Raw genomic sequence first — 144,179 nt, forward strand, 5'->3', positions numbered from 1 at the left:
TTCACAGAGGGAATCAGAAAAAGGGTGGTGGTTAACTTGTCTCTTTAAGAGGGTGGACAGAATTCAAATCAGCCAAGAGGGGATTCTGGAGGACAGCAGACCTGAAAGCACCAAGTCTCCAAGTTAGAAAAGTGGGAAATATGATACAATAAAGGGGCCAGTTAGACTAGAACGAGAGGTTTGTAGGCCAGGGAGAGAAAATGCTGGAAAAGTAAGTAAAGGACAGGTGATGTTTTCCAAATGCATGACTCTGAGGAGGGAGAGTTGGGAGCTGGACAGTATGAGACCAACAAAGGAAACTTTTTTTTTTTTTTCCTGAGACAGAGTCTCGCTCTGTCGCCCAGGCTGGAGTGCAGTGGCACAATCTCGGCTCACTGCAACCTCCGCCTCCCAGGTTCAAGAGATTCTCCTGCCTCAGCCCAGAAGCACCTTTTAAGTTTAGCCTGGAGTCTAAGGAGTGGTTGGAGGAAGGCACAGGGATCTGATGTCAGAAGGCGCATATTGTGCATTTTGTATTAGGTAGAACCACATGATGTTGCTGATAATGCTATTGTTTTTGACCTAGAGAAACAGCAGTTTCATTTGGTTAAACATAATGTAGGCCCGTTCCTTACTTTTGATGGGGGGTAAGAGAGAAAAAATCTACCCTCTGCGTCTGTCCAGGGCTCAGAATCGCTTAGAGGTTGAACAAGCCCATAGAAGAGATTTGAAAACAGTGGCAAGATGTGTTGGGTAAACAAATGGCCTTGTTACTTTCTGGGTGTCCCAGGACCCTGGCATCACTGTGGTCAGAAGCAGCTGTGTCCCACAGTTCTGCCTTCTGGAAGCATCCATAGTTTACTGCTGATGTAGGCAATCCAGAACCTTCTTATCTTCTGCCCAATTTCAACACTCTTGCCCAGGCTTTAAATGTTAGTTTTGCATAGAGCATTTGGGTGAAAACTAAATTAAAAACAAAACAAAACCCCCAGCTCCTTTTGACAGCCTGAAAGGACAGTTTAGGAAAAGGCAAGAGGGAAGCAATTTATTAAAAAGGAAAAAAAATGCTAACAAGATTTTTCAAAATAATGTCAGCTGCATGCACTTACAGTATGTGAGGGCCTCGTTTGAGCCCATTTTGGTAACGATGTGAAACTGCTGCGTTCTCTTTCCCAGGCATATGTTTAAAGCGCCCTGCAAATGATTTCATGTTGGATCGGGCTTCATTACTCACAGTTCATATTCGGTCTAAATTACAGTAAATGTTATTTCAAGGTTTACAAGTTAATTATTATAGTATAGTATTTACTCCATTATATAGTAATTACTGCAGTATCTAATGCCTAAAGGGTTTCCCCGTATATGAAGGACGGAGAATATTTTACAGTGTTTTCAAGCAGAACAGGGCTCACTGGGGTGTGTGTGTGAGTGTATGCGGAGTTGGGGAGCTAGGAAGATGGTACCCAGAGATTTGAATGCAAGTGGCAATATATTTAAGATGCAGGGCTACAGGGATCACTAGTAGCCAAGCTTGCTTTAGCCTTCCCAGGAAGTAGTACACTCTGTTAATAGGAGCTAAGGGGATCGTGCTGACTCCCATAGATATGCAAGATGCCAGTCTCACCTCCTGCATGGCATAACTGTACAGCACAGAGCGAAAAAAAAAGCCTTTTGACTTACAGATGAACAGGCAAGGGTTGGGTCTGCTCATCTCTGAGAGGCAGCTGCCTGAGAGACCTCACTGGCAATTTGGCTCCCCTTTTTTTTGGCTTGTTGTAAGAATTTCAACCATCTCCTTACAAACACCCTTCATGCAAACGCAAACGCAAACGCCCGGCCCTCTTGCCTGCTGCAGTAGGGTCAGCTATGAGATACCAGATAGCCCCCAGCTCTGGGCTACATTTATACCTCTTTGCTCCATTCCAGCCTAGATTCTTTGTTCTGGCTGCCAAACCCAAAATGGATTCCATAAGCATCCTGCTTCCCAAATGTTGGTCCAAATGGCAGGGAACACTAGGGGCCTGACAGGCAGTTGAGCTGAATGACAGGCTTGGGATAAAACTTCACACTTTTGTCCTCTGACTGCAGCAGAGCCTGGGCTCATCAGCCAAGCCTGGGCTCTTACAATGTCCTCTCCTCCACTGAAGCCCAACCACTAGTTCCTTGATAAATGCCGAGCAGATTGAAAACGAGAATTTGGCAATTGCAGAAACATCATTGTCCCCAGACCTTGGCTCCTCTTCAGGAGGAGAGAAAACAGTGGACCGGTCTGTCCACCTGCCTTGAGTGAGCACCTCCTGTGCATTAGCCCTGAGGCTGGCATGGCTGGAAGGAGGAGGAGAGCTTCCAGTACAGACTTCCTCCTACTACAAATAATTTTGCAGCTCAGTCTTTTCACTTTCAGAAGAGGCAGAAGCAAAGCAGGTGAAGGGGAAGAAATTGCTGGTATGTTTTCTCCAGAAGTACTCTTGAGACATATTCTTTTTGGCAGGTGGGGGACAGGAACCTAGAACTGGAGGATTGAAGTGAAAATGATTTTGGAGCCGTCTCCTGGAGCTCACAGATGGGTTTCCAGTTTTAGAAAGATCCCTCCTGCAGTACAGCAAGACCTGCCCTCCTGGGACTGGCTTCAGAGGGGCCCCAGCAATTGTCTAAGAGACAGCTGTTTGGCTGATGAACATTGGAGGATGACTTACCCCTCAAGCTTTTTCCCTCCTTGCCCTGGTCCCTCATCACCGGAGCAGCTGCAGCTCCTCACCTCATCCAGGTGTGCCTCTCTCTCTCCTTTTCATGCTTCCAGTCTAGTAATCTGTTTAAAGTATGCATCAGATCACATAGAGCTGCCCGGCTTGAATTGTGCCAGGGGTTCCCATTACCTCATAGCATAGATCCCACTTCCTTGAGTGGCCTTCAATGCCTCATGTGGCCTGGGCTCTGCCATTCCTCCTTCCTCTCCTCCGCCATTTTCTTTCATGCATTTTTTTAAAGGTGCAGCCACTCTCTTCTTCCTTCCATCCCTTGACCCTACATGGTGCCCTTTCCCACCTCTGGGAGTTAATTTTTGCTATTCTTGCCACCTTCTCTGCCTCATACCTCCCTGATCTCTCTTTGGGGCACTCTGAGCTGTCCTTCAGATCCCAGCTCAGGGACCTCCCCTTGTGTCTTGACCAGGACAGTGATTGGCAACTAGTAAAGTGATTTTTAGCAACTACTAAAATTATTGGCAATGGTAATACATATTCATTGGAAGAGAACATTCTTGGATGAATTCCAAGGATCCATAGTAGAAAAAGTAGGCAGTTTAGTGTATCAACTAGCTCGAGTAACAGTGAGCACCAATGGGTATAAGCACTTGCTATGTGCCCAGCACTGGACGTTTACTTGAGTTTTACCACATCCAATATGAGATAAGTGCTCTTTTTGTACCTCTGTTACAGAAGGACAAACGAGGTGCAGGGAGGAACAGAATACAGTCCCAGGAAGTTGGATCCAACGTAACTCCACACTTAACCACTTGGCTAGGCTGACTCTTGCCGAGACAGCTCCAAATGAGGAGAGCAGGCATTAGGCACACTTGGTCCTTTCCTGCTTCCACCTCCTTCTTCCACTGTCTCTCTGCAAACGAGCCCTTGTCTGATGAACATATATTTAATATGAGAAGAGAATAAAGCCTTATCAGCTCCATGATTGTTTCATACAAACTCTTTTTCACTTCCTGTCACATCTTTACAATGTAGTCAAAGCATTCTTGACAGCACAGACTATTAAAAAAAAAAAAGTAGCAAGTTTGGGCAGAATAAATGGTTATCAGAGAAGGGCTCACCATATTGGTACCCACTAGTCCTGGGAATGCTGGACTCAAGCCTGGGACCTCTTAGAAGAGGCATCTCCTTTTCTCCTTGCAGGCATCTCTGCACTATTCCGGGCTTCTCCTCCTTCCTCCCTCCCCAAACAGGGCATGTTCACAAGAGACACACACACAACCACACTCGCCTTGGTGTGGACTAGAGAGCCAGGGGAGGGGTGTGGCAGCCCATTTCACAAGACTCACTAGGATGTTATTAAAAAGCAAAATCCGAAACAGAGTTTTAGGATGTAACGGTGTTCAGCCACTGGATTTGAGAGAAGGGACAGGGATTCGAGATAAGAAGAGTGGAGATGGCCCTCCCTGGCTCCGGAGGCCTCCGTTCTTTCCCTGTTTCTGATATTACCACTTTGCATTGCATTTTCCCCCCATGCAGGACTTGACTAGTGCCATATCTTCATCCCACTCTTCATTCTGTGCCTGGGACCATCCTAGCAGGCTCTGAAAGGTTCTTCTCCAACGTGACTTTATTCTGTAAAGTCTTCACTCAAAAATGTTAAATTTAAATAAATATTTGTTGTTTTAAGGCACTTCACTGACCTATCCATCAATTCAGGTTTCTTTCCTTATTTCTCATCCTTTTAGCTGTGTGGCAACGAATAATCCTTTCTACTGTTGAATGTAACTATTTACATGAGCATCATGGGGTTAGCCAAGCCACTGCCTATCTTAAAAGAAAGCCCAGCACGTCCTTCTTTCTCCATATCTGTTGTTTTTATTGACTCTAGGCTGAGCTACTTTCAGTTCATAATATCCTTGAGTGGCCCCAACCTTGGAATACCAAGGGAAAGAGATTACGTTTTGGAGTCACGATCCCCCTAGGTGTGAATCCTGACCCTACCATTCTTAGCTATGTGACCTTGAGCATGTCCCATAATCTCTTTAGTGTTCAATTCACCAAAATAGGGACTTCTGGAGTAAGGTTCTAATTCCATGCTTCACAGAGCTGGCATAAGGTAGTATATGAAATGTGCTTTCCATGATACTTGGTACAGAATAAACGCTCAAATAATAGTCACTACTATTATTATGGTGATTATATTTATGGTGCCATGAAGCAGGCTCATATAACCAGGCACTATTCTGTTGTCCAAAGCTGCTAGTTAGCTAGCTATTCTTAATGTTCTTTTGGCATACATAGGGTGAGCTAATATAGAAATGTATTTCCTCATATCACTGGAGTCAAAGACCACCAGGGTTGGGCTTTACAGGATAGTTCAGAGAAAAAAAAAATCAGAGTGTGTATTTCCCCTCACTGCAATGAAATCCATGGAGTTTCAACTCTTTCCTCCAGGCTTAATTAGGCTACATCAAAGGGGTTCTTCAGCCACTCAGCTGTGGAGATAAATTCCATTAGTGACCCTGCTAAAACATATGTTCTTGGGAACACTTCCTTCTGACATAACCCCTTGTCCTGTATCCGACGTGTACTCCTGAGAGACACTATATCCTCCGGAAGCCACAGCATCTCCCTAGCTGATGGGAGAGCTCCGACCTACGGCCACAGGCATGCCGTTGAACTAGACTTATATTTTTACAAGTTATGTTGTTGTCTATTTAGCCCTTCCCAATTTACTTGAAAGAAAAAAAATAATACTAATGGCCGTGGCAAGTATTTTTTATATTTTAAGAAGAAGAATTCTGTATAACAACAGAAAAGCAGGAGGAAATATTGGCATGCGTTGTTCTCATCATCCAGCTCAACTTCTTTTGTTCAAGAGCAGGGATGGGACATGGAACACTTTTCTGTTTTGTGGGTGGTAGATTTTTTTCCCCTCTTTGCCAGTACCCATATTATCTCCGAGTCCTTAGATTCATTAGCCTAATTAATATTAAGAACATATGCATATGCAAATAAGACCCTCTTCACCATATATTTCACTTTATAAGACAGGTTGAAGGGTGGTTGGGTGAGTCAATCAAATGTCATAAATTGGCTATGCATAAGACCTCATTAATATTAATTGGGGCGTGGGCATTGTGCAGTAGCCCATGATGCCATTAGAGATGGGCCTCTTGCTTTAATTGTTCTAAAGGTTTTGAAAACCAAAGCCTCTGACCTGATTTAAATATGTAATCTGTACCCCACCCCCACCAGGTAGTCTACTGAGCAGCATCAGAAAGGTATTAAAAAAATACAGAACAGACCTTTTCTAAGACAGATGGCACACAATGAGGTTAGAAAAAGTATCTTGAGATCCAACCTGCAAGAACAAAAAAAAACTGCTTGCATTGTTGTTTTCATTATCTTGCTTCTGTCATTTCATGAGCTTTGTATCTTGCAAGGAAAGAAAGAAGGGAGAAAAACTGTGAAATTAATCTTTTGCGCATGGCCTGATAAAGAAGAGACATGCTCAGACAAAAGATAGACTGGGAGAAGGTACCGTGATTGATGACTAAAGTAACGGTGTCAGAAGAGTATTATGTAAATTACTGGAGGCACACGCCATTTCAGAGAGAATGAGAGGGAGAGCTGGAAGGGGGAGAGAGGGAGAGAGAGAAGGCAAGAGAGAGTGAGGTACTGAGAGTGAAAAAAGGATTGCAGAGTCGATGTCACCAAAGAACTGGTCCCCAAACACCTATTTCTTGCCATCTTTCATCTCTTCCGACAAGCTCACCTCACATTCTCTCTGGGTTGCACGGTACAGCAAACGGGGTGGGGGTGGGGAAGAACTGTCAACATTAGCATGATTCCAGTCAAGGAAAGGTTTAGGGAAAGCAGTGTCTGAAGTGTAATCATCAAGGAGGGAAGTTTCGGTTAAAGAGAAAGAAAGAGCCTGCTGGCGACTGCCTGTGTCTCTGCGTGAAGCACGTCACAGGACATGGGGCCAAGCGTCCGGCCATTCTCATTCTTCAAGCTAGAAATGGGCTCCACCAGGCCCTGTGTCCTTTCACGAAGTATCTGGGTCTAACTACATACTTCTGTCCTATGCAAGGTGTGACCATGAAACAAAGGCAGGTGGAGAACGACTCAAACAGCCAGGGGCCAGGAGCCATGCTACAAAATGCTCTGCTCTTTTTTTTTTTTTTTTGGCTATATTTACTTTCTAAGTAAAAAACTGAAGGCAAGTGTTGAAAATTGCCTCCATTTTCCTGACCAGAAGAGATGCGAAGTAACTGTAGGATTATATTCAATTATGGGAATAGGCTTTGCTGTAGTGATCCTTGCAGGCCGGCTGGTCAGCAGCTCTGGCAGGTGCATATATGAGGCACACTGAGAGTGTTCAAATATCTTATGCTTAGAAGCACAGCACTGGAATCTATAGGTTCTAAAAAAATAAAAATAAACTCCTTCCAGGTTCTTAGAACTAAATCTGGAGATAACAAGATTGGTATTCAGCAAGAACTCACTGGACAGGTCCTTTTGTTTATAGCCAGCCCCCTGCTAACTGGATCAACATCTGTCCCATTTGTTAGGCTGCTGTGCTACTGGTGGCTAAATATTTTAAATTGTAGCCCTTTGACAAGTTCAGAGGATGAAGGCTAATGTGTAAATACAGATTTTCTCCACACCCGTCCTCCATCCTCAGCCTGGAGGAAGGGTGAAGGAAATAAAATAAATCTCCATTCATTAAAAGCTTGGAAGGCCCCTAAGCACTACAAAGATTATGAAGAAACTGTGACCCACCAAAAAATTCACAATGCAAATAATTAATTTTAAAACTTAATGAAAAAATAAAAGCTAAAGCAAATGTACTTAAGCGTAAGTCCTGATTTTTCCCATTTTGATTGTTTTGGACATTTTGGAAATAGCAAATGATTGGGAGAGTAAAGGAGGTCTAGGAGTAGGGGTAAAAATGGGATGCATTTGCAATCCAAAAGTTGTCTCACAAGACACTTCCCCCACTTCCAGCCAGGAAACTAAAGCCTGAAATAATAGTCCTCACCCTCCATCCTCACCCCCATCTTCCTCTGGTCACATCTTCCTCTGACTTCATATGTTCTTACTGCCTGGCCAGTTAGCCACAATCACACATTGCTTCCTTTACATACTATTTGCCAGAAATTCTGCCAAGTGATGGGTTCAACATTGAACAAGGCTGAATGAGACATACTTTCTCTCCTTGAATTTGTATTGCTTTCAAGGAGACAACAGGCTCCTCGTGGCCATGCCTTACAGTTAATAGTATTCTCCTCAATGGCTAGGGCAGTATTTGCTGTGGTGGGATCAGTCTTTGCTGACTGACATGGAATTAATCAAAATCATGTTTGGCCAGAGACCCACCTGGGCATGAAGAGTGGCCTAAGCCAGTAACCTTTTTCAAGAAGGCAAAGGACATGGAGAAAAGGCATCTGTCTTCTTTCAGTCCTGCTGGACATAATTTTGTTCTTATTTTAAGAATCCTTGGACCACATGCAACAGATTCTCCTTCAAAGAAACTCAAGGGAGAAGTTTTAATACAGAGGAGCTTAGAGGATCCAAGAGGGAGAAGTATATTTGGGCCTCAAGAGATAATGGAACTGTGGCCTGGAGAAGGGTCAAACCCCATACACTTATTCTCTCCCTATATCTCTCTTACTCAGGTAACAAAGGAGATAGTGACTGTGATGTACATCTGTTTATTCCCCATCTGTCTCGGAAAACCTCTTTTTCTGACTTTAGAGACAGCCCATCTTCAAGGCACCATAATGATGGTACCCTTACTATACCTCATAATAATAATAATATTAGCAAGCAGTTGAATAGGTACCAGCACTTTATTAAGTGCACAATACATATTAACTCATTTAACACAATAATCTCATTTATCATTTATTGTTTATATTATTTCTTGTTTTATGATGATGATTATCCCCACTTTACAACTGTGGAAACTGAGACAGAGAGGTGACATGGTTGCACTCTTAGGGAGATGGGGAGCCAGCATGTGAACGCTGGCTGATTAGCTCCAGGGGCTGTGCTGTCAACATCTAAGTTAGACTGACCGGGACCCACCAGTTTCCAAGCCCTTGGAGATCCACTGTGTCCCAATTCCAAATTGCAGAGACAAAATAAACGGGCCAGCTTGAGGTCAGGGTTCCATCCCTAATTCCATTAGCCATGGTCTGGGCAGCAGGACTGATAACTCGCAGTGCTGCAGACTCCCTGGAAGGGAGCATGACAAAGAGGACCTTCTTAGAGGCAATAATCATGAATGCAAACATCTCGATTTTGAAACAAATCTTTCAAACATGATTCCATCAATAAAACTAAAGGTCTACATGAGGAGAGCTGGGGTTGCCACAGTACTAGGGGAAACTCAAGACAGAGCAATAACTGTACTTAAGTTTTTTGTAAAAAAAAAAAAAAAAAAAAAAATTCACATTTCATACCTAAGGTAGATGATGGGGGGATGGATGCAGCAAACCACTATGGCATGTGTATACCTATGTAACAAACCTGCATGTTCTGCACATGTACCCCAGAACTTAAAGTATAATAGTAATAATAATAAATCACATTTCAGCCTTTTGTACACCAGTTTCAGAAGGCAATCTGAAATCTGCACTTCAGGCCAACAACAACAACAAAAAGAGTGAATGCTAGCAGTGTATAAAAACAAGAGGGAATGAACAAAAAAAGGTTTCTGAGTGGGTAGGATTCATCTCACTCCTCATCCTGCACTCCCTCTCACTGGTACGCACACAACAGAACCGCAGTCATGCAGAGTCCTGGAGCAGCCTCTGGGTGGACCAGCTCTGGAAGCCAGGAGGCCTCGGTTCTCCTTCTGACCACATCGCTACCGAGCCACCAGATTCTGAGCAAGCCCCTGCGTGTTCTGCCTCTGTGCCCAGCTGTGGAGCTGAAGTGCTAGACAAGCACTCATTCCTTCTCAGCTCTGAGACCCCACACTTGGGTCCCACAGTGACCAGTGGTTTCCAGCAGACACATTGACATGCTGACCCTGTCTTCCTTCTCTCTGACCAAGGGATGCTCTGGAGGAAACAAAGCAATGACTACAGACGCAATGGAAATAGCATTCTACGAAAGCTATATAAAGTTGGAAGAGACAGATATATTTCTTCTCGGCGAGTGTTTCAGACATGTTGGAATGGAGAGCAGTTTCCCCAGAGCAGGTCTCACTTGGAGGCCCTACAGTGTTCCCTGCCACTTTGTTTTCAAACAGCCCCTTGCAGCCTTAGCCCCCAAGTCTTCTGGAGAAAGCTTTTTCCTTTCATATGTATGACCTTATGATTCATCTGGCTCCTGTTTTAAAACCAATTATTACGTATTGTCTTTTGAATTTCACCCCTGACACCACTTTGCCCTGACTTAATTCTATGACTGGCTTTTATTCAAAACCTTCATTCTTTAAGGAAGGTGTAAGAGCTGCAAATGGCCTGCTTCTAGAAGCCATAAGTTAAACAGCAGCTCTGGTGATCAAAACTAGAGAGCTAGCATTTGATATACACTGTTAAACAAAACGGGTACTTGTTCTATGTGATGGGGATAAAAGGAAAACCAAAAACACAGGCCTAAGCAATGAAAGATAGGGTTCATGACTTCAGAAGGAATATTACCAAAGTTCCTCTAGGCCTCTCTATATTGTTCTTTTGCCCACACCATTGCCTCTTTCAGAACCTGCTCCCCATCTTGTATTCTTTCTGGGTTCACTCCCTGCACCGTGGACTTTAACCTTACTATACAATCATCCAACACATGTATTAAAGGTGGTCTCTCATAAATGTCTCCTAAATCCACTCTGTCCTCAATGCCCCCAACCAAATTGGTCTAGCTCAAATTTGCCTCCTCCCTTATCTATTCTATCAAAAGTTATAGCTTCCAAATTTCATTTCTTTTGTCCAGTTTTCCCTATATCCAGTTTATTTTTTGCAGTGCTTTCCTGAAACAAAGATCTGACCACACCACTTGCCAGCTTCTAAACACCCAGTGGTTCCCCAGCGTGTGTAAAATAAATTCAAACTTTTTGGAGAAGCGTACTAGTCCCTCCACAGTCTAACCCCAACCTATTGCTTCAGCCTCTTCTTTTTCCCTACTATGCCTTCTCAGACAGTAGATGGTAGGGCCACCCCAGGCTTTGACTCATCCAGAACATACTATGCCCTTTCCAGCCTGTGCCCTTCCCCCTGTTGTTTCCTCTCCTAAGGATGCCATTTTCTTGGCCCCTGCCCTCCATCAAAACCTGCCTACCTTATAACCCATCCTTCAGGCTCAAACACGGCCTCCTTTGTGAAGCAACCTCCATTTTCAAGCACAGTTTATAGTTCATAGGTCCCTCCTGATGTCCCCTGGTACATCGCCTCCCAATGTTAACTATCTGTTCCAATTAAATCAGAATGCGAACGCCTGGGAAGGAGACCCTAGGGGAGTCAGTCTTTTTTCTTTTCTTTTTTTTCTTTTTTGAGACAGAGTCTTGCTCTGTCTCCAGGTTGGAGTGGCACAATCTTGGCTCACTGAAACTTTCACCTCCTGGATTCAAGCAATTTTCCTGCCTCAGCCTCTCGAGTAGCTGGGATTACAGGCATGCACCACCATGCTGGGCTAATTTTTGTAGTTTTGGTAGAGCCAAAGTTTCACAGTGTTGCCCAGGCTGGTCTCAAACTCCCAGCCTCAAGGGATCCACCCACTTAAGCCTCCCACAGTGCTGGCATCACAGGCATGAGGCAGGGTCAGCGTTTCTTAAGGGCTCCCAGTTCTTTTCATATGGCAAGTATTTGGTTTATATCCTTTCTATTTTTCACATTTAATCAGTATTTATTTATTGAGCAAATACACCATGTGAAACAATTGTGCTATATGTGAGGATACCGAAATAAATCAGGCCCAACATAAAAAGTAATAATAACATGCAATATATATTATACATTTTATCATGTATAATACATATTATGTGTAATACCTTATATTCTAGCTATTTGCTCATGTCTTTCTACTGCTGTTCCTTGAGAATAATTGTATCTCATTTATCTTTGTATCTTTTAGCACCTAACACCATGACTCATATTCAATAAACAGATGGTTATTTCATTAATTAATATATCTATTAATGTGTTAACTTTTGGATTAATGTTAAGGAATGACATTTTAACTTCAAACTCATCTGGTCTAAAAAAACAGGAAGTTGTCCTTGCATTGCTGACTCTGAAAGAGGTCACACACCCTCATCTGAGAGACAAGGATGGGCCAGGACCTGACACTGTCCTGTGCCCACTGTCTGGACAAAGGAGAGCCTCCTGACCTCCGACCAAGCCTCCTGTGGGCCATAGATGAGTTCACTGACTTTTGACAAAGCCATAGACATATGCTAACCTCTTGTTACTCTTTAAGGAACTACAGTTTCCCAAGTCAAATGATCTCAACCTTCTAAACACTGGTTCAGCACCTCCTACCCCTACACCCCACCTCCACTTCTAAAGTAAAAGCAAGAAGGAGGGCTTGTCTTTTGTTCACAGGCCAGGAGGGAGAGGCTCAGAGCAGCTTGGTGTCTGCTGGCCCACTTCCTTGGCTGTGTGTGCTTGAGAGGGAAAAACGATAAGTATGGGGAGCCCTGCGGGAAATTTCATCCACGCATTCACAGAGGCATTGGATAAATTAAATGTTTCACACACTGCAACAACCAGGGTTTCAACTCCCAAAGAAAATCAACATTCCTCTGAAGTTCAGATCAGTGAGTCATTTCTCAATGTTAAAGTTTCCTGATTTAAGGGCATCCCCCTCTAGGAAATTTGGGGACCCACATTTTTCCAATGGCAAGGTCACACATGACAACATGATTGTTACATTCTGGGTACTCAAGCCTCACTGACATGAGAAATTAATAAAAACTACAGTCCTGAAGTATCTATATTTTACAACATGTATCTTACTTTCACTTTGTTGTAAATAAAGCTTTGAAAGGGTAACATTATTTTCATTGTGTTAGATTTGTCCCCTTTTTTTCCTTCACATCACGGAAACTCCCAACTAAAGGATGAAATAAGGAAAATCAACCTTAAACCTGAACCTATTGATTCTACCTTCCTTTCAATTCTCCCCTTAAAATGCTTCAGATGAATAATATTTCACTTCTCAGAAAAGAGAAAATTGATATCTTGGGCAAGCCATAATGCAAATGAGCATTAAAAGTAACAGAGAATCCACCTTCTTTAATGATTAGTTTTAGTCGGGGTGGGGATCTGCACTCAATAAAATATTGACACAGATAAAGTTTTACATTCTTGGCCACTTCCTACTCTCACGTCACCAGGAATGTTCTCAGCCACAGCCTTAGAAATCAAGAGACCCCCTTACGGCCTGCCCAGGCCCACAGCTGAACGCCCCCAGGAGACTCGGTGGGTGTCAGAGACCCATCTCTCCCCTCCTCACTACTAAAATGTTTGCGTGTCTTCAGTCCCCTAGGGCCAGCCCCTTCAATGATAAATTTATCCCATTAATGTATCTGTGATTTAATGTAAGAGATTAGCATTTTAACAGGGGCCTTCTGGACATGCCTTTATCCAAAAAAGAACTACAATGTGACAAGACGTCAAGCCATTGAGAAGACTCTGGGGCGGGGGACACGCTCTCCTGGTATGTCCTACAGATCACACCAGAAAGTCAGCTGCCTACTCATATCCCCACAGTGCTGGCCCTATTTGAAAGACTGAAAGTCTCTTTACACAGACTCTCTCAAAGGAAGTTATCACTTTGGGCTGCGCAAACCAAAACTCTTCCAAAATCAGGTGCTTGGGGAAAAAAAATTGAAGTACTTTTAATAATTTAAATGGCTCTTCTCTGCACATGCCCAGAACCCGAATCCCTTTTCTAACTGAAGTGCTTATATAAAAATTTGACAGCTCTTATAATTTTAAATTGCTCTACACTGAGTATGCCTAGAACCTTGATCACTTCCAAATTCAAGGGCTTATAAAAATTTGAAGCACTCCAATAATTTTAAATTGCAATGCACAGTGTAGAGTGATTTAAAATTATTGGACTGCTTCAATTTTTTTAAAAGGTCTTCAATTTGGAAGTGAGTCAAGCAGCATTCTAATACAGTAGTTTAAGACATAGTATGCTAATCTAAAACTTAACACCTAAAAATAATGAAAATTAAACCACATGAGCTCTCACTCGCTCTCTGGCTCGCTCTCTCTCTCTCCCCCTCTCTAATAGGGAAGGTGTGGGGCTCAGAACACACCTGAGAAGTTGTAACGTGCCTGGGAAAGAGTGTAAAAGCTTAAGCCACAAAGGAGGAAAAGTGGGAGGCAAAGTAAACACAGGAAGGCGTTGCAGAAATGACAGGCACATCTCAGAGACTTTGCCCAGGGCTGGGGGGTTCTAGGCAGGGAGCATGAAAAGTAACAGATAATGGGAAGAGCCAGAACTGAGCAAAGGAAAACTGGAATATGACTGGGTGCATGGAATTTGTAAACTTTTCAATATCTAGGGGTGCAATTTGGACAGTAATACTCTCTAAAAACCAAATTGCTCCTTTTGTTGTTGTTTGGTGTGTTGATGGAGCTTTCAAATAAAATTCACACCTGTGCTGCCTCTGGGTTTTTGTTCATGATCAGCCTTTCTGGGGGCTGCCTAATAACCAACCCAAACAGCCCCAGTCATAGCTACTTAGAGGCAAAGAGCATATTTTTGTGCATCTTGTCCAGGAAGATCTGTACCTCTTTTTAGCTCAAAATAACTACCTAGGTAGATTTTCTTTGTTTCCAAAATGTCAGTGTCCTTTTCTTCTAATTTTCCTTTCTTCTTGCTTACTTTCTAATTTTCTTTCTGTCTCTCCTTCCCCTACATCACTACCTCCCTTTTTAACTACTGAAACCTTCACAGATTTAAAGATCAGAATGATTTTCACTCAGTGGTCTTTCCCGTCTAACCCACAGTGGGATGCCCCAGGTCATGAAAGACAGTCACTACAAGGTAGAAGGCCTGGAGCAGAGTCCCCTTGATAAACAGCACCTGTCTCAAAGGCTCCCTCACTATTTGCCGCAAAGCAAACCTGTGCTTTTAAGCAGCATCTAAATGTGCTTTATTCCATTTACTTGTTGTGAGCTGTTTTGCTCTACTGGCTAAATAATGTGTGCTTTAAAATGTTGTGTAAATACATATTTAAATGATAGCTTGTAATACTTCCCAGGGACTCATTGTAATTAAGGCTCAAAGTGAGGAGAAGTTTACAGAAGCTGAATTTTGGCACATTTCCCACCAAAGGGGACTAAGTATGTTAGTTATGTTGTCTCCTCAATAAAAGAGAGAGAGAGAGTGCTTGCGAGAGCAAGGCAACATAGGTAAGAAAAGATGAGGGGAAAAAAAAAAACCATGAAAACAGAAATGTTACTCAATCAGGGAAGTGAGGTTCTAGCAAGAGGAGAAGAAAAAATGCAGACCGGGGCAAATTAAATGGTAGTAAATATCATAAAGAAATAAAATTTGGAAGAAAAACGTCCTGAAAGGAAGTAGGAACTTAGAGCGTGTCAAGATAGAAATAGCTCTGTACATTTTTCTTCTAAGTTAAGTGATGTTTCCCTGTGCCCTGATCAGAGGCTTCTCTCATTCATGAACCTGGCAGGACAGCTTAAAAACCTCTATACTGATTGGTTCTGCTGGCTCCATCACGCGTCTGCACAAGAATACTGTGTATAAACCTGGACCTCAAGGTCAAACTGTGATATCTTATAATTTCTAATTATTTTTCCAATTTGGATGATAATCTTTATTGTGATTCCTTGCAATAATGAATTAATTAATTTTTTAAAAAGCCATTGGCCACAAAGAATACTAAGCAATAAAATTTCAAAGAGCCAAGATAAAAAGTAACCGCTGAAGCTGTAGGTAGTCAGGACCCTCTAAAATAGCAGGTTGTATTGGGTAAGAGAAGGAAATAAATATATATGGGGCAATATGCTTCAAATCGCACTTTTAAAAATGGGTACATAAATATACTAAACAGCTTGAACCAGAATCTTATACCTAGTCTTGACAGGTCTTCTACCTAGATTATTTGGGGGAATGCAGGTTTTAGGTAAGCTGCTAAATGCAAGGTAGCCCTAATAAACGGAAGTGTCAAGTTCTTACAGACTAGGAGTTTGCCAATGGGATGCAGGAATAAATCTTGTCCCCTCATTGGGAAACATAGCAGGAGATGATTAAGAATACTTTGCAAAGGAGCAAACAGATTTTTAGGTCACGTGTCTGTAGAGATGTCACCATTTAATAAAATGACAAAATCTATCTATCACATAGGCATGAACACAGAACAATATAAAGAGGTTAACAGAAATTGATGGCATCCAAGGTTTAATTTTACACTGAATCGGAGTCTTTGGTGATTGAAATAGACAAAGATGTATAGGGTTATCTTGTTGAAGAGGCTGTGCTAATTACTGGCACTTGTCATTTCTCCACAGCTTTATCTAAGTCAAGAAGGCTAACTAGCTCCTTTTCCCCCAGTGTGCATTGTTTGTTCAGGAGCTTTTGCTGAGGAAGCCTTTTTTTCATAACTGCACCTCATTATTAACAGGTTCATAAATAAATGAGTCCTAATATTTTTCTCTGTTAGCATTTATGATAGGGACATTTGGTCTACAAAAGATTACACTTGTCTTTAATAAAAATAGGCACTTACACATGAAGCCTATTAGGCCCTTGTTACTCCGGAGGAGGAGGAAAGGGGAGGATCTGGAGTTATATAAAATAATAATAATAACCCGGTGTGCTGGCAGCTTTGTAAATAAAGAATATTTAATGGAGCTTCATGACTCTCCCCCAGCCACTAACTCTTCAGCTTTCTCTTCTAACCTCTAGCCCCTCCATGATGTGAAGACAAAGCCAAGAAGTATTAAGCACACATTTTCTACATGACTGGCACCTTGCTGAGTATTGCAAAAGATATAACATTGTGTGTATTGCAAAGCATAGTGACTTTCCTTGAGGAACTTCCAGTCTAGTGTGAGACCCAAAAAACTAATTCCAGGAACTGCGCGATTCATGTAGGGCTACTGGTGTAAAGCTTCCCCAATCTGTAGGATTTAGAATAAGCAATACTTGTATTGGGCTGTGGTAACTTTAAATAGTTGATTTAAAAATGCTAGAATTTGTGGGAGCCTTCACAGTTGTTTGAAGATTTAAATAAATAGGAGGCAGAAAACATTCCAGATTGGGAAATCCAAACAGAAAAAGGCACAGAGGTAGGTAAGGGAGGAGCATACAGGGGAATATGAACAGAAAAGTCTGCCTGGAGTGAAAAATTTGTCCTAAGAAGTTTCCATGATTACTGTGGGATATAATGTTGAATATTGTATTAGTCCATTCTCACGGTGCTATGAAGAATTACCCAAGACTGGGTAATTTATAAAGGAAAGAGGTTTAGTTGAAATAGTTGTGCATGGCTGGGGAAGCCTCAGGAAACTTATAATCATGGCAGAAGGGGATGCGAACATGTCTTTCTTCACATGGTGGCAGGAGAGAGAGAATGAGTGCTGAATAAAGGAGGAAAGGCCCCTTATAAAACCATCAGACCTCGTGAGAGCTCACTCACTATCACGAAAACAATATGGGGGTAACCACCCCATGATTCAAGTACCTCCCACCAGATGGGAATTATGAAAACTATAATTTGAGATGAGGTTTGGGTGGGGACACAGCCAATCCATATCAAATGACCCACTTTGAAAGTCATGATGGGAAGTTGGAATTTGATCTGTTAACATGGAATCATTCTAGCTCATAATTAGATGAATGTCGTGGTAAGCAGAGCATTTAATGAAACAGTAGCCAAGCAAGAGACATCTCAGACAGTAAATACCACCATTCAGACATAAGAGGACCAGACAGCTGTATCTGTAGTAAAGTAAAAGGCTTAGAACCCAAGAGACATTGCAAAAGATGTCTCAGCATGACCTGATGGACCTTGGGATGAGAGTTGAAGAGATAAGAAAAGCACTGATGGGGATGAAAAGACTAGAGAGAAGAAACTGGGATGGCAAGTCAAACCCTGGGAGGAGAAGACAGAAAATAAATCCAGATCTAGTTGTAGGCATGTTAAATTAGAGCTCATTAAAGCACAATGAAACTGTACAAACATAGTTTGGTGGTGTAGGCCAGACTACGGGCAATGTTAGAAGTCATAAGCGCACGTGAGTTCAGAAAGGGTGAGAATGTTCGGAGGAAAGAGTAGGGAGACGGGGACAAAGCCTTGGTTGAGACCCATAGTTTTGGGCAAACGAAATTCATGTATGAATCATTTCTTGGTCGTAGGTCAGTCCCTCCTAGAAGCAGATTCTAAGGAGCATCACAGGCATGCCAAAAGAAGGAGGTGTAGCTGCAATAGAACAGGAAAGCCAGTACACAGAGCCCAGAGGGGCTTCTCAGAAAATGATAAGGACTCGCAGAAGATGCTAAGGACTCAAATGTATGAAGCCAGGCCCAGAGCCAGGGACAATAGGCAGACACAGATGAGTGGCTTGCAAAGGAGGGCAGAGTCCTGGGCCATAGGCTTGGATACCTTAGGTGCTCCTGGCTTCCTTTCCTGAGCCCTGCTAAACAATATGAGATTTGAGTGAGCAGCCCTGAGGCTCAAAGGGCCAAGGGCAGAGAGAAGGGACAAAGAAACCAGAGAGTGAACTGGACATGTGGGACACCTCAAAGCTCTACAGCCATTCCCTGTGCAAGTGCCATCATCATTTTGTTCTGCACCATTCCAGTTAGTTACAAAAATCTATGGTGCCAAATGTTTCTGCGTGTATGTGTGCGTAACTTCAATACCAAATAGGACAATGCACCTCAAAACCAGCATATGACACTTCCTGTTCCGGAAGGCCGGCAGAGCTTAAGGTCCCGAAAGACAGGCCACAGGGCTCCTCCGGAAGTAAAACCCCGACGCCCAGTGTAGAGACGCTCCCGCACTTGAGACCCTTCCCTGCCAGCAGCCACCCTCGGACCCCCACAGATCCCAGCCTGGAAGGCGCCCCAGAGCCCAGCGGTGACCGTCAGAGGAAGTGTCTCTTTGACAGTTACAGGCTCCATAATGAAAACAACCAGCGGACACTTACTCTGTCTTCTTCCAAAGACGCCAACATTCTGTTGGAGCAGATGAGCCTCAAAGAAGTTCTGGATGCGAGTGTGAAGGAGGCAGGGCCTGGCTCCTCAGACATCTCGGGAAAAGAGAGCGTCCCCGTGGAGGAGCCCCTGAGGAGCAGGGCCAGCCTCACTGAAGTGGACCTCTCTGACCTGAAGGCCCCTGATGAGGACGGGGAGCTGGCAAGCCTCGATGGTTCGGCGGATCTCATCAGCGAAGGCGACCAGAAGCCGGGGGTCGGCTTCTTCTTCAAGGATGAACAGAAAGCAGAAGATGAGCTTGCCAAGAAGCGGGCGGCCTTCCTCCTGAAGCAGGAGCGCAAGGCCGAGGAGGCCCGCGTGCGCAAGCAGCAGCTAGAAGCTGAGGTGGAGCTCAAGCGCGATGAAGCCCGGCGCAAAGCTGAGGAAGACCGGGTCCGGAAGGAGGAAGAGAAGGCGTGGCTCGAGCTCATCAAGCAGGAGAACCTGCGGAGGAAGCAGCAGCAGATCTTAGAGGAGCAGGGGCTCGGCAAGCCCAAGAAGCCGCGGCCAAAGTCGGTGCACCGGGAAGAGTCCTGCAGCGACTCGGGCACCAAGTGCTTCTCCACCCCTGATAACTTGAGCTGGATTCAGTCAGGCTCCAGCCTGTCATTGGCCTCGGCGGCGACGACGGAACCCAAGAGAGCGTTCATTCCGGGGGCACGCCCTCTCAGCGAGTGGAATCCATGGAAGCCTTCCCCATACTGAGCCGGAACCTGAGCCGGAGCACAGACCGAGACTGGGAGACCGCGTCGGCAGCGTCTTCCGTGGCCTCAGTGGCCTTGTACACAGGCCCCAAGCTCTTCAAGGAACCCCGCAGCAAATCAAACAAGCCAAACACTCTAAGTATCCGGGCGCGGTGGCTCAAGCCTGTAATCCCAGCACTTTGGGAGGCCGAGGCGGGTGGATCACGAGGTCAAGAGATCGAGACCATCCTGGTCAACATGGTGAAACCCCGTCTCTACTAAAAAATACAAAAAAATTAGCTGGGCATGGTGGCGCATGCCTGTAATCCCAGCTACTCAGGAAGCTGAGGCAGGAGAATTGCCTGAACCCAGGAGGCGGAGGTTGCGGTGAGCCGAGGTCGCGCCATTGCACTCCAGCCTGGGTAACAAGAGCGAAACTCTGTCTCAAAAAAAAAAAAAAAAGAATCCACAAAGTCCTTATATTTCCTTAGAGCTAAAGTATTAACATTTATTAGTTGACTCCATGACACTTTAGGTAAGTCCTTTGTTATAGGGGAAAATACTTGGGATGTCTCTTTGCCTATTTGAGAAAAAGGTAGCCCATCTTCAAAAAGTAACTAATGAAATGTGTTGTATCAGGACTTTACCTGAATGGGGGAGAGAGGTGAGGAGTGGGAAGGGAAATATATCCATCTACCTAACTATTTTCCTGGTGCTCCTCAAATTTCTAGAAGGTTTTTGAAAAGATATATGTTTTTAAAGGCACCCTTCCTGCTTGAGAACATCCATTTTGTACTTGCATCCCCCACATTTGCACATGAAAAAATTCATCACTGTGTATACAAATGCCAAATTGCAACGCAAATAGGCATTTGTGTGCCCAATTACCCATTTTGTGTGTTTGCAAAACGGATGTGCCGGGCAAATTCTGCAGGTGTGAGTTGGTAGCCTGCTGAAAATTTGGCTCCCACTGAGTCAACACTCAATAAGGTGATGTCTCCTGACAGCGTGGCTGAAGGGAGAAAGTCCATTTCAGGAACAGCCCTTCAACGTGGTAACAGGTGTAGACAGCAAATAGACCATCCTTGCAGAGAAGAAGGTAAAAATAAATGAATCTAAGATGTAAAAGAACTTCAGAGCTACAATTGATGATGATCAGTGTGTCCTAGAAGCACTAAGGGTTTTCCCATGTGTGACTCTAAAGCCCTTAGTGCCCAGCTTTTAACTGGGAACCTCGATTCTTTTTAAAAAGTTAAGTTGTCATAAGAACACAACATGAGATCTACCCCTTTAACAAATTTTTAATTGTGCAATACTATATTGTTAACTATAGGTACAATGTTATACAGTGGATCTCTAGAACTTATTATCGCACTTAAATTGAAATTTAGGCCCCTTGATTAACAAGGCCCCATTTTCCTCTCCCTTGAGCCCCTGGAAACCATCATTTCACTCTTTGATCCTATGAATTTGACTATGTTAGATTTCTCATATTCCTCGGTATTTGTCCTTCTGTCATTGGCTTATTTCACTTAGCATAATGTTCTCAAGATCCACCCATGTTGTTGCATATTGCAGAATGTCTTTTTAAAGCCTGAATAATATTCCATTGTATGTATATGCCACAGTTTCTTTATCCAGTCATCTGTTCATGGACATTTAGGTTGTTCCTACATCCTGGCTATTGTGAATAGTGCTACAGTGAACATGGGAGTGCAGAGATCCTGATTTCAGCTCTTTTGAATAAATACCCAAAAGTAGAATTGCTAGACCATGTGGCAGCTCTATTTTTAATGTTTTGAGGAACCACCATACTGTTTTTCATAGTGGCTGTACCATTTTGCATTCCCACCAACAGTGAACTTGGAAACCCTATTCTTGAAAGCATATTTTGTATCTTTTTAAAGCATGACTCTAACTATATGACAGACATCCTAACAAGCACTCAGAATATCCTGGTAAATCCCAAACCTTAGTCTAGTTGATGTGCAAGTCTGTTGCCACTTATGTGCCCCTCACCACACCTTTCTCTATCAGAATTCTCAGGCAGTTGAGAAGGACTAAGAACACTCTCTCGACCTACTTGACTCTCCCGCAGCCAGATGCCACCTGGGTGAGTCATTGCCATTCCTTCCCAACATCCATGATGATCTCAACAAAATTTCTGCCTGAAACAATAATAAGAAACTTTAAAAGGAGGTCATACACAGCAAAGATAAATGGTCCTTCATTTGCTTGTATGTTTGTTTTTAGCTTTTGAGATAAGTCAAGCTCAAAAATGATACATCAATGTTTTTGGCAAATTTATTTTCTAGTCCACAAATTCTTAACTTCACTTGATTTTTTAATAAGGTAATTTGTCAAAAAAAAATAGATAAAGTTCTACTTTCATTGGGTGCCTGACTGTACCAAAGTCATTAAAATGCCGTTGTTGTCATCATATACATTTCACTTTTAATCTTCAGTATCCAACAGAACTTTAGTTTAAAAAAAAAAAGAGCAAAATATAGGCAACCTGCTTAATCATAAAAGTACAACTTTTTTTAGATGTCAGTAATTCTCAAAATTGCCTTAGATATTTGCTAGATATCAGAAATGGGTAATGTAGTATTTTAAGTGGCAGAAATGCATTAGTACTGTGTAAGTACATGATCCTTAATGTACTAATCTTGGCAATATGTGTAATGAGGACTTTCAGTAACACTTATTTTAAGTGTCCTCTGAGAAATGCTAATTTACAATGAAACACCTATGGAAGTACGTGTGACATCTACATGAATATCAAATGAATTCATTTTGATCAATGCTATTACAATGAATATAAAATGAATTCACAATGATAGGACATTTAAAGTATTACCAAATTTTCTGTTAATATTACATGTGCTATGGAGATTAGCATATGTTAAGATTTAGAGACAATATATATACATATATATACACATGTAAATATATTCATATTTATACACACACACATATACCAAAAATATATGTTCATAGTAATTACCTCATTAGGAAGCACCCTTTAAAAAAGTATTCTGTTATTGTGCATGCACACACACACACAAATCTTTTATATACAAAATGCTTATGTTACATTTATAAAATTGCATACTGGATATTAACAAACATAAGATTTGCATTATAAAAGAAAGTCTCAAACAAGTAGACTTTGTAGATTTTATATTTGACAAAAGAGAAGGCATGCTTGGTAAATTGATTTGGATCTGTTAAAACTGTCTGGTGGCTCTTGTGGCTAGCCAGAGATAATCAATGGTGGATGGACAGATGTATGGATGAGTAGATGAAGGGTTGAATAATTGTGATTAGTATGATATTTAAATATGACCTCTGAGAGATTGAAGTTTTTATTTAGAGTTTCTAAGAAGCTAGAATTTGTAGAAAATGTGTGACACATTCATTTTTGATGATCAGGCTATTCCTTTTTGATGACAAACTAAGGTCCACAAATGGTGTGTGCTCCTTAACCTTAACTTAGGCTGACCCACTGTAGGTGATGCAACCACATATTAATCAACAAGGCTTGACCCTGAAGGGAGTCTCTTGTCCATTTAGAGTCTCAAGGAGCTAATATGAGTGAGACAACATTGGTCTCCCAGATGAAACCAACAAGAGTTCATGCTGTGGTCTACATCCCACCTCAAATCACAGGAGTTCTCAGATGCACGCATCAAATTTCTGTCAATGTTGTGCAGGATCTGCACACCTAAACTCAAATAATAATCAGCTCCTATCAATTGTATCAGTTCCTAACTTCTCAGCATCACTCACATGACTTTTCTTCTTTTCCTCTTTACTACCACAACCCTATGTCAGAACCTCATCCTCTCTTGCCTGAGTATTTGCAATAGGCTCATAACTGATCTATCTCTCTTCTTCCCTGCCTCCACTTAGTCCTGCACACTGCCAGCCAGATTATCTTTCTAACAAGCATATAGGGCCAGGTGACTCATCCGCTCCAAATTTCTTAATGGCTCCCCTCATCTACAAGATTCAAACCAAATGTTTTATGGGATATATAAGGCTCAGGCCACCTATTCAGCTGCATCTTGTCTCCACTATCTCCTACATGTACTGAATTAACTATAGTCTTCCATGCCTTGGTGTCTTTTTGCATTGTTCTTTCTGCCTGGCATGTCCTCCCCTTGCCTGTCTACCTGAAAAACACCTGCTCATTCTTTGAATTTCAGCTCAGTAGTTTCTTCTTCCATGAGGCCTTCCTTGTCCCCTTGCTGCCATCTGAATCCTATAGACTCCACTATAGTACTTTCACACAGAATTTGTCTTCTGGTAACATCTTCATAGAGGAACTAGACTATAAAATTTTGAGCCAAGAATAGTATTTTATTTATCTTTGTTTCCCAAGCCATTGCCCAGTATCTAATACATTGATGCTTATTCAATGGATGTTGAGTAAATAGACGACTTGTCTTCTGAAGATTCCATTATCCTTTCTGTTATCCATTCTTCAGGCAGACATTCAGAAATTTGCACTCACAAATTGCTTAGTTAGAGCCATTCTAACTTTAATTGATTCAGTGAGCACATTCTAAATATGTGTGGGCAAAAGTATGAGCTTTATAGTCCAAGTCATTCTCTACCATACCCAACACCTCCTGGAAAATCAGGTGACTATAATATTAACCTAAAAATAAAAATAGCTACTTTATTAATCACCTGCTTTGTGCCAGGCATGGTACTGTTTTATTTGTATTACGTCATGGCAATCTCACAATTGCCACATGATATCAGTATTACTATCCTCATTTAGCAGATGAATACCTCAGGGTCAGGAGAAGTTAGATGACTTAAGGCCATGGAAATGGCAACTGGGGAATTCAAACACAGGCTCGGCTTACTCAAATCCTGGCTTGTTACTTGACACCATCACTTCCTAGGTGTGTCAAAGCATCTACAGTGTCTTCTTAAAGAACCTAACAACTCCAGGGAGGAGATTCCAGAGTTGATACACAAATTTAAAAGTCAAAATGAGTCCCTCACTCAGCCATCATTCACTTCACATTCCATAAAGAGAACTTTCTTTTGCCATAGAATTTTGGATTAAACTCTTCTCACGTAAGAATTGACATGTTAATAATTGGGAGATTAAGTCTGGTGGTTTGACTTATTCTGGTGGATTTTACTATTTTTTGGGCAAAGTCTTGCTGCCCAGATTTTTTTCAAAGTGATTTTCAAATGATTTGCATATTCTTCTGTTTTCCTTTTTGTAGAGCGCAAACTGGTACCAGTTTCACTTTCTGCTTTGAGGGAAAGAGCTCATGAATCTGACATGGTGGCTTCTGGTCTTTACTTGATTTTCCTAATTGGGTTTTTGTTTTGGCTTGGTCTGGAAAGCATCCCAGGTTTCAAAAACCAGGCTCTTGAAGTGAACTGCTGACTTTGAGCTTGAACAATATTTTACGAGAGAGAAAAGAAACCATAATGCTTGCTAGTTTTGAATGAACTTAGCTTCCAGTCAAGTTCAGATAGAGGTGGGGGCTCAAAACCAGAACTGCAGGGACACCTCTCTTGAAGCACACATGCTTCAAATGCTAACGTCACTGCAGTAGAAGACTCAGAAATAACTGTGGTACTGGCCAGGAAAAATAAAATGTATACCTCCAAAAAAGGAATTGTAACTTTCGATTTGGTATTTTGTCTAGGCTGAAAGAAGATATTTGTGCTATAAGATTCAAGTCCTGATTCTTTTTCTCCACTTCCAAACTGCCAGGAAACTCTCAGCTCAAACATTACCTTCACTGAGATGGTGTCCTCTAATTCCACATCCTAAATACATAATAATATTTGTTGCCTGGTTCCCACAGTACTTCATTCAGATGACCATCATCTTACCCTTCACAGCATGGTATAATTAGATACTCATATAAAACTCTGAAGCCACTGAGGACAGTGACTGTGTCTTATTCACTGTGTCCCTAGTACCTGGCACATAGAATAGGAGTCAGCAAGCATGCTTCTATAAAGGGCCAGCTAGTACACCTTTCAGGCTTTGTGGATACTATGGTCTTGTTGTAACTACTCAGCGTCTGTTGTAGTACAAAAGCACCTATAGACAATATGAAAATGAATGGGCCTGGTTGCAATCCAAAACTTTACTTACAAAACCAGGTAGTAGGCCAGATTTGACCTTGGGCTATAGTTTGCCAACTTCTGACATACATCATCCAATAAAAAACAAAAAAAGAAGGGAGAGAAGGAAAGAGGAAAAGAAGCAGGAAACAGGGGAAGAAGGAAGGGAAGGAGAGATTGAGGAAAAGGTGGAGAACGAGAATAAACCCAGAAATAACGTAAGAATGAGACAAAATGCGATATGCTTCCCAGATGGTAAAGAGCTATTCCTAGTGAGTTTCTCTTCAGCAAAGCATTTAGTCTATGAGAAACAATTCTAATTAGAATCCTCCCATTATATTTCACATTGTATTCTCTACATGTAAATCTTCCAGTTTCTCTCTTTTGGCAAATCATTATTTCACATTTATTAAGACAAAGTATGGTTGAAGGGCTCTGTTGCTGGCTTACTACAGCCCATCCACAGGTGTTATATTTTATGCACTGAAAAGAGAGAGTATTGTTCTGCCACTCTCTATGCAGGAACTATGAATGCCTGGAAACAAATGACTTTTGACTGCTGATCAGTACCACACTTTAATCAGTTACTGGTCTATGATCAATAATTAATCATGCTATTCTGTCTAAGTAATAAATAATGGGGAAAATAGCAATGAATATATAGTTGGCCAGATTCTCCCTGGGGCAAAACAGGAAAGGACCAGCATGAAAGTCTGCCTGGATAACCCTGTAGATTCTCAGTGTGCAGCTTTAGTTAAAATTCCAGGAGGGTTAGAGGGCTGTTAGTAGGGAAAGGGGAATTGTCATCATCCACACCTCCCCATAGGCACATTAGGGCTAATAATTCCTACTTGGATCAAATCTCTCTGTGCTAAGACAACTGAAAAGGGGGCCAGGAACAGCAGGGATGCTATGGGGTAGACACAATACAGTTCCACCTTCGAAGGTCTTCCTTGGAGGTAGAGGCAATCAAGTGGCAACAGGAGTACTCACTCAGTTGAGCATGACACCCCGATGCTGTCATGCTTATAGGCCAGAAATTGTGTGTAAGCTGCAACTTTATGCTGATACATTGACTCCTACAAGAGTGCCCAGGGACTTTTCCATTTAAAAGTTTTATGATGGAATATTTTATAAAGAGTATAGTTGCCTTAGTTTTTTGTTGCTATCTAACAAATTACCACAAATTTGGTGCCTTAAAATAGTCTACATTAATTATTTCACAGTTTCTGCAGGTCAGGGGCGTGAGCACATTAGTTCAGTTCTCTACTTAGGGTTTCATGGGGCTGCAGCCACAGGGTCAGTCAGAGATGTGAGATTGGGGTCCTCTTTTAGAGTTCACCTGGTCACTGGCTGAATTCAGTTCTTTGTGGTTGTATGGCTGAGAGTCCTGGCTTCTTACTGGTTGTTACCACATGCCCTTACCTTTTTAGCCAACTTTTAAGTAGCAGCATAGGGGTGGAGAAAAGATGCATGGAAGGGAATTGCTACCACAGCTTATGTAGATAGTATTCCTCAGTGCTATTAGAGATTATTAAAGACCATTAAAAAAAATAGCTTGAGAGTTCTCCCTGAGCAAAAAGTCTAGGTGATAGTTTACATTGTGGGATGCCACCCTATCATCATGCTAGATTTATAGGTTCAAGGCCTTTCTCATGCTTTTATCAAAGTATGCTAATGTAGATGGGATAATCCTGCATTTAGATTGCAGCAATATTTTTGATATAAAAGTTATGGTGCTTTTAATGAGACACTCTAAGTTGTCTTTTATTCTATCTAGGTTAGCATAAGAAAAGCATCATTGTACTGTGATATTAGCAAATTGCCTGCAAATTTAAATAACCTGCTTTGAGTCAGGTGTTTTCTTTTTATTGACTTGTTTCTCCCCAAGGCTTTAGCCTACCTACATTCTGAGAACATGTAGCCAACCACATAATCAGCCTTCCTAATAAAGCACGACAACTGCCAGTGCCTGGGTCTGCCTCTGTTGGTCTAACAGGAGACTCACCAGAATAGCCCATACTGGCCTCACAGGTACAGCCAGGCCTGCAAATCACCAGTGATACCACCACTCTGAAGGACAGAAAGGGGCCTCAGACTCTAAAGGACAGAACGGAACCTCAGACTCCTAGAGCAAATGTGATGGAAAAAATCCTTTAAGACTATCTAAATAATTCGCTAGCTATACCAGAAGCAAGCCCATAAAGGAAAACCACTTCTTATGCACCTAATAATCATCTATCTGCCTATCTACTCATCCATCAGTATGCTTCTCATCTTCTTTGTTATAAATCTAAAGGACTAATTCCCAGGTTTTGCAAATAGACATCTGAACCCTCTTTAAAACTGCCACTTTGCATCCCAGTTACCTTCAAACTGCACCTTTCACAAACATGGCTTTTATCAATTGTTCCCTTTCAATGTGATCATTGAATTAAGGTAAGGTGATCTAAGGGGAGGTTTCCCCAAACCTTGAGAGAAGTGTCTCATGATGGGACTACCCTATTCTTTCATATTAGACATACAGTCTTTCAAAAGCCAAGGAAGCTGAAAGAGATCTTAGAGCAGACCTCTGAACTCTGTGAGAGCAGCTGAGTAAATGCAACTGCTAAAATGCTCAGCACCTCACCCTCCCCTGTGGACAAGGAAGCTTCTGAATGGCTGGGATGCTGCTCCAAAACCTCTGAAAAACAAAGGCATTATTTACCTCTTGTGAAAGGATAATGACCCTAGATAGGTCAGTATCAAATCACTTTTACCTCTAAGAAAGGTGAAAAGTTAACAAGAAGCTCTGTTTCACCCCAAACTTTAAATGAGTAAGTGGCTACCAGGCACCACCTTCAGCTGATGGGGAATTAGATGGAAGAAGGCAGGCACACACACGTGTGCATGTGTGCTCCACACTGCACAGAAGCACCACCATGAGAGAAAGCAACTTGGCTTAGTGGCCACCCTGACTGGCTGCCTTCGCTGAATTGGAGAGGACTTGCAGCCACTTCAGAGGAGGGTACACAGCCAACGCAAACCAAACACAATCTGCTTCTTTGTGAATTGCAAGCAATTCCCAACTGCCTGAGCTAATGGTACAGAGCAGTAGAGCAGATAACCCAATACGGTGGATAATCTCAAAATCATTTTCCATTTGGCTTGTGGAATGAATTAAATGATTTGTTTCAGCTTCAGCAGATTTACCTTCCTAATTATGTTTTTTGTTAGGCTAGAAACATTCAACATTGCAAGACGTTGCCAGGGGTTTTTAAAAGTACAGCAGATAATGGCCATGTGAGGGATCAGCACAGGGGTCACAGGGGGTCACTGACATCTACTGAGTGCCAAGTATGGTGTGAGTCACCAAAGAGGGCAGCAAGGATGAAAGACATGTCTCTACTATTAGGGCTGTAATGTAGTAAACACCACCAGATCTAGAGTTATAAAAATATATCTCAAAAATATTTGGTTATGGCCAGGCACAGTGGCTCACACCTGTAATCCCAGTACTTCGGCAGGCCAACACGGGCAGATCACCTGAGGTCAGGAGTTCGAGAGCAGCCTGGCCAACATGATGAAACTCAGTCTCTACTAAAAATACAAAAATTAGCCAGGTGCAGTGGAATATGCCTGTAGTCCCAGCTACTCTAAAGGCTGAGGCAGGAGAATTACTTAACCTGGGAGGCACACGTTGCAGTGAGCCAAGATCATGCCACTGCACTCCAGCCTAGGCAACAGAATGAGGCTCTGTCTCAAAACAAACAAACAAACAAACAATGGTTATATAAATGGCATGTAGAACACCTAAGTTTTCTTTACTTGAGATTTCGCTAGATGTTCTATCAATGTTTGTTGAATAAATGAATGGATGAATAAACAAGGCACATTTGGAAAGAAGTCAGATAAATAGTTCTGACAGTGAGCATTCCTGGAACGTGAAGGAAAGGCAACTTGCTATTCACAAGAGTGGTCAGGAAAGGTGTCCCCTAAACCAGAAGCTCCTAGAAAGCAGGTTGCATGCTCCTCAGGGTGCTGCATAGGTGGAGAATCTGTTAGATTCTCTCCCCACCCTGCCCCATCCTCTTCCCTTGGGTTAGTCCTCATTACTTTTAGGTCTCAACTCAATACTCCTCCTGAAGGAAATCTTTCCAACCCCAGACCATAGCAGTCCCTGGGAATATGCTTTCCTCATACCCTGTATTTCACTTTCTAAGCACTTCCCCCAACATGAAGTAAAAACTTACCTTAGCATATTTGTGGAAAGTTTACTTCCTCTGATACAATGTAAGCTACATGGTGGCAGGGACTAGAGTCTCACCTTTTATTAATATCACTGTACTTCCAGCATTTAAAACAGCACTGGCATACAGGGGGATAAATAAATACTTGTTATGGAACAATGTATGTCACTGAAGTACTAAAGTCAGGAAAGAAGTATTTAACTGAGCTTGAAGAAATGGGTAGAAAATACTTAATTGGAGGAAAAAAAGTAGGAACTCTAGGAAAGGGAGAATGCCTTTACAGCCATGTAGAGATAAAAATAAATAGGAGGATCTAGTGAGATATTAGTAAGCTGCTTCTTTAAGTTCTAATAAGGGTTAAAAATTATTTTATAAAACAACAAAAATATTAGCTACCATTCATTGTTTCCTATAAGCTATTTTAATGGATTAGCTCACCTACTGTCATTGCAAACCTGCAAAATGGCTGTTACCCTTATTTTATAAGGAGTCCACTGAGGCTTACAGAATTTAAGGTCACTTGGTAACTACATGGTGGAGCCACTATTTGAATCCAAGCATATTTATTGATATGACTCCAAGGCCCATGATTTTAGCCACTCTGCAAACAAGGTAATGTATTTTAAAACTTTTTTTAAAATAAAATATAAAGCACTTGGCAGCTATAATGTGTGTGTACACAGGCACATATAGTCACACACTCAAAATGACAGACTAACTAGCTAGGTAACTAACTAAGGAATCCAATTTTTCTTAATAACTAAATACATCTCCATTTTATTTGGTTATGTAAACCTTGTACTGCATGAATGGAGAAAACCCAAAGTATTTCATTATCTAAAAGACAAAAAATCTGGGTATCTTTGGGCCAAAATAAATGCCCAAATAAATAACTGACAGTGGAAACAGCCATGCATTTCACCTCCAACTAACTGGTTTAATGTGGCTTTTTTTTATTTTTTATTTTTCATTTTCTGCCAAGGCTTAAAGCTACACAACAAATATTAAGATCAGTTTGGCCTTGAACTCAGTAAGTTCAAGGCTGATTGGTCCAACAAAAAGCGACTATTAGAATAATATTGATGCAAATGTGAAAACCCCAGTACAGCAAGAAGTGTCAGGGTTTTGCCGTTTTTGTTTTTGTTGCTTTGGTGTGATGAAATACCCACCTCTAGACTGTAAGCTGTGAGGACAGAGGGTCCAGGTCTGCTTTTTCACCTTTCTCTCCCTGGTGCCATCACAATACAAAGTGCACAACCAGCTCACAATTACGGAATGAAAAAGTGAAAGTTTAAGATTCAGTTAATTGTGATTGCAGAAGGTTAAAGGGTCATTGAAAGTCCTGGGACTCCATATTTATAGTCCTTGTAATTGCCTGTTGTAGGACTAAGAAATACAGGACACTTTAGAAGGCAGTGTCAAATAGGTTTAGCTAAATTTGGATTATTAAAAAAAAAAAATTTAGTCACTGAGAAAGCATTTATCCCACACTGCAATGACAAATAAATATAACAGAAAGTGAACTAAATAAATTTTTTTCCTTCATAGTCATCTATCTTAGCATCCCACTAACATATCCCAAATGGCAACTCCTAGACCATCGCTGACTCTCAACTAACATTTCCTATTATTGTTATTAATAGAAATCCGTACGTTTAAATTTTCTCTCTGGGGACCTCAGTGGACTTTCATTTTACAATAATGAGGATTTGAAAAATGGTTTATTTTAATATATCTCAAAAATGCGCTGTTGAAAATAATAAAACTTCTATTTGATCTAATGATAGCCATTACCTCTCACACAGGCATGCCAGGGCAGAACCTTTTTTTGTGTGTGTTCAGCAGATCCTGGAGGTTTTCTAGGAGCCGAGGGCAAACCAAAGAAAAACAAATAAGAAACCATCTCAGGAAGCATTCCTCAGATATTCTGGTTTTTGAGACAAGTGGAATTATTCCCCACTAATTTATACACCAATGAAACTGGCCGGTTGGCAAGCCCACAATTAATGTGAATGCCAAGTGGGAAGGCAGCTTTGTTTCATCTCAGAAAACACTTCGTTGAACAGCAGCCTCCCCAGATGAAAATCATGCAATGTCTCTCTTTAAACTTGCAGCAGACGCTGGCATTTCTTCATCTCTATTCACTCTATCATTATGATGCATTATACAATGTAATGATGTAATACATTGGAAAGCTGAAATGTGCGTGCCTTGCCAAAAATAATAATAAGAAAAGTATACAATTATTTTCTGCTATGAAAGCCACTATCACTATCATTTCATCCTTCCTCGGCCAAAATGAAAGCTTCCCTAATGGCTCAGAGTCTCTTTATGTTTGTGAATTGAACATGAATGAGAAAAGTAGGAAGTCACCTCATCTATATCAAGTCATAACTTTTAAGAGACGTAAACACATTTGTCATTGAGCAGGGCGGGCTGGCTATAGGATCTGCTCCAGCCATATTTCCGATGGTGTGATTCTGGTGTGATTCTAAATGTTACCAAGTCTTTATTTGTTAATAACAAATTTCCTAAAAAGGGCCTGCCTTTTCATGTTTCATTAACATTAATCTACAATCACAAGCCACTGTTCTGGGCAGGAAGCACATTTCAGGGAAAAGTCACCGTCTGCTGGTAGTTGTATTTGTGGCTGATTAAATAAAAAAATCAAAGTAATAAAACCTCAGAAATAAAGCCAACTAATTGCTACGTTTCCCCTCCCCCTTACTGAATGCTATTTTGAGTTACAGGAGCAGAAAATTGTTTTAAGAATAAGATGTTTTTAATGCATCATAAGAAAATATTCCCAAAAGATTGCACTATTGAGCAGACTTTTTTTTTTCATCCAAATCCTCCTGGTTTTGCCCCTCCTTTCTTCCCCTCCCCAAGCCCCCTTTTTGCTCCCATGGATTTTCTATAGCATATGGATTTCTATAGCATATCTAATGCTTTTCTTCATTATTACCAGGGATCAACCCCTTAAAAAGATGACCAAACCAAAGGAAGGAAGCTGCTCCTTGACTGTCCAGCTTGCTGCCAGGCGCTCTGTCAATTTGGATTGCAGCAACATTTCACAATGATATTTTAGGCACTGTTATTGTAATCGTAATTGGGAAGTGGTTGATTAGATGGAGGCCAGAGACAAATTTTAAGGGAACACAAGGAACTGAACAGGGGCAGACTGCCGTCCACTGCATTCCGTCTCCAGTTCTGAGAAAACCGCCTTGACAGAGCTCACTCACAAAACCCAGCCACAGATCATAAAGCTCCTAAGTAGGCTGGCCACCCACTTTATGCTGAAAATTTGTGGGATGCCATTTTTTTTTGCCTGGCAAAATTAGTAGGAATGCTTAACATAATTAATTTTTATACTAAACACGTGTTGTTGTTTTTTTTAATGTACAATTACCAAACCATCGCAACCACAGCAGAGCACAATCAGATGTGCCTGAAAACACATAATTGACATAAAGGACGTTCAGGAAAATAACGTGAAAACATAAAATAAATGGTTATTGCTATTTAGAATCTGCATTTAAAGAGTGGAATTATTCATAATTATGCATTATTAGCTAATAATTAGGTGGAAGCATACAGGGCATATCTTGTTTATTGTTGCTGTTGCTGCTATTGTTACTGTTATTATTATTTTCTGTGGAAAATTTTACCAACCTGAGATCATTTTGAAGAATTCCCAGTGATTACTCAGTGCATACAGCCTGTAGACTGTTTTGCATTATTCACTCACCACCAAAACACAGTCACCTCTGGGGAAGGCCCTAGAAAATCCCAAATATCTCATAAAAACATACCAGCAGGTGTAAGGCATGTTTCTTCATCCAAAAAGAAAGCCAAAGAGGGAAGGAAAGTAAAGACGTGAAGATGCTTCATGCAGGGTTAGGAAAAAAAAAAAAGCCTGGAGCAAAAAGCCGAAGTGTACTCAGTTACACTGATGCAAGCATTATTCAGCATATCATTTCTTCCTTCATTCTCCCCCTTCTTCTCTCCCTGCCAGAAACAAAAGATGGATGAGATACACATGGTGACTAGGCTTTTAGTGCCTATTGATGGTCAGTAGCTATGTCTAATATAAATTGTGTTTGTGTCACAGAGGGGCAACAGATGGCAAACTTTGGCGAATTCAGCGCTTGCAGGCTTCAGGCCTCAACGCTCCAGTATGGCAGCCTGATGCTGCCCACCTAAGTTCTTTTACTCTGGGGAATGTGTCAAGTGTTCTGTGATCAAATTCTCAGGCTAGAAATCCATGAAGGCTAAATGACAGTGCATAGAACAGAAGTGATGTCCTCAGAGAGCTGGAACAACCAGTTGGAAGGTGAAAATTTTTCTGATACCACCAGCTTCTTGGTCTACGTGAGGTAGAATAACTTAAATGATACATTTTTCGTGTCTTGCCCCACATTTTGGTGTCACACAGATTATTAAAGGAGCAACACATGGAAAAGAAAATGACCAAAAAGGTTAAGACAAGAAGAGAGAGAGAACACAAAAGAATAATTTTGGCTAATTACTCATATCTAAGTTTATGTTATATACTAAGAAAAACAGCTTGATAAATTAAATCCGTGTATTCCATTTTTATTAAATAAAATTATTAAATAATAAAATTAAATTTTATTAAATTAATATTTTTATTAAATAAATATTAAATAAATATAATTTTTTAAAAATATATATTTAAAAATAAATATATATTTTATTAAATAATATTTTTATTTTATTTTTGATATATTTGATTTTGATTGCCTACTATATATCCTATGCTATTCTAGGCCCTGGAGGCTCAGTGACTAAAACAGACAAAACCTCTTGCCTTCATAAAGTTGACATCATATGTGTGGTGGGCAGTTGGGGGTTGGAGGGAAAGGCAACAAGCAAATGATTAAGATCTATAGTAGACCAAATGGGGCTGTACTCTGAAGACAAATGAAGCTCAGAAAAGAAGACAGAAAGTATGTGCAGGGTGGAGGGTTATGCAACTTAAGTAAGGTCTGTGAAGACAACTCCGAGGGGGCAATATCTGAGTAAAGACCTATTTTGATTAAAACTCAGTCATTTGAATGAGCTTTTCTTTTCTTCTGTTTGAACAGAGATGATCAAACTGATCTAACAATCTCTTGAAAACATAACCTTGGTAAATCACTTCAAGAATTACAAGAAAGATTTGCATGGAGTGGAACTCCTATATAATAATACACATTCAAGTTGACAGGTTTCCTCTGTATAGAGGAAATACATATATTTTTGCTCAGAATAATTCTAACTGTATTTCTCTCTTTGTTTTAAACACAAATAAGTTGGTCTGCACTCAGCAAAGTAAAACAACATAAAGCAAATGGAAAGAAATGAGGAAAGCTGTGAGGAGGGACCTGGTCTTTCCAGGGAGATGAATAACCAGTTTGGCCAGATTTATCTTTATACGTTATTTGGTTTCTGGCATTTAGACTCAAGAAAGAAGAACAATAAGCACATCTGTAGTGACCATATTTTCAGAGTCACAATTTAGAACTCATGACCTAATAAAGAATTATTTTTCTAATTTGTGAATTCACTTATATAAAACGACTTTCAAATATAAAATGCAAAATCTTTTTAGTTCTTGTTATTTTTAAAAATGCCTTTCTTGAAAAGATTATAGTTATATAATTAAAAATATATACTTCATTAATACACATACATATCTGTATCAGTAAATATAATACATGAAACTCTAAAGTTGTAATAGACTCCAGAAACCCACAATCTACGGCCCTTGCACTATACATACCAATGCATATAATATACATTGGTCAAAATCTACATAATCTATACTACCCTAGTAGAAAATGTACTTCTTTTCCAAGGTACACGCAGTTCCTAGACTCTTCATATTGTATTTATTTCCTTAAATAAGGACTCTTAGTAGTAAGTAATAAGATAAGCTCCAGGCTTATCCCTCCTGCCCCCCATCACAAATATACAAAACCCAGGCATCCAGCCTGAGCAGGAAGTAGGTGAGATCACTTCCTCACAGAGGCTCTACCCCAACCTAGTGTGGGAGGGATAAAGCCAGTGCTAATGATAAATTAGAAGAAAGCAAATCCACTTAAGGTATATGGGAGAGGAGCCAGTAGGAATGCAGGAGGAACCTGGGACTCTAATCCTAGGTACTGTTGCTCCCCACATCCCATATAACTAGGGCATTTCCTCCCTGAGTACCCAGGCCAAAGAAGGGACTGAAGCCAAATGCCCTTCCTCAGTGACAGTGTATACAGGATGAGCGAGGTATCCTCCATTACCACCTCTATTTTTGTTGTTGATGATGTTTATCGAGACTTTCTCACAACCAGACCCTGACTTAGATCAGAATTGTCATGTTTAGGAAGAGAATTACATATCACACCTAGATTCCCCTACCGGTCTCCCCGCTACTCCCTGTTACTGTCCTAATTGTACATCTGGGGCTCCTGCTCTCTGCCACCTTTGTTTATCTCTTTCATCAAGGCTTTGCTATCAACTGCTTATGCCTTAGTGTGAATAGAAATTAACCAGCAACTTCCAGGGAAATTTGCAACTAAAGTCTTTTTTTTCTATCACTGAGAGAAAGAAAAGCACTATCCCCCATGGCAGGAGTTCCAGGATTCTCTATGGATGTTGTCAACTATTCCACTTGGGCACTCACCTCCAGGTGAACTTGAGTTCTGTTTAGCCTTTGCAACTGGGTGGATGTTTTTTCAAGATATCCAAAAGACAAAGATAGAAATGATTTATGCGAATCCACCTGTCCTTTAATCAGAAACATCATCCTCTTTCAGTAGTTTTAAAGACAAGTAAAACTAATTTGACTATGCACAGAAAGGATACGTTTTCAGTAGACTGAGAAACATGAAGTTACTCATTCTTCTCAGACATGGGGTAGCTTTCTATCTCTGTATCTTCCCCCACACCCTTTGCTCATGATGAGCTTAGATCCATGAAACTGAATGCAATTGATAGATGGCTGAGGATTTTCTCACCCAAACTTTCATTGCTGGTTAGCACAGGGCAGGGGTGGGTGGCTGGGGAGGAGCATAGAGCCATTCTGAGTACTCCCCTTCCCTCGGGAATCTATTCACTGCTGATTTGGAAATGTGGCTTTATTCACTCAAGCACCTCATGGCTTTGAAGCTTGATTGGATCAAAAATGTTAATTATGCTTCTCTTTAACATGATTTATAGGACATTAGTGACAGCGGGGGAGTGTTTACTCTGTGCAGGTAAGATACTGCGGTCTAGCGGCTGCCTCTGATTTCCATGTAATTAGGAAAATTTGGCCCACACAGGGGCCTAATAAGATTGCCGCTCTCTTTCCCTCCCAAAAATGCAGAACAAGTCACTATCTTGCACTAACTCATATGTTGCCTCTCCAGTTTCAAATAATTTTTTAACTATAAAATTAAAGAAAATCAAAGAAAAATTGCATTCATATGGCCGTGTCATCTGTGAGTAGCTCTGCACAGGCAAATGGGGTTAGTGGCTAGCAACTACAGGTCTCCTCTAAACAAAAATCAGGTTAATATTTTCTTTCTGTTTGGGCATGAGGTATAGGTATGTTTTCCTATATACACAAAGCCTTATTTTGTGTATGAGGGTATATTTGTGTGACTGTGTATGTACATTTGTGTATACTTTATAAATATAGTTGAGGAGGAAGAGCATTGCTTTAATGCCTGTGAAACCAGTCTGTGGAAGCCTCTTCCATTGCTGAAATGATTAAAAATCTAAAATGAAAAGACCTAAGGGCCTAAAGATGGATAATGAACATAGAAATAGTAAAGGTTTATACCTTTTTGTGCCTCCTCTGTAACAATCACAGGTGCAGTCATGAAATGGTTACACACTTCTCCTCCCTCTCATACATAAGCTCATAGGTAACCACATTTAGATACATCTCTTCCTCCATCTGTGCAAACCTCTTTCAGAAACACAGCCCCTCAATTAAGAGCTTCCGCCAACCTATACTTTTTGTGCCTGTAACATATGCCTTGATGTGGCTTCTAGGAAACTTATAACATGCGTTTTTGTGCTGTTACAGCATCAAGCATCTACACAGTATAAACAAGGGTATAACAAGTCTGCAGAAAAATTCTGAACCCATTTTAAGGATGCACAGCAAAAGGATTTTACAGTAATTCTGGAGAGAAGGGACAGAAATTACAAAGGAGAAGTGGAAGTCTTCCTTCTTTTTTTTAAGTCAAAGCGCCTTTGTGCGAGGTTATACCGAGCTTTGACATGAGCAATGTTTAGGTTTGTGTTTCCAGCAAGCGAAGATTCAGTTTGTGCCACAATATATATGTGTACGGGAAGAGTATTTTTAAAAATACAATAAAATGTTATCTCTGATTAGAAAAGAAAGATGAATTCTCCTGCTAAACCAGGTAACCCTAAAAGCGTGTTAACATGAAATACTAAATAAAATGCTACTCATCTATAATAAATCTTATTACACATTTTGGCAATTTTATTACTAACATAGTGAAGGTTTCAAGCAATGTTTGAAAATAGAAATCTTAAATTGAATCATTGTTGCATGAATATATGCAAAATATTCATTTCTAGCACTGTGAGGGTTGAGTGCTTTTAAATTGGAGAAATCACTCATGACTTCACCTTTTCATGCAAGATAAAGTTGTATGTGGTAACATCATTACAATGTCATGAAAGGAGTGGAAATCATACAACAGTTCTGCCTAAAGCTAATATACAAAAAAGGGGCTTCAATATTTTTCAATATTGTTCAATATTTAAAGGTGCAGTGCAGGGCTTTAAATATATTTAAGAAAAATCATTAGGCTTTAGATGTCAGTGAGGCCTTTACTGAGCTCAGAGACTAATAAAATCATTGATGAGATCTCTTTAATATTTAACAGAATTCATGTCTTAGGTAGTTGCCTATTTTCCACTCCTGTCTCTGCAGATGGGGCTAAATATAGATTTTTTTAAAAAAAGATTTATGAGAAAGTGATTATAGATTTTCTTAACTATAGCACTAAAATAAAACTATTTACTCAACGTACTGTCATAACAAGAGAAAAAGCATTATGACATTTAAATAGGATTTCCTATCACTTCTTTAACAGAAGATAGCTTCAAAAGTAGCTGATACATTTATATACACTAACAATCAGGGAATTCAATCAGTGAAAACAAATGAGCAGATTTTCAAATGAGTTGCCGAACCATGAATTATCAATAGAGGGTTAGGAGGATTGTGAGAAACTGTGGTTTTAAAAAAAATATATTGAGGACAACAATTACTGTTTTGCTCATGGATTTCTTTTCATTTTTTTTCTAAACAGTGATTTTAAAAAATTAGGAGTCAAAGTCCAGACTCAAAATTCTAGGTCTTGTGTGTGAGCATGTGTGAGTGTGTGTGTGCATGTGTGCTTACAGAAATGAGAATAGCTCTCCTTTAGTTATATTATTTCTGTATAGTTAATCTGTAGGAGAATATCACTCTCACTGAGGTAAAGTAAGGCATTCACAGGCTCAACTTTAAACCCTGTTTATGTGTGAAATTGATAGCTCCATTTCTGTTATCAAGTCACCAGTCCAGCACTTTAAAGTCATGGTCTGCAAAATAAAATTGTCTCCCTTTTTAATGTCAACCCCTAAAACCAAATATTCCCATTTATTAAAATAAAAATGTAAATTTATAAATTATCATCCTATTTTTATGTAAAAGCATTCTGGAAAGTACCACATACCATTGTCACATGGCAAACAGCCCTCCCCATCATTGGCTGTTGCTAGGCTACCAGGAAATGGAATGGACCATTGCCAATGATGAATTAACTGATGAGCCAGGATGACAGTAATCTTTGTCACTGGATGCAGTAGCTGTCTGAGCCCTGTCATTTTCTGCATTTCATGTTAAACAGATATACCTAGATTGTAAAACAATACAAAGAAGAATCTGAAAAGAAAGAAGTAAACTTTGACAATCAGAGGGCGGTAGCTTTTTATATAACACACAAGGCTTATTACCTTCCCTGAAGAATGCAATCCAACATTCATTAGCTTTTCTTTTTTAAATTAAAACCTGTGAGCAAATGAAACTTTGTTCTACATCAATAAAGCAGATTCAAAGGGACGCATACTGGGAAGCACTCTGTAATCTGTCTACACAAAGCCAAAACATCCAGCTGTAATACAAAAAGAATCACAAAATAATCAGAATTTTTGGTCCCTGATCTTAACCACTGAGATATGTGCATATATGAGAGTATCCTTATTTGGTGAATTGTATACACAAAGATGACTGACCAAATCTGAATGTTTGGGCTTTGCAGACTTTATAGTCATAAATAACTGTAGGGATTGAAATACTCAGTGAATAATGTCATGTCTACACATGACAAAAGATTTTTCCATCTGGAGAAACTAATTCAATCAAATTGATTTTTTCATGGATTATCAATGAAAATATCGAAGGGATTAGTGGTTTAGTTCTCCTTGGAGTTTCACTAGTTTATGACTTAGACTAGTCATAAACTCTTCCAAGACAGAGGAGAGGAAATCAGATGTTCTGAACAGTGGGGTTCAAGGAAAGATAGAAGTAAAGCAAATGTATGCTTAGAGGTGTGAGCATGCATTGCAGCAGGAATTGCTTGGCTAGAAGGGGAAAATATTGTGGGTCCAATGAAGGCAAGCAGGTGTTGAGGACACTAATTAAGTGAGACAGATACCGGCCAGGAAATTATACTTAAAACAAACATGGCTTGACTCTAAAGCAGGAAGACCGATTTTAATAAACCACACAAGAAAACCTGCCTTCTCATATTTTCAAAAAGGAAGAGGGAAAGAATAAAGAAGGAAGACCCAGCAGTGGAACTTTCAACACTGGAAGTATTTAATGATCAAAATCATCAGGGAGAAACAGTATGGAGGGAGAGACAACATCAGGTAGAGTCAATTCAGCGTTAAAAATGATGTCTTGCCCAACCATTTCTATATCTAATTTTTTTCCCCAAAATAGTCCTGGGGACAAAACTCCACAATCTGGATTGACACTTGTGCTGACACCATATCCCCTCTAGAAATTTCAGGAATGGCACACTAATCAGGTGCCCTTCTGCTTGAGTATGCAGCAACTTACTCATTATGAAATGAGTTAGTTCTCTTAAGATATACAAAGTGGATGTAAGCAGATGAGTGTGGGTATGCAAATGTGTGTGTGAGTGTGTGTGTGTACATGTGCGTGTGTAGTTTCAGTGGTTTTAGGACAAAGGATTTGCCAATGAGACAGAAACTCTGGGATCTTGTTAGTCCCTGCATTAGTGAAAAGATGAATGGCAAGGGGTTCTTTGGACCTAATACCTCATAGCACTCAAGGCATGTTCTGCTCTTTTTTAACGTGTGGATTTTTGAAATGATAGATCATAACTATAGGCCCAATGCGTGTGGATGCAGACTGTATGCACTTAATATTTCAGGAGAAGTGTATGCAACCTAATCCAATCACTCTGAAAAATGTGGAAAATGGAAATGCATAAAGAAAGCTGCTGGCATAAAAGAGAATAAAGAAGAAATATTGACGAAGCTCTGTATGGATTAGGTAAAATATATTCATGTAGCATTTGAATATATATGTATATGCATATATATATTCTGATATATGTATGTTTATATTCATTTAATATATATGTATGTACACATATACACACATATGTATACTAGATAATCAATATATTAAAACAAATCAAATCAGAAAGGTTTGTTTTTTTTTGAAGTTAAAATAGCAGCCTGTCTTCCACTGTGGATTTTTGTTACCTCCTTTGTAAGGATCTAGAGAACTAAAGGAGATTTTTAATAAAATCATAACCAATACCTTAAAAGTATTAGCAAATATTGGAGAAGTGGCCTAGCTAGTGAATAAAAGTCTTGATTCCGGAGATCTGGGTACCCAGGTATAAATTTCAACTCTGCCACTATTTAACCTCTTACTCTTGACCAAGTGACTTAACCCATTTTGCTTCAGTTTTTTCATCATAAAATGAGGGGGCTGGGTGATAGCAATAGTACTTACTACTGGATGAGTTAATATTATTTTTTGAACCACTTAGAACAGCACCTGGCACATAGTAAGAATGATAGAAGTATTTGTTAAATAAATAAATATGCATGTGCATAGTGTTTGTCCAGGAAGTATTGTAAAGGAAGATTTGGAAATTGTCTTTCTTATAAAAAGCAGAACATTTCATCTTGATGGTTTCATGCCGGTAAACTCTTAACCCACAGTTAGGTGTGAATGTAGGCTGATTCTTGGTCCTTAGTAACTTAGTCCGAGGGAACCTAGAGTAGGAAGGTTGCACCTTCTTGGGTTTGCTTCCCTGACACCAGAATCTTCTTCAACTACCTGTCTCCTGGGAATAAATAGCTAGTCATCTTATCTGTCCTAGACTGTCCTCCTCATCTTTCTCACTCCACTTTATGGCTTAGCATTAAGAGTTTTGGAGAGAAAAAGAGGCAGAGAAAAAGGGACAGAGAATCTTTTCCTAAATGACAGCGAGAAACACTGGATGGAATATGTTATGGTGAAAAGAAAAAAAGAGAGAGAGAGCCAAGACCAAAGACAAAAACAAATAAACCCAAAAGTCATTCAGCCAGCACCTGTCCATAAAATGGCTGAGACTTGAGACAAGAAGGGAGAGGGAGACAGAACAACTGCTGTGAACAAGAAAGCAAAGTTGTGATGCCCCGGCCACACTGTCCCATTGTATGTCCCACAACAACATCCATTCATTCAACGATGCTTATGGAGTGCTGGAGAAGATCCCCAAAATGGGATCAAAATATTCAAAAATCCCTGCCCTTACAGAGCTTATACTCCATAGAGGAAGACACAACATAAAAAAAAACCCAACAAATAAATTATGAGATGCATTAAGTGATAACAAAGACTAAAGGAGGAAAGCAGCCTAGAGGGTTAGGAGTGTGTGGGTGCAGCCAGGGGCCTCATATGCCAATGGAGTCTGGCACTACACAGCCTGCAGGGGAAGAGGGTTTGTGCTTAGACCACTTATCTAATCACTTTCTGATTATTAGATTTTTACCCAAATCCTACCATTATGAGCTCTCCTCTGACAGCATCCTGCCTTGCCTCTCCTCTCACATAAAACCACTGGTCTTGTTTGGAGAAGAAAAGATAAACCCAGAGTCTTTTGATTCTTGATTCCACTGTGAAGGATCAGACTCTGCTTCTCACATCCTCCCGCGGGGTTAATTCCTGGAACACAGCATCACAGGAAACCCTGATGCCAAGTTTCTCTTCTCCAGAAGAGCCTTTTGCCTCACTCTTACCATAGTGCCTATTCTCTGATGAGCTGCTTATTGTCATCTATGGGGCCCCTTTAGCAGAGAAAAAGGCCACTGAAAACACAGATGAGCATTTCCAAACAGGGAAGCAGTGTACCTCTTCTCTTCCACTACCCTTCTTCAAAAGATTATACACGAGTTTCTTAGCACGCATCCCCGCCCCCACAGTCTCCTCTTAGAGCTTTCTTCTCTTCCTTGGTCTTGTTTCCCCTCTTTTCCTCCTTGTCTTCAAACTCTCACAGTAGTGGTTGGTTTGGGATGCATCATCAGGTTTGAGAGGTAGGCACTGAGGAAAAGAATGTAGGTATGGCTGGAAGGGAAAGATAACAAAAGGAAAGATCACAAATGCTCTTTCCTTTTCTTTTCTTTCTTTCTTTCTTTTTTTTTTTTTTTTTTTGAGACAGGGTCTTACTCTTCTCCCAGGTTGTAGTGCAGTGAAGTGCAATCACCAATCACCAATCACCGCTCACCGCAGCCTTGACCTCCCAGGCTCAGGTGATCCTCGTGACTCAGCCTCCTGATAACTGAGACTAACAGGCACATAGCACCATGCCTGGCTAATTTTTGTATTTTTTGTAAAGAAGGGGTTTTGCCATGTTGCCCAGGCTTGTCTCAGAGTTCTGGGCTCAAGCAATCTGCCTGCCCCTCAAAGTGCTGGGATTACAGCCATAAGCCACCACGCCTGGCATGTGGCCCATGCTCTTTACTCACATTTCATGTTCTGTGACTCTAGGCAAGTGACTTAACTTCTCTGAATTTCAGTTTCTTATTCTAGAAAATTAGGTGAAAATACTACCTCAAAAGAAAAACCTGTTTTTTAGAATTAAATGAATAATCCAGGTGAAGCATTTAGAACAGTATCTGGTGAATACTTACTTTAAAATGGTGTTATTTTCGTTGTTGTTTACACGGCCCCGAAAGGAGCAGGGACTCAGGATGCCCATGTATAACAAGCCTTCAAAGGAAAAGAAAATGGAAGCCAGTGGCTCTTTCAAGTGATTTTGTTGCCGTATGATTACAGTCAAGCTTGGGTTCATTACATTTTTATATTTTACCTGGTGGAGCAATTTGATAGTCTGCATGAAAATGGCAATCTTTCAGCATCACCCCAAGGTTAAGTCCCTTAGAGAGACCAAGGACTGAAGCAGTAGGGACAAAATATAATGCTTTTAAATAGTTTTCAGAAGATGGGGATACGCAGAGGTGTTTTTTGCTAGTACTGTCTTTTCAGCAGAACTATAACATAGCCTTCAAGCTCCTATAGGCATGCCTGTGTCCAACTGGAGGGTGAGGCACTTTTAGAGAGAAGTCAGCCCCTTATAAGCCCTCAGACACATATTTCAGGGCCAGTGACCTGTGTGAAAAGCACCTTTTGGAAAAGAAAATATGCAAATAGGATATTAGAAATGGGATCATATTTCTTACCTAATAGGCCATACTGGTCATCCTGTGATAGACATAATAATTCTGCTTGGAACTTTAAAATGAAAGAAAGAAACTTGATATCTCAGCCTGTTCAAATACAGATGCTTTCATCTCATGAGAGTGAATTGACTGCCTTAGTACAACTGAAGTCGGGCAAAATAGCAATTGAACTGAGTGAAGTGGTTATGAACGAGCAGACCATAATGGTGCCCCCAGGAGGAGAACGGAGCCCCCAAGTACTGAGAGACGTTGCCCTCCAATAGGTCTGTCCCCAATAATTCATTATAACATAACCTTTTCTCCGCAAATCAGAGAAATCAACCCAGAATTATTAGAAGTCTCTATTATGATCTAAAAACAGCCTGATAGACATATCTATATGTTTAACTGAATATTCAGTGGCCTTCAATATTTTGGAGTCGTAATCACAAAGCCAACAATAGCTGGTGGTGACCGTGTCTACATATGAAAATCGCATGCACTAGAGTGGACAAACGTGCTTCTTCAGTGTCTTCTAGAGCAGAGAGGAGTGGAAGAATACTTGGCTGAATTCAACATTTTCTTTTCTCTGGATTCCATCAAATGGGTTTGTGTGTGGGAACAGAAATGTAAGCTTCCAAGAAACACTATGTAATTTCAGCCCAGAAAGAATGAAGATTCTTGACTTCGGATCTAAGATTAGGTACTTCTGCTTCCCTGGTGCTCTGCAGAAGCATTGCTATCTAAATATGTCCAGTACACGGTTTTCTGCATGAGAGTTTTGGTTTTCTCTCTTAAGTGTAGTGACTTAAAATTCATCCTTGTACACAGTCAAGTCCATTTTTCCCTCCCCATGGAATCCTTACTATAATTGATACTAGAGATACAAACCTCTCTGCCCTTAATCCAGTTCTTAGGAAACCTGCCTAGTGTCCTAAAAGAAGCAGTCCAGCATGCATGCCCTCTCCTCTCCCCACCCCTCTCTGCTCCCCCATAACACATAACACTGCTTAGACCAGGAGTAGACATGTAGGCTGCAGCAGATTCTTTCTCCAGGAGTCCAAAATAGGAAAAGCAGAATCTGCATTATTTTAGAGTAAGGAATGTGAGCTAAAAAGCCATAGAGATTTTCAGGCTAAGGCCACCATTTGAAAGCAGCCATGATGAGCCCTGTGTAAACAGGTATGTACACAGAGAAATTCACCTTTAGAGAGAGGAGACTAAAACACAGAAATAACAAAAAGCAGAGAAGAGGAATAATACAATGAGAGAGAGGAATGAGTAGTTACCTATTTCCCCATTTCTGTGAGGCAAAGCTCTGTTAGTATATGTGGGTTTCATGAATACCTGTGAAGCCTTTTAATAACACCTATTTTTTTTTAGCTTATTCAAATAGGTTCTCTCCTTTATACCAAATAATTCCTAAAACAAGTAGTAAGTAGTATGTAGATACATCATGGCACAGACTCTTCAGTATATCTTGTAATGGTCCAAAGGGATCACATTAAAATTTCATGACATTAGTGTTGGGTAAGTATAGACAACAAAGAAGTTCAGAAGATGAAGGACTAGTTAATACTGAGAAAACTCTATGGCAATCTGTGGGCTAGGCATGGAACAGCTCAGGGGAAGGGGATACCTTCCCAGTATTATCTCATGAAAAGTTAGCAAGCCTGTCAATGCCCGTAGGTGCCACAGTGATAAGCACTGCGAAAACCCAGAGAGGGAGATAAAAGTCACCAAGGATGATGAATGCTAATTGTCATCTTCATTTGTAGCACAATTGGCTTTAGAGAACAAAGTTAAGCATCCCCTGATCCCTGGAAGCAGCCTTCTAGATTGGGACTGAAAGAACTTTACAAAGGCCTTTACGTAGAAGAAGGATGGGGAAAGGGTGCTCTTGTCTATCATTAAGGAACTCTTTCTGATTTCTTAATCATTCCATCAAAAAACAGATGGACATTCTGACATGTGTGGGTATAATTAATGGATACGCATGTTTGAATATCCATAAGTGAATACAGTATGGATTTAATTGTCAACATCCATTGAACAAACATTTAGAGTATAGAAGATTTTGTTCTGAGCTCTGCCACTTTTTTAGCGTGTGACTAAGGTTTCCTATCTGTAAAATTAGTATAATAATACCAACTCCATTGATTAGGTGTGAGGTTTAAATGACATAATTTTAGGTACATAGTAGGTACTGAAAAATATACCATGAAATCTTACTACATAGCATGTACTTTTACAGGTTAACTATTGATAAAATCCTAAATTACTTGGATATAATACTAGATGGAACCATCTTAAAAGAATTCCTTCCTGTGCTATCAGGTGTTTCATTCTGACATATTCACTGATATTTACATTACAGCATCTACAAAAACTTGGAATGTCTTAAACAAGCAGAATATAAGGAAAGGACCTAGGCCTACCTGCCTTCTCACCTACCCACCTACCCACCTACCTAATAGTAAATGGCTTCCATGTTCTTGCCATTATGCAATTGGCTGGAAATATCTGGACCATTGCAAAGTTCATATGGTTTGAAGATCACATGAGTGCTAATCAAATTAACTGGCTTATGCTAACAAATGATGCCCAACTGGCACTTAATAAGCTCTTCTAATCACCTTTCTACTTCAGGTCGTACCAAAATAGTATCATCCTGCTTCTTCAGGCCCCTTTGCTGTAATAAAAAACCACCATCTCACACCTTACTGTAGACTATGGATATCATTTCAGCACTGCTCCCCTTTTTCACATTTTCCCACCCTCAACAACCGTTTTCTACTTTTTCCTCAAAAACACTACATGAAGACGTAAATAATACAATTGATCCTTCTCAAAATATCTACCCCAATATTTTTTAAAACTAGGAAAAGATGCTCATTCTATGCTGAATTGAGCAGTTAACTTAGTCAACATTTTCCAGCAGCATTCTGTTGCTGTGCACAGACAAAACGAGCCCTCATCACTTCTCCCACCCTACCTCCCACTCCAGCCTCTCCAAAGACTGTGTATGAGATCATTCCCTAAGGATCTTCCTTCATTAAAAAGGCAACCTGGAGTTTCCAGGAAGAAGTCTCTCTACGACAGCAGACCAGAATGTTAGCGAGAGAACCCTACAAGATGTGCACACACCTATAGCAGTGGTTTAAAGGATAACAGCTTTGCGTTGGGCACAGGTCAGGGAACTTTGGTATGGAGAACAGGTGGGCTACCTGACAACCAGCAGGCAGCCTTGCTTTTGACTACCGCCATTTTAAATCAGGATGTTTGGCAAATCATTAGTGTCTGCTAGTTATTAAACAGAGGAAAGTTCAAAAGCCCACGCATGTTTTTCTCCCAGCTTCCCAGGTGGTAGCTGTTTCAAGCAGCAACCTTTTCACTTTGTGCAGCAAGACTTGTAAACTTCCTGTGGCTAAAACCGTGTTTTCTAACCGGGTGCCCACAACTGAGCCCCAGCCTTGCAAGACTGGCAAAACTCATATGTAAATCTCTGTCTGAGGAGTTGCCATTCCCTCTCCTTGCAAGTTTATTGTTGAAATTACTGAAATGTACACAAATGACTGCATTTGAAGGTGAAATTTGGTGGAAAAATAAAGATATAATAGGATTCTTTCTTAAATAATTTCCTGGTGCGATGTCTGTCTAAAAAAATGAAGTAAAATTATATGATGTCAAAAAATCATGTTTCAAAATGATTGACAACATGTGAATGTTTTGCATTGTGAAATGAGGTGGAAAATTTTAATTGCATGATGGGAGGACATAATATTTATTAGAACCTTGTAACTACAGAGGATTGCAATGAAGAGGACACAATTTTAAATTTGGCGTTAATATGTCAAGTCTAAGTCTTAAATGAACATGCAGCAATAAAATTCTTTATCAAAGCCTTTTCTTAGAGTATATGATTAAGTTTTCAGATTCTAATAACTAAACAGGATCGACGTGTGGGGCATGTCCACATCCTGACAAAGAGGCTCATTAGTCTGCATTCGTATTCCACGTTGAACAGTGTTACCACACACCACGTGCCTGGGTCAGAAAGAAACAGAGCTGATCTCATGCAGAGCTCACAGGAGAGGTGATGGTGTAGCTGGAGGCCTGGGATTGTAAAGAATGCAGAGAATGAGGAAAATAACTGGAAATGAAAGACAGGGCTGAGAAAAAGATACAGAAAGTACAAGAAACTATATAAACTGGCAAAACAAAAATCTAGATCCAATTTACCTTTAAATCGTGAATGCAAATGACTTAGCCAAGGGCGGCAAATGGCATCTACATTTGTTCGTCAACTTCTAAAACCAGAACAAGCAACAAATAATAAATGTGCCTCAGTTCCTTCTTAATGACTCCAGAACCGACAATACCTTGATAATAAAGAAATGAGGACTCTGCTTCCTCATAGGAGAAAAACAGTGCTAAGGTCAAGGCAGAAAGAGACATCCTCAGACCCCACCCTCCCATCTGGCTCTCCCATACATCAATAGATTTATTGATCAGATTAGGAACTGTAGGTTCACTGCCTTTCTTCCCATCCTGCCCCAAACTCTACCAACCAAAGAAATGTTACCTCTCATTCTCTAATAGTTGCAGCAACTAACACTCAAAAAAGGAATTTTCTGGTGGGGATGGAGGAGGCATTGCTGGAGATGCCTAAAACTGCCAGCATCAAGAATATTATTAAGATGATAAGAAAAGAGAAACATAAAGAAAAGTTGTTCCTGCCACCAAGCAGGAGACTGATAGGGAAGCATTTTTCTCTCTCCCGCTCTCTGCGATTGACACTGGTACCGCTTCACATAAATATGGCAAGGACTTAAATCATCGAGTTGGAAATCCTAGAGGGTCAGTGAATGGGGCTGTGTAACTAGTGGAGCAGAAGAGGTCAGAAATTAAAATGGTTAGCAATGAGCAATAAGAAATCTGAGGAAGGCTTAAAGAGGACTTGGAAATAGATACTTTATGACCTCTTTCTTACAGAATTGAAGAGATGAGCTGGGAATAAAAGAACAAAGATTTGGCCAAGAAAATAGAAAGTCACCATCTTGTGATCAATTCTTTTTTTCACAGCTCTGTGTTTGGTGTTTCCTACTTAACCCAATACCACAGGTACTTGAAAGCCAAACATCTAATAATATACATACACACAGCCCTTCTATTACAGTTCTTTGCTTTTCTGGATATGATTACTAAACAAAAAATGTCTACCTGATACAAACAATAATATTTTTTATTAAGCCTCTGCATTTATTTGTTAGCCAAAATATTTTTCTTTTTTAGTAGTAAGAGTAAATTGTTCCACAAAATGAATACCTTATCTCATGTACATAATGCAAAACTCAAGATATTTAAAATGTCTCTTTCCCCACCCCAGAGAAAGAATTTATGTAGTATTGATTCAAAACTTCACAGGTTCCTTTATGCAAGCCACAGAAGACTTATCTTCCACCTGCTCATATTGTTTGCTGCATTCCGATCAGAGAGGGAATTTGTGTCTCTGAACCAACAGATATAAAGTGCACGAGAACATCACAAAGTAATTACAAGTTTATGACATCATCTTAATATTACAAGGGAGAGAATGAAAGACCCGAGAGAAACTTGTGATTTCCCTTTTGGGAATACATTAATGGATGCTTACAATCTGTTTTCTTTTGTTTTGATGTTACAACCAATAATACACTTTTATGTCTATAAATAAAGACTAAAGTTGAATAAATCCAACAAACCCCTGAGCCTGCAGCTTGGAACCTTGATTCACATTCAAGGCCAAGATTTATGAGTCACTTGCAGAGAATAAGTTGAAGCTGCAAGATTTGGGGGGATATTATTCCACATGGCGATTATTTGGGGGAGTGATTATGCATGCACACCTGATCACGGTGTCACCTGCTCCAGCTCGTCCGACATGATAAAACATGGCAATTTTCTCTATTTCCCTTTGCTTGCACAACAGAAACTGATGTGCACAACCTCACACCATTCATTTTTAGATGTGCCTCCTTGTCAGAGGCATCCCTCCATTCCCACTTGAGCACTGACTTCTGGAGGTGTTTTGTGCTGATTTCTGTAAACACCTTGATGACTGGAAAGGGAAATGAGAAACACCAACACTAATGACCAACAGTAGAACACAGCTTTACAGATAGATATTTCCTATCCTTCTATGGCGGGCTGTTTTCACAGACATTTACCACCTCCACCCCCACTATCCACATGCTCACTTTACAAGTTTTAAATTACAGTTGAGACCACTGGGAAAGATCTCCTGGGCTTCCTCGCCCAATTCTCCTCTACAGGGATGTCTTCAGACAGGGAGGGCTTTCTTTTGGGAGAGGGACTCTTGGGAGAGTTCCCTGCGTGTTCTACCTCCCCTTCGATACCTGCAACGCTTGTAGTGATGGGGCCTCACCACCTCCCCAGGCCGTTCACTTCAGTGCCTAATTGCCCTTACTGGGAAGAGATTTTTCCTAATGTCTCCTAACCGACATTTTCCCCTTTCCTTAGTTTCAAGCCGTTACTTCTTATTAGACCATTCTCAACTACTGCAAGCAACCCTCTCCTTTTCTTAAAATTATTATTGCTCAAATATTTGTAGACAGTTAGCATAACCTTCCATCTCGCCAGCTCCTTTTCCTGAAAGCTTTAAATGTTATGTTCCTTTAACCTTTCTTTATAGGTCATCTTTTCTAATCCTTTTATCTTTTTTGTCACCCTTCTCTGGGTTCTCTCTAATTTACAGTATTGATGTTCTCTTTATAATGAGGTGTCCCAAACAGTGTGCTGTGCTCCATAAGTGGCTGCCAGGAGAGGCATAATTACAGGAACTCCATTTTCCTATAAGCAACATCCCCAGCCCCCACCACCCCTGCCGTATATGCTGTGGGCCTCTGTAGAGCATTTGTCTTTTTCACAGCTGTACTACATTATCTAAATACACTATCAGTCCCAATTCCTTCTCCCATTTGTCTCCTGAAAACACATTCACCTAATCCGGTGTTTTCCCTTTCTTACTACCCATCCCAGTCCCCAAACTAGGACTGTTCACAACTGGAATCCAAAACTCCTTGGTCAATTAAAAGAAGGCCGTAACTCCCTCTGTTATCAAGCCTCGGGTCTATAATAAACTAGACACAGGTAATCGTTAGCTGTGACCCTTTTATTTACAACACCATCGGATTGGGTTTATTTTTACAGCATTGTTAGAGATTAAGAGCAAAGCTTCTGTCTTCATCACATTGGCTTTACTGTGGGTTAGGACCTATGGTGCCCCACTTCATTTCCTGAGACCCAAGCAATGAGCACAGAGTCATTTCTAGTAAGTTCTGACTCTGATTAAAAAACAATCTTTATGAAATAGAAGCTAATAAAATTGCTTTCCTAATTACCCTGAGCTAGTTCATTTCCCAGCAAATATAATAAAATAGAGTTACTTGGCTCTGATTCACAAAATCTGAACCCGAGCTCATTATTAAGGCATTTAGCAGGGAAAAAAGCATGTGTGCATAAGATGCTGTCCCATCAAGCAGAATGCAAGAAACCTTTTGAAGTTGAGACCTTTGAAGTTTGAAGTTATTGCTGTTTTTTTTTTAAATGCAGGTATTTCTGCTAGGAAAAAGAATACATTGGAGTCATTTATATTAATGGAGCAGAGTGCCTATACTAGCGTAATCTTTGGAAGAGGTTTTTTTGTTGAGAACAGCAAATCTTTATTTAAGAAAAATATTTAGATCCTTTTACATTGTACTTGTTAATCTGTGGAGCCATTATACACAGCAGCAAGACTTTTACGCAACAGAATAGAGTAACTCATGTCCCAAGGCTATTTCTGCCATGACTTATGCCATTCACAAATCTCTTTCATCTATTTAAAGCATGAGATTCTGATGACTATAAATGTATGAAAATGTTTGGGGATTGTTTTATTTTCCTCTAAACGTCCAATCATTTATTAACATGGACACAATTTGCTAATATTTCTAATGCACTCATGAATTCTCCACTAGCAGAGGTTTAAAATGCTCCCTTCCCAGGGGGAAAAATGCAATTGCTAAAATTAAGAAGAACACATCTATTAAACTAAAGGGGTGAAGTTAATATTGCAGAATCAGGTGGCCAAAGAATGAAATCTTTCCTCTGTCTGGCAAGATGACACATCATGTCATTTTATGTAATGTCGCCAATAGAGTCACAGCTCTGGGTAACCATCACACTGAAGTAAATACAGCCAGGACTGATTCACAAAAAGAGCCAAGTCCCCATAGCCAGTAATAGGGATGCTAAACTCCTCTTTTCTCTTCTTTGGGTATTTGCCTGAAACCAATCTCTTAGCACTCAGTCTTGCAAATCTGAAATGGGGAAAGAAATTGCCTCTGTCTTCTACCAGGCAGTGCAGCTCTTCTTTGGGAAATTTGTGAAATTCCACCCCCTGGGCAAAAACCATGGCTTTTTGTCAATATGCCCCGGGTGGAAATCTGACATTTCCATAATGATATGACAGATTTCCATCTGGGAAAACTGCCTTCTGTTTTCACAATGAATTTGAAGCAAGAATGAAAAATCTTTCACTTTGTCTATAAAACTATTTGGAAGAAAAATATCTGCATTCTTCTTACCTTGAAATAATAGAGTGGGTATTAAATGAGAAAAACCTGTAACTATTTTAAGTTCAATCAAATCATCAGCAATACTTAAAAAGAAAAAGAAGAAGGGAAGGAACTACGTGGAGAATAAATCCTTCCGGACAAATTTGTTACTGTTTCTTGATTGTTGCTAGCAGATGAAAGGAATAATGTGTATCCAGCAATAAGTGAATATGCATGGATGGTATACAGCTGGAATTCAGGGAAAGATTGACAGAGGGCATCAGGAAGTCTATTTTGTGAAACTGGTTCTAATTGATTTGGATGGGAGTATTGTCATATGGATTGAAAATTTGCTGAAAGATGATAAACAAAGGGTAGCAATGAATGGAGAGCAAAGGGGATGACATTGGGTTAATGTGAGTTTTGATCTCATTTCTCATTTTTCAGAAATGCAACAGGAGAGGAGCAACCTGGACAAATATGGAATATGCAAATATACTAAATGAATGGTGCTACAGTTGCCAATGAGAACTGAAAACCTAAATTTTCTTAGAGAAGTGGGAGGTGAGGTCTGTGGAGAAAGGAGAGTATAAACATAAAATGGGCTTAGAAACGCTGGAGCCAGCACATTACAGGGGAAACTATCAAATACACAAAATGAATGAGCAGCTCCCTGGCTTTTGAAAATTCAATCCCTGTGAATAGTTTGAATTGCTGCTCGTTTTGTTTTGTTTGCCAGGGTGAGGGTGGGGGTGCACTCTCCCTGGCCCTCCGCTTCTTGAAGTTGTGAAGTCCGGGACTGAAAACCAGGGGATCCGGGGTGGGTTGGGTTTTCTTTTTTTCTGTGCAAAGTTAATTATCTCGAACTCTCTGAGAAATGTAGAATTTTCTTTAATCTGCTAAGAAAAACAAACCTCGTATTTTTGTTATTTTCTTCCCACCCACTCGAGAAGCCCATGAGCTGCTGTGGTCATTTTTTTTTTTTTTTTTTTTTTCTGTCGTTAGTGTGGTTTGTTGACGTTTTTTAGTGAGACCTGTAGAGTAAGACCATCCTGGGAGCTTAAAAAACAACCGACCAATTGAAAGTGAACACAAAAGAGGAGGGAAATTTAGAAAAAATCAAAGGTGAAAGGAGTGGAGGAACTGATTTGCTCCGAAAGGAACGTGTGCCCCGATGATTAACACCAGGTCGGCGTGCTGAGAGAAAAACGACACAGACGCAGTGAGCGCGCAGCACCCGGTTTCCGGCACATCCTAATGAGCACGATGGTCAAATGCCCTGGGTCTGCCATATGCTGTGGCCATATGCATATCTGGTGAACCAGATGCCCTGCTTTTTTTTCCCCATATTGCGCCATTTTTCTCACAGCATAAAGACATGGCTTAAGTGAGAAGCAGGAGGGGGTAGGGCGTAGGCAATGATAGCTTGTTATTCCAAAAGGTTGTAGGACAGAAAACATCGGTAAATCCATCCATGCTCTAATTCCGTTCTCGGATATTTGATGAGCACCTACTAGGTTCAAGAAGAGTCTACATCAAATCAGGGTAACAAATCCTTCTTGTGTTATGAAGGAAAGTTTAGAGGTACTCTGCAGCTGTCATAATTTCTGCCAGGAAGCTCTCTAATCGCTTGGTTAAGAGGATAGGACACAGCTTGCCTTTTCTAATGTTCGTAGACGGTCTAAGCATCACCATGGGACCATGTATGCGTGGCAGTCATTCAAACTGTTTCCTTTACCTGGGGGAATCTTTCTCTTTTCCATTTCTACTTATTCTTCAATGTTCACTCATTCATTCATGTGTTCAGTACTTCTGACTGCCTTCTAAATTTATCTGGCACCATTCGAGACCCTGGGAATACCACAATGAGCAAAAAGGACACAGTGTCTACCCTCAAGGAGCTCATGATCTAGTGGCATAGATGTTAATCAAATAATAAAATAATGTATTGTTACAACTGGGAGACATGCATCAAGGCAAAGTACCAGGAACCATGAAAGTATGAACCAGGAAGACTAGGCCTAGTCTGGAAGAACAAGTTTGGGTCAGCTTGATGGCACCTCTGGCAAGCCCAATATGCAAATATACATGTGTTCTCTCTCTCTCTTTCTCTCTCTCTCTCTCGCTCTCTCTCTCTCTCTCCCCCGTCTCTCTCTCCTCCCTCTTTCTCTCTTCCCCGCTCCCCATCCCTCCCAACCAACCCCGTCTCTCTCTCCTCTCTCTCCCTGTCTCAGGATCCTATAGCATATTGTTAAGCTCTTAACAAAGTTCATTTGTGTTATTTAAAAATTTTCTCTGACTTTTCTAATCCTTGACAACATACTTCACATCACCCAGCTTTGCATTCTTAACAGTGCTTTCCCTACTCAATAAATAATGTGCATTGACATCTCAATGACTCATCAACAGAGAAGAGAAATATGACTGGTATAAAATATCAGATAATCCAAAAATCTCATGGCTAAATTTTACCGTGTCTCAGGCTCATAGCACTACCTTGGAACTTATCACAAGTTTCTGTTTATTCGTCCATGTATCCATCTTCTCCACTAGCTTGTGAGTTCTGGAGAGAGGGGATTGGTTCTTCATGAAGGGACTCAGGTTTAAGCTGAGTTTAGAAGATGGATATATGGACGAGCCTGGTACAGTGTTTGGCACTTAGAGGATTCTTAACACATGCTATGAAACAAGTCCATCAACTTATAAGTGGAATAATTTTCACTGCCAGTTAGGTGTCCTCCCTCTTAATGCTTGCACTTTTGCCTTCCAAGTATCTCACTGTTTGGGGGCACATAATGGGCAATCAATAGGCACTTACTGATTTAGAGGTTGAACCTGGACCTCAGCAGTGAGCTACTTCAGGGGACACCATTCTCACTGTGGTCTGTGGAAATGGGGCTTCCCTAGAACACCATGTAGATTACAGTACAGATAGTGTCCTCTGCAGTTGGGCAACACAGAGGCACCAAGTCCAAACATCTCATCTCACAGAGAAGAAGAGTTAAGGGAACTGCCTCAATTTCCACAACAAGCTTGTGGCATAAATGCAGCTATTCTTCTGACTCTCAGGTTACTACAGCTAGTTGGCTTGTATATTTAAAATAAAATTGAATATAAAATCATATCTCTTGATTTTCCTTGAAGGGAGTCTAGCCACCCTAGAGTACCAACACAGTAAGGCTTGGAATTCCTACTTAAGTGAATTTCTATTGTGAACCATGATCAACATACTTATATTATAATTATAAATCAGCCCTATAAATAGTCCCTTACATGTGGCAATTACCCCAAGAGCAATAGTAAAAAGCCTCATTTTTTTTCTTTAGCCATATACCTCCTGAAAAAAATAGAGAGAGAAATTGACTAAGGAAAATGATCGAAGGCTTGACTTAGGTATGATCCAGATATTTTTATATACATTGCTTTTTAGCGACATGATCTCACTGTGTTGCCCAGGCTGGAATGCAGGAATGCAATGGCTATTCATAGGCATGATCATAGCTCACTGCAACCTCAAACTCTTAGCCTCAAGGGATCCTCCCACCTCCGCCTCCCAAGTAGCTAGGACTACAGGCACATGCCACCATGTCTGGCTTTATATTTATCTTTGTTCATAGAATCAGCAAACAGGAGGGTATGCACGCAGGCAGTGCAGCAGGTGGCCACTTCAGCTCTCCTCTGAAGTCTTGGGACTGTGAGCAATGGCCTCTGAATAAGATTTCCTACTCAGGATGTGAGAGAAACAATAACCAAAGCCTCAAAACAAAGAGAATGAGTCTATTTACAGAAAAGTACAAGTTGTGTAATGTGTTGTTTTTTAAATTTTTGAAGGAAACTAAAATTAGAATGAGTATAATCAGGTTTTCTGTCTACCTTAAATCTCCAACAGGATGTTTCCTTTCCTTCGGGTCTGAGTTCAGGGTGACATCCCAGCCCCATCCCATTATGTCCAAGTGAAGACACAATCCAGGGCTCTGTATCTTCTGTTCTCTCCTTCCATCCTCCAAGGAAAAGTTTCCTTAGTGAGAAGGACTCTGCAGATCAAGCATTGACCCTTCCCTCGGCAGATTCTAAAATGAGTCCTCTGTATATCTGTCTCCTTCAGGTACTTGAAAAACGTGAGAGAGACCGCATTTGATTTTCAGTAAATGGGTCATTTTTCAATTCCTAATTTAGAAAACTCATTCTTAGTATTTTCCTGCTCTGAGTATCTGGCAGGGGGGTGGTTCAGGGAGTGTAAGGAGAAATATGATGCCATAAGTTTAAAAACATATTTAAATTATTGTGTTCTATTTTTTAAATCCTTCCATGATGCATCTATGTAACTTGAGTTGGTTTCTGAACACTTTCATTTGGTTTCTTAATTGGACATTTTATAGATCGAGGGGTACATGTTCAATATGTCTAGGGAGAAAAATCTAACTAGCCAATAACATCAAAATAGGACTGGAACCAGGAGAGAATCTCTTGCACCTGCACTCCTCCTGTTCTACTTTGCTGTACTTTGTGTGTGTGTGTGTGTGTGTGTGTGTGTGTGTGTGAGAGTAGGGGTGAGGGGGTAAGGGTAAAGACCCAGGCTCTACACCAGCAAAATAAATTAGGGAACTAAGGCAGCCAGTGCAATAATTCAGTTCAAAAAATTGGGGTGACCTGAATTTTGCAGACTTTAAGTCTAATAAGCACTCTTACCTGCTAATGGTTCTATGCTCCATGCCCTTGTCAGTTTGGGGTTTCTAAGTCAGATCTCTTTAGACTGAGAGTTTAGGTTTGGGATCAGGTTGTTAACAGTATAGTCATTGCATGTGCAATAGAAGGGGGGAAAGATGCCTTTCCCTCCATGGATAGAGCCAAGAAATCCAAAGAGTCAAAGTGCTACCCAGAAATAAAGAGGATGTTTCTAGTATGGAGCTACACAAATGGCCAATTTTAATCCTGTTGCCTGTTGGCAGGTAGTACTGGTGCCTAGCATTGTACCAAATGCAGCACATGAATACGTACTGTCACCTGGAGAAAGGAAGTGAAAGCAAGTCAGGATCCCAGCAGGAAACAGAGTTGTCTCCAGATGATTCAAATGAAGAGACTTTAATGAAGAGGCTGCTAACAGAGGAGTGAGTAGAGTCAGGGAAACAAACAAGGGAAGAGGAATGGGCAGAGAAGCACATGGAGACTCAGGTTAGTGGAAGCCCCAGGCCTGATGGAACAGGGGTAGGAAATAGTGTCCTGACACCAGAGAGAGCTGCACCAAGGGAGAGGGACTAGGAAGCAGGAGCTGGAGTGATGCAGAGATGCTACTGCCTTCAGAGGCATGTGCTTAAGGAAGCGGGGAGGTGAGAACCCCCCACCTTCTCTTTGCTCCTTAGTTCTAATCCCTGCCAGCATATTCCATTAGCCAAATCCACGCTGGAGCCAGGGTCAGCCTCCTGGGACCCAGAGGAGGGTGTAAAGGATGTAGTATGGATTTGGGGTTGGGGTGGGAAGCAAATGGAGAATAACTGGCTCCATCAGCAACATTCTTTAGATCATGATACATCGAGCAATGTCTGGTGCTTCCACCTACCTCAGGTGTGCCCCCCACATTTTCTGTCAAGTGTGTCCACATAACCCTCGGCCACCACTATGCCAGTTCTACATCTAGCCTTCACACTCTCCTCCTTATTCCATGCCTCTCCTTCAAAAGCCAGTCTTTGTCAAAGCTCTTCTGCCCTATTGTCCTCTCTTAAGTCTCAATTCTCTTTACTCTCATAGCTCTTAGCAAACTATAATGTCTGTTATTAGCAGTTGATAATTATTCACTAACTCTGTATTTTTAATTCACCAAATGATTAGTTATTGAGCTTTATTAGGGACCAGGCATTATACTTCATGCTAAGGACACAATGGTGTTTAAAAAGGACAGAGTCCCTAACCCCTGGAGGTTTCAGCCACATAAGATAAAGAATGGTGAATGGAATCATCATAAAAATGCACATGTGATTGCAAACTTTGTTGAGTGCTGTAAATAAAAAGTGCAAAATGCCTTGACACTGTATGGCAGGCAGTCTGTAGGTTGTGAATGACTTTCTGAAACAGTGAGGCCTGATTTGGGAGGGGAATGCTGAATCACTGAGTTAGAATTCACTAGACAAAGGAAAGTTTGCGGAAGAGATGGGAGACTGGGGCTGCCAATGGAAATAGCATGTGCAAAGGCCCTGAGGTAGCCAGAGTTGTGTTGTTTTTCGATGAACTAATGGGAGACCCATGAGGTGGCCTGGAAAGCCAGGCAGACCCAGCTCAGTAAAGCAGAAGCCTCATTTGAACAGAACCATGGCCATATTTGACCAAGCTTCTAGAAACTTAAAGTTCTGCTCAGAATAAATATAAAGGCTTCAGCCTTTTTTAATGCATGTTTCACCACTGAGGCCTTGTAAAGATCGCATTAATTCCCTCCAAATCACCTTTCCAACAGTCATTGATTTGCTAAATTTTGTTAAATAACCCATTTCCCAAGGCATAGACAATATTAAAGTGATAGGTCTCTGAGCTATAGTATTCTGTGAGCTCCTCACATTACCTGATTATCCAAAGAATTGAGAGGCTAAAGAACTGAAGTTGTTTGAAAGAATAATTAAGAATTTAATCTTACTGTGTTTTCCTTGTCTAGTTTTATTTGCTCGCTTGTGGGCTCTTTTCGTTAGTTTGGTTTTGGGTTTGTTTCTGCATTTAACCATGAAACAAATTTTGTAAATGAGGCAGAGGAGCAAGACATAGGGATAAGTGAGGGAGGATAAGACAGTCGTGGATGACACACTCTCGTTCACTGCCTTGTTTTCCCTGAGCTCAAAAGATCACAGTCAACTTCTCAAACCAAAGCTGTTTATTACCTTCTACTCCCTCTGCTGGTCTCAAGCTCGCAAAGCCCAGGTGTTTAGAGAGGTAAGTCTCTCCAAATTTTGCCCACACATCTCCACCACTTCCAGGAGGCCTCCCTACCCCAACCTTCAACGTCAACCACCTAGAAAACTGGAATTCTCCTTTCTCTGAACCCCCAAAGGTGGTGGCCTTTGCCACTTGATGTAGCACTTAATTGCAAATCCTCTTTGCACTCTGCCTCTTTTTTAAATAAATATCTCCCCTTTGACCATTCCATAAGTTTCTCCAGGTCAGTAACCATAGCTCAGGCTTTTTTCCTAACCCCAAAGCATCCAGCTGAAAACTAGACAAAATCTTGGTGAGTTAGCTACAAATGATGTAGTGAGTCTGAAAAAAAAATTAGCAATTGAGAATAAAAAACATAGCCATGCCCAACATTTGTCTTCAGATGTTCAATTAACATCTGTAAGCTAACAATTGTTTTTTAGCTAGAAAAGACATTCTATCCTCCCTTCTCCCTTTCAGCTTTTTCTCACTTCTAATGGAGTGACTCAAAACTTTTTGATCAAGAGCATATATATAAAGGCAGCATGCACACATACACATGCATGCCTGCACACGCACACATGCATGCATGCACACACATACGCACACATACCTCTAAACTCTTTTTTCCTTTAAAAGGCAAAGCCCCTTTTAAACATAACGAACGTTCCATGCCCTGGAGAAGACCACAGCAGCACACCAGACCAGCCGGATGGAATGGGCTCCCACTTCTCTGAGGTTGAGCCCCTTCAGGCTTTCTGTCCTCACCCCAACACCTCAGCTTATGGTTTCTTTTTTGCTGATACAAGCTCTGGAGGTGTCCCCATGGAGACATAAAAAGGCTTCTGGTTTCTACTTAATAAGGAAACCTGAAAATATACAAGACCCTAAATGCATGGCCTCTGAGAGAATTTTCCCATGGGCCACATCCAGGTGTAAGAAATAATTAGGAAGGGTACAACTGTACCTGTATTAAATTTGATATTACATTTACATGCATGCGAAACTGTGGCCCATTCTCAACCTAACTTTTTAAATTATGACTTCTTGTTTGTTTTTTCACCTATACAACACTAATGCAATCGTTTTGTGCTCTGTACTTTACTGAGTTTGTTCACATTATTTTTTTCCTTGATCTTCAAAATATCCTTGGACAGCAGGCATGAGAGAGAGGATGAGTGGCTTACCCAAGGTCATATAGCTCATTAGTGGCACCACCAAGGCTAGAATATTAATAGTCATCTTTACCCAACTGCCTATCTTAATGCAGATCTCTAATGCCAGAAATATAAATTACAATGTGTGGGACAGCTGAGTCAAGGAGAGAATATATCCAAGCCTTTCTAGAGCCAATAATACCCCTTGCTAACATCCAAATCATCACTAAGCTTTCATGGTTAGAATCCCTTTCCAATTGGAGTGTTCCTATCCATGTGGCATGGATCATGATACTATTTTTCTGATTTTCCACAAAAACTAGAAAAGCAAGGAATGTTTAAAAAGTACTATAAAGTACTTGGAGATCCCCAAGTCATAAGTGCTGTGCTAATGATGTCAGCATCCATTGCAAGGTAGACTGTTTTATATCAAGCAATTGTAAATACTGGTGGCATCTGTAATCTCCAACAAGAGCAACTTACGGGTTCTGTTCTCAACTTTGATTTTGATTTGTTTCTGGGCCAGTAACTGAGATCCCTATCCTTACCTTAATGCACTTTTTATAGTTTAATTTCCTTTATGTGGCACTGTTCGGAGCTGGAATTTTTTTAAAGCAATATGACTCAATTGAAATCAGACTTTCCCTAAAGAAATCAAGCAGATCACAGAGGGGTCCAATCTAAAAACTCTGCCCCACCGCCTGTGGTCATTCCATAGAGAATTATACTTCCCCTTTTGTGTTTATCTGAATGATTTGTTTGCCTCAGCCTTACGATGGTGCAGTACTAGGGTTGATGAATAAAGCCTCCTGAAAATACATAGAATGTACCAGTATCATCCACAAAAGCTTTGTGGATGGGACATTTCTTTCAGTCTCTATTTAGTCCTTTCTGATAATACTGGCTCTACTTCCTTCCATCATTAGGGCTGCTGAGATATGAACATAGAGGGAGGATGGTCCTCCTCTAAGGAATCTGTTCATTGCAGACAGGGCCAGCATGCAATACTTATGAAGTGGCTGTAGTGCCTCCTTCCCAGTGATTTCTCTGATGTGGCCATAGCATGAAATTCTCAGGAAGAGCATTACTTTGGGAAAGATGTTGAGGTAGAGAGAACCCCCAGAGAAGGTGATCAGGAAGAAGAGAGAGGTCTAGAACAAAGGGCAGAAGGAACAATAGGTCCTGCCTCTTCCTACCTAACTGACTTTGAGAAAATTACTTAATCTCTATAAGATTCTCTCTTTTCTTTTAATCTGCAAAGTGGGAAATACTCTAGAAACTACCTCTTAGCATTTCTGTGTGTACCAAATAAATAACATACAAGCAGAGAACCCAGGGTTCTGTGGGGTGCCCAAGCTAGCTTTGGCAACAATAATGCTACTGGAAGGGCAGCTCCAGGACCCCAACCGTCTTGGGGGAAGCTGTAGAGAAGATCAATATAGAGAGGTAACAGCATGCCAGGGACAAGCTCTGCTTCCATGACATTGCCTAGGGTGGGCTCTGGGGATGCTTATCTCTCAGTGATGAATTAATGAGTTAATGAGATCAGACATGCTGTACGTACACCATGTTCATTTTTCTTTAAAGTTTTCACTAGTGGACCAAGGCCAGTGGAAAAAAACATTTCTAATATCATTAGCAGTAAATGTCTTCCACGCCATACATTCAGTTATTTCGAGGGGAAGGAAAGAGCTGTGGGACAATAGGTAGGTCATGGATTAACAAGAGAGAAGTTTATGTTATTTTTCCTTGAGTAAGATACCTGTATTTATTGCATTATTTTAAGAAATCCTGTCTCTGGGTTAAAAATGTCTTGGCTCTTGAGTTGGAAATGAGGAGAGGGTATGGGGAGGGGTGAGAATTTCTTAGAATTAATCTTATTTAAAGAGCAAAGCCATGTTTAATTGCTCTTATTATTTTTGAATGAAGATCCTCACAAATCTTTCAGTGACTCATTGATGGTTACAGATATTGCTATGAATTTTCAGGAGAATGCAAAGAATTCAAAAGGTACAATGCCCTTTTTCTTTTCCTCCATCTCCTTTAAAAAAAAAAAATCCCCAGGCTGAAGATACAGAAAATTGTACCTATTATACAGAAAAGTGGCATTTTATTTTAACTCTGTCTTTGTTAGTGTCAAATTGCACTACTGTACTTTACAATCTGGCAACAGGTTTCCGATACTCAATATAACAACCTCAGCATATTAATTAGTTTTCAAGACCCCTAAGTAATCAAAATCTAGTCGTTCAAGGTCACAGTTTGACTTATTTACAATTGACAAATAACTTGGCAAACTCTGCACTGAGCCACTCCATACAATAGAAAATATATTGTCACTCAACTCAACAAAAGAATCTTTCTTTGCCATCTCACTACAATGGCCCTGCAAATGAACATCGCCTGAATAAAATCCTAACCACATTTTCACTCTCATTAACCACAGTAGGGTAGCACACAATTTGCCTGGCTCCTGCTTAGACCACTGTGCACCATTTTAGTAGCAGCAGTTTGATGGGTTTTATGGCAGGTGATATATGGAGTGGGAGTTTCGGGAGTCGTAAACAGAAGGCACTGTGTATCACAATGTGGTTTAGGGATATAATGACTGTGTTGTAAAGCAAGGGATGACAATACTGCACTAGGCTTAGGGTACTGAACCAATAGACCAAACAGCTCAACATAACTCAAGTAAGAATGAAAAATCCTAGGAAGGAGAGTGTGTGTGTGTGTGTGTGTGTGTGTGTGTCTGTGTGCGTGCCTTCTTCTAGCTTTCATTAATTACTTCTGATGAATTTGAATAAGAGCTACTAAAACTGAAATAAATCTGTGTCTCCCTGGAAAAATAGAACATTTCTCTTTCATTCTAGTGCAATCTTTTTCTGCTTCCTCTGTCCAACCCTTAACCACTTTCACTGGCAGAATAATTAGGTAAACAGCTAGTCCTGGTACAAGGGAAAAAAATAGTAGAAATTTAGGAAGATTGACACAGAGGAAAAAATATCACCAAAATAAACGTTCTTTCTTGTCTAGGAGGACCCATCTCCTACGGCAAGGAGTCAGATTCCATCCGACCTACGAGCTACCCCTCCTGCCCAGAGAGCGGAAAGACTTTGCAGGGCCATAGCCAGTCTCAGGGTCCTCTCTGCTAACATCCCTGGGTGTCCTGGATCAGATTGTCTCTGAGTGACTTGAAGTCACTTTCCCCTGGAAGACTCTGGCATTTACCAAACGGGGAAGAGCAATATGTGACCTCCTTCAAAGAAAATAATGCTGGATCTACAAATGAGGCCTTGTGGTTACTTACTTGCTGTGTGACCTTGGCCAACTCAAGAAACTTCTCTGAGTTTCCCTTTCCTTTTGGCTTACTATCCTATCTTCCTGACTTACAGTGGGAATCACCACACCAGGTACTAGTTCGAAACTGGAAAGCAATAAGCCAGTAGAAATCATCATTCTTATCATCATCATGTCATCACCATCACTATCACAGCCGCATAATGTGCTGCGATGTTATTATATGTTTTGTTCTAACTGTATTTCCCTCTCCTTGGTTCCCAGCGAGTAGCCAAGTCCTTTGCCTTCCTTACTTCAGTGGAGGATTTTAATGGTTGAAAGTAGAAGTTGCCTGCACAGAAGTCCCTACCAGGACTTTTCTTCTAAAAGTTTGCACTCCTTGAAGCACAGGGAAAAAAAAAAAGAATGCCTTTGAATTTGGAGATGCCCCGAGACTGAGATGGTGGCCTGTAGGTTTAGAGAGAAGTGAGATTCCAGGGCTCTATTGCAATGCCATGCAGAGGCCATAGGCCTCTGGCTGCGGGTTGGCATAATGAAATTTAAGAGGCTGAGCCTAGACAGGAAGGCTCCCCACCTTGGCAAAAGGATGGTGCTGAAGCACTACATCCACGAGTTCAAGGAACCAATGCAGATTAGGGTGAGCAGTGCCCAGAGTGGACTGATATCAGAGGGCCTCCGGAACTCGCATTACCCCCACCCCCTACCAAAAAGAGTGATGAGGTAGTATTTCTCATCAACCTGAGATAAATCAGGCTTAATTGATTTAAATAAAATAATGTCACACACCTGCATTTGTGGCACACCTCAGACCTACTTTGCTATAACCTTGGATAATTGGATCAGGATGGGCAGTAGACATCAACCACGGTTTAAATTACACAGTACTAGTCAACAGTAACACTCCTATCCTTATTTAGTTCACATTTCCAAATTACTTTTTCAAAGATTTGACACAACTGAGGACACTCAAAAATAATACACCACTCCCTCAGGAAATCCCACAAAGGAATTACAAGAACAAAGACAGCACCTCTAGAAAGAGTTCCCAGCCTCCCAAGGGAAGTGCTAGGAGAACAGCTTCCTTTGGAATGCAGAAGTTCCAATGCACTTAAAAAAAAATCTCCCTGGCATAGCCTCATCCATATCCACCCTTTTTATTTGCAGGACCAGAATGGGGACAGGTCCTGCTGCACCTCAGGCCACCCCCAGGCTCATGTCCTGATGCCAGACTCCAGCCAGGCATGTAGCACAGTTTATGTGGATCTGCTGAGGCTGTCACTTCATTTCCCCCTTTCTCCTTAACAAGGAAATGACTGACCCACGTGTACCACGTATCTATTTATCAGCAGATCATAAGCCCAGTCTTCTGAGATCTTGTGACAGGTCCCATTAGCTATGAGCCACCCAATAATGTGTATAATCAGTTGTTAATGGCAATATGCTATTCTGTGATAACTGGGCCATTTGTGAGTGTCAGTTCTACCTCGAGCAGGCAGCCCTCCACCTGACTGATACCTGGCTTCAGGGAGGCTGAATGCTCATTTCCATTTGTGATGATTCTCCCGTAGGTAAGAGGTAGGGTGGATGTTTTCCTAAATTACCCATTCTGGATGCCCTGTGCCCCTTTAAAGTTTCTGTTTAGGACCTCTGTAGTTAACAGACTCTTGGGAATGTGGGTTATAAGTAGAAATAACATACCATTTGAAATGATATACAAAGTCCAAAAGCAAATACACTGGTCCCTCTGACTCTCAAGGTACCTTCAATCACAACGAGATAACCGACACTTTGGGAGCAATGCTAAAATTCTGAGTCCTTCTAAAGGCAGATCTTCTCAAAACCATTCCACATACAAATGCCTTATAAAGGTCTAGCTATAGTAATTTCTTTTTCTTTTTCTGGCTATGGAGAAATTTCAACAAGAAGTCACAGAGTTACAGAGTTTAGTGTTACACACACACACACACACACACACACACACAGACACACACTCTCTCTCTCGCTCTCTCTCTCTCTCTCCCCCCACACACTTCTCCCACACAAAACTTGGGTGAAATTCTCCATGATCATTCCAAGACCTCCTCGGCTTCCTTTATGCATGCTTTCCCTTTTGTTTCATTTAAAGAACCAAGGGTAAAAAGTTCCAAAATCCTCAGGCACATGGGAAATGTACAAAACTCTACCTTAGTACATTTTTTCTTCATGCTCACCACAAAATCTGTGCCCACCACCCAAACAGGACAAGTTTCAACCTCAGCCCAAATTCAGCGGCTTTGGAAGTGTTTGCTAGCCTAGACCTTCATAGGTCAGAATTTGATTTATTTGGGAAAGAGAAGTTTCACTGAACCTAGAATTCTGTCGACCGGATCCAGACAATGCCCAGGTGATTTACATCCACACAACAGCCCAGCACTGCCTATCAAAGGCCCTCAAGTTTTTACTGCTGCTTCCATAAAAAGGAAATTTAGCACTAAGGACTTGCCAAAGGGTCATCACGTGTTGTTGGAGAGAAATAAAGAATGAGATGTTTGTAAAGTGTGGGGAGAAAGTATAAGGTTCAGCTTACACTCTCCCTCCAGTACTGGTTGCCAGGAAACCGGGATCTGGCTCTATCCTTTCCAGAAATGCCACTTCCTCAGAGTCACTGAGGAAACAGAGGTACACCCAGGCCTTAGAGGGGATAATTCCTTACCAAGTTTAGCATCTTAGGGGAATGACAACAACCCTGGTCCAATTTCAAGAGAGCTTGGTTTTGGCGTGTCATAACATGGCAGGGGTGGGATGGAGAGGCTAAACCTGTGATCATGAATGGCCTAAAACATCAAAATACAGTGTTTAAGTTCCCCTCCCAAGGAGAGGTCCTATACCAACCTCAATGGATACCGGACATCCCAGCCCAACTGCATAACAGTAAAATGGTAGAGAAGATGAGAATGTGGGAAATTGCTTCTCCCCAGGCAGCACTTCAGTGACTCATTCACTCAGGGAAAAACTCTCAGTGCCCACTAAATGCAACGCACTGCACTGAGGTTGCAGAGATGAACCAACCAGAATGCAGCCTCTACACTCCTGAACCTTGTAGAAGAATGAAGACCTGTCCTGACTTGAGGGGTCAGCCCAAGGGATGGGTCTGTTTAGGGAAAATCTGAGCCATGTTCAGATAAGAGGACTCAGCTGTTGATGCCTCCTGATGAGCCAGTACTGTTATACAATCCCACACCCTGACTCTGCTTTAGTCTCTCCTGTTCATTAATGTGCCCATTCATTCATGCATGTATGCATTCAGTCAGTCAATGAATACTTATTGGGTGCCTAGTATATTGTGAACAGCATATTATACTCTAGAGATGTAATGCTGGGCAAATGAAAACATGATTCTTGCTTTCATAGAGCTTATTAACCCATTAATTGCAAGTAAATAAGGAATTTCAACTTTGTAAGTGCTACAACGGAGAAATTGATGGTGCTCTACAAGGGCCTAAAACAGAAAGGGAGGATTGACCTGCTCAGGAGATCCTTGACTTGTGATTGGGACCTGCTCAGGAGATGCTTGACTGTCAGGTAGATCAAAGGAGGGGGAAGAATGCCCCAGGCAGAGGCAATGGAAGTCACAAGAGCTGGGTGCATTGTGGTGGGGACTAGGGACTGAAGGCAGGCCAGTGATGCCGCAGCACAGCACAGAGACCCTGGCAGAAGACATGGCAGTAGGACATGTAGAGTTTGGCCACACTCAATAAGGAATTTCAGTTTTGTCCTAAGAACCGTAAAAAGTTTTTTGAGCTGACACATGATCATATTGGTTTTTTAAAAAGTCTCTCTGGCTGCAGGATGATAAAAAGAAAGGAAGGAAGCAGTATAAAAGCAGAGAGATTGGTATGGGGTCTCTTTTCCAGCCCAAGCAAAAGATGATTTGGGTTGGTGAAGGATGAAGCTGAAGGTGGAAATGAAGAAAAAACTAAATGCTTTGAGAGGTAAGAGCAAGGATTGAATATATGGGGTGACAGGTTGTCAAAATGACCTCTAGGTTTCTGGTTCGATTTCCTGGAAAGACAGCTGGCCAAACCACAGTCTACCTTGTGGTTGTGATCTGTGTTCACCACCACATCTTGGCTTGCCTGACTCTTTTTCAACCTGTTTCTGCTCAGTTCCTTGCCTTCAACCTCAACAATGAACCCATCGGTCTCAATCTCAACCCACTGGACCAGGTGTCCTTGTGATGCTCTTCAGTGATTCACCTGGCTGCACACACCACGATGTCCGCACGCCTCTTGCTTGGGTTCTGTGAGCATCCCTCATTACCACCTCTCCTCTCCCACCTCGACTTCAACTGACCGCATCTCCCCAGCTTGAGTTGCTCTACATCTTCCCCCTACCATCTTGGGCTGTAACAGGAGGAAAGATGCTCATTCCTGGATACTGACAGAGCCTTACCCCTGGTAGATAATGTTGTTCTTTCAAGGTTGGGCACAAAAATGAGTTACCTCTTACTTACATAGTAATGGAGGAATCGGTAACGACACTATTCATTGAACTACTGCTTACTGAATTTATGTACTGTGCATAGTTTAAATATTTTCAACTTCACAATAATGTCATGAGGAAAATATTATTATCCCTGTTTACAGATGAGGAAACTGAGGCACAGATAAGTAATTAGTCCATGGTCACATGGCTAATAGTGGAAAAAGTGAGATTCACCCCAGGAAGTCTGACTCTGAAGCTATTTCTCTTAGCCACTATCCTCTAGTGCCTGGGACAGATTCCAATCTGTTTGACAAATGTGCTCAGGCACTCCCATACTCTTAAGACTGGCTACAGAAACCCCTCTTGGTCCAGCCATATTCCCACAGTTACAAAATAGAAATCATCAAGTGACACCCAGAAATAAAACCTTTCATATGTGGAATCAAAAGTCGAGAGTCATTTGTTTCTAATTAATTCCTACTGTTCTCAGATATCAGCCTTTGCTATGGTTATCCCTAACTTTCTTTGGAAAACTCAATCTCAGTAGTAGGGGTGGCTATGAAATAATGTGAAGCTGTTTTTTCCTCACGCTAAATAACCTCACACTGTTGCACATTTTAGTTGGCTTATCTGTTTATTGACTCCCTCTCACCCTCACCTATTAGTTTTCACATCTCAAGGGTACCACCCACTTCTATTTCTCAAAACTTCCCTTCCCTCGTGGAATTCATTGATGTTAATCTGTTGCTCCCTCTTGGAAAAAATTAGGAGATTTTCCAGGAAGAAACATACTACTCTGAATAAGAGGACAGATGCCTTCTTTGTCTGTTGTACTTTGTGTTTTGTATAATAAATCATGTCAAATTGGGGTAGTTCTCTTCCACTCCAACAGTGTAAAATGCATAAGCTTGAGGACATCTAGTCATTTTGCATATTAGATTATTTTTAATATTAATAAAAATAGCAGATACTTATTTCACATTTTATAATATGCTAGGCATTATCATGGGCACTTTGTAGGCACTGACTTAACTCTTGCCATCAACCCTATTTGCTAGATATAATTCATATTATTTTATAGACCAGGAACACTTCACTTTGGAAGAACTTTATGGAGTAATGAGGATTTGGATATGCCCATGTGACCATCAAATGACAATTGAGACTAATTTGGAAGCTATATTAGCTAGATTGTAGGATTTAGCAAATAAGTATGTTAATGTTATTAGGAACCAATATTTTTAATATAAGAATAAAAGAATGACATAAATGAAATCAAATAAATTAATTAAAAACTTGTAAGGTTACATCTGAATGATACAGCTAGCTAGCTAGCTAGATCCATGGACAGGCCTGAAAAGCAATGATGCCTCAAAGGATGAACATCCCTAGAGCCTAGATCTACTTAGGAAACCCACTCCTTACAAATAGAACCAGATTTCCTTAGAGAAAATACTATTTCCAGGTTGAAGGCAGGGAAAATACAAGGTGAGCCTGGAACATCTTACTGTATCAAAAAGAAAAGAAGCACTCTAAGACTAAATATAAACCGAGTGAAAAGAACACAAGTATCCACTCAAAGGGACTTCCACTGGCCAAGTTTGGGATTGTATGTACATCAAAAAAACTACTATAATATATTAAAACATGGTGAGTAAATTAAAATCTGTGAGTTCATAGTGATACAAACAAAAAGATGAAGCAAACAAAAAATAAATTGTGTTTGCCAGTGTTGGAGGTGACATGGCCAACTTCTCCCTCTGAAACATGATTAGTAAAGAGGAAAAAAATGGTGTACTCACCTAGGTTGTTTAGGAGAATTGTAGTTTATCATCATTAGTGAGTGATATTGTGCACATTCAGTGAAATAGTAGATTCAGGCCAGGATTGCCAATGAATGCTAAAACCATTAGGTGAAAGGTTTATGAAGAACAAATATCCACCAGATTTCAAAGTACCACCCAAATCACAAAGGGATAAACATAACCAGTCATGGAGAGTGCTTATACTCAGCACCTTGACCAAATGATCAAACTTAAGATCACTGACAGTAGGACAGCCTGATGCATGTGCCTACTTGTGAGAAGCAGTATCAAGCATGCAGCACTACCTGTAAAGTATTTTTGCCATTGACATCTGAGAGAATTTTGACATCTGACATAATGAGAATTTTGCCAGGCCTTTTGAGCTAACTTCCAGTTAGTTACAGAAAATATAGGGGACAGAGGCACAAATTAAATGACACCCAGAGAAAATGACCAAACAAACCCAGATCATGGGACAATCTATAACACAGCTGTCCTATTCTCTCTCTCTCTTTTAAAAATCACTACTATTAAGAAAGAAAAAAATGAGCCAGGCCTGGTGGCTCATCCCTGTAACCCCAGCACTTTGGGAGACCAAGGTGGGAGGATTGCCTGAAACAAGTAATTTGAGACCAACATGGGCAATGTGGTGAGAACTTGTCTCTACAGAAAAAACTTTTTTAATTAGCCAGGCATGATGGTATGTGTGTGTAGTCCCAGCCACTCAGGATGCTCAGGTGGGAGGATTACTTGAGCCCAGAAGTTGGAGGCTGTGGTGAGCTATGATGGCAACACAGCATTCCAGCCTGGGATACAGTATGAGATCCTGTCTCAAAAAAAAAAGTGTGTGTGTGTGTGTATATATATAAACACACATACATGGATGTCTGTGTTTGTGTGTGTGTGTGTATGTATGTGTGTTTATATATATACACACACACACACACACAGACATCCATGCTAGGAGTACCACTGGACTTTTCTCAGTTACAGAAATCTAAAGAAACATCATAACCAAATATAATGCATAAACCTTCATTGAATCCTGGTACCAAAATTTAACTAGCTATAAATGACACCTTGGAAGCTTAAGGAATTATTCTAAGGTATAGTAATGGTAATATGATCATTTAAAAGAAACTTCTCATTTTTAGGAGGTACATTCAGAAGTGTTTAGAGTGAAGTGTCATGACATCTGCAACTTACTTTCAAATGATTCAGTAAATATATGTGTGTGTGTCTAAATGTGTGTGAGTTTAAAAGTTATTACAAAGTTCAACTGGTCTTATGTTTTCCTTGCCCTTTTCCACCATGAGTCCATGGTCCACATTTTTCTTGCACTGTTCCTCCATAAGTCCATAGGTGGAACTATGGACTCATAGTTACATTCATAAGGATGGCTCCTTTAGCCAGGGTCCCAGGATGAGAAAGCCCATGAATGGACCTATAGTTGACTTTCAGCTTGGAGCAGAGCTGCAGCCAACCTGCAGCCCTCATGTAACGGGAATGTGAAAGAAATGCCTTACATTATAGGCGATTGTTAGCCTATAATGTTAGCATGGCAGGAGGGGGCTCAGAAGATAATAACAGTACTACTTTGCAGCGCTGTTGTATGGATTAAATAACACCTAAAAGGCAGATAGCATGGCATTTGACATAGAGTAGATGCCCAGAAACTATAACTGCTGTTACAAACAGGTATTAGTCTCACTCCCCCTCTCAGGAGAGCTCTGTTTCTCTAGGGTCACCCACACCTATGTCAAAGATGCTGACTCACCATGTCACTGATGCTTGGCTTGAGCCTCTAACACGCTGATGCCAACCCACTATAGATCTCCCCAACACTTTGTGCTGTCTTCTCTCTCTGCCACTGCCCCTGTGTGCTATCATAATCTGTCTTTGGATCTTCTGTGTTTCATGCTTCTGCAAATGTCTGCACAGTGGCCAACCTGACACCTAGGTGGTGGCACTGACCCACCTATCACCTCTATCACCCTTGACACCCACTTTCTTAGCTGATTCCAGCTGGTGCTTCATTACTACCTCACTTCAGATTTCCAGATATCAGAGTCTCCATTATGAAAAGAAATACAGGTTCTTTTTTGCTGTGCTGTTTTGTGGGGTCATAAAATCTCCCTGCAGAGAGGGGAGGACTCATGCTTCCAGTGCAGTATGTCCTCACTTAACATTGTCAAGAGAGTCTCAGAAACTTCAGCTTAAAGCAAAACGATGTACAGCAGGTCCTCAAATAATGTTTTTTCCTTCAACATTGTTTTACTATAATGCCAATGAGAAAAACAAAATGGTTTCCTTATATGTCATTTCGCAGTTTCCAATAATCTATCAATGATGTTAAGTGAGGACTGGGTATAGTTTAATTTTTTTCAGTTTTCCTATGGCTTGGGATCATGAGTGCCCCCAGGTGACCAGGGCAGTGCAGCTTTAGTAGAGCTTTTTATTGCCCCCAAATTACTGTCCTTTGCCAAATAAAGAGACTAGGCTATGTTGGGCCACTCCCCCTAGACTTCTTCCCTGCGCATGTGTGTATGTGTGTGCTTGTATGCATGAGTGCCTGCCTGAGATGGCGGAGTTTCTCACAAAGCTCCGCTGTCCTTTTCTGCAATCTGGCATTTGTCAGAACAAGCCCATCCCAAGTCTCCCAGGCAGCATCGCCTAAATCTGAACCCCAGTGCTGAAAAGGATTTAGTTCATTCCCACTCTAGCTACAGCCTCTCCTAATCAAGCATGGTTTTCATATTATAGGTTATAAATTAAATTTCACAGTAAATTGCATTGAAATATTAAGGGTTTCAAGTGGACTAGCATCTCCAGATGAGGGATCCCAGAATTAGGTGTCTGATTCCCCTCTACGTATCTCCAGACCTAGCTTTGCTGCCAACTGGCCGAGTTGGCTCAGATGAGTCACTTGACTTCTCTGGCTTTAGTCTCTATCACTTGATCAAGGTTAGATCAGGAGTCTAACCTTGAGCTAGGAGTCTAACTTGTATGTAGGCAGGAGTCAGGAGTGTAACCTCTATGAAGCAAACTACGGATAGCCTATGGGTCAACTCTGACCTGCCACTTGTTTTATTGGAATACAGACACGCCCGTTGGTTATGTATTGTCTATGGCTGCATTCGCAGTTGTGACAGAGAATGATTGGCAGGAGAAATCTAAAATATTTACTACCTGGCTTAAAGAAAAGTCTGGCTTGCCTTTAGGTTAGGTGATGAATAAGGTCTCCTCAAGCTGCAATACTCTGAGTCTCTGATTCTTGTGTCATAACCAGATGCATTAAAACTTACAATTTTTAGGGAAAGATATCTGAAAAAAAATCCATCCTGCCCAGGATTTTGAAATGATTGCTGCTGTACCTATTCTGCCAAAAACATGACTCATCAGATTGAACCAGGGAGCTGGGATAAAGGCTAAAGGACCCTTCAGAAGTGAGAGAAGCTTGAGATGGCTACAGCTTTTTCAGCTTTTCAAGGAGACCTTGTGTTTCATAGTGTGTGAGTGAGTGTGTGTGTGTGCGTGTGTGTGTGTATGTTTGAAAGGTCCACATATCCAGTTCCTTTCACATTAATAGAAGGCACATGGCTCCTTCAACAGGGAAAATATCTTTCAGAAACAGCATAATTTGCTCTAGTGGATAACAAATAGTTGGAAGTTTTCTCAGCAAGAAACCATTGTATCTGGTTTCAAATTCCCTTTTCAAGCCAAAGAAAATGATGATGATCTCTAAGCCATGGCTGTTTTTTGACACAGACCTGAACTCAGAATTCTAAACAGGACTATGCAGAACTGGATTACATTTCATCTCCCTCGCCCATCCATCTTCCCCTTTCCTGCTCATTTGCTGGGGTCGCAAAAGTATTGAGTGCTCCGGGACAGACTTGGCTTTCCAAACCATGCAAGTCATTATGAATGGCCTTGTGTCCAGGTAAAGGTTAAGGAGGTCCTTTGTTGTTCTAGTTTAACTTGTCCCTGCCACTGCAGCCTAATCATTCCACATAATAACAGACCTGATACACAGGCCCGAGTCAAAGTCACAAGTCAATAAATCCATTCCTTCCTCCCTTTCAGGCAAAGTGTTGAATAGTACTGAGTGTGCAGTGTCACCAGATCCTGTAGTCTATCACATCAAGGTCGTCTGGTATACAGCACTGAAAAAAAACAACCTGCTTTCTTTTCAGTTCCTTACACATTCGAGAGAGAAGCATTGCTATCCGACACAGAAGGGTGAATGAGGGGTTGAAAGGGAAAGATTTACCACTCTGGTTTATGGAATCATGGAGCCACTGAAATTGAGGACCACAGGTCCTAGACATCAGCTATCTGTGTTGTCCCTCCCTTCATTTTGCAAATAAGTAAACTGATGTCAGAAGAGGGGAAGGAATTTGTCCAAGAACACGTTGCCTTCGAGGGATAGGACCAGAACACAGACCTCCTGACTGCCAGTCCAGTGTTCACTCTCTACTTTGAAAGGGGAAGATGGGGAATGCAAAGGGAAAAGAAAAACAAGAAATCTCTCCCTTTCTAAAAAGAAAACACTAGCCAATTCTGCACCCTCCTTACCAGAGTCCATTCTCTGCACTCAGATAACGTCCTATGTGTGGATAAATTGTGTGAGGTTGTATTCTCACTTCATTTCTCCAGGAAAAATATTCAAACTTCCAAACTTCTAGAAACCTCAGTTTTCTCATCTGTAAAATGGAGATTATAACAATGTCTGTTTCAAGAGTTGTGGTGAGGCTATGTTGAATGGTACCTGACACATGGTATTGGTTCAGCAAGTGCCAGCTCTTGTTATCATCATTGTTGTCACCAGGACAAGGACAGCTGCTGTGTGCTAACCCGTAGACAGCTGCCCCATCAGCCTCTCTCTTCCTGTATCACGGGTGCAGTCTCTTGGCTGCTCTCAATGGGACAAAGTGTGGCTCACCAAATTATCTTTTCACCTCTGGTGTGAAAATAAAACCTGCTGATAGAGGATCCTTGGAAGTATGCAACCCTGAGTTACAGTTTGTTTACTTTGCTAAGGGACTTCCAGCTCCTGCAGGTTCATAAATTCCTTGTGGTGGAGGGGGGAGGGATTGTAAATTAACTTGAATAATAGGGTTATATTTGTGTACCTTCCAAAGGTTTAAATCGCTTCAAAAGGAGAAAAAAAAAAATCACACTGCTCATCTGCTGTCTCTATTTTTTCCCTTAATTAGCAGTTGGATTAGGTACATTTGGAGGGGAAGAATTAAAGGTGCCAAAGAGAAACCTAAGCCAAATGTTGAGAATTTCTGCCCAGGGACCTTAAAACCATCTTTCCACCTTATCTGTAAGATGGATATGATAGTGTGGGCCTGATGTCCTAAGTCATGCCCAATATATGTTTTTGTTTGGCAAAGCCTGGGATTATGTAGCATAATCCCATCTATTATTGTAAAGACTAAGTCCAGGGGACACAGAGGTCAGGTATAGACAACCGGGGCTCCTCTGAGGAACTACAAATTTGTTTAAAACCTGCCTAGCACAGTACCAGGCACAGAGTAGGCATTCTGTAAAAACTTCCCCTTTCTTCATAAAGCTCTTCTTTGCCTATTCTTCACAACTCTGAAAGCCACACCCTAGAGAAGAATGTTTTCAATCAAGGTAGAGGACAACCCTTAGGAGTCAGATGTGGAGTAAAAATGAGTACAAAGGTCTGGCTTCTATGCATTAACCCTGAGGTGGTCTGAATTAAAGAAGATATTTATCCTCACGACATTCCGAAATACTGCAGGGATGCGTGGAATAATGTCCATAAATACTGCCTAATGTCAAATAGCAAAAACGTCTTTTCCTGTCTAGGCCAGAAATGGCTGCAGGAGTGTGATCATTGGTACAGTATCATTTTTGTAAACAATGACGTGCAGGCTCAGTAAGTCATAAAGAGCTTCGGGAGCCTTGCCCCCTCCATATGAACAGCCCCTTTCATTCTCCTTTCCTTTTCATGGTTATGGTTGATCCTATTCAAAAACTTGTACTAAAATAAAAGTGACTCATATTTAAGTGTGACTGTTATTGCTTAAGTTTTAAAGACTAAATTCTACTTAAGAATAAATAAGAATTTCAGAGAAAATCCAAATTATCATCAACTGTTCCCACTAAATAATCCCACAGATTTTTGTGAAAACCTGAATATCTCAGACACATGTGTGACATATAGAATAGCTCATGTAGGTCAGTGAAAGTCACCGGAAAAGAAAAAAGAAAAATGTACATCTTCAAGTGTTAATAGTGCAATAGCAGAGAAATACACTGTATTGTTCAGCCAATGGGATCAGCAAGGCACTGACATCTCAGATTTCCTCCAAATAAATCAGTCAGGAAGAGAAGCTTAATTTATGTTAGCAAGTAGCAAGTATGACACCTGATCCGCCTTAAAAAATGTTAGGAGTAGCCAGGGACAGTGGCTCACGCCTGTAATCCCAGCACTTTGGGAGGCCAAGGCGGGCGAATCACTTGAGGTCAGGAGTTCGAGACCAGCCTGGCCAACATGACAAAACTCTGTCTCTGCAAAAAATACAAAAATAAGCTGGGTGTAGTGGTGTACACCTGTAGTCCCAGCTACTCGGGAGGCTGAGACAGGAGAATCATTTGAACCCAGGAGATGGAGGTTGCAGTGAGCAGAGATTGTGCCATTGTACTCTAGCCTGGGCAACAGAGCAAAACCCTGTCTTAAAAAAAAAATGTGAGGAGCTAGCCTAGAATCTGAACACTCAAGACAGCCTCCCAGAAAGCTCATTCCCAACCATCTTAGCAACTAAGAAAAGAGTTGTCCATGCTACTGACAATACCCCTTAATAAATTTTTGGCATTCTAATGCCTAATAAATTTTTAGAAACAAGAAGCTTCAATTTTTCCTAATCCACTGACAACTTTCATGTGCACAAGCATTTGTCCCAGTGTTTTGTTTTCTTTCATGTATTCTTTATATGCACAGAATTGAAATAGGCCCCAAAGTGTATGTGTGCAGGGAGGGGATGTAAAATAACTGTGTAGAGAGTACAGTCCTATACCATAGAAGGTGTTGTTCTGAAGAGAAAGAACTTGTCTTTACAGAGAGAAAGGGCTTTAAAATGTATAACATACAAGCAAAGAAACCAAGAAATCAAGGCAAAAATTTTGAATGCAGTGATGATTTCAGTGTGTGTTTTGTATGCACAGTGCAGTATCTGAATGAAATTTTTGAAACAGCATAGATTAATGGCTAAGATATTATCCTCAGGAACTGGACCACCAGTTCTGCATTCCAACTCCACAGCTTGCTAATTTGGTTATGTTGGGTGAGTTAATTAAATGCTTTGTGCCTCAATTTCCTCATCTATAAAATGAGTATAATAACAATGCCTACCTCATAAAATTATTATGATGATTCAAGTTAATACAAATAAAGAACTCATACTAATACAAGCCCGAGCGTAAGAATACAGTAAATATGTGCTATTATCCATCCTTACATCATTCCTATGATAAAGGCTATAGATAGATGAAGGATTGAAACTTAAGAGTTTCAGTAACCTACCAGGCCAGTGTCAGCTCTACTCATGTGGCTGCTGTCTTCTGCTCTAAAACACTCTGTCCCCTACCTGCTACTGCTTAACTACCTCCTCAAAACTCAATTCAGATACCCATTCCAATGAAAATTCTCTGATTCCTTTACCAACCCTCCACTTACCACTATTTATACTATTAAGGTAATTGCTTCTGTCTTGGGCAATCCCATAGTACCTACTATCCTCCCCTGGAGCTGTCCCCTTATTGTCTATTCCTCCCACTGGGACATAAGCTCTTTGGCATCAATAGCTCCCAGCATAATGCTTGGCACACAGTAGGCATGTAATAAATCTTTGCTGAACAAATAACAAATAAGGTGGGGAATCATGAAAATAGATTTCAGCCAGCCCTATTAGCCCCCAAAGAACTCAAAGTTTTTTTCCTCTGCATGGTTTCGGCTTGCAGGGAAATTTTCCACAGCCATAAGTGGAAAATGTTAGCCAAGGATCATAGAGCAAAGTGCTGAAAATGTTAAGTGGAGAGGGCCCAAGGTGGGCAGTGCAGTCAAGGAGCATTTCATAGACAACTCAAGCTTGTCCCTGAAATGTGGGTGGAATTACCAAAGGCAGAGGAGTGAGAAAAGCCTTTCACACGCAGAAAGGTGGGAAAGTGCAAGGCATCATACAGGAATTGCAGCAGCACAGAAAGAAGACTGCATAGGCCTTTGGATCCTAGACTCAGGAATCCCATTCCCCTCTGGCACCATCCTCCAATATCTTAAGAAGCATCACCCTAGAACCATCCTCCAATATCTTAAGAAGCATTGCCCTATGGATTATGTAGAATCACCAGGGATATTTTCAAGCATCAGTTTCATTAGAAAGGAGGGCTAGTCCGAGAGATAGGATCAGACAGTACTAGATTTGAACTCTAGTTTCAGCTGCTGAAACTATGGTATGGTATTAGACAATCCTATCAGTCTTAGATATGGACATCTATGAGACAAGCATATACTATCTCTTACAAGGTTATTAAGAGGATTCAAAATAACATAAAGTTGCTAACCCACAATAGGTGTTCAGTAACTGTTAGCTGTCAATCTTAGCCTCATGCCTTACAGCTGCACCCATACCCAACTTTGGGAACAGAGTTCACATCATAGTCTCATCTTCTCTGTGAATTCACATCCCCCACCACATCTCTATGAACTCTGTCTAGCAAGAGTATTGATGGTGAAAGTGCTGTGCTTTCCCCAACAAGTTCTGGTCACCGCCACACCAAAAGTTTCTCCGATGAAGAGTAGATTCTCATTAAACCAGGGGACAAAGGAAATGGGAAAGCACCCTCTCTCTATTACCACCTCCTAAAAGAATGATCAGGAACAGGCAGCAAAATCGATACCAAGTCCCTCTCTGTCACCATTTCACAAGGCGGCTTTGTATGCTTGTATCTTGCACCACTTGCCAGCAAACAAAATGGAGTGCTGTAGTTAATTGAAAAACAGCTCTGCCCTGACTGCCATAATTGACATTAAGTACTGTTTGGGGTAGGAAATCAGCCATTTCCAATTGATATTAAACGGGAAATCATTTAACATCAATGGATATAAACCAGGCGCAATTGTGCTGAATTAGGGAGAAACGCTTTGGCTCGTGTTAAAAAATGTTTCTGTGAAGTGGGATTTTTCAGAGTAAGTGAATATTAAGTCTGCTTAATACCTGCATTAGGAAAGAGAAGAAACCACTTCTCAGCCTCCCCTCAGGCTTAGAAGAAAGCTGCCAAATGCTCCTTCGGAAGAAGCCATGTTCTAAGGTGGTCTTGTCTTTGAAAAACAAAGTAGAAAGAAGGTATAATCTGGGAGAGCAGATGAAAGGACAGAATCTCCGGCGAGTTTATCCAGCATCATCCACCATGCCACTGAGGGAGAAGTTGGGCCCCTGTGAAGAGTAAAGAGGCATAAATGAGGAATCTCTTGGCCTCCCTCTGAAAAGTCACCATGGGGACCATGCCCTCGATAGAAGGAAAATAAATAAGGGCAAGATATGCATAGGAAAAGATAAGCTGTCAGTCTCTCCTCTTATCCAAGTCCATTTTCATAACATGCATTGGCATATTTTGATGGCCGATGGCTTCTCCCCAGCCTGTGCTATAATGGTGCTGGCTGTCCTAATCAAAGCAGTGCAGACCCTGCTCATGTAGGCATGACTATCCAATCAATTTAGGGCTTTAGAAATGTCTCCATTATTCTCCAAAGAGATAAAAACCAGTTCTGACTTCTGATCCTCCATTTGTTCCACAAGAACAAGGAAGAGAGAGGAAAAGGAGAGGGATGTAAGTCAAGAATACAATTGGAAAGAGATGAGAGCCTTATGAGAGAACTGTGTGGGGGAAGAAGAGGCATGAAGCCACAGTGACAGCTTCACAGAGAGTCTATTGATCCATTTTACAGATGAGGAAACTAAGGTCCAAAGAGGTTCTGTGACATGCCCCAGGCCACACAGCTACTTAGTGTAACAGCCTGGTCTAGAGCTCCGCTGATTCACTGCCCATTCTAGCACCTGATACCACCTCTAGAGTAAAGAAATAATGAGAAAAGAAAGAGATGAGAAAAAGAGGAAAAACAGTAAATAATGGAAGAAAGAGTATCTCAGAAGTACGAGGCTAGAAGGTCAGCATACAATTTCTATGTTAGGAGTAAATTGAAAACATCATACTAATATCTGAGTTGACACCCCACATGTGGTTTGCAGAATCCAGCAAACAACTTGTCAGCCCTACGAGTTTCCTGTCTGAAATGGTGGCAGTTGTAGAAATAGGCCTCTGAAGGTCTTCCATCTCAAAGCCTGATTTCCCACAGCTAGGCCTTCACATCTGCAGTGTTTGTGTGGCTAAAACAACCAGTCAGGTTTTATCCCAAGGAGAACTCTTAATCATGAATTCTGAGACCTTGTCCTTTTAAGTGGGTTTTGTATGGAAATGAAATGCGTCCTTTCTAGCTCCTTGGATAAAGAAGCTAAACGAGTGTTTATAGAAATTATATATCCCACAAACATCTCTTCTAACAGAAGACAGTGTGGTCCATCTGTGGTGAGCAAGGAAGGTTAGATTCAGAGTGGAGAGTAAGAAAACCTTCTTCATAACCTGTCCCTTTTTAAAAACCCAAATCTAACCATTTTACAATACTGTACCCTAAAAATGGAGCATCAGATAAAAGCCTGCCTACAAAAAAGCCCCCCAAGGGAGGCAGGGAATCATGAGGGTGCTACTTCCTTGGTCTCAGGATGCAATCTGCAATGTTTACACCAGGGCTCAGGCTGTGTTGAGGAGTGAGAAAGATGTTTTAGTTTTTATTTTCTAGGCTTTTTCTCCTCCAGCCATTGGCCTTCCCTTTTTTTCAGAACTGCTTGCAAAAAGGCTTTGACTTCTGGCTCCTTCACCACTCTTTACTTACCTGGACCAATTATGTGGCCACAACAAATGGCCAGAATATACTTGGGCACACTATGACCCCCCGGATTAGAAAAGAAAAAGAAACACTGAGCAAGCAGGACAATGGCTACTTCACTGGCATTGTCAAATATCCTGCATTTGTGAGGTCAAGGCTAATTTATTTATTCACTTATTCATTAAGTCAATCAACAAGTTAGCACTGCGTGTATACTCTGGGTGAGATACCACACTGGACAGAGAATCCAGAGATGGATAAAACATATTCCCTGCTCTCAAAGAGCTTGCCATCTTATAGAATCCACTGCACCTTACTCTTTGCCCAGCAACTACACTTAGAAACAAATGTTCATATTGATAAAGCTGCCTCATTCTCTGCTCTAGCCTTATTTCAGTTCCTAAAAGGTTGATAATCCTTTCTGACACAGGGCCTTTGCACATGCCATTTTCTCTTTCTGGTATGTTTTTCCCTGTAACCTTCTCCTTTACCTATTAGCTCTTTCTGGTCATTTGTATCTCTTCTTTTGAGAAATGTCTGTTCATATCATTTTCCCAGCTTAAAATTGAGTTTTTATATTTTTTGATTTTGGTGTTTTTTTTTTTCTTTTTTCTGTTGAGATGTTTGCATTCCTTGTATATTCTGGATATTAATCCCCTGTTGTGTAAGTAATTTACAAATATTTTCTCCCATTCCATAGGTTGTCTTTTCACTCTTGATTGTTTCTTTTGCTGTTCGGAAGCTTTGTAGTTTGATATAAACTCATTTGTTGTATTTTCTTTTGCTGCCAAAATAAATGGCAGCAAAAGAAAATACAACAAATGAGTTTTTACTTTTGATTCAGCCTTCAGATCTTGACCCAAACACCACTTCTCAGGAAAACCCTGTTTCCACATTCAGCCTGAGACAATTTTTCTTTTTCTGTCTCCCTTTTCCTTTTCAGTTTCCGATTCGATTTCCATTAATGAGTTATTTTATATTTATTTCTGTCCCCCTGCTGGACAGTGAGCTTGGAAGAAGAGGGATGGTGGCTATTTTTGCTCAACATTGACTCTTGTTGCCAGCAGAGAGCCTGGAACGTAGTGGGCACTCAGAAAATACTGGTAGTTGAATGAATAAAAAGGAACATAACAGAACACTGCTATCAATACAGCCTACGTCCTAGTTCTTCATGCCAAGTTACCAGGCATGAAACTACTACTCGCATAATTACATGGAAAATTTTACTTGAATATATATATATATATATATATATATATATATATATATATTCATATTCCAAGAGTCAGTGTGGAGGTTTAAAAGAATTGACTCTGCCCTCTCACCCTATACAAAAATAAACTCAACATCGATTGAAGACCTAAATGTAAGACCCAAAATTCAGGGAATAAAACACAGAGGAAACACTTCAGGACATTGGTCTGAGGAAAGATTTTATAAATAAAACCTCAAAATTACAGCAGCAAAAGAAAATAAAACAAACGAGTTTATATCAAACTACCAAGCTTCTGAACAGCAAAAGAAACAATCAAGAGTGAAAAGACAACCTATGGAATGGGAGAAAATATTTGTAAATTACTTACACAACAGGGGATTAATATCCAGAATATACAAGGAATGCAAACATCTCAACAGCAAAAAAACAAAAACAAAATCAAAAAACATAAAACTCAATTTTAAGCTGGGAAAATGATATGAACAGACATTTCTCAAAAGAAGACATACAAATGACCAAAAAGTATATGAAAAAATGCTCAACATCACTAATTATCAGGGAAATGCAAATTGAAACCACAATGAGTTATCATCTCACCCCAATTAGGATGGTTATTATTGAAAAGACAAAAAATAACAAATTTACTGATGAGAATGCGGAGAAAAGAAAACTCTTACACACTGTTGGCGGGTAAAGTAGTACAGCCATTATGGAGAACAGTACAGAGGTTCCTTAAAAAACTACAAACAGAGCTACCATTTGATCCAGTAATCCCACTACTGGGAATTTATTCAAAGGAAAGGAAATTGATATATGGAAGAGACATCTATATCCCTATGTTTATTACAACACTATTCACATAACCAAGATATGGAATGAACTTAAGAATCCAACAACAGATGAATGGTTAAAGAAAAAGTGGTTTAAATACACAATGTAATATTACCCAGCTGTATAAAAGAATGAAACTCTGTCATTTGTGGCAACATAGATAAATCTAGAGGACATCATGTTACATGAAATAAGCCAGGAACAGAAAATCAAACACCACATGTCCTCACTCATATGTGGAAGATTAAAAAATACAGTTGATCTCATAGAAGTGAAAAATAGAACAGAAGTTACTAGAGGCTGGGAAGGGCAGGAAGAAGAGGGAGATAACGAGATATTTGTTAAAGGATACAGATTTATAGCTAGATAGAAGGAATATGTCCTAGTGTTCTATGTCATTGTAGGATAACTATAGTTAACAATAATATATAGTTTCAAATAGCTAGAAGGAGAATTTTGAATATTTCCAATACAAAGAAATGATCAACATTTGACATGATGGATATGCTAATTTCCCTGATCTGATCACTATATATTATATGTATCAAAACATCACTATGTATCCCATGAATATGCACAATTACTATGTGTCAATTTTAAAAATTAATTCCATTTAAAAAATGGACTCTGAAATAAAACCTGGCTATGTTCAATATGCACCTCTGCCAATTAAATAACCCTGGACAAAGGCATAACCCTTGGCAGAAAGGCTAAAAACTAGCTCCCCAAAAGATATTTACATCAAATCTCTTGAACCTGTAAATGTTACCTTACTTGGAAAAATATTTTTGCAGATGTAAGTTAATGATCTTGTGATGAGGATAAAATCCTGGGTTAGCCAAGCAGGACCCAAGTGCAAACACATGTATCTTTGTAAAGAGACACACAAAAGAGAAGACTTGCAGACAGCAGAGTGAGAGGCCAGGTGACTGTGAAGGCAGAGATTGGAGTGACTCTGCCACAAGTCAAGGAGTGCCAATGGAAATGAGAAGCTGGAAGAGGCAAAGAACAGATTCTCCCCTAGAGCTTCCATAGTGAGCGCAGCCCTGATGACACTTTGATTTCTGACTTTTAGCTCCTAGAACTGTGAGACAATAAGTTTCTCTTGTTTTAAGCCACGTTTTTAAATCATTTGTTACAGCAGCCACAGGAAACTAGTCTAACCTCTCTAAACCTCAAGTTCCTCATACATAAAATGGAGACTATGACACATACCTTATAAGTTGTGAATTTAAATAAATCAAAAAGTGCCCAAAGAATGACCCAACTCCAATCATCATGTCTATTCAAGATAAAACATTTAGATCCAAAGGGAAATTTCTATCAAGCACTGGGCAGTTAGGTCTTTACCTCACTTTTCCATAGCCTGAAAATAAGAAAATGTTCCAGGCACACAATGACTCTTTTTCACTGTGACTCAAACAGCCCACTATCACTTCACCCTGATGTAATATGGTCAGGAAAGCCATGCACAGGCCACTTGAAAGGGATGATCAGGGTCTCCCTCTTAGTATCCAAAAACCCAATCCAGCACCTGCCATACGGTAGATGCTCAGTGAATGCTTGGTGAGTGAGTGACCTGTTGAGTCATTACAGGTTGGATAAGTTTACCCACTAAGTAGAAGAAAGAGGACAAGGGTTTCAGCAAGAATGATAACATGGATAAAAACAATTTATCCATGTATGAGTGGCCAGCCAGATCACTGACGACCAAACTGAAGATGATGATGACACTGCAGAGACTATGCTTGCCCAGCATGCCAAAGATTCCTGTCAACATCAAGATGGCTCTAGTATGATCGGATAAGGGTTATTCTCCTTACATATGTCTGGTTTTCCACATGCTTTGATATCTAGCAAGAAAGATTTCTTAATGATTCCTGGATGACTTTGTATTACACATACTCAGAATGTTAACAGGTTTTGTTTTTATTTTGCATTTAACTTGAAATGAAGGCATATTTGGAGTCGGTCTATATAGGCTAAAATCAAGGAGGTAAATTTCATTCTGAGAGGAACATTCATTCAAAGGATAAATGTAGGTTAAACTCGAAGTTAGTTCTGTGACTCATATCCATTTTCACAATTTCTCCTAGCATGATCTCCATTTCTAGGCAATACCTGAGCTGTTTGTATGTGGAGGCAGATTACTTTCTTTGGATAGTTTTTTTCCAGCTTGTTTAAACTTTTTTAAAGTGATAACCTTGGTAATTATAGTTACTTCCATAATATTAATGATAATTCCATTTTAAACATATAAGAGATATTTTATAACCATATGGATTACTAAGACCAGAGCCAACATAATAAGACCAAAACTTTTCATAAATGTCTTTTTACTAGAAGAGAGGTTGTTTTCTTGCTTTTCAATTTTAGGGTAAATAATAGCAGCCAGCTGATTTGAAGCAAGATCAGCATGCATAATCCCAGATAGGGAGATGGAGATACTTTAAGTTTCTAGAAAATATCAAGCTATATTTTAGGAGTTGCTGTCTTACAGTCCCAGAAACACATAGTTCTTAAAGTTTCTCATTCCATTAAAAAGATATATGGGAAATGTAGAGGAACCCACAAAACACCCTAAAGCACATCAGTTGGATATAATGCTCATTATTTTACTCCAGGGAAGAGCTCAACCCTTTTCAAGGTCATATGTTCATTTACTCATTCTACACGTGTTTATTCCAAGTCAGCTATGTGCCAGGCATTATTCCATGCAGAGAGGACACTTCAGTGAATAAAACCTTTATGCTTATTGAGCTTACATCTTAACAAAGAAAATGGACCATAAACAAAATTAATCAATGAATTAATAACAAACTATCAGAAATTAAAAGCAGAATAATAAATATAAAAAATAATAGGAATAAGTGCTATGATGAGAATAAAATTGGATGTAGTGATAGAAGTGAATGGGGGATGGTTATTTGTTGGGTAGTCTGGGAAGGCCTCTCTGAGGGGCTGGCGTTTAAGCTGAACTCTTACCACCCACTTTTCCCCAAATAAAAGATAACATAGTTGAAATAGAAGAAAGGAGGAATGAGTGACAATGTCAGAAAAGAGGAAACTGAGATCCAGCATCTGAGTGAGACATTCTAAAAGTTTCATTTGAAAATTTGTAGTGACAGGGAAAAGGTCATGCTATAATACTCTTACTAATAAGCAAAGGAAAGCTCCCCTCTGCCCCTCCCATCCCTGGAAGACTGTGTGAAGCCAGAGGTCCATCTATTTCTTATGCCTTCATGCCTTTCATGCTAGACCCTATTTTATAACTCCAAGATGCCATCAATTGTGAGGCACAAGCCAACCCTAGAGATGGGAAAACATTATAATATAAATGTTTTAAAATCTATGAAATAGAGTAATTCTGGCCTGTTCATTGCCTTCAGACTAAGTTTACACTTATTTCCTACTAGAAATCTCAGTACACGCCACAGCTTTACTCAAATTACTTAGTTTCATTTTCCCACTTCCTGACACACTTTTTAAAAGTCTTTAAGCTGCCATCATCATTCTTGCAATGTCCTCTGGGCAATATTTCAGGAGGAATGGGATCTTCCACATTTACCGAGTTGCCTTAGTTCTGAACTCTTCTCTTGAACCCTATCTCCCACTCAGTTCCACCCTGTTCTTGACTCTCTCTCTCTCCCTTTGCATTCAGTGGGTATTTTCTCACTGATCTTTTGTCTTGAAAGCACCTGTTTCCCAAATCTTCTCAACCCTTAGTGGTACCTGGTATGCTAACTGAGATCTTTTCATCTGCTAAACCAACAAAGTTGATCCAAGCCCCTCCCTCCCTGGTGGAGGTCCTCCACGGGCAACTCTCTCCAGCAGACTTGTTGAGGATATAAGAGAAAGGAGTTAGGTTTTGGTTTACTTGGAATTATCAACTTCTATACCACTCTGCCTGTGAATTGAAACCCTTCTCTGTGGATAAAATTACAAGTTCTTTATTCTGGCTCCAAGGAGAACCCTTAAGTGAAAATCAGTCAAACATGTCCCTTAAGTGAGCAACAAAGGGTAAGAAATGCAAGATTTCAATTTAAAGAACAGGGAATTAATTCTGACTGGGAACTAAAGGAAGGGTGAATAACGGAGAAACACTTCAGGGGCTTGTCTGATCCAAGGCAGAAAAAGGTAATAGAATATCAAATAATTATCAACACTTTGTCATTGAATATATTTATGTACTTAGCTCTCGCTCTGACAAAAGAACTAAGGTGGAGAAGGACTCTTCTGAACTTTTCTAAACAAAGGTAGGTGAGCTGATGAAATCATAAAACAATTAAAGACCAGAAAGCATAGAAGGCACCAAAGTCTCCTCCATTTGGTCTGAAGGTCAAGTGAAGCCTAGCAAGACTTGAGACCACTGTCTGTGGCACTGTTTCCCAGTAAGGCCTAAGGAGTCTCAGCTCCTATACAGGCATGTTTGAATGGGTGCTGAAGGGACTGAATTCCTTAGAATATTCTCTGCACAACTTAGGAATGGTTGCTCTTGTGATACAGAAAAGAAGACGGACAGTCCCATAACTGCTCATCTGATGAAACTAAAAAGTAAAGATTGTGCAGTGAATTAGCAGTTCTGTCCTGAGGCACAACCCTGAGTGACTGACTGTTGGTCATTTAATGAGATTCCAGTAAAAGGAATAATAAGCAGGGAATTTTGACACATAGAATTTGTAAACCATCTCTCTTGTTTCTCTAAAAGATATATTGTATATTTAAACATGTTGAGTTAGCAAAATTCTGGAGATTTTCGTTTTTTATTTCATGGTAAAGAAAGAAGTAGAAGAGAGCCATTAAATGAGAGTCACAGTGTTGAGAACTGTGGCTGTGATTAGCTCTGCTCAAGGTTGGAGTTAATATTGCTTCTCCCCTGCAGTATTTTTTAATTACACTCCTGATTTTCTATTTGGAGACATCATGGACCTTTTCTAGTAAATTGTCACACAATCACAAGTCAAATATGTGTTAAATATGAGAAAATGCTGCCATTTTTATCTGATTTGTGGTTCATTCATGCACCATTATCTACTTTTAATTAAATAATATAAAATGCACGTGGTCAGCAGTTTGACTTTTCATTTCCTTACAATGTCAGTAATCCAGCTTGGTTGTTCCCACCTACCCTTAAATTGCACATAAAAGATATAACTCTTGCATGGTACTGATCTCATATCTGGACAACTTAAGCCCCTGCTTAAAATAGCTACTGTCCAACTATACCTGGAAGAAAAAAAAAAACCCACAAGAATATGCCAAAGAATATAGTGCATCAAAAACACAGTGTGCCTTTTTAGTAAGGGAGCAGCAGCAGCCTTCACTGTCTGATTTTCTTGTTTCATCCTTTTTCCTAGTGTCATATCCCTTGTTGATTTATATCTACTAAGTTCATTAAAGATCCAGTGTGACTCCCATGGAATTGCCTAAGGCACTGGAAGAAAGAACTTGACTTGCAGGTTGCTGTGGACTTAGACACTTTACTACTTCATTAAGGCTGCTCTGCCACTGGACAGCTTGTGTATGGCTGTGCCGCAGACGCCACTCGCTTCTTCCTCAGCCTCCTACCCCCACCTTCGTCACAGGCTTTTAGAGAACAAAGACAGATTAAAGACAGAGGAATGAGGAAATAAAACCTAAAATCTTTTCAATCCCTAGTATTGTTCTAATTGCTATTATTATTGTCATCAAACGTAGCAGATTTACTCCTCTGTCCTATTTGATAAGACACTGTTCTAACTGTATTGCTTTTTTCAATTTAGACCTAAATTAGGAACTCTTCACAGAAAGTCTTGGATATTAAGTAACACAGTTTTAAGTATAGAGTTTTTCTTGAATAAATGGGTAGTCTCTTTGAGTATTTGTTTTTCTGGGATATTCTTTAAGTTATCTCAAAGAAGTGTTCAGGATGAGACAGTTCTATTTGTAATCCAAGGGAGAATAAAAGAGAGTAGCGAAATGATAATAACAAGGAGGTGACCCTAAAAGGAAAACACTCTTGTAAATAAGCTTGATTTATTTACAGCTAAATGTGTGATTGCAAAAAAATATTTTCAGTCAAACCATAGAACTTGTGCTTAATAATAATAATACTAAGCACTTAAAAAGCACTTTACATCTGCAAAGTGCTTTATAAACATTAACTAATTAATCGTTAACAACACCCCAGTGAGGTAGGTAAGTATTATTCAAGTATTCTCTTAATGTTCAAGCCAGGATTACATCGAATCCAGAGTGGATTTTTGCATGAGAGTGTGTGTGTGTGTGTGTGTGTGTATGTGTGTCTGTGCATGTGTGTGTGTGTGTGTGTGTGTGTGTGTGTGTCCTGCTCCACTCTTACTAAATACAGGACTTTGGAGTGCCTTACAAATGGGAAGACAGCTCATCTGGGGAACGTTTGAAGCCTTTCCAAAACCATGGTTTTGGAGTTTCCTCAATAGAACTAAAACAAACTCATAGGTGGCTTCTCTAAATCTTGCAGGAGTTTGAAGTAATTGGGTAAGGAGGGGTTTGTGCACAGGAAGTCAGCTACTCTCTCCTTTTCCACATTCTTCACTGATTGGTGTTTTGGTTTTCCCCTCATTGGATAAGAAGGACTAACATCTCACTTCTAGAAGAATTGTGCTCATTAGTCAGGGAAGGGTAGGCACATAAGACATGGCCTAGCAAGGAAGAGACTGGCATCCCATCCCCAAGGATAGGTAAGACCTGCCCTCCAAGAGCCAGTGGTAGGTGCTAGGAGAGTGAGTCCAAGTGCTGTAGAAACAAGGGAAATAAGTATCAAACGCCAAGGGAGGGCCTTGTTAGAGCACGACATTTGAGTTGCCTCTGCAAAAAGGTCAAGGTGGACACTCGAAATGCCTGTGATGAACACTGCTCCCACTGTTATTTGGCTGAAAGCACTGCACCACAGCAAAGAAAGGCCACTACTGAGCACTAGTCTCTTTTCTGGGACAGGTAACGTACTGCCAGAAATGTCCTTGGCTTTTTCATTGTTTCCTTTGTTTACTCATTAATGATAGCTATTGTATACTGAGCATTTTCTCTGTGAAAGGCACTATGTTGAATTCTTTAGTTTTATTTGGTCACTGAATCTTCACCACAATCCCCTCAGGAACATTCTACAATTAACCTCATTTAAAGATCAGTAAAATGAAGCTTAAAGAGTTAAGTAACTAGACTGAAGTCACACAGCTAGTCAGTGTCAGGACTAAAACCCACTCTTAGATCTGTGATCCCCTTCTTTGAACTAAACTCTGTGTTTTCTTCCACTGATTCAACTACTATTTGAGTGTATACCTGGCCTTAAAGGAGGTTTTGGATATAAGTACTGAGCAAACAGACATGAGTTTTGCCATGATAGAGAGACTGACATTAAAAAAACATATATGTTATTTCAAATTATAATCAGTATTGTGAAGGGAAAATCAGAGTGGTGTGAAAGAAACAGGAAACATAATTTAGATCAGAGAATCAGAGAAAGCCTCTCCAAGTATAGGATGTTTAAACCCAAACCTGAAAGATGACAGGAGTTACTCAGGCAGAGATGGAGTAGAAGAGCATTCCAGGCAGGGGAAGGACAGATGGGAAGGCCCCGAGGTGGCAAGGAGTTCAAGAAACTGACAGAATACCAGTGCAGCCAGTGGATCAGGATCCAGGGGGACAGGCACATGAGAGAAGGTCAAAGAGGAGAGCGAGGGCAGGATCATCAGGCAAGGCCTGATAAGCCATATGTAGCAGTTAACATTAAGTTCAGCTGCATATAACCCAAACGCAAAATAACAGTGGCATGAAGAAAACAGAAGCCGATTTCTCTTACTCATATAAGAAATCCAGAGATGGGCAGACCAGGGCTAGGACTGCAGCTTTGTGGCACTCAGGACTAGGATTTCTTCCGTCTTTTTACACTGCCATCCAGCAAGTGGCTTGCACCTGACAGGTCCTGTCACGATCCAAAGAGGTGTGGAGATCCAGGTCTCATGTTTGCGTTCCAGGCAACAGGAAGGAGAATGAAGGAAGGGCAGGCTAAAAAAAATGCCCCACCTGAGCTTCCTTAAAGGACCCTTCCCAGAACTTCCAGACATTTACACTTACATATCTTTGGCCAGATCTGTTTTATAACCATACCTGTTTGCGAGGGAGGTAGGAAGTGTAACCCAGTAGCCAGGAAGATTCTGGTAGGAAGTGGGGAGGGGAATGGATATCAAGAAGGCCACCAGAATAGTCTCTGCAATACCATGATGACAGAGTGCTTGGACTTTATTGTAAGTATAATAGGAAACTTATGAAAGGTTTTAAGAAGGGAAGTAACATTACCTAATTGGTGTGTTTACAAACGTTAGCTTCTTTTGTGACAATAGACTATAATGAATTAGAAGACATTGGCTAGAAGCTACTGCAGTGATCCCAGAAAAAAATGCTATGGATTTGATGAAGGCAGGATCATTAGAAATAGGAAAACATAATGAAATTGAGATACATGTTGAAGATCAAAAGAATAGAAATGTTTACAAATTTGATATGGGACTGGAACTGAGGCTCTTTCTGGGATAATGCCTAAACTCGTGGCATGTGTGGCCATATGGTGGAGGCACCACTTACGGATATGGGAAATACTAGAGAAGAAAAAGATTTGAGTGGGGAGGACGAAAGAGATTTCAGTTCTGGATGTCTTAAATTTAAAATGCAAGTGAGATATCCAACAGAAGATTTAAAGTAGACAGTAGACAGTTGGACATCCAGGCCCAGAACGCAGAAGAGAAGCTGCAGCTAGAGATAGACATTTGGAAGCTGTTGCGTGTAACTGGTCATTAAATCACTGGGAGTAAAATAAGTTCTCTTTGGGAGAGAATATAAAATAGAAAAGAATATCTGGGGAAGACAACACTTAGGATCAGGTAGAGAAAGAAGGGAAAGTAAAGGAGGCTGAAGAAGTGACCAGCAGCAGAGAAGGAAACCCAGGAGTGTGGCATCACAAACATCAAGAGAAGAGAGTATTGCACGAAGAAGGGAGAAGCCAACTTTGGCAAACGCTGCCAAGAAGGAATGAAGTAAAGTGAGAACTGAGTAGACAACATTAGAGGTAGCAGCACAGAGGTCACGGATGACTTCTTCCAGAGCAGCCAGGAGAGATGGAGAAGATACCTGGGACGTATTGAAGAACAACTTGTGTGGTGAGGAAGTGGAGGAGGAAGCATTTATACAAACCTTTGGTGTGGTTTGGCTGTGTACTAGAGTTAGGGTAGTAAGTGGAAGGGGCTTGTAGGGTTAATGGAAAATTCTTGAAGAGTGAGAGCTACTAATGCATGCTTGAAAGTCAATGGAAAGGATCTCGTAAGGAGGGAAAGGTTAAAGATGAAACAAAAAAAAGGGGGTGGGGTTTATCAATGAAGAGCGTTGCCCAAGAAGAAGGGAAGAATTTGATCTAGAACATACATGAAGGGACTAGAAGGGGGTATACACTTTTCAGTGTTACAGGTAGGAATCAGAAGAGACAAAAGCAGAATCTGATATGTTTATGGTTATAGTGGAGATAAAATTATGGAAGTCTTCAATGGCTTGAATTTTCTCTGTAGAAATGTGAATTACAATGACAGTAAGAAAACATTTCACATCTATCAGATGGGTAGAGATAAAGAAAGAAGAGTGGGTCGGGTATGGTGACTCATACCTGTAGTCTCAGGCATGAGCCACCTGTAGTTCCAGCACTTTGGGAGGTGGGTGAATCACTTGAGGTCAGTAGTTTGAGACCAGCCTGTGTGATATGGTGAAATCCCATCTCTACTAAAAATACAAAACTTAGTGGCTGTGGAGGCTGCACCAGTAGTCCCACACCTGTAGTCCCAGCTACTCGGGAGGTTGAGACAGGAGAATTGCTTGAACCTGGAAGGTGGAGGTAGAGGTTGCAGTGAGCCAAGATTGAGCCACTGCACTCCAGCCTAGGAGACAGAGTGAGACTCCATCTCAAAACAAACAAACAAACAAAAAAGATGAGTAGCATGCTGTGGTGGCAAGCCTGAAGATGCAGGTGGTCTTGTACACTGCTGGAGAAACTGCAAATTGGTACAATCTCTGTGGAGAAGAATCCAGCAGTATCTATTAAAACAGCAAATGACACGCCATTTTACCTGTTTATAATACTTCTAGGAATTTATTTTGTAAATATACCTACACATATGCCAAATGATGTAGGTTTAAATGTATTCACTATTGCATAATTTATGCTAGCAAAATACTGGAGATGACCATCAATAACAGACTGGCTAAATAAAAATGTATTCATGTAATGCAATATAATAACGTCATTTATAAGAATAAAAATTCTCTCTATGCATTGAAATCAATTTATTTCCCATGTGTGATTAAGAACAGAAATAAAAGTGCTACCATATATGTAAAAGAAAAGAGAGAGAGGAGAGAGAGAATATGTATATGTAATATTTATTTGCATTTATACATATAAATTGTCTCTGGAAATATACACACTGAAAATATTGGTGGCCCATTGGAAGGAGAACTGGAAGTATGAAGAAATAGGGTAGACTGTTGATTTTCAGACCTTTTGAATTTTGAACAATTTGAATGTATAACTTAGACCAAAATAAATGAAATTGTGTTTAAATGATGTTAGAGAAAAAAACATGCATGTATGTATTATGAATCCTGGTAGTCCATGAGGTGGGACACAGGGATGATAGAAGCGGAGGAGAAGAGATGATACACTGGTCACTGGGGAGATGGAGAGAGCAATCCTACTGGATAAATAATTATAGGGAAAACACTGGACAATGTTGAAGGCCCAGCTGAGGGTCGTGAGGGTCAATTACATTCTGTTTGGTCATGTGATAATTCTCTTTCCCTCTTTCTTTCTCTTCCTCTCATTTTCTCTTTCTCTTCTTCCTTCCTTTTTTTCTCTTCTTTCTTCTTCTTCCTATTTCTTCTTTCCTTCCCTCCCTCCCTTCCTTCCTTCCCCTTCCTTTTCTTTCCTTTCCTTTCCTTTCTTCCTTCCTTTTTCCTCTCTCTCTCACTGCCTCCCTTCCTCCCTCCCTCCTTCTCTTCCTCCCTCCCTCCTTCCTTCCCTCCCTCCTTCCTTTCCTTCCCTTTCTTTCTCTCCTTTTATTTCCTTTCCTCCCTCCTTCCTTTCTTTCCTTTCTTTTCCTTTCCTTTCCCCTTCTCCTTCCCCTTCCCCTCCCCCTTCCTTTCTTCCTTCCTCCCTTCCTTTCTTTCTTCCTTCCTTTTTTCCTTTGTTTCCAACAATGTTTGGCTATTTACTTATGGGCACAATGACAGTATATTGCTGGCCCTCTCTAGTGGGTGCATTTTCTGGGCAGGTGGAAAGAAAGAAAAGTGGGGAAGGGTATTTATAAATTGTGAATGTGATAAGCTAGATACATGACATATGGAGGTGACAGAAAGAAAGTGGAGGAATTGAATTATTCAGGCCATAATGAGGTCCAAAAGAGTTGTCGAGAGGCTCTTGAGCAGGTGAGCTCTAAGGAGGTTACTTTTTCAGTTCCTTGAATGAGCAAAGGGTAGTTTTCCTGTTGCCGAACATGATGAGTGGGAAATGGTCAGATTAAGAACAAGACAAAGAGAGACAGGGAGGAAATAGGACATGTGGGAGTCATGAGGGTGTGGTCCAGAAAGAGTTACAGAATGCAGAAAGAATTGGGTTCTCTGGACCATGCCCAAGGCATGTCAGTAAATTCATGTATTGCACAGACTGACTTTGTCTACAAATAATCAAGTGTAGACTCTAAAGGGAAATGTTGGTAAGGCTCTGTGCTTGAGATAACTGCAATCCAATGGCCCAGCTTGGAGAGGAGAGGGTTACAGGAAGATTTCTTAAGCTCTATTGAAAATTGAAAGACTGTCCTTAGTCATATAAAGAATGGCAATTCTAAGGTCATGGCAATTACATTATCAAGAAAAAAACACTGGCCTTTGTTCATTTGAGAAAGAAAGCTCCACAAATGGGCTCCCATGACACCAGTTACATGACAGCCACTACCAAGCTCACAATTCTAAAACTGATTTGACTCTGAAATTCCCAAACTCACAGGCTTCCAGTGGCTCTAGACTACCCACAAAATAAACTCTAAACTCTAAAGAACATGGTAAGAAAGACTTCTACCCTTGCTCCGGCCTGCTTTATCCAGGCTGAACAACTTTGATCTCCCACTTACATTCATATGGATGCATTCATAGGGCCCAGAATACTCATTATTATACCTGCTTCCACACTTTTTCTCAAGTCACTTGCTTACTTGAAATAATCTTCCTCTCTTCTATCTAAAGACAACATTTCCAAAGCCCATGCCAAGTCCCGCCTTCCCCTCCAGAGCTATCTGTCCAGAAACTTACAAAGCCGAAGAACACAAAAAGCAGCCCAACTTCCAAAAATGGTTCCAGTTCTATTGGTCAGAAGCCTAGGGAGCAAGCCTTGTTCATTCATTAGCACTGAAGGGAAAGCAAGCACTGGACTCAGGTCTCCCCAGAGGGTTGTAGGCAAGAGAAATGCATTTCTATTTTTCAGGGGAGCGATTTCAAGCCCTTGAAGATCAAGTTTAAGTCATTTCCTGACCATACACCAACACAGTTTCTCCACAACTCCAGCCAGGTTCAACTCCTCTGGAAGTCTCAAATGCAGTTTCTGAATTAATAATTCCTTCCAGCTTTGATGTCTTTATTTGAAAGTTCCAGAACAGAGTATGTTTTAAAGGAAATGGGAGAAGTCATGCTCAAGGGGGGCATTATGGTAGAGAGAAAAGAGCTGTAACTTTCAAAAATGCATCTGGATGACGAGACTAACTTCCTATGACTAATGTCCCCCAAACATTAAGCTAATGATTAAATTAAAAATGCAAATCCCCAAGATGTCTTACGCTGCTGGGCGGGCTGACGGAAAGGAGCCTTGCAAACAGTCCCAACATTGTGTGGGGAGCTGGAGAGGAGATTCGGATGAAAACAACAGAGAGCCATATGGTCCTAGCCAATGGTCAACAACCAAAAATTCAAAATCAAAGGACAGAGAAAACTCCACAGCTATAGAGCAATGTGTTTCTCCTACTCTCTCTTTTATTCTGGCACTTATCTGGATGCTCTAACATGATGGGGGATGGAGAACAGAGCAATATCTCAGGAAGCAAATCTGTAGGCATCTCTCATAGAGCTCTGCTTGGCAAGCTGTGTGACAAGTAGTGAGCTCCACCTACACAGAGAATCACCACCCCAGGGAAATGGTAGGTGAAAGCTTTGTGTGAACTTGCAATAGCCATGCAGGTCTCCTCATTGATCCTCTAACTGCCCATTAGAAATGAAACCAGTCCCCAAAAATCAAAAAGAGCCTGAAGTTGGCAGGATTTCCCAGGAATTCCAGCAGAGACTTGATACAGGGCTCCTGTATGGTGGTGGCAACAGTGACTCAGTCAGTTATGCTTATAGAGTACAGGAGACTTAGCAATCTTGTGTCCTCTCAGGGTTTAAAAATTGTAATTACTTGATTTTAGGTACCTTTTTTCCAAACTACCTCTGAGGAAGTAACTAACTGTGTCCCATCCCCTTCAACATATAGTATCCGCCCTTATCCCTGAGGGACACATTCCTAGATCCCCAGTTGTTTTGCCTGGAACTCCAGATAGTATGGAACATAGTATATATACCGTTTTTTCTGTATCACCTATGATAAAATTTACTTTATAAATTAGGCACAGTATGAGATTAACAACAAAAATAATAAAATGGAACACATAACAATGTGTTATCATCACTACTCTTTGCATTTTGAGGCCATTACTAAGTAAAATAAGGGTCACTTGAACATGAGCACTGCAATGCCATGACAGTTGATCTGATAACTGAAACGGCTACTGAGTGACTAATGGATGGTGAATGAAGACAGCATGGATATTCTGCACAAAAGCCCGAGTCCCATCATAGGTGCGACTGAGCAGGACAGCACAAGATTTCATCACACTACTCAAAACAGAACACAACTTATGAATTTAAAACTTATGAATTATTTCTGGAATTTTGTATTTAACATTTCAGACCATTGTTGACTGCTGGTAACTCAAACCACAGAAAGCAAAACTTCAGATAAAGAGAAACGACTGTATTTGTACCTGTACAGCAGGGATTCTCAATCTGGCATTTAAGACCTTCTGGACAGTCTCAAAAGCCCCTGACATTGTATGCAACATCTTGCATCTGTGAGAACTTTAGGAGAAAAAGTCATAATTTTTTATTCAATTTTCAATGAGATTTACTAACTAAAATTGGTTTAAAACCATCGGTCTGCCTTATGTAGCCAAGAAATGATGCTCTTAGTTACAGGGAATATGAGATATTTTCTAGATATGTGAAGAACATTATAGTAGAAACTTATTAGAATCTGGTGCTTGGGTATAGAAACACCCAGATTATTAAACCCTCCTTTTTAGAATAAAAGAAATACAATATGCATTCTTCTGCAGGGTATGTAGCTTGATCAGAACCCACGCTATCAATAAGGGCTCTTTAAAGAGGTCTTATTTTTAAGTGTGATTAACAAAAAAAAATGCCCAGACCTACCCGGAAGTCATTCTATAATTTTATAAACAATATTAAATTACAAATGTTATAGGAGACATTATAAGCATGTCATTCAATGCACACATATCTGTATAATATACTGTATATTATTAATATAGTCATACAATTTTAGAGTTGAAAGGACCAAGGATGCCTCCCTTTTGGTACAGAAGTAATTAAGACCTAAGGTTACAGAAAAAGCCCTGCTCCAGACGAGCCTTATCTTCTGAATTAAGCACAAGGAAAGAGCTATCAAACGTCTAAAACTATGGAAAAGCTAGGCCAACCTTCCCGGGAGGCAATCTGGCATTTTCTTGGGGGTGGCATGACTTTGTGCCCTTCCCTCCATTTCCAGAAGGCTGCTCCCACAGGGCTATGCTTGAGCAAGCTGTGCTGAGGGTGGCAATTTCTATAAACATGGGGTTTTTTTTGTTTTCGCTTTTTGTGTGCAGAATTTCTACACTTTCTCTCCAATGACTGTTTTCAAAAAAATGCTATGCATGAGCTAGCCAGCCAGTCACCTCCTCATAATGAAAAGCAGAGAGTCCTTGCATTTGATAGTAGGAGGAGTAAGGTTAGTATGCTTGCCCTTGTTTTCCTTCACCATCTAGGGTTCTGCTGGGAATGGGGAGTTCTGAACTCTTATACAAAGGAAAGTCTTATTCTCAGGGCAGCCACCATCAGAGGTCTCAACAGAGACCTGAAGCTGATCTTAAAGTTAGGCTGGTCTTTCACATTGACATTTTTTAAGAGTACAAGCCAGTTATCTGTAGCATGTCCTTCAGTTTCAGTTTGCCTGATGTTTCCTCATGATTAGATTCAGGTTATGCGTCTGAGGCAGGCATTCCTCGGTGCGTCACAACGGGAGGCACACACTGTCTTTCCACCCTCCTGCTCTCTGTCTCAGACTCCAGCTGTGCATTAGGACTAGGGAAGGCGATTCTCAGAGACACCAGTGAGACAGTAGTGTTCCAGGCTTCTAGCTCACAATGACCAAGTATGAACTTCCTGAGTTGATATTTTCGCCACCCCACCCCCAGCTCCTCATTCAAGCAGTATGAGTTTCGGTTCCTTTCGAGTTTCTTGGAGATGGTCTACAGCAGAAGCACTGCATCCTGGCAGGCAAGAGCAGGCAGGGAGGAGGACTCTGCTAAGGGGCAGTCACCTCTGCCCAGAACTTGCACCCTTCTGGGCTGACTGTGGCAGTGATGGAGTGAAGAAGGGTCACCTCACTCTTGCTTTTGCCTTTCAAGTCCAGCAATCTAAGGTACCTTCAGGGTAACCCTCACCAGGGATGGGTACTCAACACCCATTTGGGTAACTTGTTACCAACCACTGGTCACCCAATCATTCCAGGGCTTTTTCCTGAACATTCAGTCCCAATCTATTATTCATCTAGGCAGAGCCAGATGAGGGGGCAGAGGAGACCCGGCTGGAAGCATGAGATCAAGATAGCCCTCGGCAAAACTGTGGAGATGAAATAGCTTGTTTTCAATGACCTCTGCTCTTTCCACTTTCTTTCCCCTTTTTCAAAAATAATTTTCTCCCTGGGGCCTAAGGCTCCCAAGCTTTTCTGAGTAAAGAAGATACCTCATCCACACTAAAATGCTGGGTGCTTTCTGCATATTCAGAGTATTATGCAGTTTTTTTAACAGGAGGTCTCTTTTTCATGGTGCTGATATTATCCAAAAATAATGGCTAGAGAATGGTAGCATAACCAGTAGCAATGGGGGAGCTATTTTGGGCCTTCTAAGCGCCCTTCAAATCATTCCAAGGAGACCATGTACTGCCTACATGAATCTGAAACTGGTCAGCAAAGTCTTAATATCTGCACTTGGAGCTGCTGCTCTTTCTAGCAATCCTAAGTCCCAGAGAGCTCTCGTGAGGAATGAGGAGAAACATTTGCAAAGAGTATGTTCAAAAGATCACTGGATTAAGTACAGTCCACTCCGCCACTCGATCTGTTTAATATGTTGATTACTTTAACTCTCAGGGCACCAGTTTCTTCATTTAAAAAACGAAGGGTGGTCTGCCTGGTTGATCGTGAGGATATTTCAGCTCTGAATTGCTGAGATTTTTATATCCCGACCTATTATGATCGAAGCACTCAAAGAGCTAGAAATTAGAAGTAGCATAAAATTTTAAAGTTAATAACTTGTAGTGTTTACTATGTGCTATTCTAAGTACTTAACCTGAATTAACACATGTGATCCTCATAATAACCTCTGAAGTTGTTGCTCTTACTCTACCCACTTTACAGATGAGGAAACTGAGATGCAGATCACTTAGCTAGGGAATTGTAAAACAAGAATTTGACCATAAACAGTGTAACTGTTCATGTTTTGAACCACTACGTTACGTTATTCTCCAAGTAAGGAAACAATATACACCATAGAGGAACGAGGTCAGTTGGGTGGGGCTGGGGGCAAGAAGAAAGAGGGCTAAGTATGCTGACAAGGAGGGCTGATTCTGCTACCCTAACAGAGGTTCACAGGCTGTGATGGGAGCTTACGGCAAGAGAGTCAGACCCGACCTGTCTGAGTGTATGGGATGAGTTCCCTTGCTGACAGGTGAAGTTTCTGAAAGCCTGTGGACGTTGCTCAGCAGAACTGGCAAGCAGAGGGAGGCTTCTCATGGCCTTCTGTGTGGCTTGCGCCGTCCTGCACCCAGATCGGCTTCTCCATGCCAGTCCTCTTTGGGCTAGACGCTGCTGGGTCAGGATAATTTCAGAATCCAAGGACTTGAGAGTTGGTCTGAATTCCTTTCCCTTGAAACTCCCCAGACCTGACCACACATAGACACATAGATCTCCAAAAAAGCATCCAAGAAAGAAACTCTCCCCTTTCTGGAATTCTGATGGCAAATAAGCAAAGATATATGCATGGCTGTCACTATCCAAGAGAGACAAAGACAGATAGACAGAGACAGACAGACAGAGAACTGACTCTCAAATAGCATGGAAGCTTGTTTAAAACTTTTGGTTTAAACAAATGTAGATTCTGTTTTGGTGTTTGGGAGCCTCGGTTAGTATCTTAAAATCAGTGTTTTAGCTCCACCTAACTTTTACAGTTTTTTTTTCCTAGTTACAGTCTGGCATAAAAGTGTCAGTTTGTTATGTGGGTGGGTAATGGTATGCTTTTAATTAAGGAGGCAGAGACTAAATTAAACCACATCAAGTGGCTAGTGTTTCTTTAATTTCAGATTGTGGGTCCTTTACCCTAAGCATAAGGAGTTGGGATAGATCATGATTCGTCTTTAATGGTTATGGCTGAAAAACTCCATCTCGTGACCAGCCTCATAATTGATTAAACACAACTGTGGACTCCCATGATCAGGAAGTACAATTTTGCTGGTGTCGCTTCAAGTCTAAAATACCTCCAGGGTAATTACAGGCTCAGAGTCAACGCAGAGGCTTTGAAGTAGGGAAAGAAAAGATTAGGCCATCCAGAGGATCTATGCCTGTTCATTTGTCCTTCATGGCAAAATCTTTAAAGCCTTTGGGGAAAGATGCCTCTGTCTGGGGGTGGGGGGTGGTCCAGCAGCCTGGGAGTCCTGGTCTGGCTGCAGATGTGCAGGGGATGACTGTGTCCCAGGTCACAGCAAACTTCAGGGGTCACAGAGGCATCCCTTAAGAAGGGCTGCCTTTTTCCGCTTGCTCCTAATGAAAGTTTCATGCAGCTCTGATTCTCTTTGCCTTGGGTTTGGTATGCCTGATGGGCCGCAACTTGCATTGTCCACTCGAGGCATGGAGAAGTGCACTCTGTCTGACCAGCTAAATTATTTACCTTGATGGCAATTAGCAAACGCTACAAGCCATACTCTAAAGGCCTCTTTGCAGTTCAAGCAGAGAGAATATAAACCTTATTCAGAAATGGAGAGAGTGGAAGACTCTTTTTTATTTTTTAATTAATAATAGGTTAGAAGTAAAAACCATTATTAGTGACAGTACATAATGGGAAAGCGAGACCTGCATTGTTAAGAGGACTATTTAAGGAAATGTTAATGAATTGAATTTGAAGTTCCTCATAGTCAACCTGGAGACAACTAATGGTTTCGAAGTGGAAAAGTGAAGAGTTATTAAATGTTGTATATTTATTGCACTAATAATCGGATTGCCAGAGGCTGGGAGAGATGCAAATATTGGTCCACGTCCTGTTTAACCATTAGCTGTGGAAATGCAAGAGACTCACTGGGGGGAAGTTAGCGCATAGAAGCATTTGCCAATGCCACGGTGATGAATAGTGTGTGGATTAGCACCATAACTACTCCAATCCCACGAAAGCCCATTTCAGCAGAGGACAGAATCATAACTTAATTTTTTACTGGCACTTCGAGAGAGACAAGGACAATATTTCTGGCAGCTGCCATTTTTACATAGTCTGCTGTTTTGTTTTGTATTAGGAAAAAACAAAAACACCTTTCTAGTTGCCCAAGTTTTTTAGCTCTCCTAGGAAGAGGTGAAATCACCTCCTGTCCTGGCATGTAGGGAAGACCCCTTTGTAAGGCAGAGGTCCCTCTCAGGCAAAACTGCAAAGATCCTCTGGCACCTTTGTTACAACTTTCCTCAAAGAGTGACTCACTTGACTTGGAGCAAACCTCACAGAATGAAAGAGTATGACTTCTAGAAACAGAGTCAGAATTCTGCATAAGCCACTCCTTCCCTGGACGAATCAGGAAAAGGCATTTATCTCTCTGGACGATAATCACTTCATCTGCAAAATGAGGATCCTAATTCCTATCTTGCAGGACTAGGACAAGGACCAGAGTTAAATTGTGCCAAATGCCTAATATGAGGATGTAACATATAGGCTCTTGTTTCAGGGAACTTCCCTAGATTCAGACACTAACATGAAGATTAGAGGATTCGGGTATTTGTGATTGGATAAGAAAGTCTTTCTGGGGCATATCTAGACAGGAATAGGAGAAGCAGGTTAAGAAAAGGGGGCCAGTCAGAAAAGCACTTTTTTTCAGGTGAAGTCTCATGGAAGATAGCTTCAGCTTGATCCCCAGGGCAACTCTAGAGTGTAGGTTATGCCTCTGAGTTGCCAGAAGGCAAGAAACTGGGTGTTCATATTCCTGGGCTTTTTAGTCATTGGCTAAACCCTCCTCAAAGGAACATAAATTCCCAGAACTTTTCACTTCTTCAAATTACGGGCAAAGCAGGCTCTAGCAGTCTGAAGACAGTGCTCTAGAAGAAGAGTTGCAGTTCCTGGCTGTTGGAGGCAAAGAAACAAAAGCCCCAAAAGTAAATCATCTGGGTTAGCACAAAATGGGAGGGAGGGAGGGAGGGAGGGAAGAAGGAAGGCAGGAAGGAAGGCAGGAAGGAAGGAAGGAAGGAAGGAAGGAAGGAGAGAGAAAAAGAAAGAAAGAGAGAGAGAAAGAACAAAAGAGAGAGAGAGAAAGAAAGAGAGAGAGAAAAAAAGAGGAGAGGAGAGGGGAAGATTCCAAAGACATTTGGGCAGAGTATCACATTATCCACTAGAGTGTCTGATACAGCATAGCTATGGCTATAATTACCATCGATTTTATTAACTACCTTGAGGTTATCCTGCAACCTCTCTCCAGCAGTCTTTTAATTGAATGCGAAGAGATGGAGGAGAGATGCCCATCACCTTCTTCCCTGAGCTCACATTAGCAAGCACATGGTGAGCACTTGCTCTTCAGCAGGTGTTCTTCACCACACTGGGTCTTGTGGGGAAGACACACACAGGAAGTGTAGGCTCCATCCCAGTCCACAGAGATAAATTCCCCAATGAAAAGTCAAATAGCTACACAAAGTAGAATCTCATTCTTTGGGGGAAATAGAACAAAAGCAGGAAACAAAGCAGTTCCTGATTCTGCTGTCCTTAGTGAAGAAAAACACCGTCAGTGGAGAAGGTATTGAACATGGGATTTGCAGAGAGAATAAATGGGAGCTCCAGGCGAGATGATCTATGGCCAGGTTTAGGGAGCAAGAGAGTGGAACAACAAACAGGCACTGGATGAAACATCCCTTTCTCTCCCAGATCCCCCTCTAAATGTCACCATTTTGCCATTAAGAACCTTAGATGAAGATGAAAATGTGAAGAAAAATTTGCCTTGGAGCCCATAATTTAGAGCTACCAACACTTAGAGGAGGTCAACATTTTTCAACTGCAAGGATCTATCGAGATCATCTAATATAAGTCTCTTGTTTTATTAGTGAAGAAATTAAGGTATAGAGGTTAAACAAGCCACCACAAGCCATGGCAGAACTAAGATTAGAGCCCATGTCTTCTCATCCCTAATTTAATATTGTTCCATGTTAAATCTGTAAATACAAAATATACAAGTGCCCAAGAATGGCATCCTTCAACCCCATACACCAAGGGTCAGTAAACTATGTCCCAAAGGCCAAATTCTGCTTGCTGCCCATTCTGGTAATAAAGTCTTATTGAAACATAATCATGTCCTTTTATTTATGTATTGTTTATGGCTATGTTCACACTACCGTGGCAGAGTTGAGTAGTTGTGACAGAGACTGCATGGCCCACAAAACCTAAAATTACTATCTGAATATTTACAAAAAGGCTTACTGACCCCAGCCACAGACCATTAGGAGGCTGGTACTATCAATGAAAAGATCCTTCACCTATCTGTGAAGGTAGGATTGGTAATTCAGTCAGGAGGCTGTTTAAATGCCTTGCTGAGTAAACCTGGGAATGAAAGGAAGTGGAATTGGCTGGAAGCTCATGTCATAAACAAGTGTCTGCCCTGTTTTCCCAAGGTCAGCCCACTCTAGGGCAAAGAGGCCTCACACACTACATGGACAATTGGGCTAGAATACCTTTCCAGCCCATCTAAAACCATGACTCAGCGGTGAGACCCTCAAAACTGCCTTCCATTGTTGTCATTCCACTTCCAACCATGGGACCTCCCACCTCACATCCTCATGCTGTGTGTTCCCAGTCCTCTCCGCAATGCTACCTAAACAAAGGTGTACACATTTCCCTTGCTTCAGCTCTGCCAGGATGATCTCTAGTTTCACTTATGGAATAATCATATGTATTTAGTAATGACAGTCTATCAATCTAATTGTTCTAACAAGAAAAATCACTGATATTTGTTCTCTGTCTGCTCAGGTTGATTCTTGGACAAAGGGACATGAATTTCGTCAAACCACATACTTCATAGAGTTTAAGGAACACATCACTAAGCATTCAGTCCACATGGAAACAGTCTAATGCTACATAGGAAAAGCTTCAGAAATGCTATTACTTCTCTGACAGATAAATATGATTCAAAGCACTGACAATGAGTTTGTTAATATGGTACCTTTCAGTTGGTCAACGGGATTGGCTCGGAAGCTGGGTAAAGCCAAACTATTTGCAGGTATCATTCTGGTTGTATTGCTACCGGGGAATATTTTACTTGTGCAAACCTGAGATAATTTTCTCCCCCACACAAAGGGCTTATTCTTTGGGAGCTTGAGAAGACATATCATCACCAGAATTAATAATATCATAACATATACAATATAATTAACATATATGGAACATGACAATATATTACATGATATCTAAATTTTAAAAATTAGGAGAAATAGACAGATGGTCTGAGGACCACTGTCTTTGTCCAGCTGAAACCCGACTTTGAAATGAAACACAGCATTTCTCCATCAGTGCCTCGAAAGATGAGGTAAAATCACATCTGACAGCCTCAAGTGAGCCTCAGGTGCTGCCTGCTCTCACACATTCAGCATCCCTCTAACAAGAAAGAACACCATGGTGAGTAGGAAACTAACACTCTAAAGTGGAGAGGGTAAGAAAATGTCCTGCAATATCAGCTAGAAGGGCTCCTCGGAGACCCACACCTACAGCAGTGAGCAGGGGAACCAGCTCCACTCAGAAATACTGATAAACTGTGATGTGTACAGCTGCTCCTCTGTGGAGACAGGATCGAGGCCTGGAAGTCACTGATGCTTTTAGAAAATCTTGCCCAGGAGGAATCACTTCTCAAGAGTGTTGGTTACCTGGCTGAGAGGTAGAGGTGGTGGTTGCATGGGTAAATATGGCCAGTGTCCCCGAATCACAGGAATGCCCAAATGCCCATATTGTTCAAGTGTACACATATCTGCATACCACATTTAGGTCACTTGAATAAGAACAGCCTTAAAGATAATGGAAATAAGCCTAGCATCATTTGCACATGCAGCTTGGGCTCTGTTCCTTCCTGAGAGCTGTCCTGGGAAGCTGAGCACCTCCTGTATGGATGCTGCCAGAACAAGAAGAGTCTGGAACTCTCCATTAGGACTATCTGTCAGATCCTTTAGCAAATTCTTGGGAAAGACCCCAATATACCAATTTTTTTCTTTTGACAGTATATTTGACTTTTGGAATGCATCAAAAAATTGCTCAGAACCAGGCCTAGCAAACAAGGTGAGTAACTGAGTTGGGAAATGTCATTTAAGATTGAAAATGAGATTCAGCTAGGAAGTCATGAGTCTACTTTCCTTTACAGAAATCCTGGTTCTGAGTTCGAGAGAAAAAGACAAAACCTCCATCACAATTTGAGCAATGGCATCCTGGGCACAAGTGCATAATATTGAAAGATACATTGAAATGTTACTTGGACTGAGAAAATATTAATCCCATGACTTTTCAGTGCCACTAGGTACGTTAGAAGAGGACACACGATGGAGTTTCAAACAACATAGCCAGCTGTGCATGTCCACACATTTACAAGGCAAGGGAGGTCTGCAAATGCCACGCTTTTTTTTTTAGGGGTCATCAAACTACTGCCTAGGGGCCAAATCCATCTCACCAGTCTACTGCCTGTTTTTTTAAAGTTTTATTGGAGCAGAGCCATGCCCATTTGTTTATGTAGTGTCTATGCTGTGTTCACCCTACAATGGCAGCATTGAGTGGTTGCCACAGAGAACCCATAGCCAGCAAAGAATAAAACATTTACTATTTGACTCTTTACAGGAAAAGTTTACCAACCTCAGTCCTTTGTGATTAAGTCTGTTTTAGAGGCTAAAGTAAGGAACATGTGGTGAATTGTCTTTTTTTTTGTTTGTTTCCTAAATTTTCCTTAATGATATTTGACCTTTTTATCTCCATGGAAGGTGACCATAGAATTTCACATAGACTGGTATTCAGCTCCCAGGGCTGCTGTAGCAAATTTTTGCAAATTGTGTGGTTTACAACCTCTCACAGTTCTGGAGGCTGGCAGTACAAAATCAAGATACTAGTATGGCCTTGCTCGCTCTAACGGCTCTAGAGGAGTATCCTTCCTTGCCGTTTTGGCCTCTGGTGGCTACAAACAACCCTCAGCATTTCTTGGCCTATAGACCCATCACTCCAACCTCTGCCTCCACCCTCACATGGCCTTCTCCCTGTGTGTCTGTGTCTCTGTGTCCAAAGTTCCCTCTTCCTACAAGGACATCAGTCATATTCTACTTAGGGCCCACTATAATTCTGTATGGCCTCATCTTAACTTGATTATATTTGCAAAGACCCTATTTCCAGTCACATTCACAAGTTCTTGGGGAAACACTATCCAACCCAGAACAACTTCGTACTCGATACTCAAATGTTATTTCTTTGCCCTTCATGATATACTCTGACCAATTTCCAAGCCAGTTGACCTCTTTCCCTCCACAACAGTCATAAGGAGTTTGTTGTTCTACCTTTCTGTACCCCCATATCTGTTGTCCTCTACTTAGAAATATCTTCCCTCCTCTCAATCAAATGACTCTTCTGAAGTTCTTCCCGAAAATGCACATCAGGCCAGCCCATTCATGGCACTTTCTTTTATTTCCTAAATCTTCACAGCAATGGTACTTCACATACCACAGGGACAATTGGGCTAGAATACCTTCCTCTGATTTGATTCATAGGCAAGGCACAAACATTTAGTGCGTTCTTGATATGAACAAAACCACTGTCTAGCAAAGGGCACCAAAGCTGCGGCCATTCTCCTGTGCTGCTCTCTTCCCCCTGTGCTTCAGTGGTCATCCTTATGTATTTTGCCATTTTATTTTTTATTTTATTTATTTATTTAGAGACGAAGTCTTGCTCTGTGGCCAGGCTAGAGTGCAGTGATGCTATCTTGGCTCACTGCAATCTCTGCTTCCTGGGTTCAAGCAATTCTCCTGCCTCAGCCTCCCGAGTAGCTGGGACTACAGGTATGTACCATCATGCCCAGCTAATTTTTGTATTTTTAGTAGAGATGGGGTTTCACCATGTTGGCCAGGATAGTCTCGATTTCCTGACCTCATGATCCACACGCCTCAGCCTCCCAAAGTGCTGGGATTACAGGCATGAGCCACTGCAACTGGCCTATTTTACCATTTTAAATAATACTTGCTTTTATCTAGTACTATCAAGAAGCCACAAATGTTAATGGAAATCTCTGCCTCCCAATAGCCAGTATCAATAATGGATGGGTTGCGAGGTAAAATGCAAGACTCTCCATTAAGTTTGAATTTCAGATAAACAATGGATAATTTTTTAATCTAAGTATACCCCATGCAATATTTAGACATATTTATACTTAAAAAATTATCCATTGCTTATCTGAAACTCAAAACTATCTGGGCATTATGTATTTTTTTTGCTAAATCTAGCAACCCTAAATAATGATCCATTGACTACTTAAGGGTGCAAAGGACTTTACTCACTGCACTACATAATATTTACCTCCCTTATCCTGCCGTCAGTACCTTTGAAAAGTCAGCTTTTAAGGCCAGTTGTTAGCAAGTAACACTTTGCAATTTGTTTATTTTTTCCTTCTGCATCTGAGGAGAATTCTCTAAGAATTATGACAGTATAGTCTATACATATTGCTAGTACTAGCATCATACTGCCAACACTCAACAGCCATGTGGCTTTAAGAAAGTCACTTAACCTGTCCCTCTCAGCCTCAGTCTCCTCCTCTGTAAAACAGGGATAATTAGGGTTGCTATGAGGATTAAAGTAAATAGTCCTTGTAAAAGCAAAGTACTTTGCATATAACAATCACCTAATATATTTCCATAGCTTATAACTGTCATTACCCATTGGGACGTATTGCATGAATGGTGGGGAGTGCATCTGTCCTGGACCTCAGATTCTGAGCATCAAATGTAGGCTTTTGGTATGCTCTCCAGATGAAATTATACCATTATAGCTGGCCTCACCAAGATACCCTGACAAGGCTGAAAACAGATGCTCACTGTGTAGCTTTAAACCTGTGTGCCCCTACATTCTATGAATATTACATTTATAAATCCTTTCCTGACAGAAACAAAAGAAAGAGAAAAAATATAAATCCTGTGGTTATCAAGTGAATAGCATATATCCATTGCATCACAGTTTCATAGTGCTATTTTGAGCCTTTCTTATTTTTTAAAATACTGAGAACATAAAAAATACAGATAATCCAGGGCCTGTGCTGACCACTGATGACAAATCCATGAATTCACTGCCAAGGGTGATGAGCAGGGAGCCTCTCCAGCCAGTGGACATACAGGTGTGCCTCAGATAGGTCACAGGTGAGGCCTCAGGAAGACTAGATGGCACCAGAGTCCAAGACCAGTGCCTCAGCCATAAACAGCTCATCCATCTCCTGCAAAGTGCCCCACAAATGATAATATTTGTGGGGCACTTTGCAGGAGATGAATATTATCATTTCATCTGGAGAATATTATCATTTTATATTTGTGCTGTGACATGAAAAATGTTGGGAAGCACTGTTCTAGACTCTAGGGGAAGCTCACGGCTTTGCCACCTTGACCCCCAAAATCCACCCTTGAGGAGGAAGAGGAGCTCTGAAATGGATCAATAACAAGTTGAGTCCTTAGCGACACACAGTTATGGGGCCCTCTATTAAGGGTGGAGCCTTTAATGAATGGGAGAAAGTAAATAAATGAGAGAAAGTAAAGAGAAAATAAATAAAACCAAACTGGAGAAAACTCTTCTTGGAGTGTTTCTCTTTTGCCTTCCTTGCTGGGTAATTTCTGCTTTGTCTTTTGGGATGAGCTTGTTTCTCCAACATATCTATTTCTTCCCATAATGGCAAGCGAGGTAAGATACAGACAGCCCAGGCCCAGAAGGCGTGTGGGCACTGTGGGTGGTGGGCATTTACTGTCTCTGAGACAATGGTCAGACATGTCAATATCATGCTGTCAGGTGCAGTGAGAAAAGCAGAGGTTTAGAACTTGAACAATCCTTAGGATGAAACCCAACACAAAAAGTGGTTTAGTAACTTGGGCAAGTCATTTTCTCATATGTGAAGTGGAAATCATAACATCTTCCTCACTGGGATGTTGGAGGGATTTAAGGAGTCAAAGCAAAGAAGAAAAAGCTGGCATCATCCTGCCTGACATATAGAGGAGCTTAATAAGTGTTAGTTTCCTGCCATATTTCTCCCAGTTTCCCCATTTTTCCTTAAGAATCCTAAAGAAATACATTTCCACAGACACGTTGTCTAGGGAGGCACCTTGCGCCCTGGCTCCACCGTCCAATTAGGTTTCCTATGCAGCCACCTCATTGCCCACTCCCTCACCCCAGCCTGACTCTCCTGAGTTTCTAATGACTACATCCTCACCATGCTATGAAGGTTCCCAGCTATATCAGCCATTCAGTCATTAGCACTTGAAGTCTGCTTTTAACAATTCCAGTTGTTAAAGGGAAACTTTTTCCATCTTTTAAAATATTTTTTTAACATATTTCAACAAAATAGGACCCTTCTGAATGAGGTTCCTCATGCTCTCATAATACTTTCTGGGCTTGAGTCATCCAGTAATTATATCGCCCATGCCCCAAGCCCAGCCAGTCTCCCAAGACCACAGACCCAATCAGGCCTCTCTCCTCCTCAGACACTCTGCAGCTCTCCAAGTCCCTTGGCCTGCCAATCAATGACCTCCATGATTCTGCTCAAGCAAATCTTGCTTATAGTCACTCTTGCATCAGTATTCCAACTTCAGCTAAAATGGAAATGAATGCTGCACATGACCCTCACTTTCTTCTGTCATTCCGTGCCTGGAATGCCCTTCCTCATTTCCACATGCACAACACCCCCTGAAAAATATGCTTTCCCCAACTACTCATGTTGATACGTTGCCTTCTCTGAACTGCCAGAGCAATTAATTATCTGCTTTGAATGATAGTTATTTAAATAATAATAATAAAAACAACCATCTCAACCTCTTATGGAGCCCTCACACACCCACTGTCTCCTTGTATTTATATCTACGTGACTGCATCAACTAGATTATTTCTTATTTCTCTCTATGCTCTCCAGGGCATCTGACCTACTGCTTTGCACATAGAGTCATGCACAATAAAAATTAAAAGAAGAAATGAATGAAGCATTGGGGAAGACAGGTTGATGACTTTGACTTCAAGGTTTCTCTTACCCTCTTTAAAAGATACTGATCTGATGTTTTTAATGCTATGCATTTGTTCTACACATATTTCATGTTTTCATACTATGTGTAAATTAAGCGTAATTAACGAAGGGCCACAGAAATGTCCTTTTCATCAAGTAAAGGGACTTGAGACATGATCGTAAACATACATTAATGGCACAGCCTCAGATGGACGACCTGAGGCAAGAGACAAAGACAAATGTTCCAGAAGTTTAAAAGAGGTGCAAATCTTCTAGTTATGAGAGGTACACCCAGATCAACTGGACCAGAGTCCACAGGAGCCAATGAGATTCAAGGATCAGTGAGTCCATGTCAATAGATGCTGTCAAAGTTATGAATCTCTGAATGATACATTTAGAGATTACAGGTCAAGAACACAGGGGAAAGAGGGTCTTTAATATAACTCTCAGGGGAAAGAGGGTCTTTAATATAGGCCTTGGTTTCCTCATCTATAAAATGGAAATCAAATTAGTTCCTTCATAGGGTTGATATGAGATTGAAATGAAATGATACTTGTCAAAAGTCTTCTGTTATCTCAGGGACACTGCATATGCCAAGAATGGTAGCTAGCATATTTATTATTGCAGTATTTCCTCAACTTTAAGATGCCATGAGTTGGAAGGCACATATTTGATTTAAAAACATCTTTTAAAGGGAGTAAAAGGAGGAAAAAAATATGTTAAATCTACACATAGACTATAAGAAGGATGCTGGTTACAGATATCTTCAACTGCTAAAAAGATATTTCCTAGAACTGAGGAAATATGGTAGGTAGTAAATAGTATGCCTCAAGAATATGTTGATTCTGTTTAATTTCTTTGAAGTTTAAATGCAGACCAAGTCTTTATAAGTCAGAGACCCCAGTATATTCGTGTCTGCCAAAGAAAGATCCTGTAGCCCAGACCCCAAAGGATGGAGCAAGGACCCTGAGTGCACACACACGCGGATACCAGATATGGAAACCCAGGAACAAATCACCCTTCACAGTCAACTTGCTCATTGTCTGAGCAGAATCGTGTTCTTTTAAAAATAAAACTGTGAGTGGGAGTGCTTGCGTTCTGGAATAGAGTCTTTTTTTCTTCCCTTCATCCCATGTTCCTTGGCTACATGCTATTATGTGATATTCAGGACTGTCAAACCTTCTGGAGCCATAAGCATTTTTCAGACAACCAATCTCAATGTGCATTATCAAAATTAGATCTTTCTGTGCAGATGACAATTATGTATTATACAGTTACACGCTTATGAGTCTGTGACACCGTATTGTTAGACTTGGGGTATTGACTTTTAACAATATGTTACCTTATTGTATTTGTTGTCACATTATGCCTGGATTGCAGCATTTGTCTCGTGGCCCCACTCATGCTGCAATTAGTTCCTCAGTAAGTGTCAAACAGCACTGGGAGAAAGAGTGGGTGAAAGGTAACTTGGAGATGATTTTCTTTTACAACTGTCATTTATAAAAGAACTTCAACCATTCCAGAAAAATACAAGTTGTATTCTCATCAATAAAATTGCCTCCAATAGAATGGCAACTCCAGTTGGGAGTTTGAATATTCCAAAGGTCTTGGATACCACCCCATGGTCACAAAAGAACAGGTTGCAGGGCAGGGAGGGAAAGAAGGAACAGGATATAAGAAATCCTCGTACTCACTTTTATAAACACAAGCTCAATGCAGTTTAAACTCATAAACATACTAAAAGGAGCTAGAGGTAGCCCGTTACTTTGTCATATATTTTTATAGGCCTATCTGAATGGTTTCAGATTTGACATAGTAACTGCCTGTTACTAGAAATAAACTGTAAGTCAATTCCATGCTGCCATAATTCACTGCCCAGGGTTGTTCAAAAAGATTTACTGATGCCCGTGATGGACAGCAAACCCTGTGATGTTTTTATTTTCACTTGATGTTTTGTGGCATCTCTAGCCTGCTGACCTCTAGAGACCCAGAAGGAGCAGACCTTCCCAAGGTGTCCCTGTTCTGCCAAGTCAGTAAGAGACTCGCTGTTGCAAGAAAGCAAATGAGACATTCTTTCCATGTCTCTAGGTCTGTCTGCCTTCCTCTTTATTTTGAGAGGTTGACAATCATCATTCCCATAAAAGTGACCTCTTTCCGAATAAATGGAACCAAGGTTACACATACCACCCAGCAGGAGGTAGGTGCCTGGAAAGTAGCAATACCTCATCTCTTTGGCTGGCATTTTCTTTTGGCTCAAGGCTTTGGCTACATCTCTACCATGTCACGCACCCAGATGGAAAGTGAAAAATCCATTCAGCCATCTGGCTGTTTCTGTCTACACAATACCATGCATCTGGAGCCATCTGGGAGATGGACTGAATTTTTTCACTTTCTGCCTGGTTCTTTGGTGTGGTGTAGATGCAGTCTTTTACTAAGCTGAAGTGCCTCAAAACCCTCTACCCCATTCGAGAGGCTAAAAAAATTAGAAGACTCCAGGATAACGAGGCCTATTGCACCATTCTGGAAAATAAATGGAAACTTTGTGAATTATAGTATAATACAAACTATAGGAAATAATAAGGGTAAGACTATTGTTTATCAAATAAAACAAATACAAGAACTGAATCAAGTGATTATTTGTCAACTTAGTTTGTCCCAGACAGCTAACACAATATTCTCAAAAGCATATTATTACAATTCTTTCCTGGGGTTGGACATTAGTCTAAAAGACACCTCAAATGGACTCCTGTGCTTGGAATTATGGTTGAACTGAAAAATGCATTACTATCATTTGACCCAGCAATCCCATTACTGGGTATCCCAAGGAATTATAAATTATTCTACTGTAAAGACACATTCACATGTATGTTTATTGCAGCACTATTCACAATAGCAAAGACTTGGAACCAACCCAAATGCCCATCAATGAGAGACTGGATAAAGAAAATGTGGCACATATACACCACAGAGTACTATGGCGCCATAAAAAAGGATGAGTTCATTATCCTTTGCAGGGACATGGATGAAGCTGGAAACCATCATTCTCAGCAAACTAACACAGAACAAAAAAATCAAACACCACATGTTCTCACTGATAAGTGGGAATTGAACAATGAGAACACATGGACATAGGGAGGGGAACATCACACACTGGAGTCTGTAGTGGGGTGGGGGGCCAGGGGAGGGATAGCATTAGGAGAAATACCTAATGTAGATGATGGGTTGATGGATACAGCAAACCACCATGGCACGTGTATAACTATGTAACAAACTTGCACACTCTGCACATGTAGCCCAGAACTTAAATTTAAAAAAAAAAAAAGTATGACTTCTAAGCCCTAATTAGTGTCTCCAAAAAGAGACTCTCTGTTCCTCAGAGTGCATTCTAAAACAAATAATAGAGAAATCTATGAAACGACTTCCCAAGAATCATGTTTAACTTAACAAAATTTCCATTCAAATTCCAGAAACTCAGTATATTAGCAACATTAAGAGCTTAATAGTATGAGGTGGAGGGGTGGGTATAAGGTAAGTATAAATTGTGGGAAAATGTAAATAGTGATTGTGCAAATGAGGATTTCCCTGTTATTGTAATTAAACCTTTTGGAATTCTGGGGTACTTTCTCTTCCCCTAGCTCCTTTCTGAAGCTTATCTCTGGCGGAGTCTGGCAGCTTTCCCTTAACTTCAGTCTCAGCAGACAGCAATGCTTAACTCAGTTTCTGGAATTTTCATTCCACATACTAATGGGCAAAATATAAAAATAATTTGATAATAGAAATAGATATGTAAAAATCATGATTGAATCATCTGGCCAAGGGAAGCGGATAGAGAATGGGCTAGGTCAGCAGGTACCCCAAGACTTGAGACCAACTTTGACCCTAAAGATAGCTTTAGCTTTGTCAGAGAAAGGATGGAGGGCATTTAGGGCCCAGAGGAAAAAGAAAAGTAAATTTATGAAAAGTGAGCTTAGGGGATAAAAACAAAGTCCTTGCTGCTTCTATTTCAGCATTATGAGCAAGAATCCCCCTGCACACATTTAAATGGCATGTTCACATTTTATGAATCAGACCCTTAGTTTTAATTGCTTCTTGTACTATGGGCCAATTAAGGATGGGTCTGGAGGGCAGGGATCATTCCCACAGCCTCTGAGGTTCTAAGAGGTGGGGCTTGCTTAGCCTGAGGCACCCATTCACACTTGTATTAAAAAAAAAAGAAGAAAGAAAAGAAAAAGAAAGACCAAGAAGTGCACCATTAAACACCTCTGATAGGAATGCTTACTTTATATGGGCTGAAAGCAAAAACTGGAGGCCAAGAGTTCCCCTTTGGCCCCATTGCTTGCTTTCAAATAAAATCAATTACAACGTTTCTCCTTGTCTGAGCCATGCAAAGCTAAATACCAATATATACAGACCCAGTAGTGTATCTTGAGAAACTGCCAAAAGGTTTGTAAGCCCTCTGAGATCTCCTGTCTTTTTATCTGCAATTGATCCCCTGCACCTTTATGCAACACTGGGGTTAAAGATTAAGAGGTTTTTTAAAAATATATATATATATATGTAATACCAACTGCATAAGATACACATATTAATGGATTCCTAGTTTCTGCAAAGCAACTCCAATATTGTAAAGTACCAAAGTAAGTAGAAAACTTGAAACAAAAATAAAATCTGTTATTGAGCTACACATTATATTTTACATACTTTGACATATGTACAGTATTTCTCCTGCTTTGTTTTCACATAAGAAAATTACAAGTTGTAGAATGTATACAAATAATATATTTTTCAGCTGTTTCCAAAACTTTTAAAATGAGCTTTAGGTGTGATCACCAGATCACCTGAACCCCACATTTCAGAGCTGAACATGTCGAAATGTTAATTTTGAAGAGCCAGTGGGAAGCAGTGAGAGGGTCAAGCTAAACAGCACATGCACCTAGCAATAGCAAAGAGCTTTTCTCGCTTATAGGTCACTGGTTCAAATCCCGCTCCAGTCAGCAGGACCCCAAAGTCATGACCATTTAGTTGCTCAGGGATCTGGTGAATTGAGTTGCTATGAAAAATCTGGTCACCAGCACAGCTGGACATCTCATCGCAGAGCAAACAGGTTGTTCAGAATTTACCCTATTCCTCCCAACTTTCTTTCCTTCCCCCACATTGTCCTAGCAATGGAGCCTTTACCAAGAAACCCCAAGTGCCTGGGCCTGAAGGAAGAAACCACACGCTCCCATTTCCCAAAATGTAGGCTGCCAAAATATACATTTTATATATAGATACACACACACACACACACACACTCTCTCTCTCTCTCTCTCTCTCTTACTCTGTCTACTGTCTGTATTATATATTCACAGTCCACACACACATACGCAGTGTCCAGTCACTATCTATAGTCCCAGGTGGTAAATCACCTTCCTCTCTATTAATCCAGCACCTTTTACTGACACCAGATTTGCTTGTAATATTTTTCCCTCCAATATACACACATCCACGCTACTCTGTAGATAACCAACTAATTGAACAATATAAAAAATAATTTCCCAATTTATGATAAACATTACAATGAAGCTTCCTCATTTCCCTAATGAAGAAAGGAAGCATCGAAATAAAAGTAAAACAATTTATTAGGTTTTGTTCCTGCACCACTGAAATAAAATAGTAAACCAGCTTGGCAGTTACTACAGGGACCCAGCGTGTGCTCATTAACTCTTTGCCAGGTACAAAGGTGTCCTAACAGCTCTGTTTTAATTCCATGATCCGGCCCATAATCCACTGCTAAACAATAATTAGTATTGACTTGTTAAACAGTAGTTGAAGCCTTCCTTTAAGCACTTCAAATATGCTTTAAGTTTCATAGACGGAGAGTCAAAGGAAGCAGGAGGCATAGTTGAGAGAAGAGAGAGAGAAGCATGGAAGTATTTGTAATGTTTTTTAACTGTGGAGAAAGAACTGTTCTCCTGCCTAGTAACTTTGCGGGTATTAATGCATTGTTTCCAGACCCACGCCGGCACTTTATTCACCCCATGCCTGCTCATTGTATGAGAAAGTCTTTCCTTCCCTAATAGCTTACCCCCACCCCACATTTCCTTTTACCTTGTTAGACTGACCAAATGTTGGACAATTTTCTCCCCTCTTCTAGTGCAGTTTAAATTCTTTCCTGAAAATGGCTCTTTTCATCCAATGCATCAAGGTTCATTTAAAATCAGCAATGAATGAAGACCTCTGGCACTGTAGATTTTCCATGGTTTTATTTATTGTTCAATTGTATATTTGAATACACAAGAGGGAACACTGACCATATTTGCTGGGGAAGTGACGAATGCACCCATATAGGCACAGGGAACAATGGGCTACAGCCCCATGGATGCATTTGCTCAAGGCAGAGATGCAAAGCTGGCTCACCAACTCACCTCGCACACTGCTCCCACTTTATCATCTGATTCTGCCATCTCTTCCTGGTGTACCACTATAGGAAGAAAAAAAGGCACTAGGTGTGAGAGGTGTCTACATTTTATTGCCTCGTAGTATTTCCACTGGTTATATTCTTTCTGCACGTGAGTGGAGTCAGGGGTTTGGAATCCAGTTGTCCTGCTCCTCGGCTTGGATTGCTGGCCTTCTGTAACCGACTAGCATAGGAGTCATCCTTCTCAAGCAAATTGCAGTGTGCCAGATTTGCAAGCCTAAGCCAAATCAAGTAGAGGCCCACTAAAGTGTTCCTCCAGCTATGCATCCATTTGTCCATCCAGCCAATCAATCAAATGCTTTTTGAGCATCTCCAAATGTGTTTCAGAGCAAAATAAGAAACAGTTACTGCCTTCAAGCAGCTTTGAAACCTGATCATGGAGAATAAACTGTGCAGGAAATGAAATAGCAGTTAAAGAGTGAAATTAATGAAGCATGAACAGTGAAAGCATAGAGGTTTAGAGAGAAGACATGTTAAAGAGAGTGGAGTTGGTCAGGTCATGCTTCTGGAAGATGTGGGCTTGCGCTAGGCCTTGAAGAAAGAGTATTATTCTAAAAAGAAGAGGGGAGAAAGGGGACAACTCAGGACACCAGAAGCAGCACAAAGACTCAAGGACTCAGAAGCCAGAATCAGATCTCTGCCTTTCCAGAACACAAGAAAAAATTAAGCACACTAGTAGAACACTTTAAATTTGCAAGGTACATCCCTGTTTTTTTTTTTTTTTTTTCTTTTCCCACAAAATCTGTGGGATGGGAATGACAGGAAGATTCTAAGTAAAACAGCAATAGATGATGGAAAACATGTATGAGGTCATGGTAATAACTCCTAAGAAAATAATGGGAGTTATTCTGGAGAGTTAAGAGCATTAAATGGATGAAAACAAAGTATAAGATGAAGGAGAAACAGGCAGTAATTGTAGGAGGTGAGAAAGCAGGAGAATGTAAGACTATTAACAAATTCCTCTAGTGGTGACAAGGAGAGGTAAACAGGAAGGAAGAGCAGGTTGAGGGAGAGCAGAAAGGATGTTTCTGTTTGTACTGAGGAAACTTCAGGGGACTATGGAAATCCCAAGTGGAAATGGCCAGGAGACAGCTATATGGAGACATCTGGTACTCAAGGTTGAAGGCAGACTGGAAACAGATTGAGGAATCATCAGTATAAATGCAGGGTCACAGGGATCCCCTATAAAAGGAGATACGGCCAAGCATTAAACCTGGGTCATTCCATTTAAGGAGTAGAAGAAAGACGAGAGCTCATTTAATTAAGACCCATTACATATAGAAGGCCCTTGTCAAAATGTAAGAATAACGTGTGCAGGTTCATGGATCATAGATTGAAAATGAAATTTAAAAAGATGGGATCTTGGAGTTACTTCAGTCCTGCCTTTCCATTTTCCCAAGGAGGAAACTGATAGAGGAAAACAGTGGCTGCACCATAATTTATTAATCCATTAGCATCTAACAGTCTCCACATTCAAGTAGAATTATTTTATTAACTATCTAGAAAACGTAGAGCATAGCCTGTGAGGCAGAAACATAGGAGTTATACTTAATCCTATTATTGGAGTTATACTTCCTCCTATTATTGGAGTTATACTTCCAATAAGGAAGTGGCTAGGTAGGAATGGGAAGGGGGATGTTCCAGATCATGGAATATTACTACCTAGGGAGGGCAGAGCTGGAAGGGGATATTCTTGGAGAAGGGACAGTTTCCTAGGGCATCTAGAAGACAGAATGGGGGAGGATGCCAGAGAAGGCATCATGAAAACTGGAAGAGAGGTACAGAAAAGGATTTCCTGTTGTGCCATGGTGAAAAGTCTGAAGGCAAAGTCTAGATGCCCATTTAACCCTTACAGTGGGAGGGGTATAATTAGTCTGACGGCCACTAGCTCTAACTTCTGGAGAGGTTTGAACTACAGCATTTCACACGTACTCAGAGATGTTAAAATTTTACCAAGCTGAAAAGTTGTGTTGAGTCATGTAAAGACCTGGGATTTGACATCAAATATACCTAAAATGAGTAGTGTAACCCTGGGCCAGTGGTGTAACCCCAGGCTCTTTGAGGAACCCCAGTAACCTCGTGTATTAAATGTAAATAATCTACCAATCTCACTGGGTTATTGAAAAGATAAATACAAATGGATGAAGAGGCCTGGCACAAAGTAGACTTTCAGTTCATATGAATTATCTTCCCAGGGAGGTTTCTTAAGGAGATATTCAACACACATACACACACCCCTACCTCTTTCATATTTTCTAATAAATTGTTTCAAAATTCTAGATTTAAAACAAAATTCGCTGTACAGAGAGAAAAAGCCTGCAACGGATCTTTGCTCCAGACCTTGAATGGAATATTATTTGGTAGAAGCTATCTGTGGCATAAATGGGGGATTCCACTGGATGCCACTGGTAATTGTGATGAAAGCAAACTGGGAGCTAGGTTAACAATAAATAAATAAATAAGTAAACGAATAAATAAATACTACCTAGTCACCCTGAAGAAGAAGGTCTAAAGATTAAATGTTCAGACCAACCTCCTTTTATATGGGTGCAATTTTTGTACCTGCAATTAGCTCCCTCAGCCTTCAATCTAAGAATCAGCTGGTTAATTGTGCATGTAAGTGGCTAATAGCTCCAACTGTGGGATAGTGCAGGCCTAGAGGGTCACACACCTTCCTCCACACATGTTCTGCTGTTGCACATTACAGGCAGACATATACATGCACACATACAAAAAGGAGCAAAAATAAAAAGAAATATATGACTTGTAATACTTCAAGAGAAACAGCATGGATAATTTACAGTGTATTCTCAAAAAAAAAGGAACACTAAGAAATATCATCATCCTTGTGTCTCAGCTGTAGTGGTTGAGAATTATCTGCAAACATGGGATCAAATTGAGTCTGTAATTAAAAAGGAGAGAAAATGATGATGTCAAGAATCCCATTCAAAGAGCCACTGGATTGCTCTATGTCCTGGAGAGTCACTCCCATAATCTCAGATGGTTTGGGCTGGGGGTGGAGGTGGGGAATGAGTAAAATAAATTGAAACAAATTTTTGTGGCCACAGTTGGGCAACCCACAAATGACAAAGTCATCTCTACTACTTTAAGCTAACCTGATGCCCCACATACCATGCACAGTTAGACTATCAGGCAAGCACTTGCCAGTGTTTTGAGACCATCCAGCTCCACTCTGGAATTACAACCCAGCACCCTGGTTCCTGGCTCCATGCTGCCCCTTGAGGGGTCTTTGTCCATCAGTTCTTTCTACTTTAAATGCACTATCCTTGGGTCATATACATGTCTGTGTATGAAATTTCTCTTTGGAAATCCAGCTCATGTATGGTTCAAGCAGTGTTCCTAATAAACCTGTCCTATCTTGCATGATGGAAGAAAATAGACCACTGATCCCAGTCTTAGATATTTGAGTTATTTCCAATTAAAAATAATACTTTGATAAACCTCCTTATAGATTCATCTTTGCCCTTATGTCTGACTATTTCATTAAAATAAGATTCCAGAAGCAGAAATTGTTCAAGGCCTTAAGTTGCCTGAAAAGTATATCTGGTTGGGAAACTGGGGACCTAGAAGTCCAGCAGACTCAGCAGATTAGAATTAAAAGGTCAAGGACTTCCCTGTATATCACATTCAATTTTTCTACATGTATCTGGTTTAATAATATGGAGCCCAAGACCCTTTTCTTATAGGGGACAATGAAGAATGGCCTCAGAGTCAGAATACGAAGCAGAAAGAATTGCTTTAAAGCTAAGTAAGGAGGACAGAACAAAGTTGGGTATTATGAGGAAGTACTGATTAGTTGCCTAATCTTGGGTAACTTGCTTAAGCCCTCTGAGGCTCAATTTCCTTATCCATAAAGTGGAAATTATATTAATGCCTGTTGTACACATTCAATTCACCTTGAATAAACACGGATTGACCATCTACTATGTGCCAGGCAGATGATGAAAATAGTCAAAGGGGCACATATAAAAATGCTTTGCTTATTTTTCAATTTGTCATATCAGTTTAATTTGTTTTTTAATTTGTAGTTTAATGGACTCAAGGCCAACTGCCAACGATCCAAGAAAACTTCAGAGATGCTAAATGAGATTTCTAGGACAAAACTCTAGGGACAAGTTTTATAAAATTGCTCATGTCACCTGAAGGACAACTTTAAGACAAAGTCTGAGATTGGTCAAATTCACCTTGATGACTTTGCACATTTTATTTCTATAGTCCTTTTCCCCATTCTTTGTGCTTCCCCACCCCCAGCCTTCTGGACCCTTCATTATGAGCCCAGACCCTCTTTATGGTGCCCCAACCTGGCTTGCCTTCCTTAAACAATTCCAAAGAAACTCTTTCTACCATCAACATTACTCTGTCCTGTGTCCCACTCTCTTAGGGTCCTGATTGTTCAGTTTGCTAAATTCTGATGACACTCACCATGGTATTAATAACTGATAAATGCCTACTCCCTTTCTCTGGACATTTGCATTTGAAATAGAGATTCCTGAAGAGTCCCTGCTTTGAGAGAAATTGCAGGTTGAATGGTGGCCATGCTAGGCAGAAAGTTTTTCCTGCACAAATCACTTCATACAAGTGACTGCCAAATTTGTCTATGCATAAAGTGGCATAAAGCAGCTAGCTCTAGTTCCCCTGGGATGTCACTAAGGGGCAGGGTGAAGAGACAGCAGAATGCAGAGTTTGACACCTCACCTACCTGGAAAATGCACATTGATCTCACCTGTCAAGGGGAGGTGCCCCAACCTGTCCAGTCCCCTGCTCAGTGCAGACCTGGCTTGGACCTAGGAAGCAAGTTGCCAGAGGCTGAATTTTCTCCCTTTAGTTCTTGAATTCAACCCTCTTTCCCACAAGCCATCACTGTGCCATCAGGGGTTTCTTGTTACAATTTAATTTTTCTCAGTTGCACACTGGGGTTCTAATCTGCATCACACCAGCAGTGGGAACGTTTCTAAGAATCATTTCCCAAGACACTTTTAATATATTTCCAGTAAATTGTACCTCAACCTGTCCAGCTGGCTGGGTCATTTAACGGCGACACACCCACTGAGTCCTAAGGGCCCCTGGAGATTTACCTTGGTGCTTTGCTAACAAAAAAAAAAAAAACTGCTCTCAGTGAGGGGATAAAGCTTTGCTAACGTGCAAGTGCTACAGGGAACACAATGAGAACTGCCCATCAGAGAAGGCCAGACTGCTAAGGCTCGTTATGAGAAAGACCGCACACAGGACTAGACAAAAGAGGTTTTGAAGAACCGCAGTGAAATTATACCAGCTTTGGGGGCAGTGGCATTCAAATAAGAAAAAAAAAATATATATATATATATATATATATATATATATATATATATATATATCTCCAGGTGATTATTTAAAGCCCCAAAACAGACGGTATAGTTTATGAAGGATTGTTAGCCAAATGCAGTGCTGCTCTCAGGGACTTAAAAGCACACAGCCAAATGTAAACAAAGTTTTCACAGGACAAGAGCCACTGAGCAATCTCCTTCAAATCTGCAAAGTCAGAAGGAAAATATGATTAATCACAACTCACTCCTAGCTGGCTAGTCCAAATGACACCAACGAGAAAAAGTGAAAAGTGAGTAGGGAAATTTGGAGTAGGGGGAGGGGGAGGGACGGTTCCCTCCTTTTCTTTCAAGAGCTGGCATGTGTGTTTGTGTTTGTGTCATTTGGATCCAAGCCCAAGAAATAAATGAGGTGGGTTTTTTTTGTGGGTTTTGGTTTTCATTTTTCATAATCCTGTTTATTTGACCTTTATTTTTCTGATAATGAAGGGAAAGAGAGAATGTGGTTGAGACACATTCCTCAAAAGTACAGGCGGCAAGACCAAAGACCTGGGAGGCCAGGAGCCAGAGCAGCCGAATGCACCCACACGATGGTCCAGTAGCCTCCAATTCACTCTTCAAGAAGTTTTTCTTTTAATTTTTTTTTTCTTTTTTTAAAAAATGTCTTCCCTCCAGAAATTTAAGGGAAATATAAATTAAGGAATGGGTGCTCTGTTATCACTTCCTACTGGGAAAGCTGCTGGCTTGGTCTAGCTTCCTTGTGTTTCTTTGGAAAGACGGAGAATTCCATTTAGTTCCACAAGTAACACAAAAGTCCCTTTTGAAGGATGCAGCTGGCTCCACTCTCTTGCAAACTCATCATTGGTACATCACCCAAAGCTTTGATGTCTCCACACAGCAGGCCTCCTTGTGGCCATGGGCACCCTTTCAAGAGTGGCCCCAGAGGTCCCTGTTTGCTCACAAACTAAGGAGGGGGAGGTGGGGAATGACACCCAGCAACACGCCCACCTGCAGCTGCCACTTCCACCTCGTCTAATTCATAAAAGTTCCGAAATGTTGGCATCTTTGCCGCAGCTTTTCATCAATGCCATTTAGGTGAATTTAGAATAATAATTTTATTAAAATGTTTTAGATGCCATATCTCCAATCCATAAAATTTATTGTACCTTAATGCAGGATTATACTGGAGTTGAAACATATAAATCAATTTATAAGGTCTAATGACACACAAATGCTTAAAAACTAAAGGCGATGTAGTAAATTCAAATTACCATTACAAATGTAAGCTTTGTAGTCAGTGTGTGACCCGCTAAGGATTATATTTAACTCCCCTGAGAGTGGTTTATCATAAAACTTTATACTTTTATTACAGTGAATTATTAAGTCCTCCATGACATGAGTCATTCCTCGCACTGACTATGGCTTTTTTAATGACACTGTAATAGACATCTTGCTAATAGCAGGAGGGTTGCTACCTGTGCAGCAAGGAGAAGGGGTGGGAGGAGGAGGGAAAAGACAGTACACGACTCATGCTGGGAGAGCAGATTTCCCAAAGGACTCACGTTAGCAATCATACAAAGAAGTTCCGGAAGCCTAAAAACACACACCCCTCCACGTTCTGTCCTGGGTAAAACAATTGTATACTGACTAAAAGAAATCCAGTTTAGAAGTTAGACAGGGAGAAAGGAAAACAATCTCGATTTTCCTGAGCATTGTTAATTCCGTCAAAACTTTAAATTCCTCTCCTTGCTGCTATGCCATAGATAGGCTTCCTTCCCAATAAGCTCTTGGGATAATAACTGACCACCATCATCACATAATGCCCAGTGACCCAGTGCTCATAAATGTGACTTCCCTGCGACACCCTTCTCCTCTTTATGTTGTGCCCACACAAGGGCTCCAGAGCAGAAAACTCTTTCCAGAATCCATTTGAGCCCTCAGGTCATCACATGTGCAAAGCCTCCAGCCAAATCAAGGAAGGGTTTTAGATCATTCTCCATGCTTCAGAAGGCATTCCTGGTGAGCCAGATGTTACTGGGTATCATCTACTCCTTCCAAAAACTATCTGAGGCTCACGATGCTGGTGTCACACAACCATTCACACACAATACCATTTCCATGTCTAAGACATCTGAATTTAGGAATCCCAAGCTCCTAACCTAGGAGAAGGACAGTGCTCATAAAACATGCCTCTGTGTTCTAGCCAGGCCCAGTTGCGTGAACCTGTAAACCCAGCTACTTGGTTGGCTGCGGTGTGACGATCCATTGAACCCAGGAGTTTGAATCTAGCTTGGACAAAATAGCAAGACCTGCCTCTAGGAAAAAAAAAAGAGATTTCTGTGTTGGTGAATAGACATTGGTTAAAACTAAGACTGGTGCATTTGACCAAAGAGGAGAAGAGAAAATAGATGCCTAGACTAGTTTTCTATGTATCTATATAGAAGAGTGACTTATTTATAGGAATTTCTCATGTAGTCTATTATTTTTAAAAAAAACTACTCTCTGATGATTGTCTCTATGCTCTCATTCCCATGGACATTTGGTCATTTCTAAGGCCATGATGCAATGGCTGTGAATTCCCCTTCTTGCCCAGTGGCTTGCCAGCTGCCCTTGGGCATTCATTTGCTAACACGTTTTTCTCGTGACCACCAAGGTAAGACTTAAAGAATCAACACATATGGCTTCTAACTGGTTTATTCTGAACATTTAAGCTCAGAGATTTTTGTGAGTGTGGGGTTACCAAGGCATAGATTTGACTCAATGGGCTGAATAATTCAGGCAATTGACAACAAATTTTTCATAAACTGACTGGTTGATTGACTAATTATAGGAATCTTATTGGCTGCTAAATATTTCTATAGGCACAGAAATATGAAATTTATCTAAAACCTCCTCTCTCTCTCACATACACACACACATATGCACACATACACACACATTCCTTAACATGAATCCATTTTGAAAACTTTCACTAGAAAGTTAAACAAAATTAAACAAGCTTTTACATGAATTGCCCCAAACTTTCAAGCCATAAACAATTTTCACCCAAAAAGCTATAAACTTTTCCCAAGGCTAGCCACTCTATCTCCTTCTCGGATATTATTCCATGAGAAACTTACTGAATTCAACTTAATTTAGTAAGTATTTGTGGAGTGTCTATTTCATGCCTGACCTACACCAGGGACCCAGGGTTGAACTTCATAAGTAAGCACAGGACCTTGCCTTCATAAAGGTGATAGTCTAGACTTTAGGGCAGAAGTCAGCAAACTACAGCCCATAGGCCAAATTCAGCCCACCACTTGTTTTGATAAAGTCTTATTGGAACACAGCTGCACCCGTCAATGGCTGCTTTAAACCACAATGCTGAATAATTGTGCCAGGGAAATATGGCCTGCAAAACCTAAAATATTTACTATCTGGCCCATTACAGATGATGTTTGCTGACCCTTGATCTTGAGCAATTGTTCTGTGTCCTAGCTGAAACTTAAAATCATCTGGGGAGATTTTCTAAAGTACAATCAGAGCCCAAACTATCCTAAATCAATTAAGTCAGATATCTGGGGTAGAGAATCCTGGAATTTCTCTTTCAGGGGAAAAAAAAAAATGGCTTACACAGGTGATTCTGATACTGAGCCAGGATGCAGAAGCAAACTAGATTAAACAGACTTCATAGATATAATGGCAAAAGCACTCGTGAGTGTTAAACAGGCAGTGAGCCACTTTCCAAGAGAGCCACTGAATAATCCAGATGCTCTTAGCTTCTTCAGGAGAAGAGAAAAATGTTCTCTGCTGCTCCTAGACATTCTGCCTCAGTAGCATGAGTTAACTCTAAGACACACTACTCCAGGGAGAACAGCCAAAATCAGAATGTTCTCATGGAGAAGATAATCAAACATTTGTCTACTCATTTCTCCTCACCTTGGTAGCTAAGTATATCACACCCTGAGTGAGGTTTGCTATGATTTCAATAGCTAAAACAGGTAAGCAGGCCTCCTCTACCTGTAAAGAGGACCTGTTCAAGTCAACAGACAAAATTATTCATCAATAGCACCTAATCTGAGGGGTCCTGAAGGACATCAGTGCCTGTCAAAATATCTGAAGATGGGCATATCTGATCATCTCTGAGATGGGACCCAGGACCACTCTGGAAGCCTTCATTTGGGCTTGATTTCCCTTGGGCACAGAGTATATTGTCTAGGTGGTGGTGGAACGGGTCAAATAGCAACTTAAATATGCTAGGGCTCTGCGAAGCACTCCTGCAAACCAGCCTCATCTGAAAGAAATTCAGAGGTTTCACTGAACCTGGGAGGCCTTCAGAGACCTGGAGAGAGCCTCATATTCAGGCAATCTTTATGGCCTAATTTAGTTTTATTAAACAACCATGTGTTGATCAATCACTAACTGTGGATCGAGAACTGACAAGGCCCTGGGTAATACACAAATACACATTCCAAAGCATTTACAGTCTCTACACACACACACAACACACACTCATAACACACAAACTCACACATTTCACACATGCACCCAAGAAATGCTTGCATAACAGCAAAAGCAACTACATGATTATGTATCATAGGGTGCAATTCACAGGTACAATCATTTTCCACCTAGAGGCTGAGGTTGTAGGCCTTCTGTGGAGAAGAGTGGACCTTGAAAACAGGACCACAGCCTGTTTGAAATGAAAAAGTTCTACAACCACAGGGGAATAGCAAGGAACTTCAGAATGACATGATAGTACCTGTAAGGGAAGCAATACAGGAATTTGCAAGCAACATCTGACCAGTATAGAACCTGGGGATAGGAGAGATTTATGGACTAAGAAAATATCCCCTGGGAGACAAGAAGGCAGAGTTTCACACCAGACCAAATAATAATTTTTCTATTTTCTTTGACCTTCAACACCTTCTCAAATAAAGTCTTTGGGAGCTCAGAAGAGTGTTAGGCAATCTGGAGACTACTCTAGAAAGGCTCTCCCATTTCATACTTTGCATAGCATTTTCATACGTGTTATCTCACTGTGCCTTCTCAGTTACCCCATGAATAAAAAATTATTAATTACCTCCATTACAAAAAATAGGTAGGTATAACTGACTTTCTAAGCGGTTAAGGGATCTTCCCAAGCCCTAAGTTAGCAAATAAACTGGAATCTTATTCCAGTTTTTAAAGTTCAAGATCAGTGTGGATTTTTGTTCTGTTTTGTTTTTTTTTTGTTTAACTACATGACAGTGCTGGGAGATGAAGTGAAGACCTGCTCTCAAGTCATAAAATAATGCCAGCCTGAGCCAGGGTCCTACACAGGGCTTCCTCAGCCCTCAGGCCCCAGCTCTGAATAACAATGCCATCTAACCATCAGAATTTCAAAGACAAAAGCCACAGCATCTCTTTATGATCACCGTGATAAATTAGGGCTCCGATCCTTTATATACACACTCAAGGACTGGAAGGTGTTAACAGAAATAAATGAAAAATCGGTATATCACCCCGAGGCAAATTTTAGTTTGTTTTGCACAATCAATTCATATTTCAGTACGTTGGCCTTTTTCTAAATCTTAGAAGAAAAAAAGAAAGGAAGAAGGGAAGAAAAGAAATGGAAAAACTGACACTGAAAAGGCAAAGCCCACTTTTTGACACCCTAGCTGGGTCATGTTGAATGAAAGGGACACTAGCACATCTAAAAGGGCCATTTAACTGGATTCCTTAGGCTGCGTCTTGATGAGAAGCTTGAAGCAGGATTTTACTCTTTCTACTCATGGAAACTTGGCTGTAAAAACTGTCTGTCTGAGCCAAGTTTTTTGAGTTCAGAAGTCAGCTAGATTTCTGAGCTTATACCTCCAACAGCACAGCTGGCCCACACAAGCCCCTCACCCTGTTCTACAGACTAGAGCAAGGGCTCCAAATCACAGGTGAGGAAGGTCATCTTAGCAGGAGGAAGCTGGGTTGCAGTGGAATCTATCCCTGCTGAGAAAATCCAGTGTCTTTTAAAGTCAGGAGGCAAGCGCTGTGACTGAGATTTCAAGTTAGGAAGAGAAATGAGAATTGGGAGTCACTCAGCAGGGATGTCATTATACAAGCATCTGAAACCCACCCAATCCTTTAAGGGGCAGTAAAAATGCCACCTCCCCAGGTGCAATCTCCCTTCCTCATTACTACTACTGCCACTTGTCTGCAGTTCTTGCTGTCCTGTGTTGGTCATACACTTAGGGACAGAGATGCAGGAAGGTGGGGTTGTCATTTAAACTCTATGTTTTCTACACCAGGGGTCAGTAAGTGACGGTCCCTGGGCCCACTGCTAAGAATGGTTTTTACCATTCTTACGTTTTTATGTTCCACAAGCTAAGAATGGTTTTTACAATGTTAAATGATTGAAAAGAATGAGAAAAAGAATGTTTTATACCTAAGAAAATGATATGAAATTCGGTGTCCACAAATTTTAGTGGAACACAGATGTACCCATGTATTTACCTATGGTGGTTTTCACACCACAGCTCAGAGTTGAGTAGCTGCAACAGAGAACTGATGGCCCACAAAGCCTAAAGTGTTTACCACCTGACTTTTTGCAGAAGGAAACTGCTGATCCTTGGTCTACACTATAGCAAGAACTTAAGGGATGTTTGGGGTATGAAGGAAAGAAGGGAGTGTGAGCCAAGAAGGATGGGGGAAGGAGGCATGGGAAGGGAAAGGAGAAAAACTGATGTAAGAATTAAAAGTAATAAAGAGGAGAGAGATCCAGGATAGCTGATCATTAGCAGCTCGGGCTCATAGCTCTCAGTGAAAGCGCAGAGAACGAGAGGACACCACACTTTCAGATGAATTTTTGTTGCTCATGGACTAACAGATTCCCAGCAGAGGAGCCCCACGGGTCGCCAGGGCAACTCTTGTGGCCGGCGCGGCAGTTTTGCTGGTGCCTCAGCACCGCAGTTCTTGGTGCAGAGTCCGGAGATTCCCGGGCAGAAAAGCACCATCGATCTTAACACCGCTGTTCTGGCCGGTGCAGTGGATTGCTCAGATTTCGGCGCTGGGAATCAACAAGTTGGACATCCGCTCAGAGACCTAGTTAGAAAGTTGGTAATTACAAAGACGACAGAGGGATAAATATATAATGAAGGGAAGAAACCAGCCTAAAAAGGCAGAGAATACTCAAAATCAGAATGCCTCTCCCTCTACAGGGGATCGCAATTCCTCATCAGTAACGGAACAAGGCTTAATGGAGAACGAGTGTGTTCCAATAACAGAAGCAGGTTTCAAAAGGTGGGTGATAAGAAACTTCTGTGAATTAAAAGAACTTGTTCTAACCCAATGCAAAGAGACTAAGAACCTTGAAAAAATGTTTGACGAAATGTTAACAAGAATGGACAATTTAGAGAGGAATATAAGTGAATTGATGGAGCTGAAAAACATAACACAAGAACTTCATGAAGTATGCACAAGTTTAAACAGTTGAATTGATCAAGCAGAACAAAGGATATCAGATGTCAAGGACAAGCTTAGTGAAATGAAATGAGAAGACAAGATTGGAGAAAAAAGGATGAAAAGGAATGAGCAAAGTCTCCAGGAAATATGGGACTATGTGAAAAGACCTAATTTACGTTTGATAGGTGTACCTGAATGTGATGAAGAGAATGAATCCAAGTTGGAAAATACTCTTCAGGATATCATTCAGGAAAACTTTCCCAACCTGGCAAGGCAGGGTAATATTCAACTCCAGGTAATACAGAGAACACCACAAAGATATTCTTCAAGAAGACCAACCCCAAGACACATAATCGCCAGATTTATTAGGGTTGAAATGAAGGAGAAAATACTAAGGGCAGCCAGAGAGAAAGGTCAGGTTACCCATAAAGGGAAACCTATCAGACTTACAGCAGATCTCTCAGCAGAAACCCTACAAGCCAGAAAAGAGTGGGGACCAATATTTAACATCCTTAAAGAAAAGAACTTTCAACCCAGAATTTCACATCCAGCCAAACTAAGCTTTACAAGCAAAGGAAAAATTAAATATTTTGCAAACAGACAAGTACTTAGAGACTTCACCACCACCAGGCCTGCTTTACAAGAGCTTCTGAAAGAAGCACTATACATATAAAGGAACAACCAATATCAGCCTTTCCAAAAATATATCAAAAAGCAAAGAGCATTAACACAATGAAAAATTTACACCAACTAATGGGCAAAACAGCCAGCTAGCATCAAATGCCAGTATTAAACTTATATATATTCTAATTGGATCAAAAGCCAAAACCCATCGGTATGCTGCATCCAGACCCATCTCACATGCAACGATACACAAAGACTCAAAACAAAGAGAAGGAGGAAGATTTACCAACCAAACAGAGAGTAAAAATAAACAAATAAATAAAAAGCAGGAGATGCAATTCTCGCCTCTGATAAAGTAGACTTTAAAGCAACAAAGATCAAAAGAGGCAAAGAAGGACATTACATAATGGCAAAAGGATCAATGTAACAAGAAGAGCTAATGATTCTATAGATCAATGAGACAGAAAATTAACAAGAACATCCAGGACTTGAACTCAGACCTGGAACAAGTAAACTTAATAAACATTTATAGAACTCTCCACTTCAAATACACAAAACATACATTACCACCTCACACCTATTCCAAAAGTGACTACATAATTGGAAGTAAATCACTCCTCAGTAATCGCATAGCATTTCATAGGTTTAGATGAAATATTGGTTGGCTGCTTGTTATTTTCTTCCCTTATTCCTTCCTGTCTACATCATTAAGTATAATTATTGGTATAAAAGAGGTTTTCAATACCCATTACTAAACTGCATTCTAGCCTGGGCAAGAAAGCAATACTCCCATTCTCTCTGTCTCTTTCTCTTTCTTTTTCTTCCTCTTCTTCATTCTTTTTTTTCTTTCTTTCTTCCAAAAAAAAGAAAGAAAACAATTTCCAAAATAGAAGCTCATGCTCAAATTTTGGTATGAAAGGATATTTTAAAGGCCATGCAATGCATTTTTTCTTATAGAAAACTTGGTTTACTCACACCTGTCTAAAAAAAAAGTAATAAAGAAAGGAAATAAAGACACTTAAGGAAATCCTTAAAGGAGTTGAAAGGGAGCAGAGGTCAGTCATTCAGGTTTTCATAAGTCATTGGATATAAGAATGGCTATTTATGTTTCCACATTCAGAGGATCCCTTGTGAGTATTGACACCAAATTAGTGGCTGTCCAAGAAGACATACTAGGAAATCAGTCAGGTGCCCAGCAGAAGCAGCTCAGAGCCAAGATCGCAGGACAGAGACAGTGTAAAGGGTTAGATTTCCGAAGGTCTAGTATTTCAGCCTTTTCACCATTCTTTTCACCCTTTACTCCTTCTATTCTCAGCCCATTATACCCCATTCCTGTGGAGCAGGAGAGTCTCTTCTAGTTCTCCCGTTTACTTCACTTTCCAGGCTCATCACTTTACATTTTGCACATTCCCATTTGGACACCTTCTCAGTCACCTCTCAGTCAACTCGTGTCATGGAAAGTTTCAAGTCCTCCTGTAGGTCTTCTGGATTCTTGGATAACCCATCCACACTTGGCTACTCTTTCCCCTCTGGGTTCGCTCGGCACTTCCCCTGCAGCACTTGGTACACTGGCTCAGCCCTTGCCCTGGACTTAGGATGTTGCATTTAACACAATGACGGTTCAACATTAGTCAGATTTGAAGGAAGTTGTACAGCCAGTGCCTGCCTTTATATGTCCAAAATCTCACCAGAATTATCCCAACTGGAGTCATCTTTTTATTTTCTCAGCATTTGTAGTTATGTTCCCTCTTCTGTTCCTTATTTAGCTTATTTTCTCTTTTTTTAATTAATTCTTCCAGAGATTTATTGTTAGTGCTTCCAAATGATCAACGTTTGGCTCTGTTGATTTTCTCTATTGTATATTTATTTTCCAGTCTATTCATTTGTACCTTTATTCCTTCTTCACTATTTTTTCCTTCTATTTTGTTTGACTTTATATTGCTCTGCTCTTCTAACTCCTAAAACTGAATGTTGAGTTATTTAATTTGAGATTTTCTTATTTCTGATATACATATATGTCTACAGCTTTCTCTCTAGGTATTAACTATTCCCCCATAGTTTTTATACATACACTACTATCCTGCAATTCTAAATATCTTGTGATTTCTCCTTTGATACATGACTTATCTGAATTATTTGTCTTAATTTTCAAATATACAGGTTTTTTCTAGTTAGTCTATGTTGTTGTTGTATAATGTAATTGCATTGTGGGCAAAGGGTGTGGTCTGGGCAGCTATGACCCTTTGAGATTGGCTGAGACGTGCTATATGGCTCAGTACAGAGTAAATGACCATACATGTTTCATGGGTCCTTGAAAAAATATGTGTTCTGCTGTTGTTGGCTGTAATGTTCTACATATGTCCATTAAATCACATTTGTCAATTGTGTTAATTCTTCTGTAGCCTTATTAATATTTTCTCCCCCATTCTATTCATTACTAAAAGAAGTATGGTAAAACCAAAACAGTATAGTAGGTTTGTCTATTAGTCCTGCCTATTTTGTTGTATAAATTGAAAATATATGTAAATTCTTAGAGTTGTAATGTTTTTCTAGCGATTTGGATTTTTATCATTGTGTGATAACTCTCTTTAATAATGCTTTCATCCAAAATTAACATAGCAATCTCAGATTTGTTTTGATTAGAATTTACATGGGGTATCCTTCTCTATCCTTTGTCTTTCAATATTCCTGTGTGCTTATGTTTTAATTTATAATGAGAATTTAGCTTAGTTTTTTAATCCAGTCTGGCACCATTGTTTTTTAATTGAAGAGGTCGAATTACTTGCATTTATAATGTTTACTGTTATATTTAGGTTAATTTCAACAATATATTATGTTCTATTTTCTTTCTTTTTTTTTAGACAGAGTCTTGCTCTGTCACGTGCTGGAGGGCAGTGGTCCGATCTTGACTCACTGAAACCTCTGTCTCCTGGGTTCAAGCTATTCTCCTGCCTCAGCCTCCTGAGTAGCTGCAATTGCAGGCATGCACCACCATGCCTGGCTAATTTTTGTATTTTTTAGTAGAGATGGGATTTCATAATGTTGGTCAGGCTGGCCTTGAACTCCTGACCTCAGGTGATCTGCCCACCTTGGCCTTCTAAAGTGTGGGGATTACAGGCATGAGCCACCATGCTCAGCCTATATTCTATTTTCTATCCCCCTGTTATTGTCTGTTTCTCTTTTTGCATTTTCTTTAGTTCCTTTTTTTTTAGATTAAGTCTTTTATTTCTTATTCTACTTCCCTTATTGTTTGGAAGTCGTATGCTGTATGTTCTACATGTTCTCTGTCTATGGTTACCCTAGCCACTTTTCATTTTTTAGATATGGTGGTCTGACTATGTTGTCCAGGCTGGTCTCAAACTCCTGGCCTCAAGCGATCCTCCCACCTTGGCTTCCCTAGTAGCTGGGACTATAGGCTTAAACCATTGTGCCCAGCACCCTAGCCATTTTAACATGCAGATGTAAATTATCAAAGTCCAAAGTTGGTTAATATTGTTACCTTCTTCCCAAGAATTACAAAAACCTAGAATATTTTAATTTGGATCCTTCATCCAATTCTTAATTATTTTAGTTCTATTCTATCTCACAAAAAGAAAAAACAAACCAGACTTTTTAAATATATATATATATATATATACAGGCAGTGTTTACTTAGTTTTGTCCACCTATTTACAGGGTTCTTTGCTTATGATTCATTCCTGCACTCCAGACTTCCATCTAAGATCATTTTCCTTTTACCTGAAGTTTATTCTTTAGAATAACCTTTAATGAGGATGTTTGTTGTTTATTTGTTTTAAAATGTTCTTATTTAACTTTATTTCTAAATAAAGATTATCAATAAAGTTTTTCTTTATATAATATCCCAATCAAGTTGTTTTCTTTCAGTATATAAGCTATATTATTCCACTATATTCTACTGGTGCTCCCGAAATGTCTAAATACCATATTTTGCAGCAATGTGTCATTTTTCGTTGGCTGCTTCTAAGACCCTTTCTTTGTCTTTGATGTTTTGCATTTTTTAAACCTAGGTGTGGATTTATTTTTGTCTTACTTGATATGTACTGGGCTGCTTGGTTTTAAGGATAAGTAATTCAGAAAACTCTCAATAATTATGTACTTTATATATTGACTATTTTCCATTCTTCCTTTGAGTACTGTCTGGATCTCTGATCTGATCTATGTTAAATCTTCCAACTCCATCCTCAATATGGCTTACTGTCTCTTATATACTCAGGTCTTTGTCTCTCTGATTTGCATCCTCAGCTTGTTGTTATTGTTTTTGTAGATATCTTTTCTAGTTCACTGTCTCTGTTTATTTCTCTCTATCTTGCTCTTTAACCTATCCACTGAGTTATTTCAATTATTATATTTTTCCCTTCTAAAGATTCAATTTGATCTTTTCATTTGAAGCACTTTGGTCAATCTTTATGGTTTCTTGTTTCCCTCTCATATTTTCAAGCTTTTCTGAAGCTGAGGCAGGAGAATTGCTTGAACCCGGGAGGCAGAGGTTGCAGTGAGCCGAGATCGCGCCATTGCACTCTAGCCTGGGCAACAGAGCAAGACTCTGTCTCAAATACATATATATATATATATATATATATATATATATATATATATATATGGCATAGTTATTTTAAATTATGTGTCTGATAATTTCAATAACTGAAGATTTTACAAGTCTGTTTCTGCCTTCACCGTTTCCCCCAGCCCTTATTCATGTTGCCCTGCTTCCTTGTATATTTTATTACTTTTGACTGAGCTTGTTATATTTTAACTTCGTCTTTTGGAATTTTTAGGCATGGGTTGCAGTTGTTTGTCTTCAGAGAAAGGAGGAAAGAAACCCAGCTTCTAAATAACCCAGAACCATTTTCAATTCCATTCCCTACTTTTTTGGATTAAGGTAGCATGAACTCTGACCTCAAACTCACATGAGGGCTAGATGTTAGTTCGTTCTCATTTTCCCCCTTCACACAGCAATGAAGGCAAATTTTTGACCTTGCTGTATTCTTCTGCATTGTTTCTTTCTTATTCACCTTTTTACTCCTAATGTGGCCCCTTGGGGTTCTACATTTATATGGAGGACCCAGTCAGACTCCCTGCCTTATGGAGGGCATGTCTTATTCCACCTTCTCATGCCCCCTTTCATCACTGCAGTAGAATCAATGGTCATTAGGACTCACCAGAGACCCCAGGGTACAAGCCAACATTGGTGCTAATTTACCTGTCATATTTCCTACCCTTCTTTCTATTTGCCCTCTAAATATTTCTTCATTTCATGCCATCTTTGGTCAAGATACTTAGTCTGCCACTCCACCAAAAACTTACAACTACCATCCAATTGACACACAAGCTCTGGAAGGAGCATTAATACATTCGACACAGTGAAGACTCTGAAATGATGAAGAAGTAAAGACTACCATCCATATACAGACATACCTGAACTACGAATGGTTCCATTCCAGTTTAATTCTACAAATAGGGTCAGATCTGTCGTTGTAGATTTGTGCAATTTATCCTAAATCCAGTTTCTATTTCTCACCACATAGGTTCCCTGAATCTGGCTACTTTCTCCTTTCTTAAACTTGAGACTGTGAAACTGGAATTATAGCTTCATTCTGAAGGCTAGTTTCAATATTTATCAGTTAATGGAAAACTCCTCGTCTTCTATTTATAAGTTAATGGAAAATTTCTTGTTCCTTTGTTTCATATCTTCACTCGTCACTGAGGGTTTCTACTCCACACATGTATTGGTCACTTGCTATGTGTTAGACACTATTCTTGCCCCTTAACAGAATCTCCTAGAGATGAAAGCCCATTTCTATGACAGCATGACAATTTCATCTGGAATTTATGCATATCTGCGACTGGTATATCCAATCCCAGTATGATTCAAAGTGTGGTACATAAATGATCAGTTGGGACCTGAATGACAACCTCTGAAGGTAGAAACCAATAATCAATCATCTGTGTTTTGGCCAGACATAGTGGCTCACACCTGTAATCCCAGAATTTTGGGAGGTCAAGGTAAGGGGATCACTTGCATCCAAGAGCTCGAGACTAGCCTGGCCAACATGGTGAGACCCTGTCCCTACAAAAATTAGCTGGGCGTGGTGGCATGTGCCTGTAGTCCTAGCTATTTGGGAGGCTGAAATGGGAAGATTGCTTGAGCCCTGGAGGTCAAGGATGCAGTGAGCCACAATCATCCCACTGAACTCTAGCCTGGGTGACAGAGTGAGACCCTGTCTCAAAAAATAATAATAATCTGTATTTTAACAAGCTCCCTAGGTGATAAACTCATAAAATTTGAGAGCTGGTGCTCTGTCACGCTATTATTTGCTCTTTGCTTTATTTAACAATAAAGTCTGAGTTTCACTGATCCAGACTCCTAATTTTATAAAAGACCATTAGGTTTTCAAAAGCCACCCAAAGAAGCACTAGGGTCACCTCACATACTTTCATGATAAAGAATAACTAACCGTGAAGAGATCATAGGTGCCATTAGGTACAGAGCATAGCATTTTAAATGTAATATATTATGTTTCCTGTTTTTTAGAAACTATTTGTAACAGCACTGCTGGCAGGTTCTCCCTGTTTCCCCATCTTGCCATTTGGGCAAACATAGTTAAGTTCCATCAGTGAATGCAAGTTCCAACCAATCTGCTTACCTTGTGGCTGCAGAGGGAAAACAGAGTAAAGAACTGCATAATCAACCAGTACAGAAGTCATCCCATTGCATCTTGGAGGAAGGAGATGGGGTAAGAAACAAAGTTTATTCCTGGAATGAGCTTAAGAGCACACAAATAGAGGGAGGAGAAGTGAATTGAACTCAGACATTCAATTGGGCACATAACTTTACAGATATGGTTGGAAATAGCCCCCACAACAGTCTGTTAATTAAGCCCAAACCAAAATCTCACTGGAAGGAAAGTAAAATGATGTGGTTAGAAGGAAAGGTTAGCCAAGGAAGAAATAAACTTGTCAGTCCAAAATTTACTTGTAGATCTTCTCCCCAGGAACTGTTAGGAGGAAAATCTACATACATTCGAGAGAAAGAATACACTGAATATTCACTTGTCCTAATAATTTAATCTGCTTTTGTCCTAATAATTTAATCTGCTTTTTTTTCTATTTGCCATATGTGCCACATCTTTGTAACACATAGACGTGTGCTTGACATGCTGAAATCACAGAGCACCTTCCCCAGATCATCTCAGGAAGAATTTGTGCCAACAGACAAAGTGGCAAAGACATTCCTGGATGGCTGCTTGTGCTGGAATTCGTTTTCACAACTAAAATAAGAACATAGTTAATTTGGCTTTTGAGCTGATATATAACTAAAATGATTAAAACAAAATTAAGAGTCAACATTATATTACAGAATCTTAGAAAATCAATTCACTTGGCATGTTTATGGGCAAGAAACAAAAACTCTTTCTGGACACATTTGGGGAAAAGGAGGTTCTCAGCTTGCAATGCAACTTGGAAGCTAGATGAATTCTCCTTGACATTTCCAAAAGGAAAGTGAGTATGGTGTTTCTGCTTCATTGTCACACTCAAACAGCATCAACACATTTGTGGCAGAATGGGAAGTGTCACCATTTTCCATCTCTGACACAGAATAGGACACGGAACGCATTTATTTTGCCTACTTTAGTCCCCAAACTTGTATTTCCTGGAAAAAAATAAATAAAGGTATACCCAGGTTCAGTAATAAAAAAAAGTCTAGTGACATAAGTAATTTCTGACTCTTATCATTTTAAACAAAAACATAAAGAAGAAAAAGGAAAAGAGATGTTCCCTCATGCTTTTTATGGTAGGCAGAATAATGGGCCCCCCGAAGATGTTCACGTCTTAATCCCCAGGATATGTGAACATGTCATGTCGACACATGACACATGCCATATGACAAAGGGGAATTAAGTTTGAGGATGAAAGTAAAGTTGTTAATCAGCTGACTTGAAAATAGGGCCATTATTCTGAATTAACTGGGTGGGTCCAATGTAACCACAAGGATTTTTGAAAGTGGAAAAGAAAGATCTGAATAGAAAAGCAAGAACCAGATAGATGGCAGCATGAAAAGAACTGGAATCCAGTGTTTCCAGCTTTGAAAATGGAAGAAGGGGTCATGAGCCAGGGAAGCTGGACAACCTTTAAAAGCTGGAAAAGGCAAGAAAACAGGTTCTCTATAAGAGCTTCCAAAAAGGAATGAATCCTGCTGACAACTTGATCCTAGCCCACGAGATTTTTCATGGACTTCTGGTCTACAGCACCATAAGATAATAAAGTTGTGTTGTATGAAACCACTACATTTGTAATAATTTGTGATAATGGCAATAAAATACTAATATACCCCCTCTCAAACACAGACTTTCCCTACTCCCTAAAAGTGATGACTCTACCTTCTAACACAATAGATTAATTTCACTTGTTTTGAACATTTGTTAAATGAAATAACACTGTATTATTTTGTGTCTGAATTTGTTTTTTTGTAACTGTATGTGTGTGTGTGTGTGTGTGTGTGTGTGTATATATTTACTTATTCTATCATCAATGGACAAATCTGTGACTATCATAAATAATAATGCTGTGAGCATACTTGTGCATATCTTTTGGTGTAATGTGTTCACATTTTTATTGATACATACCAGAGAGGGCGATGGATACATAGTAGGGTAAGCACAACTTCAGTGTGTCATGTCTGTTTTTTTTTTCCAAAATACTCTTATAAGCAAGGTATAAATAAGCAGATCAACTATATAGTTGGCATGGTTTGTGGTGGTTGTCACAGATTTGCCATTCTGGTAGGCACTTCTGTGATTACTAAGGGTGGTCATATACTTTGACTTATGTTCATGGGTATTTGCATTTTCTTTTTTGTGGAGGGCCTAACTCATTTGCCCATTTTTCTATTGGGATGTCTGTCCTTTTTATATTGATTTATAGGAGCTCTTGATATAGTCTGGTTATCAACCTTTTGTTGCTTACATGTATCAAAAATATCTTCTACTCTGTGACTTACATTTTTATTCTCTTTTACTATGTTTGGATAAGTACAAGTTCTTAATTTTAATGTAACCGAATCTATCTGTCTTTTCCTAAATACTTAGTGTTTTTTGTATCTTGTTTCAGAAGTCTTTCCCCGCCCAAAGTCATGAAGATATTCTATATGATCTCCTAGATATGTTATTGTTTTGACTTTCATATTTAGACCCACAATCCACATAAACTTGATATTCAAGTATGTGTGATATAGAACCCCAATTTCATTATGAAGATATACAATTGACACTGCACAGTCATTGAGAAAAGGCCTCTTTTCCCCCATTGCTCCAAAGTGCTACTTTTAACATAAATCAATATCCATATAGGCACAGTTCTATTTCTTGACTCTTTTAGTCTAGGCACATACCAATACCACACTATCTTAATAGCTGTAGCTTTATAATATGGCTTGTTTGTTTGATAGATTATGTCTTTTACCTGCTTCTGCTTCAAGATTATCTTAGATATTCTTGATCCCTTGTGTTTTGATATAAATATTGAAATCAACTTTCCCGTACCCACAAGACAATGTGCTCAAATCTTTGTTAAGATTGTATTGACTCTATAAATTTGTGAAGAACTAACATAAATTTTATTTATTGAGATCATCTTTAATTTTCATCAATATTTTACAATGTTCTGTGTAGTGTACAAGTAAACATGTTCTTAGCTTTATTAAAAGGAGCTTATATTGTGATGATATTTTAATATTATATTTCTAATTTTATTTTGTAACTTATTTTCAGGCACTTAAAAATATCTCTTAGTGCATTAATGTTGTATGGTCTTGCTAAATTCATTTTTTAATTCTAATAAAGTATATATATTTTTAAATTTTCTATGAACATACTTATGTTGCCTATAAATAATAAGAATATTATTTCTCCTTATAAACTTTGTACCTTGTATTTATATATGTTGCTTTTTGTGCTGGGAAGACTCCAGTACGATGTAGAATAGGAGTGATAATAACCAGTGTTCTTGTCTCCTTCCCAGTTTCAAAAGGAAAGCATTGATCATTACACAATTAAACATGATAAATACTTTGTATTTTTCATAGATATTCCATATTACATTAAGAAAGTACATTCTGTTTATTTGTGCTAAGAATTTAATATGAATTGGTATTGAATTTTCTGTACCTATGAAGAAAATCGTATGATTTCTCTAATATTCTGTTAATGTGGTAAATTACATTGATAAGTCAAGAATTCATATTTTCATTTCAAGGGTAAATATTACACAAAACACTACACACAAAGTGATGTAATATCATTAAAGCAACTGCTAAAATAATATAGCAAAATGAATAGTTAGAGTAATAAGTCAACAATGGAGATAAATTCAAATCAGAAAAAGACTCATATAATACAAAAAAGATAGAAAAAGGAAACAAAGAACAGATAAGACAAATGGAAAACAGATTTTCTTGGGCAGGTATAAACCCAACTATATCATAATCATATTAAATGTAAATGATTTAAAATACCCCCAATTAAAAGGCAGAGATTGTCAGATTCAATAAGAAAGAAGACTCAACTATGAACTAATAAGAAACTCACTTCAAATATAACTAGGTTAAAAGAGAAAAGATAGAAAGTATATATTCTATGTTACCACTAATCAAAAGAAATCAAGAATATCTACATTACTATAAGATAATAGAGATTTCAGAGCAAAAAATTTTACCACAGATTCAAGAGGTCATTTCAAAATGATGAAGAGGTGAATTCAACATGAGAACATAATAATTTTAAATATCTGCACATTTAATAATGGAACTTCAAAATATCAAAAGCAAAAACTTATAGAGGAAAAGAGAAATAGACAAAATAACTATTATTTTCAAAAACATAAACCATTTTTGTCAATAATTGATAGAAAAGGTAGACAGAAAATCCCTAAGTATAAAGTAGAACAAACAATGCAATCAAAAAATTTTACCTAATTAACATTCAAACAAGTTTCCTAACAACAGCAGAACACATTTTCTTTTCAAAACCACATGGAATGTCACTCAACAAACTAGAGAGAGAGGGGAAATACTTTAACATAGAATGGCTGTATATGAAAAACACAAATAACATTATACTTGATGGTAAAAGATTGAAAGCTTTTCCTCTAAAATCAAGATCAAGAAAAAAAAAATCTGGCTTTCACCACTGCTAAACAACGTAGTAGTAGAAATCTTAGTGTAATTAGACAATAATAATAATAATAGGCATTCAAATTGGAAAGAAGAAAGGAAAGTTACTTCTGTTCCTCAGACAATTTATCTTATATACAGAAAACTCTAAAGATTTCACACACAAAAATTGTTATAATTAAAAAACAAATTTTACAAGTTGCAGGATATAAAATCATCTCTCAAAATTTAGTTGCCTTTCTATATACTTACAATATACAACCTAAAAGGACTGTCTTTAATAATTCCACTTACAATAGGATCAAAAAGAACAAAATACTTAAGAATAAATTTAACCAAAGATGCAAAAGACTTTTACACTAGAAACTACAAAATGTTGCTGAAAAATTAAAGACACAAATAAATGGAAAGACATCCTGTGTTCATGAATTAGAAGACTTACTATTTTTAACAAGTCAATACTACTGAAAGTAATTTACAAATTTAATGCAATCCCTATCAAAATCCCATTGGCATTTTTCTGAAGAAATGTAAACCTAAACCACCCTAAAATTTATGTGATATCTCAGTGACCTCAATTAGCCTAAATAATCTTGTAAAAGAAGGACAAAGTTGAGGTATCCCAATTTCTAATTTCAAAACCTACCCTGCAATAATCAGAATAGTGTGATATTGCCATAAAACAAACATATAGACCAATAGAACAGAACAGAGAACCTAGAAATAACCCTTGCAGATACAGCCAAATGATTTTGACAAGGATGAAAAGACCATTCCATGGGAAAAAGATAGTCTTTTCAACTAATGATGCTGGGAAAACTGGATATCCACATGCAAAAGAATGAAGTTGGGCTCTCACTGTACACCTTCTACAAAATTTAACTCAAAATGGATCAGACTTAAGCATACGACCTAAAACTATAAAATGCTTACAACAAAAATATAAGAAAAAAAGCTTCATGACATTGGGTTTGCCATGGATTTCCTGCACATGACACCAAAAGCACAGGCAATACAAGTGAAAATAGAAAAACTGGACTACATCAAAATTAAAAACTTTTGTGCATTAAAGGACACAATCAACAGAGTAAAAAGGCAACCTGTGAAATGGTACAAAATATGTGCAAACCATATATCTAATAAGGAGATCACATGTCAAATACATAAAGAATTCTTTCAATGCAACAACAAATATGACCCACTTTTAAAATGGGCAAAGGACTTGCATAGACATTGTTTCAAACGTGACAAACAAATGGCTAGAAAGCATATGAAAAGATGCTCAACATGTCTAATCATTAGGAAAACATTAAATCAAATTAAAGCCACAATGAGATATCATCTCATATGCATTAAGATAACTACTATTTTTT

General features: G+C 40.2%; 1 protein-coding gene across 1 annotated transcript; it reads left to right on the forward strand.

Annotated features, from left to right (window-relative positions):
- Nucleotides 1-17,892: 17,892 nt before the first annotated feature.
- LOC105734336 (calmodulin-regulated spectrin-associated protein 1-like) lies at nucleotides 17,893-85,704 on the forward strand. The gene is given in 8 exon segments (XM_064363782.1): nucleotides 17,893-17,914; nucleotides 18,550-19,511; nucleotides 19,514-19,718; nucleotides 65,104-65,240; nucleotides 72,235-72,369; nucleotides 81,804-81,995; nucleotides 82,794-82,854; nucleotides 85,586-85,704. Coding segments are annotated over 8 exon segments (1,833 nt in total).
- Nucleotides 85,705-144,179: the final 58,475 nt, after the last annotated feature.

This window comes from Aotus nancymaae, unplaced genomic scaffold (assembly GCF_030222135.1).
Source record: "Aotus nancymaae isolate 86718 unplaced genomic scaffold, 86718_ANA_hifiasm-v0.15.2.pri h1tg000057l, whole genome shotgun sequence".
Lineage (NCBI taxonomy): Eukaryota > Metazoa > Chordata > Mammalia > Primates > Aotidae > Aotus > Aotus nancymaae.